We start from the raw sequence: 144,179 nt of genomic DNA on the forward strand, positions 1-144,179 counted from the left end.
TATTTCTCATGTTGGTATGAAGCCACTGTAGCACAGCATGATCGGTTTGCAGGTGGAAATGCCGTCCCCAAACGTATGGGCGTAGCTTTTCCAGAGCGTAGACAATGGCATAACATTCCTTTTCACTGATTGATCAGTGGCTTTCCCTCTCAGACAGCTTCTTGCTGAGAAATACGACAGGATGGAACTCTTGATTCGGTCCTTCCTGCATTAAGACTGCTCCCACACCACGCTCGGACACATCTGTGGTTACTAGGAACAGTTTGTCAAAGTCTGGGGCCCTTAGCACAGGATCAGACAGGTCTAAGCTGGTTAAAGGCCTTCTGACACTCTTCGGTCCACTGAACAGCATTTGGCTGTTTCTTTTTGGTTAGGTCTGTCAGTGGGGCAGCGATTTGGCTCTATTGTGGTACAAATCGCTTGTAATATCCAGCCAAGCCTAAGAAGGATTGGACCTGTTTCTTTGACTTTGGGACAGGCCACTTTTGGATAGCATCCACTTTGGCCTGTAGGGGGTTGATAGTTCCTTGACCCACCTGGTGTAAAAGGTAAGTCATTCTGTTTAGGCCTATTTGACACTTCTTAGTCTTAACAGTTAGTCCTGCCTCCCTTATGCGCTCTAAGACTTTTTGTAGATGTTCCAGGTGTTCTGCCCAGGAATCCGAAAATATGGCCACATCATAAAGGTAGGCGACTGCATATTCTCCCAATCCCCCAATACAAGTTTTTGGAAGGTGGCAGGTGCCTTCTGCAGCCCGAAAGGGAGCACATTAAATTCATACAGCCCGACGTGTGTGATGAAGGCTGACCTTTCCTTGGCGGATTCATCTAGCGGTACCTGCCAGTACCCCTTGGTTAAGTCTAAGGTAGAGATGAACTGGGACCATCCCAGTTTCTCCAATAGTTCATCTGTGCGTGGCATTGGATGGTTATCTGGGCGAGTTACAGCATTTAGCTTACGATAGTCCACAAAAAAATGTATCTCCCCATCTAGTTTGGGAACTAGAACCACTGGAGATGCCCATGCACTGCCAGAGGGGCGGATTACACCCATCTGTAGCATATCCTGGATCTCCCATTCTGTAGCAGTTTTAGCTTGAGGAGACACCCGGTAAGGTTGGGCTCTAATTGGGTGAGCATTACCTGTGACAATGGAGGGGTATGCCCGTTCAGTCAGTCCTGGGGTGGCTGAGAACATTGGCGCGTAGCTAGTGCACAGCTCCTTGATCTGCTGTCGCTGCATATGCCCAAGAGTCATGGAGAGGTTCACCTCTTCCACGCCACCATCACTTTTCCCTTCATAATAGACACCTTCAGGCCACTCAGCATCATCTCCTCCCTGGACTGTAAACTGACAAACCTTTAATTCTCTGGAATAAAAGGGATTTAGAGAATTATTATGGTACACCTTAGGCTTTTGGTTGGAGGTGTGGAATGCTATGAGATAATTAACAGCTCCCAGGCGCTCTTGGACCGTGAATGGCCCTTCCCACGATGCTTCCATTTTATGGGCTTGGAGCGCCTTTAAGACCATGACCTGGTCCCCTACTTTGAAGGAACGCTCTCTGGCATGTTTATCATACCAGGCTTTTTGCTCTTTTTGAGCATTCTGTAGGTTTTCTTTAGCAAGGGCTAAAGAGGTTTGGAGGGTGTTTTGTAGTTGGTTACAAAGTCCAGAATGTTAGTTCCTGGAGAAGGTGTAAATCACTCCCATTGCTGTTTCACCAACTGTAATGGCCCCTTAACCTCGCAGCCATATACAAGTTCAAATGGTGAAAACCCTAAACTGGGATGTGGTACAGCTCTGTAGGCAAAGAGCAACTGCTGCAACACTAGGTCCCAATCATTGGAGTGCTCATTTACGAATTTACGTATCATGGCCCCCAAAGTTGCATTAAACTTCTCCACCAGACCATTTGTTTGATGGTGGCAACCAAGTGGTTCACCCCATGAGCTTCCCAAAGGCTTTCTATAGTTCCTGCCAGGAAATTAGTTCCTGCATCTGTAAGGATGTTGGAGGGCCAACCTACCCTGGCAAAAATGTCTGTTAGTGCCTGGCACACACTTTTAGCCCTGGTGTTGCTTAGAGCTACTGCTTCAGGCCATCGGGTGGCAAAATCCATGAAAGTTGGTATGTACTGCTTTCCTCTGGGTGTCTTTTTTGGAAAAGGACCCAGAATATCCACAGTTACTCACTGAAATGGAACCTCAATGATGGGGAGTGGCTGGAGACGGGCTTTGACCTGGTCTTGGGGTTTTCCCACTTTTTGACACACCTCACAAGACCAGATATAGGTAGAAACATCCTTGCCCATTCCCTCCCAGTGGAACGACTTTCCCAAATGGTCTTTGGTTCTGTTCACCCCAGCATGGCCACTAGGATGATCGTGGGCTATGCTTAAGAGCTTTACCCGGTACTTAGTTGGAACTACCAGCTGTCTCTGAGGATGCCAGTCTTCCTGGTTTCCAGCAGAAAGAGTTTCCTTTGTATAAAAGTCCTCTTTCTACAACAAACCTGGATTGATTAGAAGAGCTGAGAGGTGGTGGGTTGCTCCTGCTGCTGTTCAAGCTCTCTGGAGGCTTTCATCTGCTTTCTGTTTGGTCTGGAACTGTTCCCTTGATGCTGGAGATATCGGTTCCTCATTGGATTGTGGACCTGGGCTTGGTCCCTCTGGAAGTGATGCAGGTGATGGGGCTGTTTCCATTGACTGTGAACCGCTCTCCGCTGGTGCACTATATTGGGGTTCAGGCTCTGGCTGAGCCTCTTGTGTAGGGTTATCTGCTGCTGCCGGTGCAGGTTCAGTGGGGCCCTCTGGTGTTAGGGTTGCAAGTACTGGATTCAGTGCTGGCAATGGTTCTGGTGCTGGTGGTTCCGCTGGTTCTGGTTCTGAGACTTGCTCTGTCTGGGTCTCTGGGACTGGATCCACTACTGCTGTTGCAGACGTTGGCATGGGGTCCAGTTCCATCACCCCAGACCAGGTCCTGGTAGATGTTTCCAGAACAGAGCTCGGTACGACAGCTTGCCTAGCCAGGCTGCGGATGACCATTCCCACCCTCTTGGCTAGCTTCACATGACTGGCTAAGTCTTCCCGCAACAGCATGGGGATGGGATAATCATCATAGACTGCAAAAGTCCACATTCCTGACCAGCCCTTGTACTGGACAGGCAACTTGGCTGTAGGCAAGTCAAAAGAGTTTGACTTGAAGGGTTGATTCATCACTTGGATCTCTGGGTTGATTAAATTGGGGTCCACTAAGGAAGCATAGATAGCTGACACTTGTGCTATGGTGTCCCTCCATGCGGTGACCTTCTTCCCGCCCACACTCAATTTCCCTTCTCTCTGAGGGTATCTGGGAAGCATCTGGGCCTGAGGATCTCTGGTGTGATTCCGGTGCAATGAACTGTAATCTGTTGGGGTTCTTGGGGCAGTTGGCCTTTACATGCCCCGGCTCGTTATATTTAAAACATCGTCCAGCTGATGGGTCACTGGGGCGAGGTGGGTTTCTGGAGAACGGTGTGGCGGGACGATAAGGTGTCTGAAGTGTTCCTTGGTGTGTAGTTGGGGCCTTGGGCTGCCCCTGGTAGTAGGGTGTGGTCTGAGGGTGACCCTTCTGGTATCCACTCCAACTGCGACCAGGGTTGTTCCTCTCTCCTCCCTCCATCCATTTTGTTCCGGCATGCCCCGCCTCTCTGATGGTCTGGGACTGCTTGTATTGTTCAGCATAAGAAGCAAGACATTTGTCTGAGTCCATTTTCTTATCCCATAAACACTGTTTTATATCCTCCTTAGACATATTCAGGAATTGTTCCCGAGTCATCAAATCACACACTCCTTCAAAGCTAGTTACATCCCTTCCTTTGACCCATTTATCTAACAGATCCTTCATCTGGTTCACTTAAGACACATTACTTAGTCCTAGGCCCTCTCTTAAGGGCTCTAAATTTTACTCTGTAAGTTTCAGGTGTAACTTGAAATTGCTTTAAAACCAAATTCTTAAATTTACCATAGTCAGAAGCCTCCTCAATAGGCATCTTATTGAATATGTCCAGAGCTCTTCCAGTCAATTTTACGACCAAGGTGGTCATCTTGTGAGCTTCAGGAATTTGATGGAGTGTGCACAGTCTCTCAAAGGTGAGAAAATATTCAGCAATATCACTGGATTCATCATACTGTGGACATACTCGCTCCCATTTGTGGATTGTTGGGGAAGGATTGTTAGGGTTATCTGGTATATTCTGCTGAGCCTTTGCCTTCTCTATCTCCAGTGCATGCTTCCTCTCTTTTTCCTTTTCCTCCTCAGTATCCTCCCTTTCTTTTTCTTTTGACTCCATTTCTCTCCTGTGGGCAGCCTCCCTTTCTTTTTCGTTGGCTGCCATTTCTTTTTCTTTTGCCTCCATTTCCATCTGTCTGAGTTCTACCCATCTTTCATGTTCCTTTTGTTTTTCCTCAGCCTCAAATCTGGCTAATTCCAGCTTCTGTTGAACAGTGCAGTCTGTCATCCTAACCTCTCTGTTTTTAACTAATTTTACACCCGAGAATTAGAAAGAAAACAAAACAAAAACTGGCTTGTAAAATTTTGCTGTGCTGTAACCTGGTACCTTTTTCTCTCACAGCTGTTCTCAGACTACAGAAAAATCCTTTTGTTATGTCTGCTGCTCTGTCCCCCAGGCAGAGAGACAGAATCTACAGCTGCAATCACCTTTTACAAAACCTTTTAAAATCCTGCTGTGCTTCTGGTTCAAAATGATCTCTGGTTCAAAATGATCCCACCACTCTGCCACCATGTCAAGGTTCCTTCCCCACTCTGAACTCTAGGGTACAGATGTGGGGACCTGCGTGAAGGACCTCCTAAGGTTATTCTTACCAGCTTAGGTTAAAAACTTCCCCAAGGTACAAACTTTGCCTTGTCCTTGACCATATGCTGCCACCAGCAAGCGTTTTAAACAAAGAACAGGGAAAGAGCCCACTTGGAGATGTGTTCCCCCAAAATATCTCCCCAAGCCCTACACTCCCTTTCCTGGGGAAGGCTTGATAAGAATCCTCACCAATTTGTATAGGTGAACACAGACCCAAATCCTTGGATCTTAAGAACAATGAAAAAATCAATCAGGTTCTTAAAAGAGGAATTTTAATTAAAGAAAAGGTAAAAGAATCACCTCTGTAAAATCAGGATGGTAAATACCTTACAGGGTAATAGGATTCAAAACATAGAGAATCCCTCTAGGCAAAACCTTAAGTTACAAAAAGACACACAAACAGGAATATACGTTCCATCCAGCACAGCTTATTTTACCAGCCATTAAACAAAAGGAAATCTAACACATTTCTAGCTACATTACCTAACAGGAGTTGTAAGGCTGCATTCCTGGTCGAGTTTAGGATCCTGACATAGGGAAGAAAGGAGAGCAGCAGAATATGGACCCTGGACTTCAGAAAAGCAGACTTTGACTACCTCAGGGAACTGATGGGCAGGATCCCTTGGGAGAATAACATGAGGGGAAAAGGAGTCCAGGAGAGCTGGCTGTATCTTAAAGAATCGTTATTGAAGTTACAGGGACAAACCATCCCAATGTGTAGAAAGAATAGTAAATATGGCAGGCGACCAGCTTGGCTTAACAGTGAAATCCTTGCTGATCTTAAACACAAAAGAGAAGCTTACAAGAAGTGGAAGATTGGACAAATGACCAGCGAAGAGTATAAAAATATTGCTCGGGCATGCAGGAGTGAAATCAGGAAGGCCAAATCACACCTGGAGTTGCAGCTAGCAAGAGATGTTAAGAGTAACAACAAGAGTTTCTTCAGGTATGTTAGCAACAAGAAGAAAGTCAAGGAAAGTGGTGGGCTCCTTACTGAATGAGGGAGGTAACGTAGTGACAGAGGATGTGGAAAAAACTAATGTACTCAATGCTTCTTTTGCCTCTGTCTTCATGAACAAGGTCAGCTCCCAGACTGCTGCACTGGGCAGCACAGCATGGGGAGGAGGTGACCAGCCCTCTGTGAAGAAAGAAGTGGTTCGGGACTATTTAGAAAATCTGTGCGAGCACAAGTCCATGGGGCTGGATGCGCTGCATCCGAGAGTGCTAAAGGAATTGGCGGATGTGATTGCAGAGCCATTGGCCATCATCTTTGAAAACTCATGGCGATCGGGGGAGGTCCCGGATGACTGGAAAAAGGCTAATGTAGTGCCCATCTTTAAAAAAGGGAAGGAGGAGGATCCTGGGAATGACAGGCCAGTCAGCCTCACCTCAGTCCCTGGAAAAATCATGGAGCAGGAATCAATTTTGAAGCACTTAGAGGAGAGGAAAGTGATCAGGAACAGTCAGCATGGATTCACCAAGGGCAAGTCATGCCTACCTAATCTAATTGCCTTCTATGACGAGATAACTGGCTCTGTGCATGAGGGGAAAGCAGTGAACGTGTTGTTCCTTGACTTTAGCAAAGCTTTTGACATGGTCTCCCACAGTATTCTTGCCAGTAAGTTAATGAAGTATGGACTGGATGATTGGACGATAAGGTGGATAGAAAGCTGGCTAGATTGTCGGGCTCAACAGGTAGTGGTCAATGGCTCCATGTCTAGTTGGCAGCCGGTATCAAGTGGAGTGCCCCAAGGGTCGGTCCTCGGGCCAGTTTTGTTCAATATCTTCATAAATGATCTCGAGGATGGTGTGGATTGCAACCTCAGCAAGTTTGCAGATGACACTAAACTGGGAGAAGAGGTAGATACGCTGGAGGGTAGGGATAGGATACAGAGGGACCTAGACAAATTAGGGGATTGGGCCAAAAGAAATCTGATGAGGTTCAACAAGGACAAATGCAGAGTCCTGCACTTAGGTCGGAAGAATCCCATGCACTGCTACAGACTAGGGACCGAATGGCTAGGCAGCAGTTCTGCAGAAAAGGCCATAGGGGTTACAGTGGACGAGAAGCTGGATATGAGTGAACAGTGTGCCCTTGTTGCCAAGAAGGCCAATGGCATTTTGGGATGTATAAGTAGGGGCATTGCCAGCAGATCGAGGGATGTGATCATTCCCCTCTATTCAACATTGGTGAGGCCTCATCTGGAGTACTGCGTCCAGTTTTGGGCCCCACACTACAAGAAGGATGTGGAAAAATTGGAAAATGTCCAGTAGAGGGCAACAAAAATGATTTATGAGGAGAGGCTGAGGCAACTGGGATTGTTTAGTCTGAGAAAGAGAAGAATGAGGGTGGGTTTGATAACTACTTTCATCTATCTGAAAGAGGATCGGTCTAGACTGTTCTCAGTGGTGGCAGATGACAGAACAAGGAGTAATGGTCTCAAGTTGCAGTGGGGGAGGTTTAGGTTGGATATTAGGAAAAACTTTTTCACTAGGAGGGTGGTGAAACACTGGAATGCGTTACCTAGGGAGGTGGTGGAATCTCCTTCCTTAGAAGTTTTTAAGGTCAAGCTTGACAAAGCCCTGGCTGGGATGATTTAGTTGGGGATTGGTCCTGCTTTGAGCAGGGGGTTGGACTAGATGACCTCCTGAGGTCCCTTCCAACCCTGATATTCGATGATTCCTGATCTGTTCCCGGCAAAAGCATCATCTCTCTCTCTCTCTCACACACACACACACACACACACACACCCCTTTGTTCTCTCCCCCCCTCCAGATTTGAAAGTATCTTGTCCGCTCATTGGTCATTTTGGGTCAGGTGCCAGCGAGGTTACCTTAGCTTCTTAACCCTTTACAGGTGAAAGAGTTTTGCCTCTGGCCAGGAGGGATTTTATAGCACTATATACAGAAAGGTTGTTACCCTTCGCTTTGTTTTTATGACAGAGTGGTTAATATATAGTCCTTGATGGCTCACACCATATACACATACCAAACTCAGTCCCTCCTAATTTCTGTATGTGAGATGGAACTTGTTCTTAAGAACTTGTAGAAATTCTTGGCTTTTTTGTTTTCTGTTTCTCCTTTATCTGTCCAAATGTTCTTATATCCATGTATCTGGGATATCTGTCTTGAAATTCACATAGGGTCAGTCTACATATCATGCTTAATTTCATAACCTACCGCTGCTTTGAGTATAACCTGGTCCAGGTGAAAATGTTTATATGCACGCACGTGTGCGCACACACACACACAGATACACTCTTTATGAAAACCATTTAAATTATAAGTTTTTCTCTGTGATAAGGCTGGTCTCCTCATAAGTGTCTGTATAGTGCCTAGCCTAATCCTGATGGAGGCCTCTCTGCACTACTGTAATATAAATGTTAAGTAATATTGAATCAGTGCAGGAAACAAAATAAGGTAGAGCTCCTCTGACACAGGAAGGTAATCAGGTATTATAAAGAAAGATCCCTTATACAAAACAATATATTCAAAATCAGCTTCCTTCTATGTGGAGCTGAAGTTCATATCTTCACACCAATTCTAGTATGCAATTTTGCTAACCAAAGAGCATGAATGATTCCCATTACTTCTCTGTGTTAGGATGATTCCATACCAGGTGGTTATTCTTCCTGTGTTGCCAAATTCCAGGTTCTTCTATTCAGATGAATACCATGTCTATTCATAAACTCATAGCACACCATAGCTATCTATCTTATATTTAAGAGGCTCCCTGAGGACAACAGGATATAGCATATTATAAATCGTGTTTAAATAAATCTGAATTCACACTAATGCCAGGAGATATTAGCTGCACCTTGATCTGAAAGTTACTACTTTCAGTTATAAGATGTAGCTTTTGTGATCTCCAGAGAAAATGCTCCCTTTTTTTAATATACTTTTGGGGTACTTAGAGTAAGAACTTCTATAGTCATCTGGGGCACCATGCCAGAAAAGAAGAGGGAACACAGAGAGAGGATGTGGGTGGGTACCACTTAAAATACCTTGGGCTGGGAGGAAAAGAACCTTAGGAAAAGTGATGGGACAAAGGACCCAATGAATGCAGTCTAGAACCTTGCAGTGTCTCCAACAACAGTTCACCTGGAGCTATCCCCTCTTTATTGCAGTAACTAGAACAAAGCAAAATGTATCTTCATACTAAGGGTACCACACAGCACCAAAGTTAACTAAAAATCCATACGTTTCTAGGAGGACACGGCCTTAGAATTTCAGGTATTTGTTTAGCGAACTGGTGCTCTATGCATTCTATGTGCATTGATCTCCCATTGGATGCATGTCAGATTTCTGTTGTAAAGAATAATTAAAAAAAAAAGTTAGATTCAATCACCCCATCATGATCAAGTTACAGAAGAAAATGCCATTTCATTAGCATGGTACTGTATAATACACTACTTGTATATGAGCAGGATGAGGGCCAGATACCCTAATATTTACCTGTTTGAGCTAAGAAGGAAATCTTAGGTGAAATGTGTTTGAAGCTTCTATTTATATGCATAATAAAAAGCAGACATTGTCAGTGGGAATGCATGTCACAAGGGAGAGACAAAAGAAATGATTTGTCATTCTTCTCCTTTTGGGAGTAATGGCTATGCAAAAACTCACCAACATACTAGAAACTGTATGAGCTGTAGCTCACGAAAGCTTATGCTCTAATAAATTGGTTAGTCTCTAAGGTGCCACAAGTCCTCCTTTTCTTTTTGCGAATACAGACTAACACGGCTGTTACTCTGATACTAGAAACTGAAGCTCATGGATGAAATTGGCTTAGAGAATTGCATGATATTTCAGTACCCATTCAGCTGGTGTTAGAAATTTAGGTTGGTGCCTGAGATTTGTAGGTGAAGCATCGGTGGGGATGAGGAAGTGGTGGTGTGTGTCAATTTTCCCTTTTTATTTTTTTTCCACTTACACCCAGCAGCAGGGAATGCAGCATGACCACTCACCACTCTATCCCACAATTGAAACAATGAGCAAAACTTCGTTACCAGCCACACAAGTAATTTCTTTCCAGCTTATCTCAAAACAGTACAAAGAGGCAAGTCCAATAAGGTTTGTATTTTAATGTTTATTAGGTGTTTAAATAAACTTCACATAACAATGAATTGTATTACACCAAAATAAGGAATATTATCGCCGTTCTTTAACTAAGGCTCCCATTTGCAAGAAATTTTGGGGTGGGTTTGTCTTGTTTTGCCAAGGACACACACAGCTGTCATCTCTTTGCATGTGCAATGTTGCAGTGCATAAATTTGATGATGATGATTATTATTTATTATTTTAGAAGTGTTTTCAACCATCTTTCCTGTGCTCAGTGTCTTCAGGCATGCACACAGGGAAGCTTTTTCTATACCAGAGTTTTTGTTCATATCTGTAGTAAGTAAGAGATATTAATGGCCGAATGATCTCCCTTTATGTTGTAATCAACTCCAGGGAGGAGTGATTGTTGTCTCAACCATCTGAGTCAAACCAGCTTAAAACAAAAAATCCTGAAGATATTCGTCTTTTGATCAGAAAAGTTTCATATCTGAAAGACTTTCAATGCTGCTTTCAGAGCTGATATTCCTCTTGACTGTGATCGCAAAAAGTGGGGCCACAGTTGCATTCATTGTTCAGTGAGCTTGTCCACATAGTTAAACCCACCGACAGCAATGAATGTTGATTGTGACCTTTTTAGTAAAGCTTTGCAAGGAGGATGGGGTGGGGGTAAGAGATACCTTGTTTGCTGGTTTGGCAGCTGTCTTCAGTGAAAGTCCTGAAAGCATGAAGCAAGGAGGATGATGGTTAGCTGGAGGGTACAATCAACGGTCGATGGTTTTCACTTTAATTCCAAACTCACCGACAGCGTTGAATGTTCACTGAAGCAACCACTAAAAACAGAACTCCACGGACTTGACAGCATCCTTAAAAACTGAAAGGGGAGGGGGAATCATAACTGACACAGTGGTTTTAATCATACAGATTATGCAGTTTGTCATTGTTCCCTTAGCACCATCACCCACCCTCCTTGGCCCATTCTATTACAGTCCTACAGCAAGGAACTGGCAACACTCCAGGCTTTGATCCTATGAAAAGAAAAGGTCTGTTTCATTTATTTAAAAGCTTTATTTATCTAGTTTGGAAATCTAGACTGAAATATCTAGTGTTGTTTAGCTCCATGGTTTGACTCACGTTAATCAGAGTGTGCAGTCCCATACCTCTACACAACTGGGTAAAAGCAAAATGAACCAGCAATGTCACTAATAGATTGCCCAGTCCCAGTAAAGTCTCTTCTGCTGGGTAAATTCAATCAAACCTGAATCTGTTTAAGGTTGTTGGGTATTGACTGTTTTAAGCAGCTTTTGTTTCTCAATAAGCTTCTAGGGGAAGATGGGGAGGTAGAACTACTTCATTCTCTTTGTAAATTACCATATATGCCAGTAGCACTATATTAAATAATTGTCTGTTCTAAAAGGAGCATCCTGTTTCTTCAAATGCTTCTATACAACCCATACAATTAATCTAATTTAGAAAGCCCTTCTACACACACATCTGCCTAACCTAAGAAGTCAACTGAAATCCCATTATAGTAGTTTAGAGGTAATCAGATTGCAATCTGATGCAGTGTTAGACTTTCTTTAAATGTAAATTTCAGTTCGCTCCCCCTGTTATGAAAGCAAGAGGTGAACTTATCTGGGTCATTCTAACCTAGAGATTCCTTCTTGGAGTGCAATGGGATGTGTGTGTGATAGGCTTTTTTTGTTTTTGTTTGTTTGAAGTGTCTTGTCCATATCAAGGATTTGATTATCACACTTCGTGAAGTGCTCATTCTGATAAGGCTCCAGCAATAATGGAAGTTGTTTGCCTTTCTTCTAAACTTTGCCAGTTCATTTAGACTTTCTCTTCCATCAAAACTGGCTTTTAGAGAAAAGGAAGTGTACGTAGTATTGCAATTCATGTGTAACGCAACAAAGATTTGTCGTCTTTGGCCATTAATGGGAAGGGTTGGGAAATGGAAAGACAAGTCTCGCTTTGTCCTCTGATTCATAGTCATCTACCTTGCTTACTATCTGCACTGGCAAGCAGAATTGTTCTGCAGAAGAGAAATCCCTTGAAAGGTTCAAGCTCAACTAGAGAGTTTTTATCTTACTGTGCAGCAGAACTAGTTATCATGAAACTGATGATTTGTTGGTTTTCATTAAGTGCTGCATCTGAAAGCTTGTTTCCAAGTGGGGTTGGTGTGGTATATTTGGCATATCAATGCATAACCTATTTTCACTTCAAGCATCTCTTGTTCAACTTGCTAATATTCACATGAATGGAACCCCAAAGCTAAAAGACACCACATATCATGACTCTGTGCTATTTCCTTTATGGTATGGTATGGTATAGTATGGTAAATAAGGCTCCGTGACAAGGACTTTAAGTCATAGCTATTTCTTTTAACTGATTTGTCCTGCTGCCATAAATATAAAGGGAAGGGTTAAGAAGCTCTGATACAGTACTATAAAATCCTCTTACCTGTAAAGGGTTAAGAAGCTCGGGTAACCTGGCTGGAACCTGACCATGAAATGACCAATGGGGGGACAAGATACTTTCAAATCTGGGGGCCGGGGGAAGGCTTTGTCTGTCTGTGTGATACTTTTGTTATGCGGCTGCTCTGTCTCCAGGCAAAGGGACAGAACCTTCAGCTCTAATCAGCTTTAAAAAACTCTCCCTGTTTTTCAAGCAGAGAGAAAAAAATGTCCTTTTAAAAATCCTGCTGTGCTTTTGGTTCAAAAATGATCCCACTGCTAGCACCATGTCAGGTTCCCTCCCCACTCTGAACTCTAGGGTACAGATGTGGGGACCCACATGAAAGAACCCCTAAGTTTATTTTTACCAGCTTAGTTTAAAAACTTTTTCCCAAGGCACAAATTCTGCCTTGTCCTTGAACAGTATGCTGCCACCACCAAGTGATTTAGACACAGAACAGGGAAAGGACCAGTTGGAGTCCTATTCTCCCAAAATATTCCCCCAAGCCGTACATCCCCTTTCCTGGGGAAGGCTTGATAATATCCTCACCAATTTGTATAGGTGAACACAGACCCAAACCCTTGGATCTTAAGAACAATGAAAAAGCAATCAGGTTCTTAAAAGAAGAATTTTATTTAAAGAAAAGGTAAAAGAATCACCTCTGTAAAATCAGGATGGTAAATACTTTACAGGGTAATCCAATTCAAAACATAGAGAATCCCTCTAAGCAAAACCTTAAGTTACAAAAAAACCACAAAAACAGAACTACACATGCCCTCCAGCACAGTGAATTTCACAAGCCAAAAACAAAAGAAAAATCTAATGCATTTTCTAGCTAGATTAGTTACGAACTTTACAGGAGTTGGAGGGCTTGCATCCTTGATCTGTTCCCGGCAAAGGTATCCCACAGACACACAGACTTTCTCCCCCCCCCCCCCCCGATTTAAAAGTATCTTGTCCCCACATTGGTCATTTCTTGGTCAGGTGCCAGCCAGTTTACCCGAGCTTCTTAACCCTTTACAGGTAAGAGGATTTTATAGTACTGTATCAGAGCTTCTTAACCCCCTTCCCTTTATATTTATGACACCTGCATATACTGGAATTGATTGCCCCACTTTTTAAACATGTAACAGTAAACTAAGATAAATGATTTGCTGTCCTTTATCGAACAGAAAATCGTACTGGTGCGCATCAGCATGACTGTAGTAGCATAAACTGGAGTCCTCTTTCTTCTGTGGGCTACAGTGTGTGTTGTAGACAGGAGGCTCCTTTTTCTTTTTCTTTTCTTTTTTTTTTTTTTGGCCTGGGAAATGAATCACTTGCAATTGTGAAAGCTTCAGAATTCAAAGTAAATGCAGAGTAAACTTGTTTTGCCAATACAGCCAAGAACTTGTGATGTATCCACATATAGCAGACCACAGTCTTGGGGCTTGATTATCTGCTCACTCACACTGGTTTTATTCCACTGCAACTCCATTGGCTTCAGTGAGGTTACTCCTGATTTACATCATCATGAGTGAGTGGAGAATCAGGCTCTTGGATTCGACAGGCCTTTGTTCCAATCTGCGTGTGGTCAATGTTGTCCCAGCTAAATGAGCAGTTTAGGGTCACTCACATTTTAGCATAGAAGAGGGAGGATGTTTGCTTTTTATTCTCCATTTCTTTTAGTTCTACTTCTCCTTTTCTGTCACTCCCCCCCCCACTCTCTCTCTCTCTCTCTCTCACACACACACACACTCTCTATCTTGCCTGGCTGATAACCAACCTCTCTATTTCCAAGGTTAGGTTCTGTGGCTGGGTTAAATTCTATGTCAAAAACTACAGCTGGCTTTTCATTCTAGTCTTCTAGACTGGAGATAGATGTAAAACCACAGTGTTGCTTTATTTAACTCTATGCTGATGGAAGCAGAGGCTCATGAGAAATCCAGGCACTCATGAGCTGCAGTCCCGATGCCCCAAACCTGCAGTTTATGTAGGGTAATAATACTTTCCTCTTGTCATCTGGTTTTCATTTAAAAAAAAAAATCCCAACTGGACAAATATAGCTTAGCTGGCTGTGCTACAAATGCCAGATTTATTTTAAGTTTTATTTCAAATCTCCAGGCTTATGAGAACATTCAGATTACTTGTATGCTTTTTTTTAATTTAAGGTTAGTAGGTCATAAATAAACCAAAGCACTTTCCTTGCCATGAGCAATAGGGTCATAATGTACATGAAATATCACTTTTAAAAAAGTAGGAACCTAACGTGAATTGACAGAGGTACATGAGGAAGTAGTTCATTGTGTCGCTGTAAAGGCCATAGGGATTTGGGCTGTTGAGGTTGTCTGTTTCATGAATAGATTATATATCTTGTCTGATGACCTGCACTTAATTTAAGTGACTGCCTTTGCCAGTCCTTCCAGAGGGCAACTGTGTGAAATAGAGCATCTCATCTTCAGTCTCCAGTCCTTTTTTCCTCTTCTTGATGGCTGACCTAAATTGAAGATATGGGGTGTGTGTTGCACAAACAATTACTTTGCTGCTGAGGAAGCTGCATCTCAACTCCTAATTAACAGGAGTCCACATCTTGACTTTTTTATCTGGTATCAAAGAAGAATGTTTAACTGCATAATATTGGCTAATATCAGCAACTAGATTTTACTGTTCACTACCACTCATGTTTATCAGTTTCCCTATATGGTATAGTTATTTAGGCTTCCTTTCCCTATTTGGAAATAGTGACTGCAGCTTTAATTTGAAACTCTTCCCTGCCCTCTTCTTTGTCCCTCACCTTCCTTTTTCCTCCTCCACATACCCACCCACCGATTGCGGAATACATGATAGACGCCAAATAAGTCTGGATCCATGTTGACTGCATTGAACATCCTTTTGAATCTATCTTGCTACCTTTACATGCAGTGAGATTGTTAAGACAAGCACCTGGTTATACAAATAGTCTGGAATTGGGGATTTCTTGAAAGTACATACAAGTTCTAAGTATTGCACTCCTAGCATCGCTTTTTAGGGATACATTTTAAAAAAAATTCTATGCAGCTTCTGCACTGATTGAAAGATTCTGTTAATGTAGCTCAGTGGTAAAGGCTTTGAGTGGCTTACAGCATCTTTAACTTGCACTGACAACGTTTAACAGTTAATAGCATCCCCTTGATGTTGTTAAATTGTTACTAGAGGGAAAATTATGCCTTGCATATAAATATTCATTTGTCTAGAAGCAAGGGGCAAAAACACATTGTTCTGCACGTGTCACAAACAATCACTTGTGCACAGTTTTTGGCTACTTTCATTAATCTCCCACAGTCAGCAAGCCTTCAGTTATACACTTGGAGACAGGAAGAAAGAAAGTGCATTTTCAAACTCTTTTTCAATTTTGACACGAAAGTGTGAATGCCAGTGGCAGTATCTAAAAATGGTATTAAGACAGATCCTCAGCTAGTATAAATTGGCATAGCTCTATTGGTATCAATAGAGCTAGGCCAGTTCGCACCATATGAGGTCCTGAGCATGATTTGCAAGTAGAGTGAGGCATAATTATTGGCTCCTTTTTGTTCCCTTTTAAAACCAGTTTACCTGTTCTTCTGTTCCATTTTTCATGTTGTTTCTCCATTTAAAATATATATATATATATAACCCTCTCAAATGCCACATCTTCATATTGTATTGACACTGGACCTGAAATAAAGTAACACACACAAAGAATGAGTTAAATCCACTTGACCATTGTCAACAGAAGCTTTATTTTATTTCTTGGCTGGCTGTCCAACGCAAGTAACTTATTGAAATGAAACTTAGTGTTAAAAGTAAAAATTTATGGACACTGCAAGAAAGGAAGTCCTTCTGTAGCAGAAAGGGGGGTGGGGAAGAAGCATTCACTTCTGCAACACATGGGTAAAAGACAACAACAGAACCTAAACTGTGAAGCAGTATTATCTGATCTCACAATATTTTTAAAAACCCTAACTGAAGTGCATAGAAGTTTGGGGTGTGTTGGGAGTGCAGAATCAATTCCTAAATATGGACTCAATGTGGGAGTTACTGGGTGGCATTAGATGGCTGGTGTACGCAGGAGATCAGATTAGATTGTCATAATGGTCTCATCTGGCCTTAAAGTTTATGAAAATATTTTAATATCCTTGTGTAGTACTGGAGCAAAAGGATGTTCTAGGGAATCCTTTCACCCACCATGAAATGCAGCCACCTCTGGGGAAAAGAGTAGCAGCTGTGTAACATGTCAGAGCAATACCACTTACCAGTCTAACACAGAAAGGGAAAATGTTATATTCAATACGAATCATAATAGATTGCTTTGTGTAAATTCTGCCACTTATGGAGCCATTTTTTCTAGTGATATGGTGTGTATATATGTATGTATATATAATGTGTGTATAAACGGAAACTATACTGTGTACCAAATGTATTCCTGGTGTAATGCAACTGCCCATGAAATTTAAAGAATAAATGTTGGCATGTTAGAAAACCTGCTTTGAAATAAAATAGCAGCTATAGAAATCTTTTAAAAACTTTGTGACCTACATGGCAAATTGCTGAATAAATACATAGCTTCCTTCAGTCCAGAAGATTTCACTGATGGCTACTGAAGATGGTTTTTGAGTAAACTTGCTGTCCAAAAATTAACTGTGCTGTTAAAATTAAACACATCAGCTAATATTACATGTCTGCAACACAATCTTTCTGAGAAATGGGATGCTGTTTAACCACAATAGTTTAGGACCAGTGCAAGTGTGAGCAGTGGTGATGACCTATTTGCTTAATCAAATATTTGATTACTCTTACAGAAATTATTCAGAGAACTAGAAGCTTTCAGTGAATACTTAGCCATAAAATTTTTAGCTTTGGAAATTTGCTAAAATTCTGATAATGACTAAAATACAAACTAGGTCATATTAATGTAATGTTTCCAAAGTGCATTTACTGTATATTGAATGTCATTATTTATTGGTTTAATTACATTTAATTATCTTAAACAGACATCTGTATTATCAGGTCTGATTATGCCATACTTACATGAATAGTCCTATTTTGAAATCAGAGGAACCACTCAAATGTGAAGGGATTACAGGATTGGATTTATAGTCTATTTTTCATGTAAAACCAAGAATTAATGGACAATTTCAAATACTGCCTGCAGTTGCCCAGCCCTCTTGGGCTAGAATTCTCTATTCAGTTTGTTACTGGAACATATTGCTATTTATGGAAGATGAACACATTTGTGTTCATAAATCACATACAAACATCTGTTCTTTAGATCACTCAAAGTAGTATGGCAACTGCTTTTTATACCAATATCCGTGAAGCAAAGCTCACCTACTGACTTCACACTTAACCTCTATTTATTCTAGCAAATATTTCAGCAATCTAACTTTCTAGGCAAGGCAAAACACTCGGAATTGCAAACAGTCTGGCATAGAGATCTGTGTGGCCCAGGCCCAAAACATGTCAAGTGGAAGCTAAATCAAAGAAGAGGTGAAAATTAGAAGCAACATGATAGGCTCAAGCTAAAGCATAAGCAGTTCAGCTAGCAACTCTCTGTACTCACTATCACCTTTTGAAGACCATTTCTTACCATCTCTCCTGTTTTGATTGCCTCAGACAGACATACTTTCCTTATCTGACATAGAACATAGTCTAGTGGTTAAAGACCAAAATGATGAATTTGGAGATCTGTGCTCTCTAGTCCCAACTCTGCCACATTATTTAATTTTTTGCATACAAGTCACTGAAGCCAATAATTTTAAAGCTGCACTCATAAAATATCTGGTGCACCTGCCAGCTGTAGTTGTTCACAAGCAAATGTTTAAGTACATGTGAGGCAATGTTGCCCAATAAATAGGGTACTGGGCTGGGAGTTAGGAGATCAGAGCTCTTTCTATTGCTGGTTCTGCTCTCTTCAGGGCTTTGTCTCCTTGTCCCCATCTGTAAAACAGAGATTAAAATACTTGTCTGCTTTTGTAAATCATGTTAAGATCCGTGGATGAAAGGCACTATAGAAGTAATTGTTGTTGAAGTCTGAAAGTGCATAAGTGCATTCAGTGTCTTAGGTGCTAAGAGCTGTTTTGTTTTTGAGTGCACTCATCTGTAAAATGGGAATATAATATTTCCCCTCCTGACAGGAATGGTATTGTGAGGTTCCCTTCATAAATGTTTGCAAAGCAACCTTTATGGTAGTTAGTGCAAAGTATGGATAATTTTATATGAACAATAAGGTATTAACTTTGAAGTCTCTGTAGTAATTGAATTTTAGACTGCAAACCCAATCCTGCATCTATACAGTACCTAGTGCAGGATTGGGGCTTTATATAAAGCTCAATTAGACATTTGTTTCCTTGGATCAAGAGGGAGCAGGATAATTGCCTGCATTCAACAGCATGAACAGATTTTAGAAGAGAGGATGATTTTCTGGTCTAGGTACTGGATTGGGAGATGTGTATTCAATTCCTGCTTCTAACAGATTTTCCATGTCCTCTTGAGCTTAATCTCTGTACCTCGGTTCCCTAGCTGTAAAGTGGACATATTACTTTGTTTCTACGGCCCTTGATCTGCCTTGTTTTCAAAATCTCTTTACAAGAAACTGTCCCTGCTTAAATGGGTTTGTACAGCGCCTAACATAATAGAACCCTGAAATTGGTTTTGTCATCTAGGAGCTATTTTAATCCATTTTGCACATTACGTGTGTTTTTTGCTGATGGCAGCACTGCATGACTATAATGGCTATATTTCAGGTTATTCATCGTGTAAGATCAAAATGAATTGCTAATTAGAGAGAGAAGGATGTTTTTAGCATTTCCTCTAGAGATCCTATTTTAAAGCAAAGATGACATTTAACGGTTCAGATGTATATGCGTGCTCCCATCACCCTTCAGAGTCTGGTGGAGTAACAATACGATTTAAACTTGTTCCCCCTTTCTTTCTGATTCACTGTAGAATTGAACCCTTGGAACTACAAAATTTGCTCAAGAAACTTCCTGAAAAAGCACAAGATCAAATCCGCACAGACATACCCCTGGAACCCCGACCTGGGATATTCTATCTACTACCCAAGATCCATAAACCTGGAAATCCTGGGCGCCCCATCATCTCAGGCATTGGCACCCTGACAGCAGGATTGTCTGGCTATGTAGACTCCCTCCTCAGGCCCTACGCTACCAGCACTCCCAGCTACCTTCGAGACACCACTGACTTCCTGAGGAAACTTCAATCCATCGGTGATCTTCCTGATAACACCATCCTGGCCACTATGGATGTAGAAGCCCTCTACACCAACATTCCACACAAAGATGGACTACAAGCCGTCAAGAACACTATCCCCGATAATGTCACGGCTAACCTGGTGGCTGAACTTTGTGACTTTGTCCTTACCCATAACTATTTCACATTTGGGGACAATGTATACCTTCAGATCAGCGGCACTGCTATGGGTACCTGCATGGCCCCACAGTATGCCAACATTTTTATGGCTGATTTAGAACAACGCTTCCTCAGCTCTCGTCCCCTAAAGCCCCTACTCTACTTGTGCTATATTGATGACATCTTCATCATCTGGACCCATGGAAAAGAAGCCCTTGAGGAATTCCACCATGATTTCAACAATTTCCATCCCACCACCAACCTCAGCCTGGTCCAGTCCACACAAGAGATCCACTTCCTGGACACTACAGTGCTAATAAACAATGGTCACATAAACACCACCCTATACTGGAAACCTACTGACCGCTATTCCTACCTGCATGCCTCCAGCTTTCACCCTGACCACACCACATGATCCACACGGGGTGGGGGGATGTGAGAAAACCTGGATTTGTGCAGGAAATAGCCCAACTTGATTGTCATGCACATTGTGTAAAGAGTTGTCACTTTGGATGGGCTATCACCAGCAGGAGAGTGAATTTGTGTGGGGGGGTGGAGGGTGAGAAAGCTGGATTTGTGCTGGAAATGGCCCACCTGATGATCACTTTAGATAAGCTATTACCAGCAGGACAGTGGGGTGGGAGGAGGTATTGTTTCATATTCTCTGTGTATATATAAAGTCTGCTGCAGTTTCCACGGTATGCATCCGATGAAGTGAGCTGTAGCTCACGAAAGCTTATGCTCAAATAAATTGGTTAGTCTCTAAGGTGCCACAAGTACTCCTTTTCTTTTTGCGAATACAGACTAACACGGCTGTTACTCTGAAACCTACAAAATTCTAATAATCCTAACTCTGCCACTCAGTTACTTTCAACCAAGGTGAGTGTTTTTACCCTCACAGTGTCTATTTCCCTTGTCTAAAAGATGGATAAGAGTTACCTGCCTCACAAAGATGAATTTGTTCAAAGCACTATACAGACATTAAAATACTATATAAACCCTAAATAGCGTTATTGTGTACAGACCTACTTTATATGCTGATAACTTGCAAGTTGTATCTAGAGTAGGCACAAGGAATTTTATTCTTCTAGGAAACATGACATTGAACATTGTCTAGGGTCTTAAATAAGGCATTCAATACTAAGCATATGTTTAAGATGGAAATGAGCTCAAGGCACAAATGGCACTCCACTCAGAATTGCAACTTTAAAGTCTGCAGGGCACTAAATCAGTGATAACCTTATCATTTTGGTAGTGAATATACCATAGTGCTTTAACACCCTTTTTTCTTTTTTTGAAAGCTCTGTGTACTGAACAAGTTTCAGGCATAAATATTACATTATTTCTCACATAATATCCTAGGTAGCGTCAACTGGTTGTAGCATTGTACTTCACTTCCTGTCCTAAAAATATCACTGTTACTATTAACTAGCTGCATAACCAATCTTCAACATCAGAGGCTGAGCATTTCAATGGTGGATGAACTAATCCTATGAGTATATGGGGTGAAATTCTACTCTTGAGATGTGGCCATGTGAGGGAGATGAAGTGGCACTGGATCAGCATTTACTGTTGGACTGCCCACCAGCACCAACAGGACTAGTTAGGTGGAACTGAGGTTGAAAGGGATTGGTGGGAATGCTCAGTTCACCTTACTGCTGCTCTGAAAATGAGAGCTAGTGACTGTGCCAACCTCTGCGTACACACTAGACAACAGAACACTATCACATCCACAGCTGACACATCATGCCCCCTTCCCCCCACTTGGGATCTTGAAGTGCTGTGGGTTGCAGTACAAAGGCTCCTGTCTTGAATGTTAGTAGGACTCCTCTAGTGCAATTGTATGGCATACTGGTTTGGGGATACAGAGAAGCTCCCTAGGGTCTCTTCACCTCAATCATCACTCTAATGCTCATCACAAGGGAGGATTTGGCCTAGAGTTAAGACTTCTAGCATTCTTTGAAGATGGAAATTTGTTGTTCTCAAGTACAAACAGCATCCTGGGCATTAACAATATTGTCATCTTGACTTGCTAGTATGTCCATTGTTCTCAGACATAATGACTATAGATGGCTTACTGATGGCTAAGAAGACATCAGCTGAACAGTTCAGCTGACCAACAGCAACTATTGAGAAGCTTAATAAGTTTAGCCCACTTTCAACTCTTGTATTTTAATCTGCTGCTGATGTTCAGGCAACTGGAGGGTAACCCATTCCCTACACACCAAGTATTAAGATGCTCAGCCTTCCTACAAAGATGCATTGGGTTCCCCTAAGAGCTTTCTCAACAACCCCATTTCTAGAACAATGTCAATAATGATCTTCTTGGGAAAGGAGTGGTGCTCCTACAATCCCAGGAAAGGAGAGCTTTCTTCTGTTAGAGCCTAGTAGAACAAACTCCTGTGTCTCTAGAGTTTGGGAGGTTGGTAGAATTTCCATGAATCATTGGCTGTGCACTGAGACAAGTAGTAACTGGATCAGGCCATTAAGTAGCATTTTGACAATCAAGAACAATCCTTTCATGTATTATAGGCAGGTGTTTATTTCTGCGGACCCATAGCCTTAAAATCTCATCTATCCTGCAGGGAGGGAGGGACTCTGTAGAACTCGTCCTGCAGGACAGGCAATTTCTCTTGGAACAGAAACGACTTTAATGCTACAGGAGCATATATTTATCATTTAAGTATCTGCATGTTCCAAAGAAAATTTTTTAATTTTCATGAAACTTACCAAGAAATCAAGGGTCATACTCTGGCTCCATAAGTATACAGGTGAAATCCAGCCCTGTTCCTATTGCATTTCTGCACAGGGTGTAGCCCATATTTCCTGATTTGAAGCACGGGGGGAGAGAGTTAGCACCACCAATGCCACCATACACTCCACAGTGGCCTGCAGTGGAGAGAACTCATGTTGTGCCCTTTTCAAAATTATAACGATTGCTGCTCCAGTGCCTCCAGAAGTTTTCTACTGGCAGGTCAACCCCAGCCACTGCTGCTGAAGTCCCTGCCTGCTACACTCAAATATGGCAATAGTTTCTCGATCCACAGTTTAATTCTAAGCAAGGAGTACATCACACAATCTAGTATTGAGGCTAGTACAGAATGCACAAAATAGAGCTGATGATTAATGATAAAGTTGCTACTAATGTGAGATTGCCCACTTGGGAGGAAAATGTTGCTGTGTTGTCCTAGACTTGCTCAGAGGAGACAAAACAAGATGAGAATTTTTGCAGTAGAGGTTCTCTCAGTAGATCTTAGTTTTTCAGTGTCACATCTCAGACTTTTACCACCGCTTCTGGAATGCAGATACTATGTGACAAGGACTCCAACCTATTCCATAAGGTGTCTCATGGACAGAGACTCAAGCACCTTTCCCCACTTGCAGTCATGAGGACCACCTCAAGCATTGCATAACATCTGAGAATTTACAGAAATTATTTACACATGGACAAGAATTTGGGGTGGAGGGGTTAATTACCCAAAGCTAATCTCCTAAATAAACTGCCAAATTTTCAAAAATTCTGAGCACCCAGCTACACCCATTCAAAACAAATATGCTGATTATGGGCTCAGTTCTGCTGAGCTTGACATAAATTGCATGCTCAACAGCTGAGAGGAACAGACCCAAAATGTACATGTTTAATATAGCCAGGGCCACTCTACTTTGGCACTTGCTCCAGTAGCTTCAACCATCTGAAGTGGACCAGAAACCTGTTAGTACAGTGGCTTATTGTTAGTCTTCTTTTACCCCTTTAAAATACATTTTTATGTGCATGAGCAGGTATATATTGTGCAATGTATCTGTGACTAAAGAAAATTAGTTACCCATAGAGGGATAAAATAGTAGATCAAAGGCTACAAACCCCTTCTCAACTTTTATGCAAGATAGTAATCTTTATAATCTAAGGCTTTGTCCTCTCTGTCTACCTAGTGTCCTGCTTCCTGTACAGTGAGCGTGGCACTTTGCAGGGCACTTTATGGTTCAGTAAGCACTGTCGACTCTTGCTTTCTATTGACAAGACTAAACAGGACCCCTACTTTATTTTTTTTTCCAATAGGAAAATGCCAGGTGGAAGGGATTGTTGAAGTACAACGTGTGCTGAGTGGGGTAATTGGAGAGTTGGGAAGAGGGGTGAGGTGTTTTTTTGGTTGGTTGCTGTGTGGTGGGTTCTTTTTTGTTTGTTTGTTTGGTTTGTTTTATATAAAGTCTCCTTTTCTTTATCCTTCAGTTCCTGGTTCAGGACTATTTAGAAAAACTGGATGAGCACAAGTCCATGGAGCTGGATGCGCTGCATCCGAGAGTGCTAAAGGAGTTGGCGGATGTGATTGCAGAGCCATTGGCCGTTATCTTTGAAAACTCATGGTGATCGGGGGAGGTCCCAGACAACTGGAAAAAAGGCTAATGTAGTGCCCATCTTTAAAAAAGGGAAGGAGGAGGATCCTGGAAACTACAGGCCAGTCAGCCTCACCTCAGTCCCTGGAAAAATCATGAAGCAGGTCCTCAAGGAATCAATTCTGAAGCACTTAGGGGAGAGGAAAGTGATCAGGAACAGTCAGCATGGATTCACCAAGGGCAAGTCATGCCTAACTAATCTAATTGCCTTCTATGACGAGATAACTGGCTCTGTGCATGAGGGGAAAGCAGTGAACGTGTTGTTCCTTGACTTTAGCAAAGCTTTTGACATGGTCTCCCACAGTATTCTTGCCAGTAAGTTAATGAAGTATGGGCTGGATGATTGGACGATAAGGTGGATAGAAAGCTGGCTAGATTGTCGGGCTCAACAGGTAGTGATCAATGGCTCTATGTCTAGTTGGCAGCTGGTATCAAGTGGAGTGCCCCAAGGGTCGGTCCTCGGGCCAGTTTTGTTCAATACCTTCATAAATGATCTCGAGGATGGTGTGGATTGCAACCTCAGCAAGTTTGCAGATGACACTAAACTGGGAGGAGAGGTAGATACACTGGAGGGTAGGGATAGGATACAGAGGGACCTAGACAAATTAGAGGATTGGGCCAAAAGAAATCTGATGAGGTTCAACAAGGACAAGTGCAGAGTCCTGCACTTAGGACAGAAGAATCCCATGCACTGCTACAGACTAGGGACCGAATGGCTAGGCAGCACTTCTGCAGAAAAGGACCTAGGGGTTACAGTGGACGAGAAGCTCGGTATGAGTCAACAGTGTGCCCTTGTTGCCAAGAAGGCCAATGGCATTTTGGGATGTATAAGTAGGGGCATTGCCAGCAGATTGAGGGGCGTGATCGTTCCCCTCTATTTGACATTGGTGAGGCCTCATCTGGAGTACTGCGTCCAGTTTTGGGCCCCACACTACAAGAAGGATGTGGAAAAATTGGAAAACGTCCAGCGGAGGGCAACAAAAATGATTAGGGGACTGGAACACATGACTTATGAGGAGAGGCTGAGGCAACTGGGATTGTTTAGTCTGAGGAAGAGAAGAATGAGGGGGGATTTGATAGCTGCTTTCAACTACCTGAAAGAGGATGGATCTAGACTGTTCTCAGTGGTAGCAGATGACTGAACGAGGAGTAATGGTCTCAAGTTGCAGTGGGGGAGGTTAGGTTGGATATTAGGAAAAACTTTCACTAGGAGGGTGGTGAAACACTGGAATGGGTTACCTAGGGAGGTGATGGAATCTCCTTCCTTAGAAGTTTTTAAGGTCAGGCTTGACAAAGCCCTGGCTGGGATGATTTAATTGGGGATTGGTCCTGCTTTGAGCAGAGGGTTGGACTAGATGACCTCCGGAGGTCCCTTCCAACCCTGATATTCTATGATTCCTCGCTCCTCCCAGCACCTCTAGTTCTTTCCTTTTTGCTTTCTTCTCTCCCACTTGCCTAAAGTCCTGAGAAACTGAATTTGGGTCCATAGAGCAGCTCACAAGCCTTGTCCTTGTCCTTTAAATCTTAGCTTAAATGCCCCCCAGCTGCTTCTCCAGCCCAGCAGCAGTGATGCTTTACCTTGCAGGCCAGCCACTGCAGTGATAGCTTAAATCCTGACTAACATCCCATTTAGGAAACTTGACTGGGAGCTGGTTTAATGACCCAAATTCCATTTCTCAGAGGATTGGCAAAGGAGGTGTGAGAGACCATGGTTGAGAGACAAGCTTAATTTTCATTATTTGTATCATGATAGTGCAGAGCAGCCCAAACAGAGATCAGGGCCCTGTTGTGCTAGGCACTGTACAAACACATAGTAAGGGACTGCCTCTGCCCCTAAATAGACAAGACAGGGTAGAAAGATAAACCAAAGGCACGAAGAGGTGAAGTTACAGATTTTGTCTGCAAAGTGTAATTTAAAAAGAACCCCCTGCGGCTGTTAGGTTAAATGGGGGATAGACTTTAGTGATGAGAGAGAGTTAAATTGTGTGTGTGTGTAAGTAAAACATGCATATAAGCTTTTAACCCCTTAATGGGTTCTCTTCCGCTTGGTAACTTAAGGACCAGATGGTACGCAGCTGTGACCTACTGAAGGCTAATAAAATATGCCTGGACACCTGGGCCTATAGTTTACATATTCAGCAATGAGTTTGGGTGCCTAACTTGTGACTCATTGAAGGGGCTGGTTTTCAGAGAATGGGTGTTCAGCCCTCTCAAAAAATCAGACCCTTTAAAGGTGTCTCAGGTTGGGCACCCAAACTTGATAGTCACTGTTAGATGAGACTTTGTCTTCAGTGTCCACAACCATTGTCTAATATGTTTGTAGATTTCTGTTGTCTTGCTTTTGCATAAAACCCTCTTCGGAATAAGAACTTTCCTTGATTGTCTGCATCTCTTGTATACCTACCTATCTTCATGGATAGTAATAAGTGGGGATTCTGTACTCCATGGATTTAGCATTTTGTATAGGTAAACAAGTGAAACTGATACTTTTTGTATCTTTCTTGTTCAAAGCTTTAGGTAAAATTCACCTCTATGCAGAGGTCCAGTGCAAGGCCTGTGTATACCACTTAATTCCTATGCAAACCCTATATTGAAGGCCTTGTGTCGAGGCTTTATGCTGACTCTGCATACTGGGTGACTTTCATTCTTGGTTAATGTGATCCAGGTGCTAAAAAGCCCTGGCTGAAAAGTGTTAAGTTAAAAGCACAAGTCAGCTAGGTACATAAATATTACATGGTTAAATCTGTAATGGGTTCCCACAGCAGATTTGCTTTGTTTAAAGAGTTCCATAGCCCTGCTGATTTATGGCATCTTTTCCAATAGTACACTACTTGCAGAGAACTCCATCTAAACAGTTTCTGTCACACTGGAAGATTATTACACTTGAGTAACTAATTAGCCACAAGCAGCTAACCGCTGCTGTTTAGGACAAAAGACACGACCAAGAAAGCTTTTATTTCTGTTGTGGAAAATGACCTAAGGGGTTTGGGGAGGGACCAGAAAGGAGACATAACTTTTCTGCTTTCATTTAATATAATTCAAAAACTTTTTTACTTTAATTAAAGCTGATAACTAATAGGTAGTATACCTAAAGGTTAGAGCATTAGACTATGTCTCTGAAGACTCAAATTCTATTGCCAGCTCTGCCTCAGAGCTTCTGGACAGATCATGCTCCCTGATTGTACCTCAGTTTCCTTTTTGATAAAGTGGGGTTAACAGTTATTTGTTTAACAAAACACTTGGAGATCTATGGCTGAAAAGTGCTGTGTTTAATGGTACTACTGTATGTTGTGTTCTGTTGAAACTGTGGGGTGAGGAGGGATGGGGAAAACATTTCCAAACCTGGGCCAGATGATTTTTTAGACTTAAATTTACAGGTATATTAAGAAAACTATCAAGAAAGTGATTTAAGGTGAGATACTGGCCTCACTGAAATCCATGGATGACTTGCCACTTACTGCAATGAGACCAGGATTTCACCCTATTTTTTTTTAAATGAAATCTGGGGGGTTGGGGGGGGGAATATCAAGTGTAAAACAAGCTCTGAAATACAGACATGACATGCAGCAGTGTTGTCACTTCCTATTTCTATCCACTGGGCATGCAGCGGAGTTATCACTTCTCCATTATCCCATGTTCCCAGTGGCAGTGTTCCCCCTCCACCCCTCCCACAAATATTTGGGGAGAAAAGGAGTATATTTCATTGCTGTGTATTTACAGGAGAGAACAGATGTCCTTGTAGCCTTTGCTTTTTACTTTTTCCTTTCTTGGCAAGGTTAGGAAATGTAGTCACTAATGCATGTAAAATGTTTGAGAACCTTTGGTACCATGGAAGTGCCAAATATTATTTATTGTTCAGTAAATGTATTGGTGGGAGTCATAAACTCTCATTGCTGCTTAGCAAAACAAGAGATGAGGGGCAAGGGAAGTTCAAGCAGATACCACCTCATTCAACACCTGTCACTTTTCTTCCTCTTTCTTCTTATCTCCTCCTTTTTGCCCTTCCTGCACTGCTCTCTCAGCCCCCTACTCTTGCTGGCTTCCACATATGTTGAAGCCTCACAAGTCTGTGCTGCCCACTTGTAGCAGAGCTGTTTAGAACAATTAGTGGCAGGGCGACGAGGCTGGGGCCTGATCATCCAGTTGATGGACAAGATTGGGGCCATTGAGTCTTGATAGCATCAGATTAGTCCTTCCTGGTTTTATCAGATTATCTGCACAGTGCATGTGGATATGGTCTCGACACCATATAGTCTGAAGTGTCTGACATATTGAGATCTTGCTGTTTTTCCTCAGTTCTGGCTGTGATACTACCTGTTTCGCTGGTAGGTGGAATTACAGTAAAGGGTAAGATCCTGGAGAACTTTTTATGAAGGCAGGTTTGAATACATGTCAGCAAATATAATTTCACGAAAAAGAAACATGGAACCAATATGGCAGAGCTGTCTCCGAGAGGACCTTCCTGTAGCAAATTGGCACTGCAGTGTTATCTGTACATTCAAACCAGCCTTAGCTTAGTATCTGTCTCAGAGAAATGGAGCAAACTACTTCAAACTGGGCGCACTGCCATTATAACAGATGGGCATAAATGTAGACATCCAAGAGACTGTTAGGCAGCGCTGAAATTGGGAATATCTAAAATATGGGAGCTGGTCACAAAAAGGGGGGTGGGGAGAGGATTCAGTGAAAGCTCTCGTTACCCATGGAAATTTTGTAGCGTTGAAATTTTAAGATAGGTACCATTTACAAAATTCAAATGCAGATCCTGATAAAAGTTTTGAACTCCTCCTGTTTGGATTGTTCAAATTCGTGCCTATCTCTAGCCAAAGATGTGGCATGTTCAGCTATCATAAAATGCTGACTGACAGCCAACTGAGCATGAATGGTCTCTGTTCTGAAGACGTGCTCTAAGGCCCTTTGTTGATTTGCATGCTCAGAAGAGATGGATCCGTCATCTGAAAAAAACTCTCGTTACTGTCTAGGGAACAGTGAATATGAGACTCTCATTTTTCTTTTAAAGCAACACCCCCCCCCCCCCCCCCACCCAACTCCAGACTATCTCCCTATGTGATTTAAGAATAATTGTTGTTCTTCCCCTCCCTACAAACGGCTACTGAAAGATGAAATCATGAAATGCAAGGGTTGATTTGGGGTTAGGAATGTTGCACAACACCCCGAGTGAGACACCATCAACAATGCAGATCGAACCCAGGAGACCTCCTGATGTAGCAGCATGAGTCTCTCTGGCCTGAGCCAAAAGACCCAGTCCCCTAAGGCAAATCTGTGGAGGGGGACAGAGGGCCACCTTGGGTGGATTACAGGAGAAGGCATATAAGAACAATCCAACTTCACTGTTAAGATACTTAACTTTCTTGAATGTGATTCAATATTACATTAGTTGTGCCCAATGGCATCTGAACATGTGACCTCTCTTAAAGGAAAAAGGGAAGACATTAATGTTCATTGACCAAATGAATGAGGTGAACGTTAAAATGGGTATTTTGTTTTGAGAAGCTGTAGTAAGAGTTGAGCTGTGCTCTGTACATCAAATGAGGGCAAAGGGTGTAGGGATAGCACTTCTGATATTTAGCTGATTATTGTACAGTAAAACATGAATTAAAAAGGGGTGTGCATCAAAGATAAAGTATTGTAGTTTGCTGTAACTGTCACCTGGCACACACCTCCAGTTTTTTTTCCAGTAAGAACATCTGAGCAGTGGCTTCCATTTTTTGCATCTGCAAATTGTATGTCTAATCATTATTTTATTAAAAGCATTACATTTTTCAAACGGCTATAAAGCCCAAATGAGCTCCTATTATGCCAACCTTTTAAACTATGGTTTTTTATTCCATCTTCATTTTCAGCAGCAGCAACAATAACAAAACCATTGTTGTGGTCTCTTTTGACAAGACTAAGAGACCCCGAACCTCCCTTTGGAATTCTCCAAATCTAAGACTTACTTTGTTTTAAGTGAAATGTGGTAAATGAACCTGTTCTTAGCGTCTACTTTTTGTCTCTGGACTCTCGCTGGAATCTTAAGGGTTCTGAACAAATACAAATAATGAAAAGCAGTGATTAGTTTTGTGGGTTGATTTAAAAAAAAAAAAGCAGGTAAAGAAAATCCCACCATAGCAAAGTCAGATGAGATCTATACTTTTTAACATAACACTTTATCTCATAAAGATTAACGAAAGCAACTCTATGTTCAATATATTTAGATTTTTCAGATACTTAGTTATAAACTTTAAAGAAAACGACATGTGAAGTTGCCGTTATGTAATAACTTCCCTGGTAATCTGCATTAATTAGGTGTGAGTTAGTTGCCTTAAAACAGAATCAGGAGGGGATATTGCTTTCTTTTTCCCTAAAATAAATGACATGTAGTGTTCTATGGATTCTGCCATGTGGAATTTGCCACAAAATTATCCCTTGTTATAGGGTTGTGGGTTTTTTGTTTGTTTTTAAAATAGCTTTCTTTAAACAGCAGCAACAAACGTTGGTTCAAAGATAACTTTGATACTAGGAACCAAGTATAAACCAATGCAATGTTTTGTCTTTCTGAGTTTGCAAACAATCTGAAACAAGGGGTCTGAAAGGAGTGAAAGTGAACAGCCTTATTCGTCTCAATTGACTGTTTACTCTGGAACCTAAAGATGTAAATTTTAAAATGTCAGCATTAACTGTTTTACTGCTGATCTTTCAGCCTAAACATCCAGTTGATGTATTAATCCAACCATTACAAACTGTCTGCCCAGGTAACAAAAGCCCCACCAAACTACTCAGCTACCAAAGCCTACAACTTCCCTGCCTCCTTTTCCCCCCAACTTTACTGATGCAATTATCCTTCTGGAATACTGAAAACTTAAAATATGGAACAGCAGAACCTAACTGAATATAATGGCAAAATAAGTAATGCCAGGGGCTAATGTGCAGATTTATCATTTCCATATTTAATTACAAGCCTTCATTTTTAAAATTTAAATCAAATTGCCATGCTAGAATGTCACAGAAACCGGTGACCTTGCCAAAGATTTGATGCCCAGCATGCTGGGGGAGGACATGGCCTTGATTGGAATGCATTTTCTTTTATTGTCATGCAATTTTACAGATTATTTATTTAAATTTGGAATTGGGGGGAAAAAAACAATTTCGAAATTTAGTCTTATGGAAACCTGAGCAGGCTACATTAGCTTGGTTTAAAATTATGTGCCACAGATTTACTGATGCCAAGAACTTTTGTGTCAAACTTGGAGATCTGCTGACTTAACACTAGCGGAGGATATGGCCCAATGATTCCATAGAAGAGGTAGAGTTTTGAATATGGAATATACGTCAGTATCCCTTCTTACCATTTTTAAGCCTTAGCCTCTGATTGAAAATATAAGTTTCAATCCCATCTCCAAAATAGTGACCTAAAATGGATGATTACGATCAGGGCCTGATTCTCAGGTAGTGTAAATTGACGTCAATGGAACTATGGTGACTTCACACCAGCTGAGGACTGGGCCTGAATTTTTCTAGCTATTTCAGACACATTATATGACATCTCACAATAAACAGGACAGTATTTCAGTGGACTACCTCTGTGGACAAGAGACCTTGTTCACCCCCCTCCCCTTAATCTCCTTATTAAATTAGTTATGATGTAAATAATCAATATTCTGGCAAGCAGGACAAAAGCAGTCATCTTAACAATCTGGTTATGATCCTTCCCCCCCCCCAACCACCACCCAACTTCTGTTTTTTCCATATGGTTTCTTTATCTGTGTGTTGAAGTGACAGCTCTCAGGTGATGTGGACAAGAACCAAGCCAAGTAATTGGCCCTCGGGGGTTTGTATTGTCTCCAGCTGGGCAGTCCTCCAGGGAGAGGTTCAGCAAGGAAACCAGAGCCACAAAGTCTGCCTCTATAAGAAAGAGTGTTAGCTGCAATTGATAACTTGACGGGTCCATTGTATGCAGCTGCCTGTTTCTAGGTGTGTGATTATAGTGGCTGAAAATTTAAGCCTCTGTTGAGCGTTCAAGTATTATTTTTGCTCAGTATAACCTACTTAAGTATTCTAAATCCATCTCATCTCAGACTAAGGAATAAAGATAAGTAAATAGAACTGGTATATAAGGAATGGTAGACTTTTTTTATTACTACTAGCAAATAAAAGTTAAAGTTAAAAAGAAAAAAGTATTACCTCGCAAACTTATCTAGTAAAACAATGTAAAACCAACTCTGACCAATTTTTTTACTACAAGATTCACAGCGTAGGTTCAGTGTCAGTGGTGAGCAACCCTCAATCCTAGAGGGAGAGTTTGTACTTGTTCCATGTGCAAAATGAGTGTCTAATCAGAAAACAAGTTGTAAAAATATGTAATAGATACCCTGTTGTTGATCTTACTTAGCTGGCTTTGAAAACTTTTTGGTTTGAGTTTTTCACAAGAATGAACATTATTGGACACAAGGGGAGAAGGAGGGATGACACTGGATATCCTACTTGTGCAGTACACTTTTTTCACTACATTATCAGTTGAGGTAAAGCTGATAAGCTATTATATGACATGATTTTCACCTGACTAAAACTGTCCAGATGCTACCAAATGTTGCTGCTAGAACTCCTACATCTGATTGGGTCTGTCTTACCCCCATCACACTCCCAATACTAAACCATGCACTTTCTCTCGGGGGGGACCTTGGAGAAACACCGAGGGATGACAACAGTGTTCCCAAATGGACAGAAGTCTGGTGATAAACTACAGGAATATCTTGGAGAAGGCGTGACTGTAACAAGGAGCCAAGAAGGCCAAATGTTAACTCTAGGTGCCACCCCTACTTGAAAATGTTGCAAAATATATTGCATGTCAAGGCTCTTTATAAATATATATACTGGAAACTGCAAACTGGGGAGGTGAGAGCAGGGCCGGTCCCAGTGTTTTTGTCGCCCCAACCAGCAAAAAAACAAAAACAAAAAACCTCGCCTCTGAACACGGACGCGGAGTAATGGTGTGGCCGCTGAATTGCCGCCAAGCACGAAACATGCTGTGACGGAGCGACCGCTGAATTCCCGCCACCACCAAGGGCGGACTGCCGCCCCAGAGCCCGACGTCCTGCCGCCCCTTTACATCTGCTGCCCCAGGTACCTGTTTGGTTCGCTGGTGCCTGGAGCAGTCCCTGGGTGAGATATCTATATCTATATTTCACCTCCCCGGTTTGCAGTTATTTATTTCTGGGGAGGTTAGATATATAATATATCATTTCATTGGTTTTTGGTTTGGTTTTGTGTTTTTGTGATGAATACCCATTTGCATCCTGATTCCATTTAGCTTTGGCTGTTGTTCCTTATAGAATTCTAATCCCCATTATTTTGGTTTTGTTATATCTGGTTTAAAGAACCAACCAACCAAAAAAAAATATATCCAGCCTATTCTGTATTGGGCAGTCAATTGACAGCATCTGTAAGACACCAAAACACAAATAGAGAACCACCTCTATGGATTTGGCTAGATCACTGAAGGTGATTGCAAATGCATACTTCTGATTCTCATCCACAATCAGATCCAGGTTCCCAGAGTCACAAAAACATGAGCCATTTGGTACCATTTTCTCTGCATGTGACAAGGACAGTAAAATCTGTTAAAATTTGCAGCTTTCAAAAGCAGGTCTTCAAAAGAGTTTTATCTGAGATAAGCATGACGATATACAGATTGTTAATTCATGGCTGCTCTGTAGGGAACCTCTGCAGTGAATTGTCTGATTTAAAGTAATTATTGGAATTAATACAGAAATTATCTCTGTCTGTTTAAAATATTTTCATCTTCATTGCCATAGGTTTCATGTGCTAAAATTGTACAATGTTCCGGAAGCACAGCTGCAGTAGGTCTGCTCTAACTTTGTCCTCCCTCTCCAGTTCCCTGCACGTTCTGGTTGATAGTGAACAAATAAGCAGCCCACAGAGCTGACATATTGCTTTTTGCCTTTCACTGTCGTCTTGACTCCCATCAGAGAGCTCTGAAACCTACAGTTTGCTATTTGACTAAGCAAGGAAGTTATTAGCATTTGTTCTTCAGGATGTTTATAAAATTAAGGGATTGCAAGTTTAGGACACTTCCTTCTATATTTAAGTGCAGGGAGATGGAGTACACAAGAGATGTTTTAACTACAGCAGGCAGCAGAATGGTTTCAAATTACCTAAAACAAATTGACATATTGAGGCTTTTTATCAGACTGTTCAAAATACAACCATTGTGAACACAACTAAATACAATCCTGTCTGAACACAGGAAGACCAATGACTGCTGCAAAAATAGATTTTGGCTGAGGTGGTAACAAATAATCATTTGCCTTTGTGTTAAAGAAATCTGTATATTTAATTGGTCTCCTGGAACAAAAACTTTTTTTGTACAGCTAAGAAAAAAAATCTATTATTGCACCAGGTTTTTGTTAAGTCTTATGCCCACTCACATGCAATAATATCTTGTTTTGCAAGCTATTTTTGAAAATGTGTAGATTGAGTCTTGGAGTGTGCACAGAAAAGCTATACATCTGTCTGAACGTACTTGACATCCTAATGTGTCTTGTTTTGGCACTTTTACATTTGGTATTAAACTGTTTTTTTCCTGAACTTAATAAATATAAATAGAATTAAATAGCAGGCTGTAGATATAACATTTCATCATTAACTCTCTGGTAATCATGGAATATACAGATTGAAATGAGATCCCATTGGGTGTTCAGAAAAAAGGGAAAGGAAGAAGTCATCTGTTGTTGTATAGAAAAGTAAATATATTTGAAAGTAGCCAGGAAAACAGTCCAAGTAGGCCTCAAAAGTCATGAGTTCGTAGCACCAGCATGGTTTATCATAAAGAACAATTTTCCTTTGTACCTGACTATTGGGCGTATATGGAAGTGATAAAATCACTTGATAGAGAGCTGTATACAACAGAAGGATTACAAATAGATAGCTCTGTGATTCTAGTTATTGTTTTAAATGCTATCATCCCGCTGCAACTGTAACCAGTGGGGGTTCTGCTGTCCACTTCTGACCCTAAGTCTGTAGATGCTTTTTGTCTGGTCCATTTTTTTTAATGTTGTATTTGAATATGCATCTTTGTGCTCCCCCAATCCTAGGGCTGGTTCATTCACTAGCATAAGTTACAACAACCTTCAGGTTTCTCTAACATAAACCCAGCTGTCCATGGTTCCTGGAGCTGTTGTGACATCAAAGGATCAGCTGGGATCCTAGCCATATCCCATACACTGGTGGCCATGATGGGGGGAGGGGAACTGGGAGAAGAGCTGCTACAGCAGTTTTATGATATTAGAGGATTCTCCTGTGCAGGGAGAAGCCATCCACGAGCCTTTAATGTGCATTTATGGTTTCTTTGACCCAGTGAAGTGATGCAAAGCAAATGATTGCACGCATAAATTGGAGCATATTGACTGATCTGAACTAAAATGAAATACACAAAGGGGATGTTCTAGAGAATCATACCACCCCGCCCAGAAAAGTTTACAGTAACCATCTGGGACTTGTATCCTTCCTTGAGAGGCAGCAAACATGACCTTTACCAGACCAATGGAGGGAAGCCAATTGTAGTTATATGGCCTCCAAGTCCTAAGCAGTCAAATCTAGGGATTTTTTTAATCAGAAGCTTCTTGGCTAGCACAATAGTTGCGATGATTTATAAGGAAAGAGCTGTTCCAGAAGGCAGCTAAGGTCCACGCCAGCTTTGGGGTAGGATTTTCAAAAGTGCCCAGTGTTGGCCTAAGTAGCTTTTTCCCAAAGTCAGTGTGAGTTTTACTGCTGACTTCAGTGAGAGCACAGTAAGGTCAATGCTGGGCGCTCTTGAAAATCCCACCCTTATAGACCAAAATCAGCATTTACACCAAGTGCACCTGGCAATAACTCAATGCAGATTCAGATTTCACTAAGGTATGAATAACCTTTAAGGGCATTCCCAACAATGACATTGCACTAATAGAATCTGGAAGTTAAGTGTGGACAAATGTGGTGAGGTCAATATCAGGCAAGAGATCTCAGAAAGATGAGAGACAGTGTTGCCTCAGTGAAAAATAGGCTCATCTCAGTATAAGGAAATAATTATGGTATGCCAGATGGTAAATGCTGTTGACTTAATGATGCATTCTCAGTCATAACAAATAACTATATGAAGTCACCTCTTCTGACGATAGTTTAAACCCTGTGACTTGAATACTACAGCCAACATGTGGATGCATTTCTCCTTAGTTTAGCAATAAGCAGATATTATATGCTAGTGCATATATACAGCATTTATTAACTCAACAGTTAAACGGTGCAACACCTCCTGTGAGAAGATTATGAAAATATTTTAAGTTTACTGAGTACACCTCTGTGTGTCTAGAGAACTGCTTGTTTCAGTGATGACAATTCATATGGTAAACACACTGAAATCTTTTAATAATGATTATATTCACTTAAATATTTTAAATTGTGAGGATCAGTTCCTGCAGCTAGTAAAGTCAATATCAGTGTTCCCATTGACTATGATGGAAGTACAATCAAGCTTCAGATATGAGAAAAGTAGAGGTATCTTGATCCAAGTCCAAGTCAAAGATCAGGTCTGTGATTAAAAATTGTGATGTAGTATAAAGTAAAGCTGATGATGAAGCAAATGGGGTATTTAAGTGACCAGCTGTTTTACAGCCTGCTAAACCAAAACCTCTTTAGTTTTAACATATTTTAGACTATCTGGTAAACTTTGAAAATGTGAAATGCTCCAGAAAGCTTTATACTAAGCCAGACTTTAAAAAAAATCTTCTTGTTTGCATTTAAAATATTTGTTGTCAACTGTTTGAATTTGTCAGAAGTACACAGTGCACTTTTCTTTAAAGTCTGAGGATAATAACAATAAAAAGCCCCCCTGGAATATAAATACTTTGTACTATCAAGACAAGGCCTAATGCTATCTAGTTTCCTTCGTTTTGCATGTTGTAACTCCCCTCTACTACGCTGTCCCTGTATCTTGGGTTGTGCACTCTTTAGGGGAGGTACTATTCATTTTATATTTGAAAATGCTTAGCCTGTCATGTGCTGTTGGAAACTGGCCTATTCCAGTGATAAATTTGGCCCATTATAATCGGTTTCAGTGTGTGCTTTTCATTTTACATGAGGAGTCTAGTGACCTACAACCTTCAGTTCCTTATGTGTGTCCAAACTGATGGGCAACACTCCGTTTTGGATTATGGAGAACTATGATCTGTGGGGAGGAGGGGAAGAAATGAGGCTAAATCCTGCTGGTCCTTACTCACCTGAGTAATCTCTCTTGTATTCAGTGGAGTAGCCCATGTGAGGTCTTGCCGGATCAGGCCCCGAAAGAACAATTCTCTGGCCTTAAAACAGCTGAATTTTAAAGAAAGCAGTTCCTTTGTTTATATCTGATGTTAGAGCCTTCCTCTGCAAAGAAAGCATCAGAGGAAGTGATTTAAAATGCAGGCTTGGAAGGGTAGGGATGTAAGTTCTGGTCCCAGCTCTGCCACTGACTTGATGTGACCCTGGGTTCCTGTTACTTAACTTCTCTACTTCAGTTTTGCCATGTATAGTGGAGGAAGGAGTTGAGGGAGGGGGGAGCCTTAGGGTATTTCCCAACCACAAAGCAGTGTTGAAGCTAAATTAATTAGTCCAGTTAGAATGTGCTATAGAAGTATGAAGGATTTAATGGGTATTTGCTATTGCAAATAACTTGATAGACGCAAAGGCCCATATGTGCCTCCCAGAAAATATTGTGCTTCCATCTATTTGTATATGTAGGTATTACTGTACCTAAGATGCAAAGATCCTAAATACTAAAAGGAAAAAACATATTTGATCTAGCTTAATTTAATTAAAAGAAACTTTGTGCTTTCTTTTATCGAGCTGCCTCTCACAGTCCTAGTTTAAATAATCATAAAAGCTTTTTAGTCTGAGCCTGCATTTTGTTTATATCAATGGAATTTTTGGATATCAAGGAGTCTTGCCTGTGCAGTGAATGAAGTATTAGGGCCCTTTGTTAGAAACTTTAGTGAGTTCTAAAGATAGCTGTCTCTTATAGCTATTCTCTGGCAGAGAGTGAGTGTGTGATTGATTGAGGACAAGTACAGTATAAGAAAGAATAGTTAAAACACAGACACGCTGACATTATAATGCAGTGTTTCGTCAGATGATGTGGTGTTTTGACTACTTGGCTGCTGCACGTCTATCATTTTAAATGACATTAAATGGGACAAAATAGCTATAGTGTGGAGACGAGAAATCTTTGGGTCTGTACTTACAATGCAGATAAAATAGCCCCCTTTGAACTTGTGGAGCCAAATGTTGTCCAAAGACCCTACTCTTCCGTATGGAAAAGAGGTGTGTGGTGTTTTCTTTTCCCCTACCATAGGCTTTTTCTGGTTAGGGTGCTTGGCTTGTGTCATTACAAGGATGCCAGGCAAAGGGAAGCAGTTTATATTTTGATATCCCATGCCCAGTTTTGCCATTCAGTACAGAATTCACTGTTGTGAACTATATCATGACTGTGTGTTCTTTGTACTGTTGACTTTTAATATGCTCCTTTATACTTTCATTAAAGTAGCACACAAAGCTAACTTTTACAAGCAGCCATTGATGTTCAGCTGTAACAGAGTTTCCCATAACCCTGTGACTGCATCCCTGATATATCTTATTTGGCTGATATATCTTATTTGGTTCCACCAAGTTGTTGTAATACTCTCTCTGGCTTTTAGAGTTTTCTATTTTTTTTAATTCTCTGCTATTAAAATTATAACTAGGGTATGTTTTGCTCATTGGATTTAAGCTATGTAGCCGCTCACATTCCTCACCCTCATGGAAGCCAGACTTTTAATACACCTTAGTGTAATGTATGCTGTAACTGTTTGTTTGTCAAATTAGTGATTCTTTCCAGGAACCGGCCTGATCATTGAATACCTCATGAAGTGTGTGTGTATAATAGGTTGTGAGCTGTTTTTTCAAATACATATTTCAAAAGGGAAAATAAATATTGTGTAAATTAAGCTTGTTTAAAGTATTCCAGATTTCTAGTGGGGGGACTTCTGATGATAGATACACAATACAAAGAAATAGAGCAAACCCAAACAAAAGAATATAGCCTTTGTAAGTTGCAGTTACTCATACCACTTTTCATGTACATTGGCTCATTGTATATAACTCGATTGCCATACCAGTTAAATATTTTCTGCCACTACTTGCCTCCCTCCCCATGGTTAAGTTTATGTACTCTTACCAAAATATTCATGCCATGCATGACTTAAGTCCTATTTTTGTTCTATGGACAAACCAAAAGTAAATTGTTGGTCAATAAGGCAGCTTCTCCAAAACCAGTCATCTAGTAAACTGGAGAAAGCCCCAAACCTTTAGTCAATGTGTGCATGTGCCTCTTCCCCTCATTGCATAAACCAGGTCTAAAACTCAATTGCCATTTCTATGTTGAATGATGCAAATATTGATAAACAAACAGAAGTCAAGAGAATTAAGGCTACCATGTTAATTTAAAGAAGTGTTATTCAAAACAGAGGTTACTCCTTTGAGGTGTATTTAATCCTGTGTGGTTGGTGCGGTTTTTTTTACTGGCCATAGTGATCCTTTCAAGGATCATTCTTCAAACCTGTGGAAAATTTTGCTACTTTCACAGCAGCCTACTTATCCTGTACACTTTTATATAATAAATCAAGCTATTTCATAACCTTCTGCATGTTAGGATGTGGTAAAACTCTCAAGTACTGTAAAGGCTTTGGTTTTCAGAGTTTTCTTAATACCGAATAGTTAATAAAAAGATAGCAAGATTATTAATAAACCTTGTTTTTTGTTGCCTTCATTAGGTCAGTTTCTCCAAGATCGTCCCCTCCAGGTATGACTGAGCTAGTGAGACTTGCTAGAGGCTTCCATTACTGAAGCTATTAGGCATAATGCTATGATTAGTAGGCCAAAAACCAAGGTGTTGGGTGCTTCAAGACAAGGATAGCTTACCAGAATTGCAGTAATTGTGACCTGAAGTTCTGACAACAATAAATATTCTGTGACATAATTTTGGTGTAAACTTCTTCTGTCAACCAATATAAACAAACTGAGACATCCATCAGGTATGGAAAGAAGGGCCTCTCCTCATCGTATTCCTCATATCTCCTTCCACTTTCTTTGTTTTATTAATCGGAGATGATATGAGTAGAACAACAAAGTTTGATTATTTTGGTAAAACTAATGGCAAAAAGGGAATAAAACTCTTCCTCCCATATTCTTTCCACCTCTTTCGTGTCATTGCTCTGCCAGTGTACTTATCCCATTTTTTGTTATGAATCTTAATCTTTACTGAGTACCTAATGTTTACTCTTTATGCAAGTAGAAACTGGTTTCTTAAAGAACAGGTCTCCTTCTTCTCTAGTAGGGAAAGATCTATGGTCAGAGCTGCTTTCCGGATAGGAACAACTGAATATGAAATGCACTGGTTTAGTGTCATTGTATCTCCCCAATGACTATAACAGCCTGGTATTTACTCGCTACTGAAGAAATTCTCCTCTTAGCTCAAAGGATAAATGCCTGCAGTTTTTGATGCTGAATGTCCCAAATTTATCTTTTTTTCTAATTTGGGGCGGTGTGTGTGTCTGTTTGCATGTGTACATACATATAGACACAGTTCATTACACATAATGTCAGAGCTGCTGAAATTTAAACACCTCAGATGTTTTGTTGTTTGAATTCTATCTCATTTACATAAAATAATTGTGAGTGGAACCTGTGCACTGCTACTTATAAAATGAAATGTGTATCATTTGCTGAAAATGGAAACCAAGGATGCTATCAATCCTGAGAAATCTCTCACTGTTGGCTTGTGAGTGCTGGGAAGGGGGAAAACAGCTACTTCCACAATAGCCTTTCTGCAGACTGCACACAGGGTAGCTAGCTGTTGGAAATGGGAGCTCTGGACAGGAATGAGTTCAGCAGTGGACGGACATGAATCGTTTTTCACCTCCTCACTCACAAATCAACAGCAGTTGAACTGGCCTATATCTCAATCACCTTCCCTGCTGGAACCTCCTCCTATTTAATGGGGGCATTTCTAGGATCCCCTGGATAGTCTGGCAGCATGATTCTGTTGGGTAAGGAGTGTTAAGCAGCGAAGGCTGCAAATCCAGTAGAGGCACAGTCTCTATGAAGAAGGTCCTGTGCCTTCAGCTAGTCTCCAGAAATTGTGGCCTAACCTGCTGCTGCTTCTGTTTGTTTGGGATCAAATCCTACCCTCCTTGAAAATATTTGGAGGAAACTCTGAGGGGAAAAAAGTGTAGTTTTTTTGTTTTGTGTCGCCCCCTCATCGCCCTTCCCCATCCTCCTGGATGTAAGGTTACTCCTGCACGTTTTACAATGGGCATGGAGATTAAATCCTATGGTAGGAATAGATCAACTCTGGAATCTAAATATTGAAAAGGATACCCCAAAGAGGCAGGAGAGAAGTTGTTTGCATCAGCACTGTTAAGACTATTATTAACAGATTCCAACTGAAAGATCATATTAAATAGTAAGGCAGAATATTGTGATGGATTCCCTCTTCCTTCATCTGAGCTGCAGGTGGGTTTAACTTCTGAGAGGCTGTGGGGAATGGAAAGTGAACAAGGTGTTTGGTGCTACCTATTGCTAGCTCTAGGGGAATAGGCATTGCTGAGTAAGCACTCTGGCAGGACTAAAGGATTCATGGCTTTCAAACTGATGTCATATCTCCTTTTTGATACCCTCAGTACAATATTGTAACTATCGGATCAATTGGGGAAAGTAACCAGTATCTGAAAGAGGTGAAAGAAACACTGGGAATCTTTCAAGTACACAGTTTGACAAGTTAACCACAGGAGCTGGTCTAGTGATGTTAGAAAATTGTGCGTTTCTATAAGATCTGATTTTATACTTTTTTTTTATGTTGAGTAGTACGTTTCAATAGAACCATTCCAAGAGTCATTAGTGGAACTAAATGAAGAGCAAGGCCAGAAGTGGAGGTTGAACCTTCCAACCTCTCCAAGGTCCTCATCAGAAGCAAGCTCCCTACAGACCAGGACACAACAACTCAAAGTGGCACCAGACATTTCCAGAATAACAGATCCAAAACCTGACACATCTCCACGGCTACAATGATCAACACCCCCTATAACTCACCATTCAAGATCCATGGGTCCTACACATGCCTATCACAAATGTGGTGTACCTCATCCAGAGCATTAAATACCCTCAACAACTAATGTGTGGGTGAAACTAGAAAATCATTATGTTCTCGAATAAATTCACACAGGGTGAAGGTTTTTTTCACAAAGCTATCACTCTATATCTGACCTCCATTGTCGTCCTCAAAGGAAACCTGCGTAAACGCTTTCAAAAGACAAGCCTGGGAGCCTAAATTCATTACTCTGCTAAATGCTAAAAATCATGAATTGAACAAACACACTGGATTTTCAGCTTATTACAACAATCTATAACCCAGTAACTCCCTCCTTGACCTATGAGTGCAGAGTTGTTAACAGACTACTCTACCTTGAATGGACCCTTACATTAGGTGCTAACAACTTGTACTAAATCTGTTCCACCTTGAGTTTTGCAGTGATGCTGGAAATACCTTTCCCTGACCTGAAGAAGAGCTCTGTATGGCTCGAAAGCTTGTCTCACACCAAGAGACGTGGGTCACCCACCTTGTCTCTCTAATATCCTGGGACCCACACGGCTACAACTACACTACATACTCTCTCTCTCTCTCCTGGGCCTCAATAACCTGATAAGGATCAAGATTACAAATGGTTAGTCCCTCTCACATAGCAGAGGTCAGTATCTGCTGATTCAAGTAGCTACTGTTGCACTTTTTTGCCTTAAAGCTACTATGAGGATTAATGAGATAAACTTAAAGCCAGGGGACAGCATGACACAAGTAATGACTAGCATTTTCCCAAACCACTCTGCCTGCCTTTTAAAATGAGTAGAAAGTCACTAAGTTTAAAATCATCATTAACCCTGATAAATGTTGATAACTGATGGCTTGGTATAACACTGCCTTTGATTAAAAAATTAAATGCTCATGGCTTGTGCCACTGTACTTCACTTTAAATTTGAACGAATGAAATAAATATAAAAAATTCCAATTCCATGGTATTATAGCAGTGATGAATTAACCTATTACAATATAGTTGTTTCTAACAGGGGAGGGAGATCTGTGTGTGTGTGCACGTGTGTGTGCACACAATGTATTTATGGTACTTTTATCACCTTTTCCATTAAAATTGTATATCAAACTGGCTGCTGCTCTTGTGTTTTAAAGCTACAAGCATGTTCCATAACAATTAAAACCCTGAGGAGAGTACAGCTCACTTCCTGATTTTAGAACAGGAGTCGCAGCTGCTCTCATGGTAGTAGGTTTCCAGATGTCTGTGTTTGTTGTATGGAATAGTGTTGTAATTGCAGGAAGGAAGGGATATGATTTTGCTATCAGAGAATGTTGTATCCATTGACACCCCCTTGGATGCAGTGATGCAGGCTGCAATGATGCAGATACAGAATGTACAGTAAAGTATAATATAGTGGGATAAAATTTCCCTCCAAGTCACAGTATTGCCATTTAAGTCCTGGGGAAGCCACATATGGAGTTCAGAACTGAATATGGCATCTTATATAGCATGTAAAGAAAAACAGCAACTTTTTAAAAATGTTTAAAGTCAAATTTGAACTGAATGAGAAGTGCCATTTTGTATTTCCAATACTGGCCTAGGTATTGCAGCCCACTGTAAAACTTATTCAGTAAGCTGGGAGCTGAGCAATGCCTAAACTCAGAGTGAAGAACGTAGGGGCAGTTTGAGCTCTTGATGTCTTGCTTTTGTACAGTTGTAACAGAAGTTGGGCCATGGGTGGATGATTAGAAACTCAAATCCCTCGCATGCCTTTAGCACCCCGCTGGGGCTTAATCTTGCATTTCCCCCAAACACCACAGTACATTCTGTGGGAATGCTGGAGATGTGGTTGTGGGGTTTTCTTTTTTTATTTTGTTTTTCTTTTTAAATCAAAACCACAAAAACCCTTCAGTCTCTAGTGAGCAATTTGGTAGGGGTAAAAATATTTTCCTGGGAATTTGTAGTACAGTCTCTTTACATCACTTCCCAGTGCCCCAAAATTTGGTGACTAACAGCTGAACCTGAATTTCTGCCCATCCCTAGTAGAGATGCACACAGATTACTCTGACTGTAACTTCATATCAGTAGACACTCAAACCCTTATCCATTTTTTTTAAATGGGTCTCATTGCTCCTCTGATGGGAAAACTCACAGGAGGGAGGTTAAAGGGATGAATCTTGGTGAATTTCTCCTTGTGGTATATTTTCTGGGACTGTACCATTGGGGAATGTGATTCGTTCCCAGACAGGACACATGGTCTTCTCTCCACTCTTTGTACACATCTGAGGACTCTCTGAGCGTCCTAGTTGAGGTCTGGAATAAAACCACCATGGCAAAGTGGAGTCCCCTTTTTACACAGGAGAATGGAGATCTGCATATAGAGGATCCCTTTGTGTGCCATTCTAGGGTGTGTGACTTGATATCATGTCTTAAATATGAATAAGAAACCCTATCTGAATTAAAGCAAGTCATCAGACCAAAGCTACTGAGACACCAAATGACTGTTTCAACAGCTCTGTGAAAGAATGCTCAAAATCAGGTTAATAGCTCCAAAGGAGAATTGATTTCTTTTTCTGTTTAATATGTTTGGTTACTCCTCCGAAGTAGTAGCTCTTAGTTGGGAAGTGGTGCTCCCACTGCCCCATGAGGTTGATCCTGAAAGGTGCTGAACATCTCCTTGTCATACTTGGTTTCCATGGAAATCAATGGGAATTGAGGGAGCTCACCAAGCTTCAGGATTTGGCCATTTTAGACTCCTCTTTAGAGGGAGAAGGATCTGTTTCTCTTCTCTTCCCTTGTACATCTCCCACAGGCTAGATGAACTTCAGGCAATAAAACAAGCATCCTGCTGAGGTGACCAAACTGGGAACTAAAACCCCAGGACACTTCTTCCCTTTTGCTGTCTGCCACAGGCTGCAATAAACTTGATCCTGTATGAATAATAGGCCCTCATCCTAGTTTTGACCTTTCCAATAAACTGGCCTCTCCATCTGTATCTTTATTATTTTGAAAGGGAGGCAGGGTTAGAAAAGTTTTGGAAATGCTGTATTACTGGACTTCCATTTGCCTTTAAAACCCCATTTGCTCTAGCTTCCTCTGCCTAAGGAGAAATGTCTATTTATTTGATAAATAATCTCCTATCTAAATTCTAACAAAGAAACGAGGGGAGAGAGCTGCCATGTTACCATACTCTTCAAACTCAGTCCTTTTAAATTCACACTATTTTCAGACTGTTCCCCTTTCCTGTTAACTGTGCGTCTTTTCAGACGTAAACCAATCATCACTTTGCAGAGGCAGTGTGGTTTACTGGATAGGCCACTGATCAAGGACTCAGGGCACCTGGGTTCTGTTCTCAGCTCTGCCACAGGCTTACTAGGTGACCTTAGCCAAGTCACTTCACCTTTCTGTGCCTCTGTTTTTCCCCTCCAACCCTTTCTGTCTTGTCTAGTTAACCTAAAAACTCTTCTCACTGTTTGTACAGTGTTTAGCAAAGTGTGGCCCACACATAGCAACCCCAACTCGTGTGTATTATTTGTGTTGTGGTAGCACAATTTGTCTCTTGTTAATAATATACTGCTGTCATCTTTTGCAGAAAAGTGCACAGCATGAAATCCCCAAATCCATGCCCTCTTCAAATCCCTAGTAAATGTAAAAGTAGTCAGGATGGAGGATTGTAGCTGCCTTCAGTCTGAGGCTACAGCTCCAGTCACCCATGCAGCTAGTCTGTGGCCATTACTATGGCCAACAGGCTATATTAGTGGCCAGAGCCCACTGTGTCTTGTGGCTGAAAATCTGGGCAGTTTTCAAACTTACTAACCTCACCCTTCTCACAACATGATCTGCCCACAACCCTCCTTTCTCTGCATTCCTTTGGAGTTAATTGCAATGTAGCTTGGCTCAGTGTGTGACAAACAAAGGTTGTGGACTTCTTCTATCTGGTCTCTTTTCCCCCTTCATGCAGTGGCACTATAATGGTTCTTCTGCATTTTGTGCCTTCTGTGGCCCTTCTTCAGCAGGGATTTGTCCCATACTCTTTAAAAAGCAAAATGGCATGATTCATTAAAACAGAGGACATGGGGTGGGGAGTCAGATGTATCATCACTATTCAAAATTAATTGAATTATTTGGTTATATCAGGTTTTCAAAGTAGTATGAAACTCCAAATCACCATTCTCTGTGCTACAAAATTAATGTTATAGGCATATAGCTAGTGAATATTTCAGATGTGCAACAGTCTTTTAAGATCTGTGGTCTTCCATCATTATACATTTGTTTATGGATGGTGTTTTTTCCCCTTGCACAATGTGGTCCGTTCTTCACTTGAGACACAAGGGATTTCTACACACAGCTTCTATTAATGCTACTGAGGTGCCTGCACAAATCTATGTGCAGAGGCTTTATGAACACATTTAATGAAGCAATAGAACAGCATAGTGTAACTATGTGTTTCCACAATAGTAAACCTAACACAGCTTAAGGCAAATAATGATATTAATAGTTCTCTTATGGAAGAAAGCTTGGGTAGGATTCAGGCAAGAGAAAATATTAGCCTTGTTTTGAATATTTTTTCCCCATCCTATTCAATGTGCTCTAGTTATGTCAAAAACTTTAATCTCACTATGCTGGTTGTTCCAAAGGTACAACCTCTGTTAACCGTATTGCAAGCTACTTCATTTTAAGAAATTCTAAAATTAAATTTCTAGAAAACACACTTTTCTCATTTAAATAAGGATAAGAGATATTGGGGGGGGGGAGGGAAATCACATTTACATCAGTACATGAAATTTTAACATACAATTCTAATGCTTGTCTTTTAGTAACAAACAAATGTTTGAGCTAGAGCTTGCTGTTTCCTCAATGTTTACTGGTGTGATACATATATATAAAAATAAATACATAATTGAACAAGCATGGTATGTTTTTTTTCAGATCAGTGGGGGAAAAAATCCACGTTTGTTCCATGGAATTTTGCACAGAAATTCTCATGGTTCCATTTTTGCACATATGTACATGCACCCCATACTTTGCTTTATTTAGAATGGCTCTTTCCACTTAACATGCTATTCTAATTTTTGCTATCTGTATGTGGGCTGCTTTTTCTCAAATAGATCAGACGTGTGCGGTGAGGGGAGAGGGATGCCTATTTACAATGCAGAATTAGCCCACTTTTGCTAAAGATTCATGTTCCTTTGTAATGTTACCTTCATCTGTGACTCCTTGTTTGAATTCATAAGGCAATGTGAAAAACCTTGAACTTCAAATACACTTAATTGTGTTGGTCAGTTTATTGTAGCATTTGTTGGAAGTGGAACTGGAGGTCCATTGTAAATGGTACAATATGGCCCCCATGAATATTTTTAGTATCTCTAGTTTGTCACATATACTTGAATACAGCTTTTAAAAAAAATGTTAATGGCCTTCCCTCCCCCAGGATTTTATGTGGACCATGCCTTATTTGCATACCACTAATTCTTTGTAATCACATGTTTTTCTCTCTCTCCTTAGTCACTAAAATATCATCTTTGGAGGCATTTGTGGACCCTTATGGGTCAACTGTAGCCAGAAGAAATTGCCTCAGGAACTGACTTGTCGGTTATCTACCTTAAGGTGAGTTTCCAGCTTGATTGAAGAGCATCACCATTCTCCTTTGTTCCTTTTAATGGATCAGTTCTTCTGACAAGTATCTAGTTACTTTCCAAGCTCTCTCTGATCTTTCTGATTCAAGTGTAGTTGAGAAGATGGCAGTGGTGCAGTTTCTCCTTTGTGTATGTTTAATCTTCTCAATAAGTTTCACTCTCTTGACAAACTCACAGCACTGAAACTTTCTCTTGAAAGGATGTCATGACCTTCAGATGTTTGGCTTTGGTTGGACCTTAAAGTCTGCTTTAGACACTGTTTAAAACATCTAGTATAGCATAAGTGCATGCAATATATAATATAAGGTAGTAATGTTCAAGGTCTGCTGTAGATCTGCTAGCAGCTTTCAGTACATTCTGCTGTGTGAAAAGGGCTTTCTGTTTCTGCTACATTCAACCATGAGTTAGCCTTCATATTTTGTGGGAGGGGAGGGGGGCTCCTATTTGGTTTTGTTTTCACCTGTTTCTATGGGTTAAAGTTACATAGCACTGGCTGCTTTGTCATATGTTCACAGGTGATGAACAGCTACATCCAATCCCTGCGGATGTTGTGAAGCAGTTTGATTTTTTTTTTATCACGGTTTCTTATGTTCAATTATAGATGCCTTGATTTTTTTTTTAAAAAATCAATACAAATGATTCAGTCTTGGGTATCTTCTAATGCAATTCAATGTAACAGAGAAAAATAGGCTGGCATTTACTGGTTCCTTATGACTCAGGTCTCTGTCATCTGTGGTGGTTTTCTTCAGTGGCAGCTATTCACATCAGATAATGCTCATTACTTTACAATAATTGTGCATTCTGTTTCTTTCTATCATCCACAATAATCCTGTTAGTGTTGTTACTTCTTAAGGCTCATTGTTGGTAAGCATCCTCTGATAAAAGTCTATATACTCTGACTCTTTGATCTGTTGAAGTCCATTATAACTGCACATGTTGCTATAACACACAGTGATTGGCTTTTAAGGCTTGCCTCTCAATGAGCGGGGTATGGCTTTAAGCATCTCACCGGCATTTTAGGAGCTTTTGCTAGATTTTCTCTAGTCTATTGCTGAAACATTAAGCCATAATTTTATTCATTAACAGCTAAATTACTGCAGAGTTTTTGTTAATAGGCCTTGTAGGCCTTTCTGGTTTTCAGAGTTTGCATTCAGTGTAGAAGTCAACAGTAGCCTCTAGTTTTAATATATCATTGAAAGTGCTCCTACTAAATTACTTGAGCAATATAAGAGGCTAATTTTAAGATTTTGTGATCAACTGATTGCCTATTCATCAGATCACCTTTTTTATTTTCCTGTGTTCCTCATGTATGGACTTCATTATGTAGACTTGCTCCAGGGCTAAAATTTGATATTTTTATTCGGCATTCAAAATTATTTCTTCTTTTTTAAAAGCTGAATGAAAGTCTTTATTTTCATTTAAAAATTTGTACCAATAAATAATAGATTTGTACCATCTCTTTGCAGTAGCATAAGAAGCATTTTTATAAATTTTAGGAATATAAAAAATATTTAAAAATGCAATTGTTTTTTGAAAGGCAAACTAAAGAGATCATGTGCAAATGTTATTGTTTGAGGACTGAGTTTGACCTTAAGACTGGAACGTATTCTTCTGACTTTAGCCCTGATCCGGCAATTGTTCTCCATGTACTGACTCTCCATGGGGCTCGATGTGAGTGCAAGGGTACTCCTACATGCGGTCAGTTGCAGAACAGAGGCCTTGATTCTGAAAGGCTTTGATTTCAGTTAATCCACTTCCTGCTTATGCTACAAGAACCAAAGGGTTTTCTGTGCCCTGTCTTCCCTGCTCCTCTGTGTGTCTCTCCCTCCCTCTCTCTACCATTGCATCACTAGTGTATATGCAAGATATATTTTTAAATAGCATTTATGGAGTTTGTTAAAAGAATGCCGCTAAGTTTGACAGGCCGTAAATGTAATCCTCATTCTAAAATCTACATTCTTTAGAGGCTGAGATTGAAATACCAACAAAATACCAACAAAAATCAGCATTGCTAGTCAAAAGCTGCAGTTAAGTGTTGTTTAGTGAACAAAACACTGGTGTGGAAGCCTTGACTCCTGGGTCGGATTCCTTGCTCTGGCTCTTGGGAGCCATCCTTTCCCTCCTCCCACTCACTACCCACTACAAAATCCTGGACCCCTGTAATGTGATGGAAGTAGAAATGTAAAAATACAATCTCCCTTCTTAAATTCCTGGCCCTCTTCCTTATGAAGATAGGTTGGAAATTATTAAACCAATGCTAAATGTCAGCTAATCACTAGACTTGAAAGGAACAAGCAGCAGGGTCCAGTTTATGAAGCAGGATCTGTGGGAAGAACCTAAAGATCTTCACCAAATCTGTATTTTCTCTATAAAATGTGACTTGATTAAATTTTGGATGTAGCCCAGAGGATCATTTTGCTAATCTCCCATGCTCTTAGTTTGGCCCTATGCAGAAGTGTGGACCACAAGTTGATTGATGATCACAGTGAAGGGGGGGCCCGCAAATGAATTTTCACAGTCCCACCCAAAGTGCTGGCTTTGCTATCACTAATTCACTGTCTGAATTCATCAAATGTCACTGTATGACCTAGGACAGATCACTTAACCTCTGTGACTCTGTTTATCATCCATAAAATGGATACACTACTTGCCTCACAGCTCCTCTGTAAAACTGGTTTCCTTAATGCTCATAACGAGCTTTTGAGACCCTCTGATGAAAGACACCATGTAAGTGGCAGCACTATCATTGACAATGACAACAACAAAATCAAAAGCTACAGCAATGTTTGAAATCCCAGCTCCTAGGCAACACACCAGTAGCAAATCTGAGGTGATAAATTTGTTTTGACTGCAGACCCCCACACATAAATTGACTAGACAGATGGGATGATGTCACAATATAAACATGCAGGCACAAAAGGGGACAAATCCTGGCTCTGCTGGTGCAAGGGGCCTGAAAGCTGTCCTAAACGGGTAGCCAAGGTTTCCAGTGTTCTGGGGGAATCTGCAGCTGGTGTAGAACTAAGAATTTGGGCCGAAGTCTGAGCTTTTCACGTATGTATGTTTGTTTTTACAGTCTGTGGTGCAGTATCCCACTTTCTTTGGGTGCAGTATCCCACAGAGCTTCAAGCAATTGCAGTACTAGAGAATAACACACACTCCATCATGTGACAAATCATTTTAAAGATAACACAACAACTTTTTCTGTGAGATTCAGAGTAAATAGGCTGGAAACTGGACTGGGGAGACAGGAAGCCCCCATTCTGTCGGAAAATATTCAGCTGCAAGTAGATAATTACTTCACCATATTTCTTACATGCACATTTGTCTTTTCCTAAAGAACTTTAGGAATTTTCAGTATCTCAGTTGACTGGACAGAGCTTTCTACCCCCCACCCCATCACCAAATGTGGTTAACATTGCGTATAAATAATCTCTCACGTTGCGCAATCTTAACCGTGTATACAAAAGTGGATAGAATGGGATTGTTTCTCCCCTCTTCATTTCAATTTCTCTCCTTTTTAAAAGTATTCTCTTTGTTTGCTAGGAGCTCCCAGCATGGAACACTAGTCAAAAGCCGAGGAATGACTGTTCACACAGCAGAACAAAAAAGTGAGGGAATGGAAGGAATGGAATCAGTGAGCAAGGACCGGAAGGAAACCAGCCAGAGGGTGTAGTGCTTGCATGGGAAGAGGGAGAAAGAGACAACCCAGAAGTTACTGCATCTTACAAGTGGGGTTTGGATGACTTTCTGTTGGGGAACAAGATATTACAAAGCCTGCTAGCCTAGGCAGCCGCTTTTTTAATTTGCCTGTCTAGAACAGCTACTTCTGCGGCTACCACAGAAAGAGAAATTGTAGCTTTCAACCCTTCATTTCATCCCTCTTACCTATAATCCTCTAGTTCCAGTCTGTCTGACCACTTGACAGGGCTTTTTTAATTAGTGAAGCTTTGGGCTGGGGGGGTGGGGAGGGAGTGAAGCTCAAATATGTTTTGCATATACAGAAACACTAGACAGCCTTGGAAACTCTGGATGAGATGAAAAACATTCTGCTGGGAATATAAAACAGCACACAGTGCACAGAATAATTAGTCTCATAATTGAGATTGTCATGTGCCTTATTAGGAAGCATCATTTACTTGAGATCCTTTCCTACAAAATAAATAAATTAAAATTTGCCATGATATTTTATAGCCTATTTCAAACTCTTGTCCGTTTATTTCAGTCTCTATATGATTTTGATTCCTGAAGAAAGGCTTACAGGATTGCTTTGAAATCACTTTCATCTTAGTCCTTTTTGTCTATCCTTCAAACACTATGTTGCACTCTGCGACACAGAAATAGTTTACGATACCAGACTGCATGAGACACGTGGAGCTTCTTAAAAGCCAGTCTCTGCCCTTGTGTTAGGGTGATGCACTTCCTGATTATTTGGCAGGGTTGGCATATGTTTAATAAAATGTTAGTAAATGCCAATTAGTAAAGATGTACTTTAATGCAGAGTGCAAGACTTCTCTGTATTCCTGGCATATTCATGAAGGTCAAGGAAATGGCTTACTCTAATAATTTCTTAATTTTATGGCACAACTGACTGACTGTGCTGTACCTTGGAGACCTGATAACATGCTTCATCAGCCTCTGTGGAATTCACACAGAAGACATTGGTCAAATTGCCTTCAGCTCACTTCGTTTGTTGGTCTGCAATTCTGCTCCAATTCCTCTGGAAGACAAAGAAACATGAAATTTTATGTGATAGCTCAGGACATTGTTAAATATATCAGCTGAAAATTGATCCTGACATTAGTATAGCAGGGACCCCTAGTGTTAAATCTCTATCAGAGTTGTTTTTATTTACATATTATAATACATTATTATTCTGATGTCAAGCGGTTTATGTTTGGCTGACAGTTTGCTTTGGGTAAAACTAAGCAGGCAAGGTTTTGAACTGGGAGAAACTTTAACAAAATGTAATAGTTTAGTTTTCAGTAATGTTACGAATAGCTGGTTACTTTTTTGTATTTCTACATTTTTTGCTGTTTTTGTTGAATAGTTAGATTATTGAGGGGGACGGGACACAAAATAATAAATGTCATCAAAGTGAGGCATGGGTTTATTTTTTTTTTTTTTAACTAAATGGTGCCAGTCAGCAGGGTGTCAAGATCCCATTTTTTGTTGGTCATTTTAAAAACGCTAAAATCTGTGTAGTGCTATTTTTCATAGTAAAGTTTTGCTATGCACATTATGTCCAAACTTTTCAAATTTGAGAGCCTAACCTGCAAGTACACATGTAAGGCTTGTCTACAATACTGCTTAAGTCAATGTAACTTACAACACTTGGGGTGTGAAAAAGCCACCCCCCTTAGCAATGTAAGTTAGGTAAACTAAGGGCGCTGTGGAAAAAGTCTCCCACTGATGTAGCTTCTACCTCTCACTGAGATGGAGTAATTATGCAACAGGAGAGTGCTCGCCTATCAGCATTGCACGTCTTAACCACATGCACTATGTCCGTGCAGCTGCACTGATTTAGCACAGTAATGAAGACAAGCCCTTAAACAGCTAAATAGAAATAGCCTGATTATCCAAAAAAACCCTGAGCCCTCTTAAATCCTGTTGAAGTCAATAGAAGCTGCAAATTCTTTATGCTTTTGAAAATCAGGCCATCCTTCCATCTCGATGCCTGAAGACAGACTTGGAAGTTTAGCCTGGAATCTTCAAAAAGAGCCTAAGGGAGTTAGATGCCTGACTCCTATTGAAATTCTGTGAGAGTTGGATGCCTCGCTCTTAGTGCTGGGATTTCTAAAGGAGCTTCACTTTTGGCATGCAGGTTTGAAAATTTTGCCAGAATGGCATACCTCTAGAACAGATCCCAATAACAAGCACTTGAGTTTCTCTGTCAAAAATCCACTTTATTAAACTGTTGGGTTTCTTAAATTATTTCTCTTAAATGGGACGGTCTCACATTGAACTGTTATGGTAAAACAAAATTTCAATATTTATTTTGTGATGGACTGTGTTGTTTTATAAAGAGTTGTCAGTCAGAGAAATACTACAATAGCATAAACTTCACAGGTTATTAAAGTCTGTGGAGTTAATTCTCATACTGGTTCTATGGGAGACTTTTTGGTAGAGATTTTCAAAGCCATCTAGGGGATTTAGACATGCATCTTATGTTAAAATTAATGGAAGAAGATGTTTAAGTCCTCCAGATGGCTTTGAAAATTCTTGCCTGCCTTTCTTATTACTATAACAAAAACCAGGAAATTAAATCACCCTAAACCCAGTGTTGAAGTAACATTAACAACTAAATGTTCAGTGCAATGCACAGTGATTTAATCATGCAATCCCCATTTATGTTAATAAATTTTATCCCAAGGGTCTGACAAATTTACAATTGTCTATAAGCAAGTCACTTCAGAGTAGAGGTTGAATATCTCTGCTTTGCTCACCCTGTAGCAGCTATTGCCAGGACTTGTGATTGTTGCAACAGATTCAGACACATTAGGAGGAATTAAAGACAAGAAGATGAGACTTAATTCTCAATTGTTGTTGCATTTATAGATAGAAATAATCTTAAGGAGCTGATGTGAGAAGTAGCCTTTTTTCTATAAAATATTTGAACATAAATACATTGTGTTGTCTGAATGGGAGAAGAGACCAGCATATGCCTGTTTAAAGGGAAGTATTTGTCAATCTGTTTAATGTGTAATGTTTGTCATCTACTTCCTTGAGCTAACTATCCTCTCAAACCTTTTTCTTTTGTATTGTTTATCGGAGAGGTGAGCTTACTAATTGTAATAGATAAAACATAACTCTACCTCTCCTGCTTACAAATCTTGTCTTGTTTCTTATTTCGTGCTCCACTCCCTGTCCCTTTCACCCAGTCAACAATGCCAGCGTCCATGCCCTGTTTATCTGCTTTCTTCCATGCTACCTGCCCCCTGCTCTTGCGATAGCTTCCAGAGCTGGTCCACAAAGCAACTGCCACTTCTGATGGCCCACTACTTTTGCACTGGGATGGGAAACTAGCCAAGTTAATCACCTTTATTTTATCTTTTGAATGTGAATTAAGCATGTGTCACTTCCTGGTTCGAAGGGATTGAACATTAAAAGAGGAGGGGATGAAGGGATACTGGAATGAGTTTGGGGACTGCTGTGGGAGAAGTCCAAAGTGTTCTGTGGTGGAGGGAAGACAGAGGAGGGTAAATTGTGTATTGTACTGTGATAGTGCCTAGGCACTGTGCTAGGTGCTATACAAACAGAACAAAAACATGCTCCTTGCCCCAAGAGTTTATGATCTAAGTCAAAAATGAGATATCCGGACACAGCCAGACGAGGGCAAAGGAAAACAAATGATAGCCAGTGGTTTCAGCACACTAGCTCCCTAACTGTTAATTTGTTAACACCACAGCAACAGAAAGTTTCAAAGAGGGAATTGAAAGAGGATAATGAAAGGGCTTTGTGGATGTTTACATGCACTCTTACCATGGGTGCAAGGCAGCATAGGAGAAAGCACAAAGGTGCTTGTTTGAAAATGTAAGAAGTGGACAATAAAGGCTGCCATCACTGGCTGAGCAGATGTTGGTGTCAACCTCTTGATAGTCTAGGAGAGAAAAGTAGCCAGGGGATCGGAAGGGAAAAGCAGCAGCTTGTATTTGATGTGATGTACAGGGAACTGGTGGAGGTGGCACGGTTGAAGTAATGAGCTAGAACAGGGATGGGCAAACTACGGCCCGGGGGCCGCATCTGGCCCTCAAGCTACTACCGGAGAGTGGGGTCCGAGGCAGCCGGGGCCAGTGGGAGCTGCAGGGGTGGTGCTTGTGGATGGGGCAACGCCCAGAGCTGCCTGGTCGCACCTCTGTGTAGGAGCTGGGAGGGGGGGGGGGGACATGCTGGTGCTTTCAGGAGCTGCTTGAGGTAAGTGCCGCCCAGAGCCTGCACCCCAACCACCTGCCCCAGCCCTGATCCCCATCCCGCTCTCTGAACCCCTCAGTCCCAGCCTGGAGCACCCTCCTGCACCCCAGAGCCTGCACCCCCAGCTGGAGCCCGCACCCCAACCCCTTCCCCAGCCTGGAGCCCCTTCCCACACCTGAACCCCTCATTTCAGGCCCCATCCTAAGAGCCCACACCCCCAGCTTGAGCCCTCACCCCCTCCCACACCCCAACGCCCAATTTTGTGAGCATTCATGGTCCGCCATACAATATCCATACCCAGATGTGGTCCTCGGGCCAAAAAGTTTGCCCACCACTGAGCTGTGGCATTTTGAATGGCTATGCATGGAGCAAGACTGCATTGGGCAAGGCTGGTGGAAAGGATGTGGCAATAATTAAGATGGAGGGCTTGGGTGATATCTGTAGCTGTGTGGGGAGACAGAAAAGGCTATCTTAAAGATGTGATGCAGAACACATTTAGGGTTTCTCTACGCAGAGACTTGCAGAATGTCCACACTGCACAATAAGCTGAGGCTCTGGCTCAGGTTGGAGCCCAACCCCTACCCTTCTGTCCACACATGGATCAGCAAAAACTCAGGACCTGGGTTCTAGAACCCTGCTTGGGGTGTGGGTCAGAACCAGAGTCCCACTATGACTCAGGCCCAAGCCCTGTCATCTTGCAGTGATGGACACAGGTCAAGCCACAGAGTTGTCATAAGGTGTGAGTAGTGCAGTATGGAGGTGTTAGCAAGGTTGTGAGACCCAGGCCCAACAATTACTAATTGGTGTTACAATGCACTGTGGACACTCAAGTGTGGGCTTGGAAACACCAAGTCCACAAGCCCAGGTCCCGCAAACCCAGATTTACAATAGAGTGTAGCCCTACCCATCACACACAGTGAGGCAGGATGTAAATCTACCCACACTAGCCTGCTGTCAACTAAGTCATCATGTTGATCCTGCTGCCATGCACTAAAAATTTTGCAGTCAAAAAACTAGTACATTCACACCTCAGCTTGCTGCACACTAAGTCTCCATGTGGACAAGCCCTGAGACACTGCTTGGATGAAAGGCGCTCTAAGGAGAGGTGCAAGTTGAAGAGGACACCCAGGTTAAGGATCTAAGTGACTGGGGGCTGGGGAGTGTCTATAGTGATTGGGATGTTAGTGGAAGGACTTGGGGAGGAAACTTTTTAGTTTTATAGCTTTTTAAAAAACAAATTAATAAATCTGTAGCTAATCCACCATGTGCTTATCCTCACTACTCACTTTGCTTCCATATTGCAACCCTCTTCCCTATCTTTAACCTTTCTTTGATTCTTATGGGGTGGGGCCTATGCCTGCCTGTGTTTGACAAGCATTCAGTATCTCTCAGCACCATTTTCTATTGTTCGCTTATTGTTCTTAAGTAACTTTCTCAAACTTAGTGTAACACAAATGATGTTTGCTCAGTGTTTTATTGTTGGCTATTGTTGGTTAACCTCATTGTAGCCCTATGTTTCTAAAATTTACCCTGCTACAGAAATATATAGAAAAGGCAAATGGTGAAGACTCGAGTACAACATGGTCTACACCGAGCAATAAGGGGACTTTCCTTACCCCCCAGCATGGCCTGCCTAGCCCCTGGATCTGGGTATGCTGGAGACTGACACTATTGCACACTTGTATGCACAGGGAAAGGGTAGAGAATGAGTGGAAAGTTGATTTTGGCCTTCACAATGTGCTGGTCCTCACGGCAGAGTCCCCCTGGGCATATCTTAATGGCTTGTGGTGCAAGCCATGGAGAAGAAGGGAAGGGATTGCTTGAAAGGCAAACAGTTCCCTTCTTGTGCTGCCCCTGGGGTGCCACAGCTATGTGCCATGCCTCATGCAGGGCTTGTGGCAATCATGATCTAGCCTGAAGTGTGAAACCTGCCCTACATTGACTCCTTTGGTATGTGTGTAGGGGGTGGGGGGAAGGAAGGAGAGGGTTGAATTTTTATTTAAAATATTATAAAAATTAAAATATCCCCAGTGCTATTTCTTAGTCTGTTACCTCAACAGGTATAGTTAATTACATTTTTAACCTGTTAATCATATAGTATTTCGTAAGTCCTAATGTTTCTGCTGAAAGTCTGCTGGTTTACTGGACTGTGGAGGGTATATCGAATAGCAGCAGACCTGTAGGCATCCTGTGTAAAAGAAAAAAAGGGGGCTATTATAAGTAGATGCTTAGCAAGAGTGCTGCATTCTGATGAACAGTAATCAGAGCTGAAAGCATTTGGAAAAACCATACTAATGAACAAGCCCTTGCATACATCCTCACTTCCCCCAACAAAGATCTCCAAAATTGTCAGCCCGAGGGGAGCTTATAGACTTCCTTTAATCATAGCTACTTTTGCTATTAAGTGATAAAGGAGTGGGATCAGAGCTATCCAAATATTTTTTTAAAAATCACTTAACTTAGTGTATTTTAGTGTAAATATTCTTCTTACATTTAAATCAGAAATTTGAACACTCAAATCTTCCCCTTTCCCAGTTGCACAGCCTCACCCCAATTTCCTGATGAACAGACTCTTTTCAAAGAGAAATCGTGCTCTTCCCCTCCCTTCCACCTCACTACTTTGCATCCAACTCTCTGCTGATTTGCACAGCTCCAAGGCAGACCAGATCCAGCTCATTGATGAATGCCACCACAGATCCTAATAAGGCAAAATGAACTTACCATGCAAAGCCTGCAAGATTGCAGAGGCTTGGGTGTCAGGGTTTTAAAATCTCTCTGCAGTTCTAGTAATGAGACATGCTGGAGCGTGGAGGAGTCTTTTAATAGTATCAAACCTTCCTGAGGGTTTTTAATACCTCACCAAACATTTGAGAAAGATAGTTTTTTAAATTTGCTTTGTTTTAATTGCATATGTACTATAGCAAAGATTATTCTTAGTAAGCAGTGTAGGATCAAGTTGGATTTTATTGAACCCCAGGCTTTCTATTATTGAAACAAATTCTTTAGACTATCACACCATTTTGCAGTCTGAAAAGATTATTGGGTTAAACAACATTTGTTGGGCTTGCTGTATAATCAAGTATAATTTCAGTCATCCTTGGAATATTCATTCTTATTTTTGCTTCTGAAAATGCAAGCATGTGTCAGTGTTCTATTATTCTCATTGGTGTTCTACACATGAAATCTATTTTCACTGAGAAAATGGAATCTTTGTGTCTTTGTCTCCTCACTAGCTTTCAGGCATGTTTTGGCAGGAGCTTTGACTGTCTGAGGCACTTGGGGAGGGGCCTTAGTCATTTGTCAGCTTTTCTTGCATCTATAATTTCTGTCCACTCAGCACTATTGGAGGGGCTTAGAAAAGGGGGGAGAAAGTCAAACTCTTAAAATAACTGCCAGACGGTAACAGTTTAGGGGAAGGGGAGAGAGAACCCACAAATGTGTAAATGCTTTTTTGTGAGCTGTAGGTTGAGACTCTGCAAAATCTATCTTTCCCCCAGATCTTGGTGTATAAACTTTTGTTGTGTTACAGGCTTGTTTTTCCAGTAGGTTAATACTAGCTCTTACAACACTGGTGAGAATTGTTCCATTAGTGTAGTGCTGGTATTCTATGGCCCCCATTTCCTCTCAGCAAACATAGCCTGATTTAAATATTTTTTTAAAGTCTATGGCAATTTTTCTCCTAACTAGTCCTCCCCAATACATCTGCTTTTAGCTCCTTGCATGATATTAGCATGTGTGATGTAACGAAACAGAAATTAGGCTAGCTTTTTTGTATGAGAGATCCCTTCCTATTAAGAGAGCATTTTTCCTTTTCAGCATTTTATGGAATATTTAATGTTGATCTTTCTCTCTCGCTTTCAGTAGGCTATTGAAGCTCAGAGCTCATACTGTGAGCTGTTAATTAATCAGTGTGACAGATGAAGAAAGTCTCCAACTATGAAAGAAAATGTTACTTCAGTGCCGAATAATAAGGGTAGGAGCTGCAGTGATTTAAGGGTTTTTTTGTGTGTGAGAGTGAGATAAGCAGTCTTAAGCTGTGTGAGGTAACAATGTTTTTTTGGGTTTTTTTTTTTTTTTGCAGTCTCTGGCTCTGCACAAACATTAAAGGACTCATCTATAGTTTGCCTTGAAAAGTCTAGACAGGAGTTAAAAGAGCCCTCTCTTATAGTTTGCAGGGATCCTGTTTCCCATAATTAATAACAGGAAGCAAGTAAACAAGGTTTTACTGACAAATGAAACTGCGACAGTAACATGTACCCAAAATGTTAGATTCTAGCTGAGAAATGTAGCTTAGGTCTGTTGGCATTAGTGTACAGGAAAAGATTACTGTGCAGCACATTTAAGCCTTGTTCAAGTCTAATGCAGTTATGTGATAGAAAACTGAAGTCTGAAAGAAAAGATAATGTATTTTAATTATGGAGAGTGATTCCTGACCTTAGTTTACTTTTATTTGTTTGTAGTCCAAGCACACTTCTCTTTTTTGTCATTATTTGAAACATTTTGAATTCAAACAGAGATTTTCATGTTTATTTAAAAGTTACCAGAAGGCATTTTAGACATTTCCTGGAACAAACTCTGTGTGTGTGTGTGTGTGTGTGTGTACAACAACAAAACCCCTACCTTTCCTCTAGCTTTTCCTCAAGTTCTCTTTTGTTTATCTTCCTAAATGTATGTGTGTGTCTGTGTGTAGTTGTTTTTGCTAATTACATTTTATATTTTTGAGCAGCGGCTTTCATGTCAAAGGTAACTTTTCAGAATATGGTAGAAATCCAACCAGCCACGTTTTCTGTATATTTCTAGAGACCTAAACAACAAAATGGTCTACATTCTGATCTCATTTATGCTGATCTAAAATCAGAACAACTCCACTTATTCCATTTCGGGTTGCCAAGCCTCCAGGATTGGCCTGGAGTCTCCAGGAATTAAAAATTGTCATGTGATGAAATCTCCAGGAATACATCCAACCAAAATTGGCAAACCTAATTTCATTACACTATTAAGGTCTATGGAGTAACTCCAGATCTGAACTGGTAAGATTGAGATTTGAATGAACATGGCTCAGGAATTTCTCCTCCCTGTTCTGGGTTTTGCTTGCTGGGGGCTAGCAGCAAATGAATACGTTAACTACACAATGAGAAGCAATGGAGGGTGTAGGTACAGTTCACTCAGTATTTATGCTAGGAGTTCAGGGCCAAGCTCTCTGAATTATGGCTCAGTCTATCATGTCTCCTATACTATACAATTGTATAATATGTACTATGTGTTATCTTAGCACTGACCTTGAAAACAGAAGAGAGCAGTGATGTGGTGTCACTGATTCTTAGGTACGCTAGGCTATAAATTCCTTTGTTTTTATAGTGTTAGCTATTTAACTTAGTTAACTATTAGAATTGTATATTTTTTGTTCAGAAAATACTAAGGCAGAGAGACAAAAATAAGCCTGCTTGTAGAACTATTATGTTTTTGCCCATTTTTGTACCTTTTAGAAGATTAACAGCCATTGCTGTACAGGAGTATGGAGATGAATACTAAACAGCCTCTCCATAAGGCATTTTGGAAGGAATTCAGTTGATTCAAAGAAAGCATCCTAATAATGTATCCCCTTTTTTTAAACTGACCGAATACTTTCATCCTTAACTAAAACAAATATTTACTTTGTGTGTGTCTTCCACGCCCCTCCCCCCTTTACAATCAGGTTTATATTGTTTACATTGTTGCTATTATTACCTAGCCATATCAGGGAACAGGGTGGAAATAGTCCATTATTAATGACCAAGGACCAAATTCAACAAGGTACTTGAACACGTGGATAACTTTATGCATGTGAATAGTCCCATTAAGCTCAAATACTGAAGTATTTAGAAAGCAATCCAAGCTCCAGTTCACTAAATGCAAGTTTGAATTTTTCCAATTAAGAGGTAGATTCTGCGAACTTCACTCATGTTCATTAATAATCTACTCTGCAAGTAGTCGTGCTGGTTTCAAGTGGGGCTACTTGTAGAGAAAGGTACTATTTAATGCAAATGTGGGATTCTTAGTACAGATAAATATCTACTGTCATTAGAATGAATATTGCAATAGAAAATGGAAGCCATGTAGAAAATGGTTAAATGGAAAAAGTAAATACAGTAAATGGTCTTCTCCCTGCCTATTTATAAATTCAGTTGCCACCTTGTCACCCCCATTAGATATTTAAGTAATCACTTTTCACATAACTCCAGGCACACTATTTTATTGTTGTGGCACGGCTATGTTGTGGCACTATTTTTGCTATGGCATTGCATCAGAATTATTTGTTTCCTAGAAATCGTAGTAATTGGCTATCCTTGAAAACAATTCTGGATGAAGTGCACCATGAAAGAGTTACATTTTTCTTTCTCCCTTCAGGTAACTGACTATAGTAGTTAATCCTTCACTGAATATAATGGCACAAATTCAGTTTCTTTAATCAGAGATCTCCGATAATGAGACTTTTACATACTGAATATAATTTGTCTAGGGTTTGCAAGTTCTCAGACCACAGGGAAAACAACTCACTCAAGCTGTTTATTCAAAGGCTTGTATTTTGTTTGTTGTTTGTTAAATTTGTTTGTTGTTTATGGAATCAGCAGGCAACATCACATTGAGCTTAAGCTTTATGTTTGCTATTCAGTCTGTAGCACCTGTGTGTTTCACAGAGCTCGCATGATGTTTTTAAAATGTTTTGATTTGCCACCCCCTCCCCCAGCACTATCCTGAAATGCAGGCATTGCAGTCCAATTTCAAAATGTCAATGGTGCCATAAGCTAAGTCAGGTGTAAATTGATGTGGCATATGTGCCAAAGGGAGGATGTAGCAAGAAGAGCAAATAATGAGGGTGTAAAATAAAGAATATTCCTGATTAATCATATATGTAAAAGATTCACTACCCGGATGCTAAAAAGACAGCTGTGCCAACTTCTGCTACTGACATGCTAATATCTTGACTCTGCAACCACAAGGATTCCAAAGTTGAAGTGAAGCTCCATTGGTATCTAGGACATGCCATGAGTTTTAAAAAATGATGTTTGGAAGCGACAGTACAATCCTCTACTGTAATTTTCTCTGCCAAAAAATATGAAGGCAGCTCATTTTAGGGTCTGATTAAAAGCTTACTGGGATAAATAAGACTCCTATGACTTCCATGGCCTTTGATCAAACCCTTAACTCACCCTTTCAGATTACTCTTTAGGATTTTTTATTAGTTTGTGTACATTTTTTTCAGGGGATAACACAACTCATGAAGTTCCTAGCAGGACACATTTACTACTTCACCATTTCTGAACATTATTCTCTAGAGTATAATTTACCCACAAGCAGAAAGATGTTTTATTTTTAATAATTCAGTGATATGCTGTTTTGCTATAAAAAGGGACCAAGTACTGTAAAGGGGAAGTAAAAGTGCATCCAGCTTCAAAATATGAATTCCCAAGTTTCTAATCACATTACAATGATTTTTATTCAGGTTTTTATGTTCAGGGTCCATTTTTATAGACACTTATGTTAGGGAAGGGGTTTTTCCATATCCAACATCCCTGTAACATCTCTAACAGGAGTTGTACAATATTGTGTACTTTCTGTTAATCATGCTTAACTTAATCCTGGCATACCACTGAGCAACTGTGTTCCTGCCCATCTTCCTCTTAAACAAAATGGTGCTTATACAGAAGACAAATACCACCACCACTTGCCATGGACATAGTAGAAAGGAAACACATTGATTTAATGGTGAAATTGTCTACAGCTTTATCAACATGTAACTATCTGCAAATGTCTAATGTTGGGTAGTCCTTGCAAGAAGAAGGCAGGGCCCTGTTCCCCCTTCTCCATAATCATAAGTGAGGAACCCAAACCAGCGCGTCTGTGAGGCAGCAAGTCCAATTTTGCATGCCTTCCAATGCAAATGCCTGACTCCTTGAGAACTTTCATCCACCTGTGACTGTATGTGATGGTGTGTTTTTTGTTTTGTTTTTATTTTAATTCAATTCATGGAAGGCAGAGCCAGCCTTTGGGACCTGTGAAGACTGCAGTTTTGGGGAGCCTCAAAATGTCCATTCTAATTTCAATTTCTATTATTAGCCTGTTTCTACCCTTCTCCCTTGTGAAGATAGCCCTGAAAGTGTAAAATCACTGCTAGAGTTGAAAGCTTCACATTGTGTGAGTTTTTACTACCACTTGCAGGTTATCAGTGATTCTCCCCCACAGCTGAACACTGCTGGTCTTTGAGGCCCATGAAAATCCATTTCTCCACATCCCTTGATTATTTGGCAAGTGGGATCCCCAACCAAGGATGCTGTCCAGGATGCCACTACTCACTACTACTCATTTCCTGGCTACCACCTGGCTGCTCACAATTGATATGGCCCTTTGCTGAGTTACCAGTATAGCTCAAGGGGAAGGAACAGTTCATCAGCATGAAATAAAATAGGACTGGGAGTAAAAAAACTTCTGCTTTCAATCCCTGATGTTACCTGGTGAGTCCCTTTAGCCTGCATCAAGTCACTTGGGTCAAAATTTTGAATCCTACGAGTCTGTTAGGCACCAAAGGCCATATGTAGGCACCCAGAGTAAATATGGAACATCAGTAGAACCCAGGGGGTGCTTGGCGCCTCTGAAAATCAGGCCATTAATTTAGGTGCCTAAATATGGAATTAAGTGCCTAATTTTAGACACTGCCAAAATTTCCATTCTTCAACTTTTAGGCTTCTTATCTGGAAAATGACAGGTGGAGGATGCTTACCTACCATACAAATGTTGTGACAAGTGGTTAGCTTTTGTAAAGTGCCAGATACTACAGAGTTGGGCTCCTTGGGGGGGGGGGGGAAAGGTAGATGGGTAGAACTATGCACAAGTCTCAGTACAAGCAGCTGGGCACCACTTGTGAAGTAGAGAAGGCTGTTGGCTGCCCAGAATCTGTTTGCACCCATTCATTGTATATAGGGAGTGAGAGAACTTGTGGAGGAGGAGTGGCAGGGGGAACCTCATAAAACTGTCCCACTGAACTTTGTCCATTGGCTGAAGCCAGTAATAGTGGTGGGCTGTTCATAAGGAACAGAGGAAAATGAACATTGGTTTTTCAGGTCCATCCCAAATTCCAGTGCTGGAAAGAATAAATACCCCTGTAATATGTGGAAATTCAGGTAGGAAAAAAAAACTTTGTAAAGGATGAGGGAAAAGAGGCTGTACCCCTGCTTGTGTGTTCCCTGATGGCCAGCACAGAGACAAACCAGCCTATGGGGAGGATGGAATCAACATGATGGTTGCCACTTGAGGGGGAAAGAAGAAATGAGGTGCTGCAAGGTTGTGATATCCTAGCCACAGGCCCTGTCCCTTCTGGCCAGTGGGGAAGTAAGAAAATAGCTTCTCCTTTTATTCTTCCTACTGCTGCCCCCGGTAAATCAAGATGAACTAACATACCAAATTTAAACATGCATGTGTAGCCTGAATTCTCCGCAATCCCTCCTCCCTCAAATGTCGTCATTTCTCTCTTCGCTAACTAGAAAAGCAGCCAGTAGAGGGGAATAGCTACAAAAGAAAATCTTGTCTAGAAAAAAGTGTGACAATTCCAGGCATTGGACCCTGGCCAAAAATATTTTCCTTAAAGAACTAGAAAACATCCCCCTTATATTATTCATTGGTGGGTTTTTTTTCCTTTCAGAAACTGCTTTATTTCTCATGGGCAGTGTCTCAGTGATGTTTCAACAATTGTTGTTGTTCATAAGTATTTGGCTTTTGTTGTAAAGCTTCTGGGTGGACAGAACAAAATTCAAGGTGACCCCTTTGTTCCTATGTTGCTGTTTCTCTGAATAGACATTCTCCACTCACACGAGCAGTATGTTTTGCCCTCTTCCTCTCCCACCGCCTTTTTGCTGATCTCAGTCCTTCAGTAGCTTTCATGCTTTAAGGGAAGCATAGTCGTTTATTCACATGGGAAGGGAGCTTTGTTAAATAAGAGAACCACAGACTTTGCTCGTTTTTTCTTTTGGCAAGCTCCTTTTGGCACAGTACTTTCTCCTGAGTAAAGTCAATATAGTAACTGGACTGATGCAGCCAAACTTGTTGCATGAGTTCATAAATCTTACCATTCAGTGAGAAACTATTTTTGTAAATCAGATTTTTCAGAGGTCAAATTCCATTTTCTTTTGTGTGTGTGAATGTAATTTGTCACTTTTTCCAAGCAGTGTAGCATATAATGTCCTCATTTTTATAATTAACACAGATTATATCCATTGTAAGGTGTATTCCACTGAAAAATGTTGTTCTAATTAGAGACTACGATTCATCAGGAAATCAAGTGGATCTGATTGGCTTCTGCTGAGGTACAGCTGAGTGACTATGACGTTGCAATCACACTAACATGACATGCACCTAACTCTCTCAACAGTGGCTGAAATAATTTTAAATGCCTCTTGCCCATCTTGTTTCACTTCAGAACATAAATCCATTCTACACCTGGAATAAGGTAGTATTTTCCAAGAAAATACTACAGGGCATGCATTGTTGGTCTACATTCACCCTTCCTTAGTTGAAAGCAGTTGGCCTTTGGCCTTGTGCCTCACAAGACACCCAAGCCAATTGTGGTACAACAATGAACACCCTGTCAAGTCTTATTACCACAGTAGATGTTACAATCCACTATACTAACATGTTTGTTCATTAAAATGGATTGTTAAAGCCTCTTACATTTTATTATTTAAAGAGTCTGAAACAATGATTCTTAGATTTAAAAAAAGCAAGATTTTATTATATTCTTTCAATATAAAGTGTTCATTTAATTCTGAAATTGGGACCTTTAAGCTTATTTGTGAGCATCTACATGAGCAATGCCTGGGAATCAAAATTACACCCTTAAACTGAAACCTACTCCATATTTCTGTTTATTGTTTAAAATTGATTGAATCTAAGAATTTTTTTAAAATGTCGAATGTATCTTTTTAGTGATGGCTTCTCAAGACTATTATATTATCTTCTGCCATGAAACCGCATAGAGATCCTCTGCCATTTTTTTAAAAAAATCCTTGCCTACCATCCCCTCACACTACAAAAAAAGAAAAAAATCAAATGCACTTTTCACTCTTGATACACTTTAATTTGTCTTCTCTGAGTTTGGATGAACTTTTTGCATACTTCTGAGTTCAGTTGTGAAGTGTTTTTTAGCTTTTAATTAATTTCCCTTCTAGGTCTCATGCACTAGCATAATGCTGCCAAGTTTGGTTTACAATAAATGAAGGGGAATAGAATTTAAAAATGACACCCCTATTTCTACTAGAATTTAAAAAAATCGTGGAAACATTGCTATTGCTCGAATTTTGTAAGAGTTTGGGGTCTTTGTTTTGTTTTTGTTTTACGATTAACTATATCGTGTGCCTAACAGTGTTCTTTTTAAAGATGTTTTCTGTTTTTAAAAAATCTGACATCTTAGTTTTAAAGTCAATGGCATCTTTAACATCAAGTATCAAATGCCTATGGAAGTGAACTGGTGCATAATTCAAAATATATTTTTAATTCCCAAAAAGTTTCCTTTCAGAGCAGCCATTATAACCTTCTATGACAAGGGACTGGGTGAAGCGCAGAAGGTCCACAGAATTTTCTTGTTTATCAGAATCTTTTCTCTCTACCTCTGATCCAGCATAAACAGATGCATCTTCCCTGACACCACCCTTTCCTTTCCTTAACCCTCAATTTCTTATCCATGACCCCTAACAGGTCTTCTTTTTATGAGAGATTTAAAAACTGGTAATGTCTAGAACAGCTCTCTGGAAATCTTGTGTACTCCAGGATTTTCCCATGCGAGAAGTATCCCAGAATGTATTGGATCCACTCAAATGCACTAGAAGTCACATGATTCTGAAGATAACAGCTAGTCCAGACATTGCCATACTGTACTTGCTGATGTCCTGAGATAGTTTTCAGCAAGGATAGCATCCACTCCCTATGATGCTATGATTGGGACCGAGAAGAGATAAGTATTGGGAGTACTTAGCAAAATGTTTAGGCTTTAGTTCAGCCCACAAACTAGGCTCATTTTTTAGCAGGCTTTTATCTCTTCTGAAATGGCTTACCTGTCTCTAATTAAAACTCTATCAGTTCTTTAAATGTAAGGGAATCTTCTGGCGGCAACAGAACTGTTATAAACATAGCAATGTAAAAATCAGTGCATATTGCCCGGTAAAAACCATTGCATAGCTCTTTCACCATGGAATTCCAATTCTACTTGCAAAAATGTAATAATTAGACTATGTAAAACATATTTACACTATCTGTGCTTAAATGATGGGGCAGGTACTTCTGTTACAATTAACTAATGCACGTAAAGTGCCTTCATGTTTTGCTCTGCTTTATTAGCTCATTTCACTAGATCTTTTTACAACTTGAAAATGGTCATAAAATTTAAGCACACTTGTCCAGAATACCAACTAAAAGCATTTGTGTTACTGAATTGTGTAATCAAATACTGTCCTTCACAGGATGCCTTGTGACACAGCAATCCCACACAAGGCTTTCATTCCAGTGAAACACAGGAGTCATTAATTATGTGTCTATTGTTAATTTATGTTAAAAGCCACTCCAAGATACTTTGGGCAGATTGGCTACAACAGTAAAATTACATCATGGGAGACTGAATTGTAACTATAAGACACAGGTGTCTGTGTTATGCTGGAATAAAGTGACATGACCCTGGATGTTGTGAATGCCCATGACCCTTAAATGTCTGATTTCTGGTCAGTATGAAAGTTTTCATACTAAGACCAAACACTATGTACTGGACACTATTTTTCAACTGGAAAACCATAATAGAGCTTATGAATTGAAATGGGAATTTACTGTGAAACCTCCTTACATTTTCAATGAGAAGCAATACTTGATCCTTGAGGTGCAATGCATGATTTTGCTGCAACCTATGTGACATGTCACATTACTAACAAGTTCACTAGCAAGGCGAAAGGATGAAATGCCACTTTCTGTTAAATTAAAAGTAGTGCCCATTCTTTCACTTCTGAAAGCTCCTATCACTTCATATAGCTGCTTTCTCACATGAAAAATGGCAGCAGTCCTGTGCAAAAGTGGTGTGTGTATTACAGGAGAGCAGTTTATGGAGAGCTATGTGGCACAAGATGCCAAGTCCTTCATAACCTGAGGTGAGGATCAGGACAGTCGTGCTATGATTTATAAAACCCATACTACTTTGTTACAATCTGCTTATATTCTTGACTAGAGAGGAAAAGGAAAAAAAATAAATCTAAAGTTGGAGTTTTATTTGCACAGACTTGATAAAGAGTATACTGTTTTTGTAAGTGATGAACCTATGCAATCAATACAATTGATATCAATATTATTTAATTTTGCTTGGTTATTTGTTTTTTTAGGATCTGAGGTTTGTATGCTTTTAATTGTCTGTTATAAAGTAGCCTCTCCTGTTTTTGAATTGTTTAGTACGTTGTAGCTAATACATGGGTAGGATTATGGAGTGTGTGTGTGTGTGTGATTTTATTTATTTAATTTATTTATTTATAATACACACACACACACACACACTGACTAGAAAATGCCATTTCACAGCAACTTTTGGGGTTTTGAAATCTGTGTTTTATTCTGTACTGGAACAGAACCAAAAACTTTCCAATTTTTTGTGAAAAAAAATTGAGGTGTCAATGTCCTTTTTCAGGTCAAAAACCTGAGCTCTTTAGTTCAGGATGAGTGTCTGTAGTGCAGTGCTTAGGGCATTGCTTTGCCTGATTTCAACCTTTCAGTTTTGACAAAATAAAATTGCATCTAATGTTCAGACCGGCTATACCTAATATAATTTAAACATCTTAATAAAAAGTTAGTTTTATGTTGGAACTGTGTACTAGTTGGGGATAAAAGGATCAGCCTTATAACTAGAAGAATGAACAAAGATGATTTGCTGTGTGGGGGTGTGTTGTATTTGAATGTTGTTTGGTTATAAGTGTAACATGTTATTGCTGTCACAGTCTGAACACACAAAATTATTTTCAGGGTTTTAGGAGCCAGTGGGGGAGGGAACCAAACAAAGTAAGACTTATTTAAATAAAATAAAAAGTAATGAGAAATGGAACTCCTATCCCCCAAAAGACTTAGTTATAATAAAGATATATTGGATTCTGAGAGCTATGAATTTGTGGTTATGACTAATTTTTGAAATATTTGCACTATAGCCATACTGGACAAAACTCATATCTGCTTATTTTCCTTGCATTGCACCTCACTAGTTGGCAATTTGCCATTCCTATGTGGAAAATGAGATAGTATTAATTAGGGCAGGATTGAGAGATTTCAAATGTCTGAGGTGAACAAATGTTTTACTTGAATTGACAGGGAAGGAATTTTGGATAGATGGGGAAAAGAGATTTAATTCCTAATTTATCTGGAACATAATGCAATGGAAAGAACTTCTCCATGTATCTAGGACTTTGGAATAATAGGAGTACAGCTTCCTTCAAAATCCCAGAGTTCATATTACCAAAGACCTGGTGAAGTCTTTCACCTGTATTGGGTGAAACTTTTGGAGCTTTAGTTTAATTGTGGTTCTAGGTAGATATCCAACAAGGATAAGTGATGTATTAAATAAAACTACTTATTGTTTATCTTAATATTTAGTCTTTTGTTTCAAATCTGTATGAAAGAACAGCAGGTGTCCTGATGTGCAACATGACCTTTTCATGATATTCTAAATAAAGACTAAGGTCCTAATCCTGAAAAGACTTATGCACATGCTTAACTTCATACACTGTGAAGTTAAGCACGTGCATAAGTTTCTGCAGAATTTAGGCTTAAGCCTTCAGTGTTGCATAATGCATAGACACTGAAAACGGCAACCATACCCATTGATTCTGATATTTCTGATGCTTGACAAAAAGTTGACTCCATAGTCATCTTGGCCCAGGGTACTGAAAGGCTTTTTTGTAAATCCTAGTGGTATTTGTAAGCCCTAGGCCCCAATATGCTATTTGGTAGTAATTCATAGGCACATAAAAGGTATCAAGGCTGCCAAAAGTTGATCAAACACATAATTGATTTTCAAGCTGACGGAGTATATGAAAGAGGGTACTTTCATGTTAACAGGCACTTGTACACCTGGGATGTGCTTGGTCTAAAGATAGTTGGGGCTGCTAGTCTGTTCAAACAAACTCTCCTTTCCCCCTTCTTTTTTGATGTTTATAAGAATGCCAGGTGCACTCACTAAAACTATGGAAAAATAATAATTATAGGAGGGAACTGTGTGGTATTCCCACAATTTACAGTCCACACCCTCCAGTAAATGAGAGAATACTTGAGAGAACTATCATCTAATGCTACCCTCAGTGTCCTCTTGACAAGAAAGGAATAGAGATATTCTGCTCTCCTAAACAGAGGGATTGACAATCTATTTCAGTGATTAACTCATTGTGTCCTTGCTAGATTTTTAAGACCAACTTTTTGTTTAAAGCCTGACTATTCTAAGTGCTCTAACCTAATATAGCTATTTGGATTTCCTTGAAATTTGTTGTGCGTCCTTGGGGGGTAGTGTGGGAGGGAGAGCTTGTCAGGGTAGTGTCAGTAATCCAAATTTGGAGCCACTTTGCTAAGGGGTTCCTGAGATATAGAGCCCACATCCCCCCAAAAAAGTTTTTAAGTTAACTAGGCAGTCCTCTTGTACACAGAGGGATCAAACCAAGTCTCCGATTATGAGATCAGAGTCTCTAAAGTTCGAGGTTACCTTCACCCGCCATGTGATCTGGGATCAGGGGGTGGAGGCTGAAAGTAATGCAAATTTACACATTTGAAATCCAGAAAATAAATAATTAAGATAAACATCACCTTGGAGTGGGGTGGGGGCTGGCTGATGTGTCTGTCTCTGTGGGTTTAAGTTTGGGAAAGGGGCAAAGTGGATAGACCTGCAGCATGGCTGCTGAAGCAGGGTCAGGAGTCCCATCTGGGGGTGGGTGATGGGAGCAAGGGGCCCAGTTCAGTGTGAAGCCAAGGCTCCATAACCAGGGTAGTGTGCAGCCCTAGGGTAAACTGCTACCTGTGATGTGTACACATCATCATAGGACAGGAGATGGGAAGGGCCAACTTCTTACATGTTAATGGCTTCTGCAGTGCCAGCTAATGTCTTAGTGAGATGGGAAGGGGAGGAGGAGCTAGAAATATTGGTGTGTGGGGTGGTGGTGTAGGGAATGCTGGGACAGGGGTGGAGAAGAAAAGAGACCCACCACTATCCTCTCTCATGCTTAAAGCAACTGTGACCACCATGTGCTATAACTGTCAAGGGTTTGGGACATAGGCCATATATGAGCTTTATCTCACTGGTTCTGTCAGCAATAAATTTGTTAGTCTCTAAGGTGCCACAAGTACTCCTTGTTTGTTTAATTTTTACACATAAAAAATTCAAAGCAAGACCATTATCTCCATTCTACTGTAAGAAAATGTACAGGACTGGGGAGGAGCACTTAAGAATTACATAGCAACCATGTGGCCTAATGGAAAGACCACTGGTGTGTGACTGTTCTTAGGTGGGTAAACTTTAGCCAAGTCACTTCACCTCTCTGTTTCTGTGAAATGGGCATAACAATGTAAAGCTCTTTGATATCTAAGATGAGAAGCCCTTTTGACTATACCTATCCACAGTACCATATTGACTGCAAACCTAATTGAGAACTACAGGTGCCTAAATGACCACTGAGTCTCACCAACAAGTGTTTATCTGTGTTACAGAGATTAGGAAATTAAATGGCAAAGAACTGTTTGTTAATTCAGAGGTAAGGTTGCCTTGTGATAGCTGTCTCCCTTCCAGAATGCTGAATGCAGCAAAACTCAAACTGCTAAAAAACAAAATACAGAGTTAAGATAAATGCCCACTACAACCTTAATTCTGCCCTCTCTGAACAATGACCAGGCTTTTCATGTAATGGACATACACTACCTGCACTTGCCCAATGCTCAAACACTGAGCCTATTCCCCAAACAAAATACCACACTGGTAAAATTTAACCACCAATTCAAGCCCTCTTACAGCCCTGCTTCACACTTACACACGGGAGACCACCTAAACCTATACTTACCCCTACCCATCATTAATCCATAGACTGTTCTGACTCTTGCCAATATCCATGGCAAAAAGATTCCAGTGCCCCGAGACTGAGACAAAACATACACAATTCAGTATTGAAAGGATGCAGACTGGCACAATAAGGTTCGAGTGCACTTCTGTCCTTTGATCCTACATGTTGGGGGACTCAGACCCAGATCTCCTCCTATCATTCAGTACAGCTAATTAACAGAGTGCATGCAGATAATTCCTAATGGCTATTGGCACCCCCTGGGAGACGGGGGTGGGTACAGTTAAGGTTGTGTGGGTATTTACCTTAACCCTGTATTCTGGTTTTCAGAAGTTTGAGTTTTGCTCAACTCGTTGTTCTTGGAAGGGCATAGGTTATCAATGGCCAACCTTAACTCTGTATTAATGACATTTTTTGACTTTTAATATAGCTAGGAGCAGTGTGGTTCCTAATTGAAGTCAATGTCCTAAAGCAATTCTAGAGCCTATTAAAAACTCAACACAGTGTGTGTGTGTGTATAATATATATTTTTTGCTGCAGTTCAAAGAAAAAACATCTTATTTGCCCACATTGGAACTGGCTTTGGCCTATGTATTTCAAAACTTCAAACCAAAACTGAGACATATCTGATACACAGCAAAACCTTTTTGCATGAAATACTCCCCTCTGCCATTTACTGCAAACAGTAGGGAATTAACAGTCTGCTACCTGGAAGACCTCAATTTTTCAGGGCTTTGCATATGCTATTCTGTAAGCAAGAGAATCTTCTTCACTTCCTACATGTGGACTCAGTCTGCCTCTTTGCCCCAGCTGCTCTAGCTATCTGTCTTTCTGGTTCCCTGAGAAGAGTTAGGCAAGGTGGAAGGTTCTTGGGAACTCCTGTGTCAATAGTAATGGACCAAAAAAGGTATTATAATGTGCCAACAGGTCATCTCTGTTGGTCTTTTTTGGCTTGTCCCAGATGAAGCAGTCAGTGCCCTGAAGCTCTGTCAGTTTCTCCAGAAACTCAGCAACTGAAGCTTCACAGCAGTTTGAAAGCAATTCAGCCCATGAGTAGCCAAGGATGGGGGGGGGAATAGATCCTTCGCCTCAATAGGAGTGGCACATCTGCATTTTTTTTAAACTTTAGAAGTTGGTGGCCAATCCAGAACAAAGGTTTAATCACACCACTACTTCTGATGGGACTGAAGGAACACAAAATCTAGATTGTCACTGTGTATATGCCTTGAGTTGTAAAATCCAAAGCTAATTTTGAAGCCATATACGTATACATATAAAGCCATATACATATGAACATGGAAGTCCTCCAAAATAAATCAATTTTTAGAGACTGGCAGGCTACTCCTCTGAGGAGCTTCATGAGAAAGGTTATAGACCATTGATTTCAGGAGTGAAGCTATTCATCAATACAACAGCATTCTAAATCTATTATGAGTCACTCGCCCTAAGTGGACAAAGCTGTATCAGAACTGTTTGGCTCTGGAGACTTCCTGAATTGGATGGCTGATACAGTTGCCATAAACAATCAGTCTCTGTAACAGAGTTAATAGAAGTAGGACAGGACGAACTAGACAACTCATATGCATGCACAATCAGAGGTGTTAATGATCACATCATAGATATTAACTAATGTTCAGTGACAATCGTGCAATTATAACAGCATGAGCAAGCGAGCCAGGGCTATGTCCTCCGATCACCTGTTCCTCAGATGATGGGAGCCATGGAATGTATACTATAAACCTGATCTCACACAATAGATGCTGGCCTTTTTCTTCCACTACCTCCATGTATTAAGGGTCCCAAGTCCATGCCCAGGTCTCCCTTCTGTATTCCCATATGCACAGCTTGCTGTGGCATTGTTGAACCCTTTGCATACACTGTTAGCCATTGAAGACCACCTTCTGAGTGTCCTTTCATTACCATGCTCACAGTCCCCCAGATATATCTCAACCAGTTAATTGGGTAGCAGCCAGCCTCCGAAGCCGTGCATTGAGATAAGGGTGGTGAGCCAGGATGCACAAACAATTTCACAACCAGCATAGTCTCCTCTCCTACTACTCAAAACAATCACTGCCCACTTAAAATTCCCCCCTTGGCTAGGCCTACACCTATAATTCCCATTTCAACCTTTGTGGGTTGGACAAAAAAGTTGTTTCCCTTCTTGTGACCCACCTCTTTTTACCATATCAAATTAATCTGGTGATCTTTCATCCAATGGCCTGAGCAGTAACTAACCTCAAGCTCCTTGACACTGAGGAGAGGGTCAGCCAGAGTTTAGGAAAAGGCTAAATGTGTAATCTAATCTTCCTCCTCTCCCCTTAATCAGTCTCCACTGAGCTTCCTTTCTAACCTTTCCCCTTCACCACCTCAGTATCTCCAATTACTACTCCAGTGCCTTGCTCTGAGTAGAAAGCAGTCATTCATTCTTCCTGACCCAACTACTGCACCACAGTCCAGTTTTCTTGGATTTATTAATCAGAAATCACTCCTCACACTTTTTCCATATGAAAGGTAGGAGTTGAGCCAGGATTTCAATAATACATTCCTCCCTCATCCCCCTTAAGAATATTCTCTCTCCTTCCTCCTGCCAGTCCCTACAGTGTACACTTCCCCTGTCCCTTTATCACAAATGTTAAAATCTACTCAAACTTTCCTCAGTGATCAAATGAAGCGATCTAATGGAGCCAAACTATTCAAAGGACAGGTAGGGAAACTTTTTGTGACGGTCTCGCTATGACTGAAACTTCTGACAATCTCTGAATTACCTCCATCTAACCTCTTGAACAGGCAGATTTACTGCATCTTCTCTTGGAAGAAGATTCCTTTCAGAACATACATATTCAATGACTGACAGTCCTCACAATTCAACCCTGAGAGTTGCTCTACTAAAGTTTTGGGGGAGATTGCTGTTAAAAGCAGTGATATGGGATCCAGTGTCCTATCGCGATAGTGGAATTAAAAATGGTATTTTTGAACCAGGTCAGCCATTAATAGAAACTGAAATATTCCTTCCAATGGTAACAAATATGATCATTCAAAAGAAGAGAGTAAGACATGTTTTTTCCTTCAGTATCACGGAAGTAAGTTTGTACTGGTCTGGGCAAGACAGCATTTAGCAACAGTCAGTCTGTTTTAAAAAATGACTTTTTCAGTGCTGCTAAACTCTGTGAAATCAAGAGTGATCTGTAGATGGGACAGATACCCAACTTCGAGCTGCCTCCTGGAGACTTTAACATTTGGGATTTTAAACCATTTTGAGTTTACTTGGTGTTTTCCTTTCCAAATTGTCCAACTGTCTAGTTGGCAGCCGGTATCAAGTGGAGTGCCCCAAGGGTCGGTCCTGGGGCCGGTTTTGTTCAATATCTTCATAAATGATCTGGAGGATGGTGTGGATTGCACTCTCAGCAAATTTGCGGATGATACTAAACTGGGAGGAGTGGTAGATACGCTGGAGGGGAGGGATGGGATACAGAAGGACCTAGACAAATTGGAGGATTGGGCCAAAAGAAATCTGATGAGGTTCAATAAGGATAAGTGCAGGGTCCTGCACTTAGGATGGAAGAATCCAATGCACCGCTACAGACTAGGGACCAAATGGCTAGGCAGCAGTTCTGCGGAAAAGGACCTAGGGGTGACAGTGGACGAGAAGCTGGATATGAGTCAGCAGTGTGCCCTTGTTGCCAAGAAGGCCAATGGCATTTTGGGATGTATAAGTAGGGGCATAGTGAGCAGATCGAGGGATGTGATCGTTCCCCTCTATTCAACATTGGTGAGGCCTCATCTGGAGTACTGTGTCCAGTTTTGGGCCCCACACTACAAGAAGGATGTGGATAAATTGGAGAGAGTCCAGCGAAGGGCAACAAAAATGATTAGGGGTCTAGAACACATGACTTATGAGGAGAGGCTGAGGGAGCTGGGATTGTTTAGCCTGCAGAAGAGAAGAATGAGGGGGGATTTGATAGCTGCTTTCAACTACCTGAAAGGGGGTTCCAAAGAGGATGGCTCTAGACTGTTCTCAATGGTAGCAGATGACAGAACGAGGAGTAATGGTCTCAAGTTGCAGTGGGGGAGGTTTAGATTGGATATTAGGAAAAACTTTTTCACTAAGAGGGTGGTGAAACACTGGAATGCGTTACCTAGGGAGGTCGTAGAATCTCCTTCCTTAGAGGTTTTTAAGGTCAGGCTTGACAAAGCCCTGGCTGGGATGATTTAACTGGGAATTGGTCCTGCTTCGAGCAGGGGGTTGGACTAGATGACCTTCTGGGGTCCCTTCCAACCCTGATATTCTATGATTCTATGATTAATTCTCTTTTGGACTAATTCCTTCTCTTTTTGCTGCTTTACATTATCACCTTTTAAGAAACATGTTCCTTGATTCTTTTGATCTTGTTGCACATTTGGAGAACTGAGAGGATAGCATGGTAGCATTTGAATGAGAGATGCTTTGTGCTGGTCTTTCATTCAAAGTAAGTGAAAATCTAAGACTTGTATGATGTATAATAAGTTATGGAAGAGATTTTCATTATATGAAACATTTTTGACTTCTAACCAGAAGGGTGAATTCTGTAGTAACACCATCTTTTAAAGATCAAATGCACGAGATGTTCTGTGATACCAGATAGAATACAATATCCATTGTTCATACTTTTTGAATGACTAGAAGGAATGTTCAAATGTAAATTTCATTCAGTATTATCCAGATGTCTGTGTTGGAGAATGCGGGTAAGGAGAGTGTAAACGTCTTTCATTTTCTTTTTTTGGAAGAGATACTAAACATCTCAACAGGGCTTTGAATATTTAATTTGAGTAATTAATATGCTACACTAGTCATTCTGTGGTCACTTGTCTTCATTTTGGTTAGCCCGATATGATTTTAGCTCCTGGTTTCAATATGGACATAGATCATATCATGTAGTCCAAAACTGATATTCATTCATATCCACATTCCTCTGAGCTCATTATTTCCTAATCGTGTGGGCATGTAAAACATGAGACTAAACGAATAATATTCTAGCAGATGGCGTACGTGTACACACATGTGCCCCTCGCCTCCTTTATGAGTGTGACTGTAGCAGAGAGCAAACCAGATAAGTATCAAGAGCAGGCTACTCAAGGACAAGTATCTTTATGAATTCCTTTAAAACCTATATAATGTTTACATTATATTTAGTGATATCTAAAAAACAACTGCTAGAGTGTTTATTTTTGAATGACTAAAAGAAACAGAAACCAGAGAGGTTATATTCGTTAGGTCAGAGCTGAAACAAAGTGTAGCAAATAATGTTAAAATAAGTACTTTGATAGAAAATAGTGTTTAAAAAGCACTGTTATGTTTCCCTGTCTCTAAAAACACTAAGTCACTGCAGTTCTGCTACCTTTGACCCTTAGGAGAAGTTCCACTACAGTGGGTTTGCAGCAGAAAGCACGGAGTCTGGAAATATGTTATGACAGCTGGTACAGTCAGAGGCCTTCTTAAGGAAATGGAAAACAATACAAAGGGTCTTCCTTCAGATACGTGCTCATATAATGAAAGTGCCCCAATGACTATCTATGTAAGATGACATTCCTTAGCAAATTTCATTACTTGGCATGAAATAGATTAGTTGAAAAGTAGGTCTCTCCTGTTTTTTCTTGTTCCCCACAATGAGTTTGAACTAGACTTAATTCACATTAATGCAACAAAAGAAATGTTAGCACAGTCACGGTTCTGTCTTTAAAATATTAGATTAACTTTTGGAGAAAGCAGTTGCACAGTCCCAGTTTTCTGCATGTTCCCATTTGATCTGCAATGCTAAGTAGAAAAAAAGAGCAGAAAGTCCACCAAGGATATACTAAAGTAGCAATACAATGATTCCTATCCACTGGAACGTCCACATGTTTGGGGCAAAAGGAGAAAGCCAGGCAATGCCCACTTTATGTTGGAGGCCCTGTAGATTACCTCTTGGATATCCTCTTTCTCCATGCTTTTCACACCCTTGGAGGGGAGGGGGAATCTTTTTATTGATTTCAATGGGCTTTGAATGAGACCTTAAGGCCTCAGTGTGTTCACAAGGTTTAAAGGTGATGCTCCATGCTCCTTCCATTAGGCACAAATGGATGAATTTCCTGGAAACCCTCGGAGAAATCCTGGGCCCATTAAGTCAGTGGGAGTTTTGCCATTGACTTCAATGAGGCTAGGATTTCTCCTTTGAGTTCAGTTTGGTTTTTCCACAAGAGGGGATTATGTGGTTCTAGGTTTGCTTGATTAGAAACTCTAGCAAATGAGAGGCACCTCGAGAGTGTCAAACAGATTGATTGGTAAATTCTGTAGAGATCCAGACTTGACATTTAAGTCTCAGAAGGTTTTAGTCCCATGGGGAATACAGAAGATACTAAAATATATTGTTTGTAAGAGAGCAGGTGTGAGAAGACATGAAATGACCTTCTGATTATCTGATTCTTCTGTTAACATGTAATTGGCTTAAGACTACTAGCTTGCAAATGGCCTGGGTAAACAGCTTTTGTCATGGTAAAAAGGGATTTTGGCCACAGTATATACACCAATATATTTCATAAATTTATAGTCATAATTGGATTTTATTTTTAAAAAAACTCTGAATACATCAATATATTATGGTATCTCCTGTTATCAAGGAGATTCACAGAACAGTTATTTCTTATACAGTAAGAAACATGACATTTTCCTGCACTGCAACCTAAACTGTGTGTAGAAAATGGACTTGCTTCATGTTTCTTTTTCCCTCTTTATAACTGAGGGTTAATGATTTGGTTTTACTTATTCAGAGTTACAGCAAATAGTCTTTTGGATGTGCGCAAGCTCTGATAATTTACCAAGTGGCTCACTCCTCATTTACTAACTGAACGTGTCCAATAGGCTTTTCAGGGATGGAGTCTTAATTAGAGCCCAAAGTTATCCTACAGAACTGGTTGGGACTTCAGACTGAATTTAAATGTCAGTGCCAATCGAGCTCCCATAATGAATGATGATCTTCTGAATGGGATTATATAAATCAGTGGTTCCCAAACTTGTTCCACCGCACGTGCAGGGAAAGCCTCTGGCGGGCCAGGCCGGTTTGTTTACCTGCCGCATCCGCAGGTTCGGCCGATTGCGGCTCCCAGGGGCCGCGGTTCACTGCTCCAGGCCCATGGGAGCCGCTGGAAGCAGCGTGGATGGGGGATGTACTGGCCGCCACTTCCAGCAGCTCCCATGGGCCTGGAGCAGCAAACCGCAGCCACTGGGAGCCGTGATCAGCCGAACCTGCAGACGCGGCAGGTAAACAAACCGGCCCGGCCTGCCAGGGGCTTTCCCTGCACAAGTGGCAGAACAAGTCTGGGAACCACTGATATAAATCCTGTATTCTGAGCATGGATTTTTGGTGTACGAAGGAAGACGGTCTTATGATATGTAGCAGGGAAAGGAACTACCAAAAAAAGGCATGAGGCAAGGATAAAACTGCAATGTGAACTTAACCATAAAATAAAACTTAAAAAAAACTCTTACACATGACACCAATAAGGGAGAAAAGAGGAAGTTTGGATTTAGTAATAAAATGCTGACAGATTAATCCCACAGACTAAAATAACTGAATGCTTCATGTTTTGACTCTCTGAAATTTGGTGAGACTAAATGTTAGCTTCCCTGTAAGTACTTCTGTTTATCTTGGTTAAGTTTCCTCCTAGTTTTGTAAGCCTGGTAGCCTCTGACAGAATACATTTTGAGTCCATAGGCTAATGGATATATTTGTATGATTCCCACTGTTATCATGGGAAACTGTACTTGTGTACACTGTATATAAACATACCTGGAAGTGCGTAGTACAAACATATATGCAGTTCCTGATGTTAATGATGTTTCTTACCCAGAAATACTTTGAACTTCTAGCTACTTTAAGTAAAAAAACACCTTGCAGACTTACTTTTCCCAGTCTCTCAAGGCATATGGGCAAAATCCTGTTCTTGCAACTAGGGGACACATTTCAGAGGCTGGGGCTGGTGTAGAACTCTGCTGGCTGTGAAGTGGGACTAGAATCATCCTGACAACAGGAGGCAAGATGGCTCAAGGAGGCTGGTGGGAGTATAGGTGGAATGTATGGATGAGGTGAACCTGACTGCTGCTGCTTAAAAGATGCAAAATATTCTCCTCCTAGTCCATTCTGCTCACTACTACATTTCTATGTTGTAACTGTCTTGAGCATAGGGCTGCAACCTTGCCCTGTTGTGGCACTCACTGCATGTGCATCTCCTTCCTGTCTTCCTACGTGCAGACGTAAAGAGGGGGGGAGGGGACTCGGCTTCTGCACAGTACGGGGCCATTTATTTTCAGTGGGAGGGACGAATAGTCTAGTATTAAAAACAAATGATGAACCAGTGAAGGGAAATATTGTGCATATGTTGTGACAAAATATTATGTAGAAATAAATGTATGAGTTCACCATTATACTACTGGATTAGTTTCTATAAATGTGGAACTGAGTTGAAATGCTAATTACTGCTCAGAGAGGGCCTGGTCTTGAAGCCCCTTTTTACAGGCAAAACTCCCCTCAAGGTCTCTAGTAGTAATTTCAGTGGGGCCAAAGTTTGGCCCTAAGAGAGTATATATCTAACATACATGCTGCTTTTACACATGGAATAAGTCCTTCATAGCTATATTTATAATGACAAACACGAACAATTTCCCAAACTACACCAATCAGTCAAAACAGTTTTTGTTACATGGCTGGTGCAGAAGGTAATGATAAAGGCTGAATTAAACTTCTAAGAAAATACACATAATAAGCCTAATACAAGTCGTCTTTCTTTTTTTTAAACAAAGCTTTGTGTGACATGACCTTGATATTCCAACTGTGTGTCAGACCATGTCTTAGTGTTTTTAAGCATATTTGCTTGTCTTGAATAAAGGTGTTTCAAGTGTTCTGAAGCGTGTTTGTCCCAGGATACTGGAGAGATAAGGTGGGTGAGGTGATATATTTTATAGGACTAACTCCTGTTGGTGAACGAAACAAGCTTTTGAGCTACACGGAGCATCTGGCATCTGACTCAGAGGATGAAAATGAACATGCCTCGGTCCGAAATGCTTTGGATTGTTATCGAGCAGAACATGTCATCAGCATGAACACATGTCCTTTATAATGGTGACTGAAGCATGAAGGGACATATGAATCTTTAGCACATCTGGCATGTAAATATCTTGCAACGCTGGCTACAACAGTGCCATGTGAACACCTGAATTTCTCTGTGTAGCTCAAAAGCTTGTCTCTTTCACCAACAGGAGTTAGTCCAATAAAAGACATTACCTTACCCACCTTGTCTGTCCTGAATAAAGATTGGCTAACTTCTGTATTCTGTTGTATATTTTCAAATTACGGTAAAATCATACCTTTTAAAAATCTTCAGGTAGTCAGTCATTCTTCAAAGAATATATAGTAGTTTATTTTAGGATTATTTGATTTATAACTAGGGCTGTCGATTAATCACAGTTAACTCATGTGATTAACTCAAAACAATTAATCACAATTAATTGCAGTTTTAATCGCATTGTTAAACAATAGAATACCAGTTGAAATGTATTAAATATTTTTGGATGTTTTTCTACATTTTCGAATATATTGATTTCAGTTACAACACAGAATAAAATCAATATTATTGATTACAAATATTTACACTGTAAAAATGATAAACAAAATAAACCGTATTTTTCAATTCATTTCATACAAGTACTATAGTGCAATCTCTTAATTGTGAAAGTGCAATTTACAAAAGTAAATTGTTTTTTTTGTTACATAACTGCACTCAAAAACAAAACAATGCAAAACTTTAGATCCTACAAGTCCACTCAGTCTTCCTACTTGTTCAGCCAATCACTCAGACAAACAAGTTTGTTTACATTTACGGGACACTTCTTATTTACAGTGTCACCAGAAAGTGAGAACAGGCATTTGTATGGCACTTTTGTAGCTGGCATTGCAAGGTATTTACATGCCAGATATGCTAAACATTCATATGCCCCTTCATGCTTCGGCCACCATTCCAGAGGACATGCTTCCATGCCGATAACGCTAGTTAAAAAGATAATGCATTAATTAAATTTGTGATTGAACTCCATGGAGAAGAATTGTATGTCTCAGGCTCTATTTTGCCTCATTCTGCCATATATTTCATGTTATAGCAGTCTCAGTTGATGACTCAGCACATATTCTTCGTTTTAAGAACACTTTCACTGCAGATTTGACAAAACACAAAGAAGGTACCAATGTGAGATTTCTAAAGATAGCTACAGCACTCGACCTAAGGTTTAAGAATCTGAAGTGCCTTCCAAAATCTGAGAGGGATGAGGTGTGGAGCATGTTTTCAGAAGTCTTAAAAGAGCAACACTCTGATGTGGAAACTACAGAACCCAAACCACCAAAAAAGAAAATCAACCTTCTGCTGGTGGCATCTGACTCAGATGATGAAAATGAACATGCATCGGACTGCACTGCTTTGGGTTGTTATCGAGCAGAACCTGTCATCAGCATGGACACATCCTCTGGAATGGTGATTGAAGCATGAAGGGACCTATGAATCTTTAGTGCATCTGGCACATAAATATCTTGCGACACCAGCTACAACCGTGCCATGTGAATGCCTGTTCTCGCTTTCAGGTGACATTGTGAACAAGAAGTGGGCAGCATTATCTCCTGCAAATTTAAACAAAGTTGTTTGTGTGATTGGCTGAACAAGAAATAGGACTGAGTGGACTTGTAGGCTCTAAAGTTTTACATTGTTCTATTTTTGAATGCAGGGTTTTTTTGTACATAATTCTACATTAGTAAGTTCAACTTTCATGTTAAAGAAATTGCACTACAATACTTGTAGAAGGTGAATTGAAAAATACTGTTTTTTTACAGTGCAAATATTTTTAATAAAAAATAAATAAAAAGTGAACACCGTACACTTTATATTCTGTGTTATATCTAAAATCAATATATTTGAAAATGTAGAAAACCTCCAAAAATATTTAAATAAATGATACTCTATTGTTGTTTAACAATGCCACTAATCATGATTTAAAAAAATAATCACTTGGCAGCCCTACTTATAATGTTATTAACTAACTAAATAAAGCTTAGTGTGCTTTGCTCCCCTGGTTGGTTCAGGCAGTGTAGAGATTTGTTTTCCATTATGAGTAGGGTTAGCTAGCCTTCTCAAAACCCTTGCCAATTCAGCATGGAAGGCTCTCTGATACCATGATGATAAGTGATACATGAGAGATATAAGCCATCCTGGGACATATCCTAGGCATATCCATGTCATATAGGAGAGAGGTGATAACATATTCCTGCAGTTAGCATCTGTAAGTATTTATTGCAAGTATAATTAAGAAATCTAGGATGTAAAACCAAAATAAAACTTATGTGCAAGCACTTATTGGTACAAAAAATTCCACAATAACAAAAATCGAGTGTCTGGGTGGGTATCTCCTCATATACAGCAAAACAAAAATTGGTGATGGTCTCACTATGATGTTACATGAACATAGTGTATAATACTACTTCATTCTCTTTTATTCCGATCCCAGCTCTATGCTGCTACGTATTTCCATCACAAAGACAAGATCTGTCCATTTTTGGTCCACAAAATTATTTGAATTCTCAGCTATGCAAAAAATATAATTTTGACAAGTGTATTTGACCTTCAGTAAAATTGAATACCTGCACTAAATTGCGGACTTGAAAACAACGCATGTCATTTCAGGAGGGAAAAGGAATAGTTTTGGTAGAAATCAATTCCAGTTCCATCGTATAGTAACACGTTTACATTTAAAATCACTTTAACAAACTCTTCCTTCATTTTAATGTATTCTCAAACAAAGAGTATTGATGACATGTTAACAGCTGCATTGTTAACAGGAACACACTGTGCTGGAAAAAAAAAACCCACTGCCTAGGTTTGGAAAGAGATTTTGAACATGCCATTCAAGACCCTAGTTTCCATATTTTTCTGACACTTTTTTCGAGTCTGTACAGTATACATGGAGTTGAGACCAAAACAGAAAGCTGGCTTTAATTCTTTCCTAGAGCTTTGGGAACCTTTCTGACTTGAGCCTACTTCAAGAATAGGCTGCACTTGAATACTAGTTCCAAAGAACCTTGAACTCAGCCATGTCACTCATCAGTGAATGCAGCCATCCCTTGGGTGGAATATGACCGCTGCAGCACACCCATCACCATGCAACAGTGTAGGGCACAGAAGCTGCATCCAATTGAAACCACAGTGATAATATAGGTGGAAAAAGTTTTTAATATAAATCTAAATATATAATTAAAAGTACAAAATATTTTAAAAGGCACCTATGTTACCCTAGGTGTGGCTTTGACATATTTAGAAAAAACAGTCCAGTTAAAATTTTTAACCCAATATGAAATTCAACACCCAGCCAAAAACTTCCCTTCAAAAATCTAAACTTGAAACCTTCTTCAGACTCATCCTACCCAAATATTAAAGTGAAGACATCAGTCTTGGAGCATACCCTGAGGCTCAGCAGTCCTGGTCTATTTTGAATCTCAGTGGTGGGAGTGTGTTCCTAAAAGTAAGGACCCTGGCAGAGAAGCCATTTAAAGCTTTCTAGGTCAACTTTTAAATTTGTTCTCCCCAGAAATAGCCTGCATAGCTGCCCCTTACCAAATGGACAGTCACCAACTTAAGTTTTCATCTTGATTTTTAAATTCCTATGCCAGTGTAGAGTGCATTTCAGCAATCACATCACAAGGTGAAATCATTGTAGCCAGGTTCACACCTGAACAAAACAGTTGCAATCTCTTAGCAGGACACAGATGTGGGGGTAAAAAGCATCCCTGGAGATGGAATTTACCAAAACAGCTGAAAAAAAATCCCTACTCTTACAGAAAGTGCCATAGAATCTTTAATGGATGCATAGGTTAGGATACCATTTTTACATCTTGCATGAAAGATGGTGACACTTGTAGCCTAATTTAGTAAACAGGCAATTTCAGTAAGGATGTATCAAACCTCTAGGGTACACACACACACACAAATGAAATGTTACATGGTGTATGTATAACACATGGCATATTTAGTTTATAATGTTATTTATTGAAGATACACCAGAAGAAGTTCATCCAGTTATTTTTTTAAAATCCAAACCTGAATTATAGTCTTGATGTAATATGGCTCCCTTTATTACTAAACTATATACGTTAGTTTTTCTCTATATTTATATCAGCCAAGGTCTAATTAATAGTACAAGAAATCAATTTGTTTCTGAGAACATCAGTTAGCCAAAGTGCTTCTCTTGTTTTTGTGTTTTACATTTCCATAGCAAAGAAAATTAATTTAAGAGGTCAATAATGTTGCTGCTGTATCTTGCATAGCCTTTCTATAATTTACCATACTGGCTAAAATTAACTGGTATGGCACATTAATCTTGCATTTGGCTATTTAGAGGTACGGTCCGAGACACACAAGAAGGAGAATTCTTTCAAATACAATTTTGTTCTTTATTTATTTAATGTGGTAATAGCTAATGGGGGGATGGGGAGGAGGAACACATAAAACAAGTCTGTGTGTTCTAAATAAATAAAAAAAGCTAAGCCTTGATGTCGTATGTTTCTGATGATGATGTGTAAAATACCCTGTGCACTTTGCAGCGTGTGTGAAACCTGCACAAACTTTCCAATAAAGTTTAAAGCACTTGCAAAAATGTTGCACCTGGAGCCGGGGGGGGGGGGGGGGAGGGGAATGAAGAGGGCAAAGGTCATTAAGGCATTGACTAAACAGACTTCACACTCAGTGAAAAGTCCAGACAACCCCTGCAGTGTCATCTTACAACTCTGGTTTTCTTCTTTTCAAGACATAGTAATCCATAAATACACTCAAATCACCAGCAGCTTCACTCTCCTTTTTTTTTTTTTTTTTTTTTTTTTTTTAAAAAAACTGCAATTTTTTTCCCACTTCTATGAAGATCTGAAATTTTAACCCTTATGTCTTTGGATAAACTTTGGGAACAGCTTATCTTCTCCCTTACTGTTGTCATTCACTATACTTCTCTTTAAAATGCTCTCCTTTGCAAATTATCCTTCTGGAAAAAATAGTTTAAAATGGTCTAAAAATAATACTTGAAATTTGAAGTTAAACCTCAGCATATGGACAACATATCCTGGAAAATCACCAGATTTCTTAAATATCATACAACCCTGCAAATAATTTAACTGCAATCTTCTTTTGAAGACCATTTTAAACAAAGTCTTCACATATTTCATGCAAAAAAAATTAGTTTCAAGCTTATTTTACTGGTTAAAATTAATTGATTTCAGCTAGAAGACTGCACAGTCATGACTTTTATTTTATTTATTTATTTTTAAATGTACAGAAGGAAATACTTCTCCATGTTGAATAAAAGTAAAGGTAAAACAAAAAGTGGTGCTTGTGCTTTCATCATACAATTAAATATTTCAGTTTTGCACATATTGCTTTTACAATATGAAATCATGAGACAAAATTATTTTAATCATTTTATCCAATCCCATTATCCACATCCTACAGCTTAAGGGACTGGATAAACTGCGAATACAATCTGGTGCCTTGACAGTAACAGTAGGCTGGTGAAATACATCCCATCAGTAGCCCATAGCCTACACATTTTGCTTACTTCCCCTTTTTATCCTCTGCATTGCATGAGTCTGAAGTTCCACACAGGATATTTCAGCTCAAGCTTCTTTCTCATCACCCCGCCCATTCTGAGAAACAGAGGAGAGATGGACACGGACCTGCTACAGTTTCATTTTCCTAATGGGTTTTTATAACCTCAACAGAGCTGTCAAGACATTTGAAAGTATGTTTGTAAGTACTTCTTTTGTACGCTGCATGAATATTGATTAATGCAAACACTTTATGGAGAGAACGAGTGTTTTCTTCTTTTTGCAGAGCACCATCATAGTTGTACATAGACAAAAATATTTTTTTTTCCAGTTCTATGCATGTGATTCAGACAGCAATTTCACTTTATCACAAAATGGTGGCCTGAAAGAAACCACTGTTAAGTCTCATGCTCTGCAGGACTTTTTACAGTGCCGTGATTTTAGAAATGCTCACCCATGAATTTGTGATTTAGATCAATTAAGTAACAAAATCTGTTACCAAATAGAAAACAGAATGGCTAAATACTTCTCTCAGCTTTACTTATCCAACCCTACTTCAGTATAACAGAGAGCGGAATCAGGTTAAGGACATGTAATTGTTCAAACCAGTGCAAGGATTTTGTAGAACCAGTTTCTACAAGGTATTTAAGCATGTGCTGAACTTTAAGCACCGGAGTTATCGTACTGAAGTCAATGGACTACTTGTACACTTTAAATTTAGCCATGTGCTTGCTGAATCAGTGCCTTGCTGAATCAGGGCCTAAATGCATCAATATCACAGGTAAAAATAAGGGGACCAGAGACTGCCACCCTTGCTCACCTTGAGTAGCACCTTACTTCTCAAGTCAAGCAAATTAAATCAGTGTGACAACTTACAGAGTAAGGTACTACACCACATTAGTAGGCTTCACAATCCAGCCCTATGTGACTATATTTTATACTGAAGATGAAATTATCTCACTTATCTTCTTAAATACTAATAACATTTTGCTAACAGCAAGCAAAATACTATATGCCCAAACAGATGAAATGTTTAAATAAATTAAATGAAAATGGAGTATTGTACCTAACTAAAAGCACACACTTTCTACCTTTCCAGCTAAAGAAAGTACATTTTTGTTTAATTATTAGGCCCAAGCATACAGACCTGGTGCAGATAAACATGGAAGTCAATGGGAATTTTGCCTTCATATTCAGTTCAATGCTGCTTCTTATGCCCTTCTTTGTGGTATTTGAGCATAGGGCCTGCAACAATAATTACAAGTCCAAAGCACTAATTAATCCTGTGTGATGTAGATTCGTGACTATTACCCTGTTAGAAATGAGGAAACTGAGGCAAAGGTTAAGTGAATTGTCCACAGCTAGATAACTCATTGGGAGAACTGGCATTAGAACCAAAATCTCCTGATTCTTAGTACCATGCTCCTATTACGAGACTACAAATGCAGGAATGGCCCTAAGGTGTCTGTGCCCTATTTGGTGTTTTCAGACATATCTACTATTTTGTTCATTCTTTCTGATACATTCCTAAATGGTGTGTGTGTATATATAGATATATTGGTTTAAAAAAAAAACTGCCTCGTAATTTTTGTTCTGCTGTCTTTCCCCTTTGCCTCATTCACCTTAGACCTGAAGAATGACTGAGGCATTAATGAAACTTTCTTCAATTGAAGAAAAGAAGGATATTTCATAGTGGCATGTAAACATACTTTCATCAGTAAACCAGAGACTTATGGGGAAAAATCTCTTGATTCAGGTTCATAGTTGTGGGTTCCAGTTGAAGCATAATACTCGTCCGGGACTTGAACGATACAGAAATTTTATATTTAGTTATCACAACAATAACCAATTTATTACCATCTTTGATATTTCTTTAACTGTTGTATAGGGTCCAGTATTGGATTCAGTCAGGCAATTTTTCTTCCCCTTCTAAATTGTCCATCCTATCCGCTTAGCTTGTCTGCAGATTCAGGCAATTTGTAGATTTCTGATCTGTTATGTATTTCTTAAATACAATCATTGTTAAATCTCAATAAATGTACACCCATAGTAAATTTCTTACTAAACCCAAACAAAATTGTAAATGGTGGTAGACCTTGTGGTGCAATCCATGTCAATTTGATCTATAGTGTGTGTGCACGCGCGTATACGTACGTACACGTTCTCACACACACCAGCTACAGAAGATATAATTTTGACACAGTTTCCATTGCAATCTATAATTCAGTTTAAGGGAGTATATATAACACACATGTACACAAGCTGCTAATGATTACATGTTTTAGATGTTATGTTGGTGTCTGCAGTTATAAAAACGTAAGTAGTTTGAAATTACATTTTGCTGGTAATATTTTAAAATATTTGAGATTTGTTTTTATTTGAAAAGTCCCACCTCACTTGCATCTTCCAACTTCAAGAGACAATGGAAAGAAATCCATCATTCTATAATTCACTTGTTCCTTCCCTTAACGGTAATGAGCATTTGTTTAGGTTTTTATATATTGGACAAAGAATAAATGGAGAGGATCTGTTTGCCTGGAGAGTGACACAGAACTTTTTTCTTGTCCTTCCAATAGAAAGAGGAACTTGCAGTGATTTTGCCTGAACACTTCTAGCCTTGCAGTTTTGTATAACTAATATAAATTAAATATTCTTAATTATTTCAGCTCTGGCTAGAAAGGATACAAGACAAAGGGGAGACTGATGCAGCGTGCCTCACAATGGCTCTACTGATTTCTGTACTGGCCCTTCCTCTGCACATGGTCAATTAGAATTGAAAATTCTGTGCTGATTTCATTTGCTGGAATTTTAAAGCAGGTCAGGAAGAAAGATGTTATTGAAAGGAAAATTCTCATCTAAATAAGAAAAGAACACGTGGCCATCTGGTCTCACTATACCATGCCGAAAGTCATTTAAACTCCGTTGTAGTCTTGATCTTTGCAACAGTTTGCCAAAAAATCAAACGGAAATCTGTTTATATTAAAATACCCTAAATGGTTTTATCTATAAATATGCAATGCACAGTTCATTTCCTATCTGTGATGCATGAGCTCATTTGACCCCACTGCCTTACTGAGCTGGACTGCATTTCTGGCAGGCAAGGTTTCAGTCACTCCCAGCCTACTTTTGCTACATAAAGGTACCAACAGAGCAACCCATTTTTTGAAAGGCTTGTGTGATCCCAAGTAGTTTCTACTCATGCTTGATGTTTGTATTTATACTTAAAGGAGGCACTCAAAGGCAATACTTTTTTTAAAGTCATTAGAACTGGAAGTTTCTATGCGTTGTGCTGTAGTGTTTATACAACCAATCGCAGTGCACCGGCTAGCAGACCACATGGAACAGATATCAAACTCCTCATTTTGCATGGACTAGAGTCATAAATATGTGTGAATTTTCATGAATGCTTTGTTTCAGCATCAGCAGCTATTTACAAGTTTAAAGAAAAAGTGAGTTAGCAAGAAACAGAAGCCAAAATTTTCAAATTTAGACTCTCTGGGAGACTAATTTTGTAACCAAATTCATATTTAGGTGCTTCAATATAATTGGCTTTATTTTCAAAGATGCTGTGAATCTGCAGTTTACACTGATTTTGGCAGAGTTTGCTGAGTGTTTATGAAAATGGAGTCACTTTTGTTCAGGCACTTAAATATGTACATCAGGCCTAACTGTAAATACCCAGAAATGAACATTTTGGCTTATAGTTCTTGTGATTCAAAAATGAACTACTCCAGTTAAGCACATTCTGTACATCAATATTCATTTGTTAGCTGGAAAAAATCCACTCCAGTTTAAAGCTCATGTGTAATCCCTATTTTACGTTTGGTAGGAGAATTGATTCTTTTGTAGCATTTTAGACCATAGGAAATGGAAAAAACCCACTAATTATAATTATTACCTTTAGAAAATACACATCAGCACTTTAGTCTATAGCTAACAAAATGATTCTGAATTATACAGGTGAAATATCAATGTACGGTTTTATTTTCAAGGATAATACCAGAAAAAGGAAAAAAAAGATTAGCAAATAATGAAATTGTGGGGAATGCATGTTATATGTATATATTTTTCACAGATATATCCATCAGTGTAGCTACTGATATGTTATACCTTTTCAAATAAAATATATTAAATTATTCTTTCAGGAAAGTGTTTAATTATTTGTATTAGAATTTGGATTTATATAGTTTGAATACAGCAATCAAGTTCTCTGTCTTCATTTCTTTGAATTACGCTCTAGAAACCTGTAGCCCTATTAAACCTGGATGCTGTTGTCATTAGGTACAACTTAATCTTATTTTCTCTCTTTTTTCCTCTTTAAGCAACTTACTAGAAAGTTTTATAAACTGTTCAGCTCACCCAAAATAATCAACATATGGGATACCCATATTTGGGTCCTGTTTTCAAGTCTAAATCTAGTATACTATTTGCTGGGGGAGGGGGGAAGAGAGTGTGAGTGTGATGACAATGATAACAACAATAAAAGAAAATCACCTAAAGTCATTTATCTTTTTCCTAAAAGCCAGCTGATATTTTGAATAAACCATACTTTCTTAAACCTTGTCAGGTGATGCGTTTAAAAAAAAAAAGTATGTACTGTATGTAAGTGTGTTAAAGTGTTACTCAGAGTAATTTGATTTAAAAAAAACCTTCCTTTTCCAGATCACTATACCGTGTATCCAGTGACAATGAAATGCATGAATTTCAAAGAATAAAATTTCTAGTGTATACATTTAAAAATTAAATGGAAAATGGTTCAAGAAATAAAATAATCTTCCTTTCCTGTCTGTGCTAACCCCACCCCTGACCACACCAAAATAATGTGTGTAGCTATTTTTGGGAGTACTGTGTTCAAAAGACAAACTTTCTGGAAGTAATGAGACACAGCCAATCGGTGTTTCTCCAGGGAGTGCAGTAACTGCCTGACAATTGGAAGGCCAGATTCCCATAGTCAGACTGACTACCTCAACTAACCCCCCTCAATTTGGACATGGTTTACCCATTGGTATTTGAATACCACTAGGTTTGAAGGGGCTCAGAATAATCTGAGAGAATTGTTAATCTCTAAAACCTAATCTCTTTCTAAAGATTCAAATTTTCAAAAATAGGTCCCTGAATTACTAGTATATCATATATACATACATAGTATCCTGTATATGCATACAGTGTTTCTACATAAGTGTATGTGATCTATCTGAACAACATACTGTATGCAATACAGATACGTCATATACAGGAGTATACTGTTTATAAAAATCAAGATACTGGATGTACAGTGCAGGCATAGAGATATAGTACATCATGCTATAGAATTGTTGGTGTGTGCGCATATATATATATATATATATATATGCATACACCTATTTATAAATGCATTTTTTCATATATTATTTAAAATAATACAAGACTTAAAACTGAATTTGCCCAGAGTAAGACAAAAAAGGGATATTTTTGTCTTCAGTGTTTCTGCAGTATGGGTAAGACTTCTGTGCCTAGTCTACACGTAACAGAGAAATAGGCTTGCCATGCATTGCGTGCAGGCTCCTTGATTGTAGAGGGGAAAAAATCTGGCTGGAATCCAGAGAGGCTAGCATAGCGCTCTGTTGATCATTATGTCTAGCCTTCAGGTGTCTCAGCTCACAGTGAGCGGCAGTTGGGGGAGGTGTAGATAACAGGAGAGCAGACAAAGAAAAAAAATGGTGTACTTAAAAAAGATTATATGAAAATTCATGTCAAGTTCTCCTTTTAAACAATAAATTCTTTGGGTTCCTTTCTCCACAATGGGAGCACGTGAACATCTGCCCAGGAAGATTTATTTAAGCCATACTTAGTAGTGGCTGAGCCTTTAAACAATTTTTCCTTATTGGAATTAATTTCTTTCTTTTTTTTTTCTTTTTTTTTTTTTTAAGAATAAGTATGAAAATCTTTCACTCAAACTGTTTTCATCTCCATGTTTTCTTACAGAGCCAGACTAACTGGGTCTGAATCAGGTTTCCATTGTCTTTTTTTCTCTTTTTTTCTTTTCTGTTAGTCCAGTGAAAATACTTTCAGAATGTAACTTTTTAAAAGAAGATTTGGACTATTCAAGGATTTCTTAATTTAAATACAAAAGGATAAATCAGTGTGCTATTATCTATTGGAGTTCAATTTTGTTTCTAGGGAATGCGGGGGAGAACTACCTCTGCTTTGTCTGTTGCTTCTGTTTGAGAACTCGTGTAAGTAAATCTTACACAGAAAGCAACTTAGATCTACCGAGATCTCCTGGCGAGCAAAGATCTTGGTAAGCTATCAAAATGCATCTCATTATGAATGGCTTATTATTTCTCCCCCCACCCCCGCCTTCTGACATTATGCTGTGAAGAGTCTCATACCCCTTCCCAACCCATCAGGAATCTGAGTGAATTCTTTCTAAATAGAAGGCAGGATTCAGAAATGTTTAAAGCAGCCTGTCCAAGCCCCTCCTCACACTGAACGATTCCAGATTGAATATTTATTACCTGCCTTTTTTTTAATGCAACTATAAACCTTTCTCTTCCCCCTCCCTGTCCGTTTCCCCCTCCCAAACATTGAAAGAGGTGGGATGGGAACTTTGCTTGATTTCATTGTTCAAAACATAAGAGCTATTTGCCCCATAGTGTCTTTGCTGCCTTTCAGGGCTAATTATAATAACTGTCAGATGTTTGGAAAGTCTGGACTGTCCTTGCCAGCAGAGACAGCAAAGTTTGCCTTTATTTTTTCCCCATTAGGGACAGATCAGGCCTGAGTAAACACAGAGTGCAAATAAAACTGAACAACATACATGCGTGGGGCTTTTTTGCCTTCCTTTTTCTTTATGAACAAAGCAGCACACTGGCTATGTTAGGAAGCAGTGTGGCATGCAGCTCTTATGCAGACACTGCCCTTAGGGATAACTGATTTTCCCCTCTTCTTTTTTTACTGAAGCATACAGGAAATATTCCTGAAAGATTCCCAATTGTTTTAGATAATTTTCAAACTCCATAGCCAGGGAAAAATAATAAAGAGCATATTTTAAAGATATGGTGCATGCAACATGTAAACAGCATTACACTGCACACTTTAAGGGGGAAAATAAAAACCGATACTCACAGTTTCATACTGCTAAGCTGTGCTAGTCACTGTTTCCTTCAGTAGAGATGTGTGTGGTGGGTGAATGTCAAGGATGCAGATCCCAATTTAATGCAGAAGGAAAGTACAAAAGTGTTTTATAAAGTCACTCGGAAGTCAGTCACTTGTGCTCAGACATCCCATTGCTGCTGTGCAAGCTGTACTATCTGCAATTCTGAATTCAACTAAATACTGCTCATGTGAAAGACAGGGGAAATGCTGTCATGTGGGACACACAAATCCACCCTATTGGCTCTGAAGGCATAACTTAGGCATCCTTGTTTTTCCACTATTGGTTAATAGTTAGAACTGAAAGACTAGGTCTTCCTAGTGAGTCCCTTTTCCCTCTGTGCGTGGAAGAATGAGTGTAGGATTTTACAGTGACAGGATTAGTTAAGAAAGGGACTGAAGTCATCCTTTGACTGAGACTGGTGGGTGGGGATTGGAGGCTGAGCTTTTTGCGCGTGTGTGTGTGTGTGTGTGTGTGTGTATATCCTTCTGCAGTCTTGCTTGAGCTTTTTATGTCAGAAATACTTGCAATTAACTTTGGAGATTAAACTAAAAGTTCTTATTTGGGGTTAAGCAAGGATTTTTGGTTTTAGATTAAGGTTTAATATTGCAGAGTTCAGTATGGTGATTTTATTCGATTCATTACAGTGTCCTAACTAAACAGATTATTTATTAACACTTTTCATAGATTCACAGATTTTAAGACCAGAAAGGGATGGCTATGATCATCTAGTCTGATAGCCTGCGTAATTCATCCAGTGATTCCTATATTTTGCACAATAAACTTGTGATTAAACTAGAGCATAACTTTTACAAAGCTATCCAATTGCACAGAACTATTATTATGTTAACGTTATTACATTCAGTAAGCACTGAAATTTCATAAACTTCATTCTTGCCAAGGTGTAGCAATTGCAAGAATAATGAAGAAAGTATTAGAATTAAACAGGAGGGGAAGAAGATCAACTTTTCTCTATTTAAATGTTCTGCCCATTTGCCTGATTTAGTTATGCAGGCATCAGCGGTAATTTGAAACAGTAGTCAGTCATGTGTGACATACTACTCCAATTAACCCTTATTAAAAAGACCTTTCTGAAATCCAGCATGCACACACACAGTCACAGAAATTAGATATAGGAGAAATCTGTCAGAGTTACCTAGCCCATCCTCCTGTCAGTTCAAGATTGTTCCCTCCTCTACATTTCAAGGGCTTTCATCCAGTCTAGTTCTAAATATCCTAAACAATGGCACTTCTGTCAATTCTATGGGAGAGTATTCTTGAGTGCAAAGGCCCAATTCAGCAACCAAATAGCTTGTCCACACTTGGAAGTTTATCAACATAGCTATTCCAGAACTTCAATTTTGGTAAATTTCCGAGTATAGACAAACCCACAGTTAGTTGGAGTTTCTCCTACATAGGTGGTATGCAGCATCCCGTACTCAGATTTTGGTGTCTGGAAATTTTACTGCTATCTAGCCTAACCAGCACACTTTTATTTCTTTTCTCATTCATGCTAGTTAAACTCTATTGTACCACCTTTGAACAATTCCTCTCGCTGCTTAGTGTTTACATTCTTCAACTATTTATAGACTTTTATCATGTCTACCCTTGTCATTACTTAGCTCAATACAGTATTCCAGGTGTAAAGCCATATAGAGTGTGGGGTTGTTCTCTCCTTAGTCTGTGATGCCTCCACAACAAATTGTTTTTGACATGTTATGAATATAGTAAATATAAAAATAAGTTTCCTATCCATTCAACAAGCCAGATTTAGTGGAAAAAATACATACATTGGAGGTTGTTATATCCTGATTTCTCTCTCAATCAGAGAATGAAGCAGAAACCAAATGAATGAATGTATCAAATGCAGCTTTTCGTCTCTCTGCTGTGTTAAAATTGCCATCTTGTCCCAGGAAATGTGTTGACGGCGTGCTTCATCAATAGTGAACTGTACAGAAACTACAGGATTAACTACAGTCTCTTTACCCACCAATAGATTGCTATTTAATATGAGAGGAGGGATCTAGATGCATGCACGCATACATTAGCTGGCACAATGGATGGTATCTTTGGAGCAGGGATAATGTCTGCCTGTATTTTTATACATCTTCAAGTACGCTGGGGCCCAGTCCTAATTGAGGCCTATGGATATTACCACTGTACAAGTAATTAATACTAATCAGTGCTTGCAACACTATGGAACACCATTCATTCTTCCTATCATCTTCACCCCAAATCTGATTGGGTTTTAGTCATTCAGGCCCAGATTTTTCAGTCATTTACATGAAGATAAGCCTGGGTTGTTTGTGGGGAGTTGTAGTGGTGTAAGTGTCACCAGAATGTGGCACTCGATCATAAGGGAAAATGATCTGCAAGGGAAACGAAAATGTCTTTTTGAATGTTTTAATGTTACAAAATCAGGTGGTCTCTGCTCTGTTTTCCGTAGAGGTCTCTATGGATGACTAAAGAACTATTAGGATTGGATATCATAAGTACCAAGAGAGTGAAATCTGAATCTTTGAGAAGGAATAGGGGTTTTTATTCAGACTTTAAAAAAATTAAAAAAAAAAATATTTAAGGCAAATTCTGGACAAACAGGTGGGATTAAATTTTTTCCCAGCCCTTTCAGTTAAGGGCTGAAAGCCTCCACCCTAGCTCTATGGTTCTACAGCAAAACCTGGGAAGATAAGACTTGATATTCCTGGTATATCTGAAATATAATACAAGAACAACAAATATTTTTCAGAGAAGGAATAGAGATGACAGTTTTTAGGCCTTTTGATTATGAACAAAGAAATCCCAGGTCATTTTATATTTTCTGTGTAGGTCCCCTTTTAAAAATATGAAGTAATAGTTGGCAATAAAGTAGCAGAAAAACAATTTCTGCCACTTTAACAAGCTGAAGTATAATAGTCCTAATAAGGACAGGTACCTGTATGGTTTCAATAAAATGAGGCTAGAGCAGTAGCATCAAATCTTTCTCTCCTCCTTCCAACAATGTGTTCATCTCCAATAGACCCTTCACATCTGGACTCCAGAACACTGAGGGGGCAGAGTTGCAAACCCTGGGAGACTTTTTTCTTTTTTTACAGTGCTGGTGGTCTTTGTAATTTTGGTTACTTTTAAAAATTCAATTAAAGTGGGAATAAATACTAATAAAAGAAACCTTACTCCAGAGAGCAGTAAACTCTTTGGGTTTTAAGCCTTTATACATGGTCTTGTCTTAAATATATTTTGAGTACTGATGTCAGGTTTTGGTTTTGAAATGTTTGTGGGTGGGTGGGTGCGGAGGGGGGTTATTTCAATAGAGCAAATAAACATCTGACTCCTGTTAGCATTGTTTTGCTTTTTCCTCAAACATCAAGGTTGAATGGCACCATTTTCAGGGAAATGTAGGGAATCTAAAGAAGTGGTAATCTACCCATACTTCTCAAGCCATATCCAGGTCTTGGGGGTGTCATGTGTGCATCGAGCACAGGCTACAGATCTGACTGGTGTGAGAGCACGAAAGGAGAGAAGAAAAACCATTACGTGACACACATGGAGATCTTCTTCTGATTTTTTTAATTTCTAAGGACTCTTCTGAAGAGTCTAGAAGCAGACATTCTGTTCTCAGAGTTGCTAACATAATAATACATTAATACTGAACTCTGATATAGCCTGCAGAGACAAAACATATATGCCTGTATACATACATACACTGTGTTCTCGTGGGGCTTTTACCTGTGTTCATTCCAGTAGTTCATAGAATCACAGAACTGCAAGGGACCTCGAGAGGTCTCCTCGTCAGTCTCCTATACCCAAGGCAGGACTCAGTATTATCTAGACCATCCCTGACAGGTGTTTGTCTAACCTGTTCTTAAAAATCTCCAATGATTACCTCCCATTACCTACCTAAATAGTTTACTCCAGTGCTTAACTACCCGGACAGTTGGGAAGTTTTTCCTAATGTCCAATCTAAACCACCCTTTCTGCAGTTTAAGCCCATTGCTTCTTGTCCTATCCTCCAAAGGTTAAGGAGAACAAGTTTTCTCCCTCCTCCTTGTAATAACCTTTATGTACTTGAAAAAATCGTTATCCTGTTCCCTCTCAGTCTTCTCTTCTGCAGACTAAACAAACCCAATGTTTTCAATCTTCCCTCACAGGTTATTTTTCTAGACCTTTAATCATTTTTGTGGCTCTTCTTTGGACTTTCTTCAATGTGTCCACATCTTTCCTGAAATGCATTGCCCAGAACTGGACACAATACTCCAGTTGAGGCATAATGACCTTGGAGTAGAGTAGAAGAATTACTACTTGTCTTGCTTACAACACTTCTGCTAATGTATCCCAGAATGATGTTTGCTTTTTTTGCAACAGTGTTACACTATTGACTCATATTTAGCTTGTGATCTACTATGACCCCTAGATCTCTTTCCTCAGTACTCCTTCCCAGGCAATCATTTCCCATTTTGTACGTGTGTAACTGATTGTTCCTTCCTAAGTGGAGTACTTTGCATTTGTCCTTATTTAATTTCATCCTATTTATGTCAGACCATTTCTCCAGTTTTTTCAGATCATTTTGAATTTTAATCCAATCTGCCAAAGCACTTGCAACCCCTCCCAGCTTGGTATTGTATCATACCAACTTTTATCATAAATTTTATAAGTGTACTCTCAATGCCATTATCTAAATCATTGATGAAGATATTGGGCATAACCGGACCCAGAACTGATCCCTGTGGGACCCCCCACTTGATATGCCCTTCCAGTTTGACTGTGAACACTGATAACTACTCTCTGGGAACAGTTTTCCAGTGAGTTATGCACCCACCTTATTGTAGTTCTATGTAGGTTGTATTTCCCTAGTTTGTTTATGAGAAGGTCAGGTGAGACAGTATCAAAAGCCTTCCTAAAGTCAAGATATGCTACATCTACCCTTTGTCCCTATCCACAAGGCTTGTTACCCTGTCAAAGAAAGCTATTAGGTTGGTTTGATATTATTTGTTCTTGACAAATCCATGCTGACTGTTACTTATCACCTTATTATCTTCCAGGTGTTTGCAAATTGATTGCTTAATTATTTACTCCATTAGCTTTCTGGGTACTGAAGTTAAACTGACTGGTCTGTAATTCCCGGGGTTGTCCTTATTCCCCTTTTTATAGATTGGCACTATATTAGCCCTTTTCCCTTCCTCCAGAATCTCTCCCATCTTCCATGACTTTTCAAAGATAATCACTAATGTTTCAGATATCTCCTCTCAGCTCATTGAATATTCTAGGATGTATTTCATCAGACCCTGGTGACTTGAAGACATCTAACTTGTCTAAGTAATTTTTCACTTGCTCTTTCTTATTTTAGCCTCAGATCGTTCCTCGTTTTCACTGGCATCCACTGCGTTAGATGTCCAATCACTACTAAACTTTTGGTGAAAACTGAAACAAAAACGTCATTTACTCATTAAAGTCATTTATTTTGCAACTACAATATTTTCTTTTAGACTGCAAGTACAGTTTTATGTTGTGTGCATAAAACTCTCTTCTTCCTCTTTTCTACCTCCCCTTCCTGGTTGCTGAAAAACAATACATGTGTGAGAATGCCAGATTGAATCAGAGAGCCACAGAATTATCATAGTATGTTAACATGGGATTGCTTTGCAAAAATGCTTTTATCATGATGATGCTTAGACATGATGGTACAGAGTCACGATGACAACATGTTGTCATAGTATGAATATGGTTATATACTATACATATGGTACCTAATTTTTCCCTCCATCACTGTACATAATTATGTGCATCATATATTAAAGATAAAGGACTTAAATCACATTCCTTCAGATATATGTAGAATAAATGCAAGTTTGGAACTGGCATGTTGGGGTGCTGTACTGTATAAAGCAATGGGTCTGAAAATATTTTACATTCTTAATAAGAAAATCAAATGTATTTCAATAGTGTGCATGCTGTTAGGTTTCATTTTGTCCAATACATCCAGCTATTTTAATAATTTAATCTTGCTTCAAGAAAATAATTGCAATCTATACAGTAATGGTCAAACTTGTAAATTAGCTTGTGACTTAATGAGTGGTGTCTGCTAAAGTTTAAATCAATGTACCTCTTAGCCACTGCTACTAAAGTTCTGCTCTGTGTTAGTAATGCATTGCAGAAGAAGGAAGCCATTACAGAGAACAGGAGCCAAGCAGGTGTCTGGAAAGAGACCGCAGAGGGAAAAGCAAAGTCACTAGAAGTCCTTGTATGGGAGGGAAGGCGGCAGAGGGAGGAAAGAAGACATCATGGAGTCAGTGCAGCAGAAAAGGACTAGTAGGGACTGGAAGCATAGGTCACATCAGCTATGGCTTATTTGTGTTTCTGTCAGAAGCTGTTTTATCCCTTGGCTAAGAACAGTCCTGAGTTAACATGAAAAGAGCTTGAGTTACAATAAGATATGGAAGGATTTTAAAAAAATGCAGAGCAGGCATTCTTGCATACTTTATTGAAATGACTGTTAATTGTTAAAATGCCTTCTGATCTGATAAACCATCCTATGAAGTATCAAGGATATGCAGAATGAATGGTCAGGTTGCAGAGTTTTCATTTAGTTAAATAAAATTGCCAATGTTCTTATTAAGGTTACAGTTGTTACTTTGTGTGGGTTTTGTGAGTGACCATGGCTTTTTTTTATACCTAGTTTAAACAGTGGATGAAGTTGCATGTGTAATTTTGGGGCACTTGTGAGGTTTTTCAAAGGCCAAAAGAGTAATCAGTGCCCAACTACCATTAAAAATAATGGATGTTGGGTCCTCACTTCTTTTTGTGCCAGCTGGAAAATCTTTTCCTTCACTGTCCACATTGATCAATTCCTGCGGTAGAATTTATCCAGCCCTTACATGGAGAATGATGTCTTAGTCCAGAAGTGCCTTGGAATTCAATGGGCCATGACTACATATGTTGAAATTCGTATTTGTGCCATTTCTAATACCAAACATCCATGTCTAATAGATGTTGTTACTTCACATTTTCCAAGCATGATTCTGGTTACAGGATATTTGAATTAATTCAAATATCTGATGCCACTAAACATAAGGAAAAATGTGGGGAGACCCAATCAATCTATTATAAAATATTGTCAGCTTCTGTTCAAAACATTTTACAAATTGTGTGTAGGTGCGAGAACTAGAATAGGCTAAAAACAACTGCATCTGCAGAGAAACTTTCCCAATACCAGAGTGGAGGTTGTCTCATATGGATTTTAGTCAGGTGGATTTGAATGAAATAATACTCGGAATTGGGTATTTTTCTAGAGCTTCACTGAGCTGTTTATCTCCAATTCAAGCTTTGGTCAGCAATTCAGTGATTAGTGATGCTTTAAAGCATCACTAAACTCAGGTTTACATGTTATATTTGCCACTATTTTTGAAAGTATATCAAAAGTAAAAGACATTGATATGCTTTCTTAATATTATAGACTTGCAAATTCCAAATAGTGGAGAATCTTTTGTTAAGCTTACCTGATTGTTGACAGTCTTCCTACTTTCTCCCTCTTCTCCAACTCATTCCTTTCCCTTACTCCTTTCATCCTAAACATATTCTTGTCCTTTCCCCAGCACACATTGCCTTCTCTCCATCCCTCAGTGGGCCCCTACTTCCCCAATCCCAGTTCCTGACCATCAGCAGACTCCTGTTTTCTCAATTATTTGGTGTAACCCCTAAACTGTCCCTGATTCTAAACAGGTTCTTTGATCTCAATAGACCTGACTTTCTGCCCATCCCCAGCCTATACTGTCCCTTTCTTAGTGATATCCTGGAGATTACAGGGTTTTCATGATAAACAAAAACGATCTGTTGTAAATTGCTCTAGTGTTTCCTAGGCATGAGGCACAGCAGAATGAATGTCCTCTTTTCTGACCAAGGGGAAACCGACAGTTACTGTTGTGGATTTGAAGATGGCAGATATCTAGTTTGGGTTACTAAGCCAAATAGAATCTTGAGAGCTAGGGAGTACGTTAAGGGCTAAGGAAAAGGAGTGGGATACTTTTTTTTTCAAAAATAAAAGCGAAAAAAGAGGGAAGAGGGACTGGTTTAATTTTTAGACTGAAACTTGGTCCAGTTCTTAATCTCTCTGAGCTGGTTTCCAGTCTTCACTCAGGATGAATCCTTTGTCTTTTCACAAAAGAAACAGACAATGAATTAGAGGTATTTTTCAAACAAAAGTAAATAAGACCCCTATCTACAGTTTTCCACCCTCACCTGCAGTCTCTGCTAGAAAGGTGCTACGTAAATGGTGTGATCCACAGCAAGGCCACAGGTCAGTAAACATACTGTGGTTTCTTATTCAGTAAAGTAAAACTGTTAAAATGTTCAATAGTTTGTTATATATTGATGCCCAATATGGTAAAGTTTGGACCTGAAGTTTATTTCTGTTTGGTTTTTGATGAACCAGGCATTCTAATAAGATCTCCTATATCAGGTTTGTTAGTCTCTTCTGGCGTCTCAGTGTGTTGGAGATGAGTCTAGGTAGTTCATCACAGTTATTGTTCCAGTTTTTGGGTGGTCTCAAATTGTAATAGTTCTTTAAAACTCCTTTTGTAACCATCTGCCTTGCACATTTTCCCCCTTTAATGAATGAAATTATTTCATGCTTTACTTAAGGGAAGCTAATACCCCAAAGAGGCAATACCGATACCATAGTTTTCATTGAAAGAAAACAAGCCCAATACTTGTCTACAGAAATGCATTTTCCTTGGTATCTTGTGAAAAGTTAAATTAAATTTATTTAATAATTTAAAAAGAGTAGTCTACTGGTTGAATCTTAAAAGCCAGAGGACTTCGAAATTGCTAGTGAAATACTAGGGCACTTAAACATTATAGTTGGATTTTCTGCTGCTTTTTAAGGAATCTATCCTTGCTAGTTGCACAAATACCATTGGGATAGGATGTTATAAGAAATAGCATAGCATAGAATATAATAAAATAGGATTGCTAACTATCAAGGAATTTCTAGATTCTTATATAGAAACAAAGAATTCCTTCTCCAAGCTAATGCCAGGGTTGAGTAAAGAATGGAGGGAAAGGGTGCAGGAGGGGAGGGGAGGGGGGAAGAAGCTGAACACATAGCTCTTGGGGGGGAAAAAACCCACAAACTGAAACATGTTCACATAACTACTATTATGTGAAATATATTCACACAATTTCCCACAAGAAGTTTAGAAAACAAAAGCAAAACTGCCCTCCAAACCTTAAAAATGTACTTATGCCTTTACTGAGTGCTCTGTGATCTCTCTAGCTATCAATTTTCTACAGAGCCAACCACAGTAGTATCTACACATCCTTATTTTTGTAACTTTTTTGTCCAACTTCTCCTTTTCGTCCCTGTTGTTTGATGATTGGCCTCATTTGTGTCAAATCTAGATTGTAGGTTTCACACTGCAGAGAGCTTGGTTGAAATCCTGGCCCTGATGGAGCCAACAGGAGTTTTCCCATTGACTTCGTGGGGCCAGAACGTCTTTTTCCATTTTGCTTCTAACCACCTAAAAAAAACCCCCCAAAATGAAACAAAAAAAACCAAACTACTACTACTAAGACTAAAGCATTTGAAAAATGTCAACCAATGAACCAATTTTTACAAAGTGAAATTTTGGAGAAAATTCAGACAGCGAAAAAAGGGCTAAATCTGTAAATTTATTCACAATGCATAGTTCATCCAGCACTACTTTAGACAGAAGGAAAGCTGCGGTGGCATCAAACTCTCTACTCTTGTGAGGGGCTGCTCTGACACAGATTTCAAATGACAAGTCAACATGAGGTGAACAGATGAATCTTCTTCCCTGCCTTACTCAGCTGAAGAGATCTCAAAGGGTGGCCAGGCAGACCCCAAATGATACTCTTCAGGCATCCTTTAATTGTGAAGGATAAAACTGCCCAGGAGGTAATTTATGTAATTCCTTAAATCTGCTTTGACAATATTACAAAGTATTGGGAAACATTTCAATCCTACCACAGCATGGAAAAAAGAAATTAAATTGAATGAAGGCTGTGTGATGCTGTCTTCTCTTGGGATGGAAGGAGACCTATAGGTTAACAGCCAAATTCTCTGCTGTTAAAAATGGAAGGAGCATTGTATTCAATAGAGTTTTGTCCATTTTACACTAGCAGAGAATTTGGTCCTAAAGCTCTTATTGGACTTCAGTGGGCTCTATTGGAGCTATATGAGGATTGGACTACAATGATGAGACCTGCTGCATGATCAAATAAATTGTCCAATTTTAGTTATGGTGGGGATATTCCAACTGCAAGATTTTGTAAACGGACATTAAAATATCTTGAGTTCCTTTAGAAATGAGGTCATTCTCCCCAGAGTGCTGCCATTTATGGATTATACTCCAAAGCACAAGGGGTATGTCTAAGTCATTATACCTCCTGGGGCTGCTCCTGGTTTGGTGAAGATTACATACTACCTGTGTCTCAGTGCTATGCTAAAAGAAAGAATCTGGCCCTTAGCCCATTCTGTATGTCATGGTGTGTTCAGGCAGGGAAAACCCAATGACCTGGGCCATGAACCCTGTAAAATTCTTCCCTGGCTGGCTGTTCAGCCTTTTGGGGAAGAACCCATCCTCATTCGTAAGATTCATTGCCCAAATTGGGAGTTTGAGTAACCATTGGAGTATACTCAGTGAGTGAATCAGTGTGAGTTCCATAGAGCCATACATAGTAATCGCATAAGGTGGAGTCACAGACTCTGCTCCTAGAAAAAGAAAGCGGTGGTATATTTAGTTCTGTTTTCTGTAGCTGCTGGAGAACAGAGTGTTTTCACCAGTCAAATAAGAGATGCCTTTTGTAGCTATGGAGCCTAAGTCATTCGAAGATAAGAACAAACATAAGAACGGCCATACTGGGTCAGACCAAAGGTCCATCTAGCCCAGTATCTTGGCTTTCCGACTGGGGCCAATGCCAGGTGCCCCAAAGGGGATGAACGGAACAGGTAAATCATCAAGTGATCCATCCCCTGTTGCCCACTCTCAGCTTCTGGCAAACAGAGGCTAGGGACACCATCCCTATCCATGGGCCAGCAATAGTGTGTTGGGGGGGAGGACAATTTTGCCTAAATTTTGAACAGAAAACCTGTGTTTTGATGACAACATGGACCTTTATATAAAGTGTATAATTTGGTAGCTTGTTCTTTAAAACAACAACAACAAAAAAAGAACCTGACAAGTTATTTCTGCTTTTTGCCTTTTATTTTTCTACAATTCTCCTTATTTACACTTATCTTTGAACTGTTTACAACATTGAAGGCACAATTTGGAATCAATGTAACTTTTAAACAGAATTTTTAAATTCTTTTGATGCTTCAGAAGCCTATTGAAATTCTGTACAATGAGGTCAAATTGCAATTTACAGTCTTTTGTGCATATTGAAAAAGCTTACTTTTTCTGTGATATGTTTTCAATAGGATAATAATGCCAGTTATCTTAGGTTGGTCTAAATTTAATTTTAGCAGCTTTTTATATATAGCATTCCAGCTTGCTAGAATTTCTGGAAATGCATCTCTCTCAAAGAAGCAGAGTTCTACTGAGGATGCATTTTTATCCTTCTGTTAAAACCTCTGCATCATAGACAACAATTCATGGAGAAATATGTGTTTGTTCCTCTGAGAGAAGTGATCTGATAAACTGTCCAAGGTACAAGGAAATAGAGCATGTATAATGCTGATTTGAGATATTCTGTTGCTTAAGTGATGCATTAAATCAATATTCTGCAAAGCCTTTTTCTTGTTAAGTTATTTACTTGGCTGCTGTCACAATTCACCATTTAGAGCATCATCTTTTTAAAACATTTTTTTCTGTCTCCTGGCCCAATTTAACTTTACTTAAGGAAAGCAAGAATTTATATAATGAAATTGCTTCAGATATTATAATTTTAGCACCATTTTAAAATTTAATTTTTGTATCAAATTCAATCACTTGGCTACTAGAAGAAAGAAATATTTCAAGTAAATTATTGGTTTACTGTAACCATACCTAAATTATCACCCATAATAATACTAGCAATCTGCAATGATAATGATAATCTGGTAGTACATGTTTAGAAATGCTTCATTAAAGTTATGAAAACTGGGTACTTCAAAAGAGAAATTATATATTCTTTCATCTATGTACTATTTTGATTTGAAGGTACATTTGCATAAATTAGAGATCAAGTATCCCTTTTACTGAACAGTCAAAATAGTCCATTCAAAAATAATTATGGGGATAATCAATACCTTATTTTAACTGGAGCTGAAGGTGTGCTCTCAGTAACAAAGCAGTGATCCCTCAGGGAAACCTTCATCTTGCTATCACTAAATGGCTGAGATGTGAAGTAAGTGCCATGGAACTTCAGCACCCTGGAGGTACTTTAGTTTGTCAAAATATGTAGACGTCTCCTTGATCAAGAATCACCTCTGCTGTGCTAGGATTTTACTGAGCTCAAGATAACAAAATCAGTTTAAAACATGCAATTTATACAATTAATTTTTCCTTTAATCAAGACTTAAAAGGATTAGATCACTCACTTCCTATTGTAAACTGTGTTATGGTCTCTCATCTATGCAGTACTGTCTGTGAGATACCATTCACATACTGTGTAATTAATCACAGTGCCTACAAATGTATGTTGCCAAGTCTGCATTTAAACTTCAGAAGTTTCCTTTAAAAGAATTGTTGAGACATTTTTAATTACAAATGGCAGCCAAAGGGGGATTTTGGTGGAAAATAGTCCATTTTAACTTTCAATTGGACTTGGAAATCTTATTTTCAGAGTGAGATTTTATTTTAGATTTATTACATGCAACAGAATCACTAAAACTACACTTATTCTTCAGGGATTGTAAAAGTCCCAAACCAAACATAAATATCTTATTTTAAAATTAATTCTAACTAAATGCTTAAAGAAAAGTGATTGTCTTAAATTGGATAATTTTATTTTAAACTTAGGACATGGTCCAGGAAAAGGCATGGACCTGACTACATGAACACTAGCTAAATATCCTTACAGAAGTTTTGTGCACTGTGGAGGCTGCAGGAAACTCGTTAGATCCTGAGAGAACACTGCATGTGGCAGTGTTAAATGAGAGAGAGACCTTGTCTAATCCTTTTCTGTTAACTAGGTGGAGTAATCTCCCATCAGGAAGTGAGGAGATGGATTTAAATTTAAAAGCTCTCCCACACCCTAAGAAATTTCTTGGACTGTCAAAATTTTTCAAATGAAAGACTTTTTTTCATTAAAAATGTCCTTTTTTCAAAAATGAAAATTTTCATACAATGCTTTTCTTTGTCGTTGAAAGAAAATGATTTTAGAAAAATCAGGATTTTTATATTTATTTTCCTCCAGCCCATCCCCTTACTCTTTTCCCCCCCGATAGGCAAAATGGAAAAGGGGATGGAAAAGGGGAGTAGATGAAAAATATCAATACTTTCAATTTAACAAAAAAAAAATTGTTTTGTTAACCTGCAGAAAAAATATTCTGTTATTTTAAAAGTGTTTACAAGTCTTTTACCAACTCTACTCAAATTTAACTTAAGTTTTAGGCTCCACTGTGTGTGTGTGTGTGTTGAAATTTAGTTCTTATGAAAAATACCAAATTTGATAGCCTGGGAGAATAGCATACCAGAAAACAGTGCATACTTCCCATCCACATATATCCTCACCAACAGGCTTAAACATGAATTTTAGTGGTGCAAGCATAGCTCCACTGAAGCTTTCACTTTGCTGCTGAAACTGCCAACAGGATTGTCCATTGTGACAGTGATTTTGTGATTGTAAGACCTGTCCACTGGGAAATGAGCTGAGACCACAAGCTCATTTCCGATAGGCCGTCAAACAACCATCAGAAAGTAGTGATGATGACTTCGTCACTCCCAGTCTGGACTGGATTAGAATCAGTGACCTTCAGCTCAATATTCCATTTACAGTCCCTTCTCTCTTCCAGTGCTAATGTAGTCTCCATTCTGAAGCCTTGCTCTTATCCTTTTTTTAAAATCAATCAGACTGCTACCCCCTGCAGGTGAAAAGTGAGCTAAAATTATTTTGGAAAAATCAATCATTTTATGTAAAGCTCATCTACTGTAGTTTAATCCCTGCTAGTATTGCTTTTAAACATAGTGCACTTGTGGTGTTATATAAATAATACATTGTAACTACAAGTTACTTAAGGAGCTGTGACTTGTTTCCAGTTTTTATATTATAACAACACTGAAAGTAATATTTTACTCCTTTCCTTGAAATACTTAGTGGATTCAATATCAAGAGCAATCACGTACATGAAGATTTTACTCATTCCATGTGCTCCCCAAAGAAGAGATAAAACATCAGTTCTAATGCTATTTTAAGTGCATGTGTGTAAGTATGTATGGGGGTGTGTGTGTACATATGTGTATATATATTATAATAATTTTATAATTATTAAAATATATTTTATATTATTAATGATATATTATAATAATTTTAAATTATGTTTGGTTACAAGTGGCTCCAATAAAAATGCCTTGCCAAATGAACATCAGCAGATTATGACTCTGTTCAGTCTATATTCCATATATTGTTTGTGTGTACTCTGTCTTACACGTGTTTGAACTAGATTGTTAGTGCCTTTCGGGTGAAATCCTGGCCCCTTTGAAGCCAATAGGAGTTTGTCATTGACTTTATGGGGACAGGATTTAACCTTATGTCTTAATCTTTTCATAAGGTTCCTAATACAGTGAATTATTGGTTCTGGGAAAATAATAATGCTTATGTTTCAACTATAGAAAACAGAAGAGACTAATTTTAAATGAATATTTTAACAAGGATTTACATAAACTCATTCATTTATTTCCTCTCCTCTGTTTGAATCTGATAGCGTATCCATGTAAAATTTTCCATGTGATTTTAGTTATGCCAGTGGATAGAAGCTAACTTGGTAAAATGTGCAGGGATTTTAAATACCTCAACAGTAAGAAAAGGAATTTTGCCAGCATTATTGAGAATTTGATATTACTTATGGTATGGCATATTCTTATTGGTGATTTGAAGTAGGAATACAAGATCAATGTTGTCAGATAGCAGTATCTTTTAAAGGTGTGTGTGCTGAGAATATGTCAGAGAGAAAAATTGGGGTTAGTAATAGATAAATTGAGCTGAATGAATAATAAGCAAATCATTTAATCAACTTACTATTCCTGTTTTTCTGTTTGCAGAGTATGAGAACGATTATTTCCTGAGATGTATTTCATTGTCTGATTATTGTGCGGTTTTTAATCTAACTCTATAACATAATTATGAACAGTTGCTGCAAGTGCTCAGTAGCAGATATTGAAATTTGATCTAGTTTGGTTGGTTGTGGTTGGTCACATGGTATTGCCTCTGTTCCCTAATTTGATGAGCAATAACTCTTTATAATTAGGAGATCTTAAAGAAGTTACTGGGGCTGTCAGAAAGAGGCAGCAGATAGTAAACCTTAGGAATTTTTGACTTCTTGCTTTCTGGACCACATAACTGTTGCCCAGGACATACGTCACAGAAAAAAAATAGGCTAGTGTAAGATTTATTGGAGATGTGGGGGAGACACTGTGTAGGAGCACAATCAGGCTCTTTGTTAGGGGTATTCCAGTAAAGAAAAGTCAATTGTTTCACCTCGGAGGTAGATTCTATTTCAGCATGTAGAACAGAGAGGATTGTGAAGAACTTCAGAGAAACCAAGACAATCTAAGTCAATGGGCAACAGGATGGCAAATGAAATTCAGTGTTGATAAATGTAAAATAATGCACACTGGAGGGGGGGAAATTACATTATTCATACACCTCAGAAGATTCTAAATTAAAATATCTCAACTCCAGAAAGAAACATAGGCATCACTGTGAACAGCTTAATGAAGACATTTGCTTATTGTGCAACTGCAATTAAAAAAAAAAATCTCATGGCGGTAAGATGCATAAGGAACAGAATGGTGAAAATGAAGAGAATATTTATCTTCATACAAATCAGTGTTGTGGCCTTATCTGGAATATTATATGACATTCTGGTCAACCCATCTCAAAAAAGATATTGTTCAAGGAGCAATGAAAATTATCAAAGACGTGGGAAAACTCTCTCATGAAGGGAGATTGAAAAGACTGGTTTTGCTCACCTTAGAAAGGAGATGAATAAGAGGGGACATGATAAGAGTATTTAAAATAATGAATGGTCTAGAGAAGTCCACTCAGGAACTGTTGTTCTCCTTGTACAACACAAGAACACAGGGACATTTCAATGAAATTAAAGGTGGCTAATTCAAAACTGACAAAAGGAAATACTTTTTTCACACAATGTGTGATAAAACTGTGGAACTCTTTGCCACGGGAAGTCAGTGAGGCCAAGAACTTAACAGGATTTAGAAAAAGATTCAACATTTATATAGATAATGAGAATATCCAGAATGATCAGAATTAATGATAGTACACATTTTGGAAGGGATATTAAACCTTAAGGCTTTAATCAGTCTGGAACTATTAGAGATCACAAAACCAATTTGGGGGGCAGATTATCCATTTCTGCCTACTATGGAGTTCTTACATCTTTCTCTGAAGTCTGTGGTACTGTACAGTGCCAGAGATAGGACACTGGGCTGGATAGATCTCAGGTCTGATCCAGTATGGCAATTCTTATGTGCCTCTCTCTGTTCATTGGGGAGAGAGGGGCCAGGAGTGCCTTTGGAGGTTTCTTTAATTCTTGCCTCCCTAAAGTTCTCTTTGCCCCTCTGAATGTATTTTCTTTCCTTCTGTCTCTCCTCTGAAGCACATCCCAACCACATCTGCCCTCTTCGGCTAGGCTTCTTTTCAATATGTTCTCCCCTCCCCCCTTATCCAGCCATGAATCCTCTAGCCTGATTTTGCTACCTACAAATATTTCTGAAGTCTCCATCCCTAATTTGTTTCCTCTACTGTATTTCCCTTCTCTCCACTTTACCCACCTCTAGTTTACCTTCCAACTTGGCTTCCTCTTTGGGCTGATTTGATGCCCCACTACCTATCTCTGATTCGATCTTCTATCCAAGCTACACTAGACACAGAGATTGCACAGATGAAGGCAAAGGTGGATTTAAATCTTCTTTGTGTTTCTCCTGTTTACAGGCCACCCAGAACAGCCATCAGAAACATCTTAAATCCATGTTCCTATAGCACCAAGAAATCATCCCAGCTGCTGGATATATAGAGAGCACAGTGGTGCTTTGCCCCACATGAATGCTCTCTACACGGCCCTTGTGCGTGAAGCTGCAATGGTGAAGGCTTGATTATGCTGGCCCTATACCATCTGAGATTACCCTATGCCAAAGATATTGCCTTGTGCGATTATCTGTCATCTTTACGACCATTTGTTTCCATGAGAACAGTACACAGGGACCATAATATTTGATCCACTTCCTGTTTCTTTCCCTATTGTTTCTTCTCTTTCCTTCACAACCTTCATTTGTGACTTAAGTCTCAAAGGCAGAAAAGAGAAAGCTACAGGCTAAGTAGTTTTTGAGCTGGCAGAGGCTTCTTCTCTGGCCAGTTATTTATCTCCCTTGAGCTTCTTTGTCTGCTTCCTCACCTCCAATGAATAAAATACAAAAGGAAGTAGGGGAGGAGCTAAAGGGAGGGAGTGTGTGTGTAGAGTGACTAACCAGGCAATTGGAGGAAGGGAGGATCAGCCTTCAACTCCATCCCAAGATGAAGACACTGCTGATCCTCCAGGGAGCAACAGGCCATGTTTCATACCAGCTTGTAGAGTCACTGTTGCATCTGAATTATTAAAGGTGATCACTCAAGTGGCAGCTCTCTTATTATTCTTCGTGCTAGTGTTCAGGAAGGAAAGGTATGCCTTTTATTAAAAACCAGAATTGTTAGAACCTCAGTCTGCCATCCCCCAGGCAAATGGCCTTGTAGAGCAGGACATCTAGACCCTTAAAGTATAGTTCTACTCTTTTTTTTCTTTTTAAAAAAGTGCCTCTAAAATGGTATAAGAACATAAGAATGTCCATACTGGGTAAGACCAATGGTCCATCTAGCCCAGTATCTTCCTTCTTAACAGCGCTTCTCCCTGTGTGTATTCAGAATCCTATCTGCCTGCAAAACTAACCAATACACGTCAAATTCCATCTATCAGATATAAACAATCTATAGACACAATTATTTTAATAAGAATTATTTGGTAAGAAATTTCAAACAAACTATGTGAGATGATTGTGTGCCTTTTGCAGACAATTCACAAACCAAAGAAGGAGACTAAATTAACTCAAAAGATTTATTCAGTATGAATAATTTATTACACAGTTTAAATTATTCTATCATTATTCTTTACATTAAGCACAGATTGGAGCAAAAAGTTATATTGGAGATTGAAATTTAAATCTGGAATTGCAAAAAAAATGTTATTCATAAAGCAAAACCTGGATCAAAGGGGACCTGTGATTCTAAATTATTTCTTCCCAACTGAATAAATAGTACCTATCCATTTACTGCAGATTTACAATGAGAGAGACTCCTAAACATTACTTACCAGGGCTTTATTGAAAAAGTTATGAGTAGATGTTTTCAGCCCTGAATACAAAGTGCAAATTTATTGAGCTCACCCATCATCACAGTGGATACCCGGTTATTCAGAATTTTCAGGAGTTCATTTCAAAACACTCCCAGTTTTTTTTAAATATAGTGCATATTTATTAAGATACTATATCATTATAACAGCGTCTAAGGAACAATATTTTAGAAGAATCAAGCTATCTTGTTTTCAGTATTCCCAGATAACTGAACATATGTTATGATAGCGTTAAAGCAGAGAGTGTATATGAGTAACTGACCTGTAATTTTTTCCCTTATGTTGTACTTATTTCCTCCCAGCATCCCTCGCCCTCAAAATTTACAAACTCAGAAAATTAAGGTTCAATTTAAGACATTCACACATGATAAACAACCTTAAACCTGATCTATAATGATGCCATACAGTAGCCATGCAATTGCAATTAATGCATTTTAGCATGTAGTCCTAAATTAACTAAAAATAAGTCAATTAGTTGTTGTTGTTGTTGTTTTTCAGATGTTTCCCTTCATGGTGACCAGCACCTCAGTAGTCCTTTTATTTAATGGTTTGAAATACCCTTGTATTCTAATGTGAATCATGATACTGTAAAAGTAATGCCTCTGTAACTGACTTGTATTCTTGCCAGATCAATGCACTAGCAATGTGATCCAGCTGCTCATGTCACTTATCAGGGTATTATCAAACCAGAAACATCAAAACTGCAAAATGTTCAGTTTAGGCTCAGCACAGGAGTAAAGGAACAAAGGCATTTTCATAAAGAGTGAAAAAAATATTTGAGGTGCCTAGATACTATGGTGATGGTGCTGTGTAAGTGCATAGATAGGGCAGCATGACAGCATGTTCTGAGTAGGGCAGAATCAATAGTTTAGAGACCTGGAAAAAGAAGTCAGTGTGGGGGGAAATAGTTATTCCTTGCACAGCCAAAATTCCAGCTGACTCAGCCCAATTCAGCAAAGCAGTTAAGTAGTCCCATTGAGGTAGGGTAAACTGAAGTAAATAGGTGGCAGTCATGTGTTTAAAGTTAAGTATGTGCTTAAATACGCTGGTGTATTGGGGCCTTATGTGACTTTTGAGTGAATTTTGGGAGGGCAGGATTAAGCCCTTTAGTGAGGCCAGTACTAAACATGTGCAAAACTTGTTTAAAAACAAAAAAGTCAAATTTTTGCCATTTGAAGCTCCACTTAATAAATGTGTGTTTGAAAATAAGGCAAATGGAGCTGTGCTACAATAACTGTCGTGGAAAGTGCTGTATAGGGGTTTTTTTTAATGGTTTCAAATACAGTATAGCTATAGCATGTATTTCCTCCTGTAGCTGGGAGAATAAAAGCTGTCCTATTATCTAAAGTGTTTTTCATTCTTATATTGCATCAAACACAATTGTTTCCTCTCTGCATGTTTTCTCTGTATGAAAACTGAACACAGTAAAACACTTGTCTTCTTTATATGTTTGTATGTAAGTTGCAAAGGATATACGGTGCAGTGGTTGGTAAATTTATAAGGAAATACACAGAGATAGGGTGGCAAGGGTGAAGCTAAGCACAGTTCTGAAAGTTTACTGCACAGTCATTTAACACAGAAGTGTAGCTCGCTGAAATTCAGTGAACTGTCTCATTAATTTTGCTTAAGTAGGAACACTTGCAGATTGTATCCATTTCCCAAAGAAAGTGACTATTATGTTTATCCTTAATATCAGGTACAGAGAGAAGAAAGACATCATAAAAGATACAAACAGACTAATGCTTGGAATCTGATTAATGGGATTTCAACTGTGTCAAAAATACCTCTTTCATATGAGACTGTGAAGACAGATAGTACAAATGCACTCAGTACAGGCACTGTTGCAACAAAAAAATGAAAACTGTCTCAGACTAATGAGGCTAAGTGGGTTTTCAAATTACGAGGCAGTGAGGAATTATTTATATACAGTACATTCTTGATGGAATAAAAATCCCCAAGAAAGGGAAACAAAATATAAATTGGGTCCTTTAAAAAGATGCAGGGTTTCCATCAATAGCTAAAATTATGATCTTTGTACTGTCCTGGGACTGTTGTCTATAAATTATTTTGCACAGTGATTGCATTCTATGTATATTGTGAAATACTGTACAGAGCGAACCCTGTGGTATAATTATCTAACATCACAGGCATTAAGAATGCAAAATCAGCTTCCAGACTGACAAACTATCTTAATAGCCAGAAGGCAACAGTCAATGCCATAAAGGCAGCTGTACAGCACGGACACTCTACAGTACAAAAGCAAAATGGATCCTTCACCAAATGAAAAGCAGGCAGATTAAGAGAGGGAATACCAGTGTTCAGGGAGAACAAAGCACGCCAAGGAAAAATGATAGAATAGCTGAACTGATGAAAACAAGGCGTTCCAATGAACCAAATTCACCAGAACCAGAAATGTAAAGTATTGACCTCTGCTGACCTCAGCAAGATGTTAATTACTAGAGGATTAACACCCTTTTCATGTGACAGTGAGCACAACCAATCAATAGAAAATAATGTGCATGCAATCAAAGAACTTCAGGGCCTAACAAAAGATTATACACAAAGATTCAAAGGATTATAAAAAAGGAACTTTCTGAATCTAGCAGATGGACACATTATACCTTCCAATTTTCAGTTTCGGACAAGGGCCATTCAAATTTAGGACAAATGTCCAACATCTGGAAGACAAAAAAATTAGTACAGCGGGAAGATCAGTTGAAATGGAAATATATTCCTGTTTAAAAGTCTGGGTTTCTACCTCCTTAATTTCAATACTCAGCATATCTAATGTTAGCATTTTGCAGCAATAATTAATAGGGAAAATTCTGGTCCAGACAGGTGTTTGTATATTTTGAGAAATTACCAATCTGCTATAATACAGGGGATCGGGAAATATTCAGAACAGTTCTAAAAACATAAATCCCTGTAGTGGGGTGGTCACCCACTCCGGCCCTGAAGGGGTTCAAAGAGCCCCGGGGGAGGGCTGCGGGCTGCCCTGGGGGAGCCAAGAGGCTAAGCTGATGGGGAAGGCAGCCACAGCTGGGGCCACACCCCAATCAGGCCACAGCTGGCCCTGTAAAAGGCTGTGAGCGATGCAGAGAGATGGGCCTGGCTGCTTGGGAGCCGAGCAGGGTACCTAGAGTGGAGCAGGGCTGGGGGAAGGCTAGAGGAGCTGGGGGACCTCCAGCCTGGAAAATTCCCAGGCTGCAGGTCTGGCTATAGGCCGGGAAGGGTACTGGGGTTTCAGAGGTGTAGCCCAAGGTAGGCAAAGACAGCAGGTCCAAACCCCCCTTGCCAATGATGTGTGGTTTACAGACTTCCGTCCACTCCAGTGTGCGGGGGCTAGATGGTGACTGGCAGTAGCCACTGATGCAAGGTGGGGATAGAGGGTTGGGGGGTTCCCCAGGGATGGGAGACCCAGAGTCTGGGGGCACTGCCAGGGGGCAGCACACCAAGGTACTGGGGCACTGGGGTCCAGGAGGGACTCAGGAGCCAGAGGCAAGCGGGACACCAGCCTGCGGAGGGCGCCCCGGAGGCTGGAAGAGCTAATTCCCAGGATGGCTAGCAGGAGGCGCCGCACCAGTGAGTCTCACTCTCTACAGTCCCCCAAAACTCTTAAAGTATATTTAGTTTATATTTTCCATAGCTGTGGGCATAAGGCAACTAATTCCTCTGTATATGAGGCATGATTTGGTACTAAAACTGAAAATGGTACAAAAAATCAATAAAAACCCCTCACTCTCCTCTTCTTCTTATGGAACTAGTATTGACATTCAAAAGGCTGACCAAGAGCTCAGTAGTGGTTTCACCCATACCCAGAATAAGGACCAGCATGCTGTTGTGCTTCTCCAGAAGCATCTTGGGAGACAGGTTTTTTTTTTTTTAAACCAACTAAATTTTTGGACACTCTGATATCTTGTGGCAGTGAGTTCCACAAGTCAGTTATACACTTAAGATGTATTTCCTCTATCACTTTTAAGTTTTTCCTTTCATGTGATGCCCCCTTTTCTTGTATTATAAGATAAGTACCTTATTTACTCATTTCATTTTTTGTTTCCCTCAATCATGTCCTGTTTTATTCATTTCCTTTCTAAATTAAATTTCTTCTATCCCTTTCCTATGCATCATAGCAATTTGATTGTTTTTAAGCCACTACAGTAGATTAAACAGAGATTCTAGTAATTTAGACCCAGAAATATGTATGAATAATTCCATTGTTCTTTCCAATGTGCATTATGCTGCATTTAACGTTGCACAAGCTGGAAAGAATCCAGTTTGACTTTCAGATTTGAAGCTGAAATGTTTCTTGTAAACTAAGCAGATATGATTCATGAGTCACTGAAAGACAGTAAACATGCACAATATCATGTTTAGAGTCACTTCTCAGAAAAGATCCACACTTAAAGTAAATAAAAGCACCTACAGTAGGACACCCTATTATAATTATAATGAAAAACACCACATAGTTCTATATCATATTTAATATTTTCCTAAGTGCTGTAACAATGTGAAATATTTATAGATGTGCCTGAGTTGGAAAACTCTATGTGAATCCACATTTTATCTAAGTTCTAGAATGTTTAAATCCAGCCATTTTTGGTTTGGTCCATTTTATAGACAGGAGAGGTAAGTCTGGATCTAAAGATTGTTTAGGAACCATCTCTATAGGTAATGAATCACCACCTAATTTTGGCTTATGTATATAAAAATGCAAGACTAGAATATTTAATGTTTATGTCTGATTCCCCAAACTTCTAAAAATAACCTTACTCCGCCTCAGATTTGGTATATAAAATGCCAACATTTAGTATTTAAAAAGCAATACAACAAATAAACCACCATCCCTCCCCCGCTCCCACAATACATAGGAAAATATTCTGACCAATCACAATGGACCCTAGTCATCCACATCCATATATGCAAAAGATTATTGGTAATCCTAGTAACCAATAGGATGGATTCTGATTTAGCTCCCTTTTTCAGATGAGGGAAAAAGCTCAACACATATCAACCAAAAGTATCATTCTCATTTAATTCAAGAGTTCTGTACAAGACTTATTTCAGCATTCTGGTGAAATTCTTCTTGCCAACTGTTTCTCTTCCTTACCTGGATGGGCATACAGCATTTCTGTTGAAATTCTTGCAAGTGCAGATTTGGATTTTTTCTGTTTCCATTAATGTCCACATATGCACCTTTGAAATTTACTTCCTGCAAATACTTTGCCATCAAATCTCAATCATTCACATGTAGTTGGAAAGCAAACACAAAAAATGCAAAGCAAATAAAATGAATATTGATGGAAAGTGTTTGCATTGCCCATCTAGTTCTTGTATATAAACCCAGCAAAATATTCTGGGCCAGGTCCTTGACTGGCTGGCATGAATTGACATAGTTCCATTGAAGCCAATACTGAGTCAGACCAAATGTAAATTTGGCTCATATTTTCTAACTTATACTGAAATAAGAAAATATAAACACCACCTCATTTATGTAGTATTTCTTATCCTGCCACTTCAAGCCTTAACAGCAAGATTATCATGTAACCAGAGCTTAAATACTGCTCTCAAGCCTCTGTATAATTAGATCATTATTTTCATAATCAGGGTATATAAATAGCATCTTACAGTGAAACCTTGTGTTATTGATGATTGAATGCCAGAAGTAACATCCAAACATATCTGAAGCCAAAGCATGAATTTTGGAAAGCTTTAAATTTCTGACAAGCACTCACTCAAAATACCCACATGGGTATTTACTGTTCATTTTAATTATTCTCTATCAACAGACTGACAGGATGTGTGCAACAGTAACTGAGGTAGTGTTTGTAGATACTGAGATATGTACTTCTGAAATTACTTAAAATAAAACTTAGGTTTTGGACATAGACTTTAACGTAATTTACTCTACTGGAATGGGTTTTATTCTTGGATGTTTGATTAGTGAACTTGAGGGGCAGTTGTCTGAAACAGCACATCCAGGAAGAAAAAAAATGGTTTCAATCTATAATGAGAACAAGAAAAGTAAAATGTAAATGACTTCATGACACTCTCTACTTTTATCTTGTGAAAATGTATGGAAGGGTTCAGTAGTGAGGTGACTATGAAATATGGCATTCAGTTCAATTAGGAATCTAAGTGCATCAGTCCGAGCTTTTCCTAGGAACTGGCTTTAGTAATTAAGCATTCCTCTTCCACATGCAGGAGCCTGGAAGAAGCCAAAGAGCAGGTTTCTGCATCTTTTGAACACTTATTTATTTACAAAACTCAGTTAATCAACAGAGGACTTCCCCAGAGAGAAAAAAAAGTGGGTGAGGAGTTAATTATGTTGACTATCCTCCCACTGCTCCAAATTTGCCCCGTGCTTATCTTATTACTAGTTATCTTACTGAGAACTATTTCTTTATTTTTCATTCCCATTAATCATGTTCAAAGATAGTTTTTCAGTGCATATCCCTTAATCATAGGCATTAAAAACTGAGGACGGAAAGCCATATGGTGATGAAGCCTGGGAATTATGCCCTAAACTTTCACACTTAATGCACATCTATGATCTTATGGCTACTTGATGCCCATCTGTTAGGATGTCAGGAGACCCATTTCTAAATTGGCCAGATTGTTGCCCTAAAGCATAGGTGCTAAACAATGACTAAGCTTCAATGCACAGCATCATGGAAAGCCATAGTCCCTCCCTTACACCAACATTATGGAATTATCACATACCTCCTTACACTTGGTCATAACTCTTAGCACTTTCATGCTTAGAAAAATGTAAAAATGAAAATATAGTGCTCAATGACCTCTTCTGTCCCTGATAAGACAGATTGTGTTGAAATCAGCATACCGAAACCCATCAAGAACTCCCAAGAGGCAAAAAGTATGTAACCAGATATAATGCTGGGCATTCTCTGTACAGAGAATTTCATCTGAGACAAGATACCAGAGAATAAACTAAGACACGAAATAGGTATGCACCAAAACTCCAGGTACAAACTATACATATTCTTCAAGAAATTGGCAACCAGCTTAAGTAGAAGCAATTGTTCAAAGCCCTTCTCAGTGTCCTCCATGTTTTATGATAACACAAGAGACTTATCTTTGTTTTATTTCATTCAGCCTCAGAAACAATCTTTACCTCATTATAGAGCTAGGGAATTAACATTATCACAGAAAAAATACTGTCCCTTCCCCAAAGTGTTTTCAATCTAAGATGGATAAAAATGGGCAATGAAAGCAATAGACAAAGGGATGGATGGAGAAGCAAGGGTCAAACAAAATTAAAAAAATAATAGAATGAGTCATATTACATGGCTCTACTCAGCGCTGCTTAGGCCTCAGCTGGAGCACTATGTCCAGTTCTGGTCACCACTATACAGAAAGGATGAAAAGAAACTGGAAAGGATCCAGAACATAGCAACAAAGATGATCCAAGGAATGGAATGCAAGCCATATGAGCAAAGACTGAAGGAACTGGCTATGTTTAGTTTGGAAACCAGGAGATTAAGGGTGGACATGATAGGCTGCCATAAAAAAAAATGGAGGAAAATTGTTCTCTGTTGCCACAGAGGGAAGGACAAGAGGCAATGGGCTCAAACTACAGCATACCAGATTTAGATTAAATGTCAGGAAAAACTTTCTTATTGTAAGAACAGTAGGACAATGGAATAAATTGCTTGGGAAGGCATGGAAACGCCTTCACTGGAGGTTTTCAAAAAGGCTGGATAGCGATCTGTCTTGGATGGTTTAGACACAACAAATCCTGAGTCTTGGCAGAGGGTTGGATTAGGTGGCTCCTGTAGTCCCATCTAACCCTGTGGGTCTAAGCTATAGCAGGTGAATCTCACAAGTTCTTATATTTAAAAAGAGAGATTGAGGTCAGGCAGGAGGTGGGGAGGATTAGACAGCACAGGAATGTATGTAAACAATGGGAAGCAAGGAGGGGAAATAGCAGGGCTTGGGGAGGAAATCAGACAGTAAGGATGCTGCATGTTGAGGAAGAGAAATGTCATTTCATTCACAGCGTGGGGAAAAAACAGGAGAGCATGGGAAGAGGAGAAAAAGAAGCACCAAGGTGGAAAAGGTAGAATGAGTACAAAGAAAAAGCTGGGGGGAGATGAGACGTAAGCAGTGGCAATCACCACCCACCCACCAGTACTCTTTGCTGATGTGAGTTGTGCGACTATTATGAACCAGAGCCTGCTGATTATTTGTCAGCAAGTCTAAGGAGGAAATATTTCTGTCTGTCATTTTCTGAGCATCTTCTCTATGGTTGACTATCTCTGTTCTGTCTAACATGCCCATTGAGTCAATTTAATAGATGTATTCCTTTGACAACAATGCTTTCCGTATCTGTGCGTATTGTGGTTTGGCTGGCAGAGCTCCACATCTGATTTTCTTGATAGCAGAAATGAATACATAATGGTTCTAGAATGCAGGTTTTAGAGTAGCAGCCGTTTTAGTCTGTATCCGCAAAAAGAAAAGGAGTACTTGTGGCACCTTAGAGACTAACAAATTTATTTGAGCATAAGCTTTCGTGAGCTACAGAATGCAGGGTGGCCCCTGTGGAACCCAAGTGGGAAAACATGTTGAGGCTCTGTGGTCAAAATAGCTAGTAATAACTTCAAAGAGAGAGCCACATTTTGCAGTGAAGTTTTAATTGTCATCTTGACTGTGTCCAGTTTCATATCAGAGACCATTCTCCTGCCATACTAGTCTTCTAAGGAAATGGCACAATATAAAGATTTAAAATTGAGTCTGATCATTTCTTAGCTCTGATTATAAACAGACTTGTGCTTTCATTTCTTAAATAAATATTTCATAAAATGACGATGCAAGGCTCTCTTTGTGTTACGTGCTCTTGAAAGTTTGGTCAAACATGCTGAATATTCAGCAATAATGGAATCACTGATGTAGAATGGTAATCTTGCCTGGAGTCATATTTTCACAGCAAAGGGTCATTATGTAACTAAGTTTCCTTCTTTTTATACTAGACTTACTTCATTTTGTAGCAATCATTTTGCGAGGGTAATATGTTAAAACATGAGGGCTCCTGTCATATAGCATATCTTTTTTTTTTTTTTTGGCTGCATGAGATTTTGTTAAACAGAAATTATTTAGATCCACATTGAACTCACTGGAGCTTTCTTTGAGAGACACAGAAAATGTGAACCTAATTTTGAGTTTGGCTCAGCATCTGAGATAAAGCATGGGAAAACTGAGAAGTATGCAATTCATACTGGAACCTGAACTTTAGCTCCAAATCTTTTATCATCTAAGATCTCTGAAATAATGGAAATATAGTATCTGTTAATAACCAGATGGAATTTAAGCAAAATAGTTTGTTTTAACAGATGGACCTTTCAAAACCACTGATAAAACTGAACAGTTTATTTTGACTGTTTTTTTTTCCTGGAGGGACGGTAATACTCTTAGCCCTTATTTGCATATTTGTCTGACTATATTAATTAGAAGAAAATACTATATTGCTGTACATGGCATTTCTGAATGAACTAGGACATGAGCTTCAGACAAGTACGTTAATTTGGTCTGTGGATAAATCAGTAATATCATAGGTGCTCCACACTCTCCCATTAGAAATAAAATTTTGAATACTTATGCATTTGGGAAATGGGGAAAAAGTAATTGTTTGCCAGGGGACTCATTGCTGGGGAAATATTTTGTTGTCTTCCCCATTACTTACCCACCAATAGACACTATATATTTTTAAGAGTTGGTACATCAATAGTCTTTCAAGGCATGATCCAAAACCAAGTGAAATCGGTATTGACTTTCTGTGGGTTTGGATTGGTGTCCCAGGGGACAGCAATGATCTTCTGGAGTTAGAGATTTTCAATTTCAATCCCTGAAGAATGTTTAGAATTGAGAAATGTACAGCCTGCAATGATGATTCAAAATGGCAGATCAATAAATCAGCATCTAACTGAGGAGAGGACGTTATTGCATAACTTTGTGAATCATAGGTTTTGAGGCCAGCCAGGAACCTCCTGTGTGGTACAAGCCATATAATTTCAACCAGTAATTCCTGCCTCAAATCCAGTACTTGCATTTGAACTGTAGACTACATTTTAGAAAGTCATCCATCTTTGATATAAAGCTTTTAAAGGAGGAAGAATCTGCCACATCCCTTGACCAGTTGTTTCAAAGTTGAATTGCACTTACTATTAAAAACATGTGCCTTATTTCCCATTTGAATTTCCCTAGTTCCAACCTCCAACCATTAGATTTGTTTTGTTCCATTTTCTGGTAGATTGGAGCTCTCTAGTATCAGATGTTTTCCTGAGCACTCCCTCAAAGGAACTTTGATGAAACACATCATGTAGTGGTAATCAGCATTATGCTGCTATTCAGCTTAATATGTCATGCAAATATGCGCAATGTCAGTTCCCTATGATAATTAGATCCCAAAAATGTTTACTAAAGTACAGGAAAATGTTCCAGGAGCTCAACTCCATCCCTGTAATGACAGTTTTATACCAGTGCTTCAGTTGCATACTACATTCCAATTTACTAAAATTGTGACACATAATTTGCAAAAAACCCATGGATCTCATGTTTAGTTTCCTTAGGCATTCTGGGAGGTGCACTGTTAAATCTAAGCATGTCTTTACCAGACCATCTTAATTAACTGTACTTGAGATCTACAATCCCCTGGGATGCTGCAACTTAAACTGGAAGTCTGGTGTAGCTTCTAAAACAATCTTTTCTGTGAGAAGATTGAGTCAATCGTTTCTGTAACTCAGTACAGCTGAGAGAAAGGGAAACAGTGGTTCTAAGCCATCTTTCCATGCTCCTGATTCTGAGTTAGCCAGGGGAGATGACTCCACATCATAATTTAGACCAGCCTAAGGGATGCTGTAATGCATGCCAGTCCCATAGAGCATGCATATCTGCCAAGGATCAGGCAGAGCATCATGGAACGTTATCCTGCCTCCACCTACTCCTGGCATGCCCCCCTTCTGTATGCTCTATACCTCCCCAGGATTTTTCCATTTTGGGGGGAGTGGGAATTCTGGCTGTCCCCTTTTGAGCAGATTTCTGGCTGTATAGTTGGAAGTGGAGCCAAGGATCCTGCCCTACACTTGTAGGGAAGGGATTTTCTTACAGAACTGAAAGTGACATTGAGGTAGAAGGTTTGTTATCATTAGTGCATATGAGGAACTGCACTAGGGTTACTAGGAACTGCACACTTCCTCAGGGGTTAAATTCTCAGTATTTAGAATTCTCAGTTCTGGATGTGGCACAGGATGATGGGCACCAGGAAATTTTGGAAACGCCATTCTCAGTGGGTTCGTGCTTAAGAGATGCTCTACTCTTATCCTTTTCCTGCCACTTGCTCTCACTGGAGTACATCAGCTCCGCTTTACATAAGCATCAAAAACCCTCCTAAAATGAAGGCATATCTTCCAGAGCCACCTTACAAAGCAGTGATGTCATGTTCACAATTACTTTTCATTTCCATTCTGTTGGTTCACCCATGCTTTGGAGCAGTTTGACTTTCCTTCCAGTTCAGTGATTCTGGGCTTGGTTCCAACAAAACATGAATATGTTGACCTTCAGGGCATGCAGTAAGGCACAGCTATTCTCCTAGGCTTTCCATGGGAGGGTGAAGTAAGTAGGAGGTGAAGGGAGAATGTAATTTTTGCAGAGGGTGTTCTAATGTGGGCACTGGCCATATTTTTGGAAATGTTTTGTGTGTACAGCTTTAGATTTTTTTCTGTTTATCCTTAATCACAGGCAAACTTGTCCAAAAGTGTTCATCCTGGTAACAAAAGGAAAAGAAAAAGCAGTTACCCATATTGATTTTTTTCATTAAAACTATAATTTACAAACATGATGATGAGAAACCAAGAGCAGTGGAGACTTGTTTATCTGGCATTTGTGTTCCACAGCTACCCTCACTTATACATGTGTAATCTGAGGACTGGTCTGCACTAGAAAATTATATTGACCCAGCTACATCACGCAGGGATGTGAAAAATCCACATCTCTGAGCAATGTAGTTAAGTTGACCTAAGTCCCTGTGTAAACAGCGCTAGGGTCAACTAAAGAATTCTTCTTCGAATAGTGTCCCTATGGGGGCTCCTCTTCAGCTGTAAATGTTCCTCTCAAGCCTTGAATCGGAGATTTTCTGTTAGCAGTGTCTGTTTGGCCCATGCACATTCTCTGCCATCCTCATGCCACACACGAAGGATATATAGGGTTGTGTGGGCAAACTGCCTTCAGTTCCTTTTCTACTGCCTTGGCCAGAGACAGAGCTTTAGTGTGTCTGCCTTGTGTATGTTTTGCTGATGTTCTGTAGTTAGTGGTGGTGACAGTATAGAATTAGCTGGATAGTAGTGAGAAGTTTGGATTTCCCACCCAGCCCCCCCTTTTTTTTCTGGGAGTTTATCTGACCTGATTGGGCACTCCTGGCTTGCCAGGTTTCAAATGGTTACCTCTCTTGTCAGGAGCCTATTCCAGTCAGGAATGGCTATTGTAAATGTATCCATAGCTTGGGAGAGTTCCATATCTCCCCAAAAAGGTAATTTTTGCCTGGCTCTCAAATCTAGAGCACAGAAGAATTAGGAGACCAAATTGAATTTTCTGATGACAGAACACTCCTTTCGATCCACTTCTGAGTCAGGTCAGAAGACCCGCACACCCCCAGTACATCCGTCTCTGGACAAATCCAGTTCCCCTTCGACCTTGTCTCCCCTAACTGGGGGACGAATTTTGAGGACTATGGGGGAAGGCTCTGAAGAAAAGGATCTCAATCTCCCACCATAAGGAGCTAGCTCCCAAAAGGCTCCAATCTCCTACTAAGTCTATGGTTTCAGAGGCCTCTCAACTTAGTACTGTGGAGATGAGACTCTTCCTCTGGTATGGGTGGGGAGGGGAGATCCAGCACACTTCAGAGAAGTATGGCTCCCGCACACCCCCAGTACCATCTCTGAAGGACAAGGAGACCCAGGATGTACCTACTCTAGAACACCACCATCTAAGTTAGACTTATGAACAGTACCTTCACACTGTGCTCTAACGGTACCTGCAAAATTGAAGCACCAGACACTTTTGGCCCTGGTGCCTGCACGCTCCAGATCAATGGTACTGTCTACCTCAACTGTTGCATTGGTACCAACCAATGGGGCAAGAATTCTGCCCCAGGAACTTGTCAGTGTTAGATGAGCCAGAGACTCCACTGCTTATGGGTACCGAACAACTCTTGGTACAGAGACCCCTCTGGATTACCATTGCTTCCTGGTAGTGCATGATTATTTGCCCTTTTCTATGGCCACTCCCTCCATTGGAGGACATTGAGGAGGATGAAGAAGACATTCAATCATTCTCCTTAGTACACAGTTCCCCATCACATTGTTACAGAAGCCCATGCTTTGAAAAGCTCCTTGTCCACATCAGTGATGCTGCTAGACCCATCTGTCACTAAATCCATCTCCACAGCAGTTGTCATGCATATGTCATGGTTCCAGGTGTTGGGGCTCCTGAGAGAGGTTCTGAATACTGTGGAGGATCTTCCATTTGATGATCAGAAGCTCTTTTTGGGCACTACAGATGAGTCCCTGCACACACTGAAGGATTTCAAGGCCACATTGAGGTCTCTGGGTACATACACTCCTACAAACAAGAGGAGATTGAGCAGGTCTCACAGTGCCAAAGATAACACTGGCCCAGTTCTCTGGATTTCACTGAACCCCCAAACTCACTAGAGAAGGACCAAAATTCCAGAGGAAAAGTTTCTGCCCTCCTTCAACGAGTATCCAGTCATCATCTAAACAACAATTCTGATGGGTTGGTCAAAGGCTTGACTCTTTCCTAACCTCTAGTTCGTAAGCTGCAAACTTTTGCACACTTTTGGAGACCATATTTCCCATTTCCAACAGGCTTGGTGGCATACTACAACAGACAAGTGGGTCATGACAGTTAGAAACATCAGCCTACACTATCCATTTTCTGTCCCTCCCTCCTTCCCACTCCCCTTTCCCATCCCCTTCAGGGACCCCTCTCAGAAGACTGTGAGTCAAATGGTACACTATCCCTTTCATGTAGGAGTGACAGAACTGGTTCCATCCCCTTACAGAGGAAATATTTTATTCCACGTATCTTTTCATGCCAAAGAAAGATGAAGAGTGGGGACTGGTCTGAGATCTAAGACAACTGAACAAATTTGTAAAGTCTCTGAAATTCAGGATGGCGACTCTAGCAGCTAGAATCCCCTTTCTAGAGGCAGAAGATTGGTTTTCAGCTCTTGACCTGCACAACGTCTATCTCCATATAGTGATACATCCTGCACATGGGATAGAGAATCATAGAAATGTAGGACTGGAAGGGACCTTGATAGGTCATCAGGTAGAGTCCCCTACAGTGAGGCAAGATTAAGTATTATCTGGACCATCCCTGACAGGTGTCTGTCTAACCTGTTCTTAAAAACCTCTAGTAATGGAAATTCCACAACCTCCCTAGGTAATTTGTTCTTAACTACCCTGATACTTAGGAAGTTTTTTCCTAATGTCTAACCTAAATCTCCCTTGCTGCAATTTAAGCCCATTACTTCTTGTCCTGTTCTCAGTGGATAACTAAAACAATGTATCACCCTCCTCTTTATAACCACCTTTTATGTTCTTGAAGACTATCAGTCATCTGTTCTCCAGACTAAACAAACCAAATTTTTTCAAACTTCCCTCATACTTCATGTTTTCTGGACCTTTAATAATTTTTATTGCTCTCCTCTGGACTTTCTCCAATTTGTCCACATCGTTCCCAAAGTGAGATACCCAGAACTGGATACCAGTATTCCAGCTGAGGCCATATCAGTGCTGAGTAGAGTGAAATAATTACTTCTTGTGTCTTGCTTACAGCATTCCTGCTAATAAATCCCAGATGATGTTTGCTTGTTTTGCAACAGTATTGCATTGTTGGTTCGTATTTACTTTGTGATCCACTATGACCCCCAGATCCTTTTTTTGCTGTAATCCTTCCTAGGCAGTCATTTCCCATTTTGTATTTGTGCAATTGACTTTTTTCTTATTCAGTTTCATCCTGTTTACTTCAGACCATTTATCCAGTTTGTCAAGATAATTTTGATGTGTAATTCTATCCTCCAAAGCGATTGCAGCCCCTCCCAGCTTGGTGAGAACCCCTGCCATCAGTGTAGGTAGAGTCTACCCTTGAAGTGCTACAGCTATGCAATAGTAGCTTTTCAAGTGTAGACAAGCCCTGAGTGAAGGTAATGAGGTTATATCAGTTTAACTGAGGACAAAGTGTGGCCTGGTAGTTTCAAAATATCGCATGGGAGCCCATAGAGAACATTCAGCCACACTCTAAGAAGCTAATTCAGCTCTGCTTATGCTACGGCTCAATATGGCCCATTCACTTTAGCTATGTGCATTAATTTTTTTTCTGACTCGTAACACTGTTAAATAGAGGTCTGATTACTGTATTACTGTGTCCCTTTAAACAAAAGCTCACTGTTGTAATGATTGTTTTGTTTCTGATATTTACATGGCAAGGATCTGTAAACCTGTTAATACTTCCTAAATAAATATTAAACAAAAAGAAACCGATCCCAACTGCTTGATATTTTTTTAATGCTGAATAAATAATGGCCAAATCCATTCTATTAATTATCATGACAAATTTAGCAATTTCTGGTTTCATACGTAGACTCTCCAGATTTTTTTTTTAAACCTTAGAAGTTGAAACATTTTGAAGGAGGCTTTATCACTGTAATTCTGAGCAAACAGTATTTAAAGGGAGGGGGAAACAGACCTCTGCATTTATTTTGCAGCTCTTTTTTCTTGCCTGGGTTTTGCTAATTCTGAAGTGTTGTTCGTGAAGCCAGGAAAGCAGTAAAGTCTTTGAAAGGCATGAAATAAATTCTGTTCACTGAGTGGGTAATTGTTCAAGGTCATCTGTTCGTTGTCTTTGTCTTGATTGTTTGAATTAGTAGCTAATAATGGGGCTGAACGGTGAATGAATTATTATCCATGGGGCATATTTTGGGGAGTGTCAGGAAATATTACAGGGTAATTAAGGTTATCCAATAGCAAAGCTGTGTTACCAGCAGATGTCTAGTAATTACTGTGTTTAAAAAGTGTGGGTCTTAAGCTAAGATTATAGCTTTTATATTGTCTGCCTTTGCAAGTCATATCTGGAATTTATTCAGTTTTTTTTCTTCAGCCCTTTTCCTTTTGTTCTGATTCTGTCACTTAAATTCTGACTTAAACACAGGCCTTTCCTGCGGAATTAAAATAAACATCAGCAGATGGTATGCAGTGTATGTGTGTATATAAAATAGAAATGCAGTTAGTGAGGACTTTAAAGATGACTGCATTGGTAAATACCCTCTGCTACTATTTATTTGTTAACCAATCCTGATTCCATTCTAGGGCTTGTACATCAGCTGCTTAAGTCCCAAAATAGTTCCAAGATGAGTTCTTGGAAAGATTCTTCATCAGCTTAATCATATTTAATAGAGACACAAGGACTCATTTTGATCAATTGTGAGTTAATTTTAGTTTGTTGGGTTGACCAACTCCTGACAGGACCAAACGTTCTGAGTTCAAAGTTCTGTTGTTGTCACTGACCCTACGCTGGCTGGATTCTTTCAGGGGCAGGGTAGGGAGGGGTTGAGTACCAATTCACTTAGTCCCTGATCCAGAAAATTTGATTTTAGCAGCTGGGCCGAAGGGACACAATGCAGTGGACAAGTATCTGTGGCATCTGGAATGTATGGAATTAGCACAGTTGACTGGCATTGGGGGCTAGTTGTTGGAAGGCAATATATGCATGTAGTGAGGTGTAAAAGTAATGGGAATGCCATTGAGTGGAAAAAGGAGAAGCTAGTCTGGAGATCTGAGGATCTACAACAATTACAGGAAGAAAAGTGGGAGGCTGGAAAAATAGAGGGAAAGTAAGAGATACACATGACCAAAAGGGTAGAGAGGGAGATCAGGAGAAAAGAAAGGGAACCAAGGGAAAAGATTGTGAGCAAGCAATCTAACTAGAGTGATCTGTCTAGGCTTTAGAGCTGAATACATATTGCCTAAGATGTGGGAGTTTGGTTGGCTCTGACTTATTTTTAAGGAAAAGGTTAATTTTTGAAATGCAAACAAATAACATTTTAAAAGGTTGATCACATTTTAAGTAACTGCCCATGAACAAAGTTTTCTTTTGGAAAGTTCTATAACATTCTGGGATTGGCTCTCCATCTCCCTGCACATATGCAATCATTTACACCAGTACAAAAATCCTAAAATGCTACCACCACAGAATTGTAGCATTTTGCCTTACTGTACGTTGGTGTAGATTACAGTGTACAGGTCAGTGGAGAATCAGGACCTTTTTGGAACGAACACATACACACACTCTCTCTCTCTCTCTCTTAGTTTCTGCCTGTTGGTTTCCCCACCCCTACCACTTATAAATAGTGAGAAAAAATATGTGATGGTCATTGTACTAACATTAAGCACTGTAAGGTGCTAGGTTTTTTGTTTTCCCAGACTGCTGGCACCATAAATGTGGATTACATAATCACTAATGCAAAAGCATTTATGGTTGGGGAAACTCTTGCTACTAGTGTTAGTGATTTTTATTGGTATGTGGCTAGCAGCATTTAAGGCTGAGGGCCTGACTTATCACATAGGAAGTGCCAGTATGGACTTCTGCTTACTCTAGCTATCTACTGTATCCATTTCATGTCAATCACCCAATACCGTTAATACACTTTACATAATTCTAGAAATTATTTTAGCAAAATCAGCAGACATTTCATTAGGGCTGACTGAGTACAAAGCTGCTTTTGAATTATAAGCAAAGTGTGTTGAATGTACAGTGTTTATAATTAGAGATGTGCTGGCTATAAAATACTTGTATCCATGGGCAGAGAGAAATTACCTGAGGTGACTTTGACATGTCAGTTATCCATTCTGACTCGACTTGGGCATATGGTTCCTGGATCAACCACTATGACCCCACTCCAGCAAAGTATATTTGTATTTGCTTAACTTTAAACACGAGTAATTCAATTGAAGTCAATGGGATGTTCATGTGCTAAAGTTAAAAGCACTGTCTTAAGTGTTTTGTTGGATCAAAGTATATTTCTGAGGCAGGTTTCCTTTACAGAACTGTCACTGGAGGAGCCTTGAAATGCCATTAGTATTCCAACCACTAACTTTGCTCTAAACATTAGTTTATTTATCGATTATCAGATGTGCTTGCCGTGCAACGAATTAGGTTTCAGTGCAAAGTTAATGGTAAGACTACAGCCACAGCCTCTAAGTTTTCCAAGTGAGTACTAATATGTGGGGAGAGGGAAAAATCTCTCTGCACCTGCAACTGTATTGATTTTAATATTCTGTGTTTATAAACGCAAGTTGCAATTGGGCTTTAAATGTTTGGGTTCTCTAAGTTTAAAAATGTAGCATCTCTCCAAATCAAATCAATTGAGAGCTTCAATTGACCTGCAATTAATCTATCAATGAAACCGTTTAGTGCTCATTTCTTGCATGCACCATTGTGTCCCAGATACTTGGGAGTCTTCGTTAATATTGAGCCATTCCAGTATTCATTCCAAAGTGCTACCGGCTTTATTGAACACATCTATTCTGGCTAGACATCTACCTGTCACCAACTAAGGGCCTAGTTCAAAGTCTGTTGAAGTCAATGGGAGTATTTCCACTGACTTTAGTGAGCTCAGGATCAGGCTCTAACACTCCCAAAGTCCTGTTCTAGCCTGTCATGAGTTTTTGTATAGTAAAACCTGGGCTGAAGACTAGTACTTGTAGGAGCACTGGAGGGGATGATGTAGGAGGGTCAGGGAAGTTGGTTCCAAGAGACTGCAATTATTTTCCTCTTCTTTCAAGTAATGCAGTTTTCTCACCTTTTGATATGACTGTAAATCAGCAGCCACTGCATTAATGAAGATGGCTGCAATTTTTATAGCACCATTTTTTTCCTGGTTGGAAAAAACTTAATGGGCAAGCTATATTTTACTGTAATGCTTCCCTTTCACTTCACTTCATAATAAAATCAGGGGCAATTAAAATTTTTTCCATGGATGGCTGACTTCAGTGTTTAATAATAATAATTAATTAAAAACTCTACACTACCAAAAACAAGATATGCAAATCAATTGTTTAATTATGTCGGACATCCCCTTATTCCCTGTAGGGACTACCCATGTTGTGGGTCAGCACAAGGACAGAAGCTTCCACAGGACACTACTCTCCCTGCCATGCTGATGGGTGGGGAGTGGATGGAACCTTGCATCACAGGACTCCTTATCCAGAAAAAGGAATGTCCTGCATCCAATTTCTAGTGTTATATTTAATGTATCTGAGATTATTCAAAGAAATCAAAAACAAAAAGTAAACTCCTTTTCTGTGACTAGGTATCTTTGTCAGACACTGATCAGACACTGATCCTTGAAATTAATCGCAGTTTTACCATTGACTTCAGTGGACATTTGGCTCAGGTCTAGCGTGACCATACTTCCCATTTTGGCTAGGACAGTCCCTTTTTTTTTTTAAGCCCTGTCCCAGCCATCCCAACTTTTTTGACAGAAGTGGGCATTTGTCTCATTGGCTCTTGCCGACTGATCAAGTTGACAAGAGCAAACAGGACAAATGCCCACTTTTGTCAAAAAAAGTGGGGTATGGAGGAATGTGGCAGGGAGCGAATGGCACTGCCAGCCCCACGGGGGGGGGGGGGCAGGGCGGGGCGGAGGACTCGAGCAAGCAGCTCGGGCCAGCCCCGCATGGGGGATGGGGGAGGGCTTTGGCCAGCCCTGCATGGTGTCCCATATTCCCTTTTGGAAATATGGTCACCCTACTCAGACCCTAAATAAACATGACTGAACAGAACATTTTTAGTAAAGAATTGTGCTTTTTGTTGTGCATATTTAAAGGAGGCCTGATGTTAAGTGGCAGATTGACAGGTGCATTTAGATTATGAACTGTTTCAATGAAGCAAAACCCAGATTTTAAACATCCCCTGAACAATATGAGAAATGTTCTCCATTTCCCAGGGTAGTCACTTAAATAGTCCTGTCCATCATTCCATGATGGACATATTTTTTTCCATCTGAGTAGTTAGTGCCACAAAAACAGTTAGTGTGATTTGTGTTCCCATGAAAGGGAGTAGAGATGCTGAGTTTCCTTCTATTTTGGGTTGGAAAGCAGCAGAGTATTTGGCCCTCAAAACCCAGGCATACTCTGAGAGCCAGGAGCCCAGCAAGGGAGTCAAGTAGCTCAGGAGCTGATTGGCTCCCTGGGAAGCCAGGGAACTGGCCAGTCCAATGAGTCTGGTAGCCTGCCAAAGTCACTTTTGAAAATGAGACTTCCACTCTTAAGTCACTTCAGCACTTTAGAACATTTTACCTTAAGTCTGGAATCATCCAGTTCTTGAAACCTGCATTTCCTTTCCCCACAAACCCTAAATGCATTCTGACTGGTACTGAATATTCCTCTTTCAAATACTCCCTTGCAATTTATGATGTGTTTCCTTCAGCCTCAAATTGCATGGAAAATGCCATTCAATTCACTTAAAGCTCAAATTATACTTTTTTTTAAAGTATATTTAAATAGAGAACTAAAACCCACATAATTTTAGGTTAACTAATGTATATGAAACTGTTTGAACTGCATAAACTTAGTTACATTTTCAGTAACCCAATGCAAAAGTACTCTGCCATACCATCTAGTGATGTTGAGTGCTGTACGTTACGGCCAAGCTTCCAAGTTCTTTTGCAGTAACTCTGAGACAGTTCATAGCCCCCTCGATCTATATGTGGAAGGCATGCACAGAGAAAAGAGATCAGACCCCTTATGTCTCTAGATCTGCAGACAGCTCCCTTTATGTCTAAGGGCCTGCATGCACTTGGCAATGGGAAATGGTAGGGCTGGAGGGAGATGGGTACCAGTGATAAAGCTATCAAATACTTAATTGCCGCAATCCATTTTAGAGAACACTGGTTTAAAGGAAGCCAAACTGGTCAGATGCCTTGAGGCAGAGGTTGGATACAAGTGGAAAGGTTTCTTTTGAGATGGTGCAGAGGCCCAGGGCATCCATATGGATTGCCTCCATAGGATTTTCAGGCAGATACTGGGGCGGGGGATCCACAAGGTTTAAGGGTATTTTTTTGCTCTATAGAGAGGACAGGTAAACCTCCTCTCCCAACTCACTTTGTTTTTTATTAATAAAGAATGTGTGTACTAACAGAACATCTTAAAAATAGGAGAAATGGGTGACTGTATCTCCTATATAGCCATACAAAAGTCTTTCTGTTATCAGATATTGTTTTAAAAGAAAAAATCTATAGCTAGATAAAAATTAGACTGAAGTTGTTGCACATGGAAGACAAATAATTTTGCTCTGTCAGTCTTTGATCATACATTATATCCTCCATCTGATTCTGGGCTTTAGCAAAGAGTGGCTGGTGATTATTTTTAACATCTTAAATCAGAAAGGAAACAAGAATACTCATTTCTTGAAACATGATTTGTTGAATTTTCAAGGAAAGGTAGTTTACCCGGGTATCCTGTGACAGGAAAATACATGCTGCATTCACCAGAGCAAAGGCGGTGCTGTGGTGGTTGGATCAGTTTGCAAATGTTGACCTAAGACAGAGATACTTACACAGAAAAAGCAACAACTTTGTACAAGTCACCAGAAAGTCTGAGGATTTGGGAGGAGGCAGGGAGGGGTTCAGGGCTACATTAAAAAGGCCCGAGTCATCAGACTTTAAAAATAGCATGTGTGGCCTCCTTTAGTGAAAATATAGAGTAATGTGACTATAAAAAGCAAGGCAAACTACCAGTTGACTGACTCTCTTTTATGCCATACACATCTTTAAAATTTTAAATTTGTTATTTTAGAAAAATATATGGTAGACTAAGAAGAAAGCCCACAGTGTTTGGCCTTTACTGTTTATTATGTGAAATCAAGGGCCTCCTAGCACTGAAGATGCTTAAACCCTTGTATTTAATGTACAGTAGTTGTGTTAATAAACACAAGTTTGACACCCTCCAAAATCAGATATAATCTTACTTAGCACTTTACATTCTCAAAGCACTCCATAAACATAAATGTACCTGTCAGTTTAAACTTTTTTTTTTTTGTAAGGGGAACTTCAAATGCAACAGAAGCTAAAGGATCCATCTTCTCATACTACTGTTTAGCTGTTGAGATCAGACTCAGTATAGTGCACCAAAGTGCACTTTATTCATCTGCTTTTCAATTAAATGCCAAGTTTCTTTTCTGCTTGTTAACACTTATCAGTTATAAACAGAGTGCAAACCAATAGTGGCCCTATGCAGATTAGTACTTAGTTCCAGTATATACCTTTTATAACACTGAGTCACATTGAAAATGACAATATCTTTGAAAATCTCCTGTTAAAAACAGACTTAGGGAAGTGAAAGTTGCCACTTTATACACCTAATATGTGCAGTAGTACGTCTAAGGACTGGCAAGTCTCAAAGGGTTCTGAATTCTGGTTCAGCTGGGCTATATTTGTTTTTGTAATGCTCACCCAAACTACCTGAACCTCCTAAAACAACGTTTAAATAGTAATATCACAAGTATGGACTCTTCAACACTTCCTGCTTCTATCCTTGATCCAAAGACATTATCACAAGAGCAGTTTCCTTCACAGTATATTTGCATTTTAGCACCCACTGGAGTTGAGAAGTGCATGAATTAGAAAGAAATTAGAAAAAAAAAAAAGATAACCAAGTACATAGGAATCCTAGGAATGGATTGGCTTAAGTTTAGAAATGCACAAGATTCAGAAGGGTTCAGAAGGAGTGTTTTTTTGTTTTTTGGGTTTTTTTAAAGAACTAGTTCGCCCATCCCTAATGTAAAGTTACACAGGTACATTTGTTCTAACTTTGGCTTTTGACTATGAATGACAGAGAATGTGAAGTTTCAGAGTAGCAGCCGTGTTAGTCTGTATTCACAAAAAGAAAAGGAGTACTTGTGGCATCTTAGAGACTAACAAATTTATTTGAGCATAAGCTTAGTCTCTAAGGTGCCACAAGTACTCCTTTTTCTTTTAGAGAGTATGAAGTACATCTATTAATTTATTTGCAATTATCAGTATAAGCAGTTCCTACAATTTCTTTTTTCATACCGACAACATTGGAAACTGTCAGCTTTCAGGTTTCAGAGTAGCGGCCGTGTTAGTCTGTATTCAGAAAAAGAAAAGGAGTATTTGTGGCACCTTAGAGACTAACAAATAATTTGAGGATAAGTTTTGTGAGCTACAGCTCACTTCATCAGATGCATTCAGTGGAAAATACAGAGGGGAGATTTATATACAAAGAGAACATGAAACAATGGGTGTTACCATACACACTGTAACAAGAGTGATCACTTAAGGTGAGCTGTTACCAGCAGGAGAGCGGGGTCGTGGGGGGTGGGGGGTGGGAAACCTTTTGTAGTGATAATCAAGGTGGGCCATTTCCAGCAGTTGACAAGAACCTGTGAGGAACAGTGTGTGTGTGTGAGGGGGAGAAGCGGGAAATAAACATGGGGAAATAGTTTTACTTTGTGTAATGACCCATCCACTCCCAATCTTTATTCAAGCCTAAGTTAATTGTATCTAGTTTGCAAATTAATTCCAATTCAGCAGTCTCTCGTTGGAGTCTGTTTTTTTTGTTGAAGAATTGCCACTTTTAGGTCTGTAATTGAGTGACCAAAGAGATTGAAGTGTTCTCCGACTGGTTTTTGAATGTTATAATTCTTGACATCTGATTTGTGTCCATTTATTCTTTTACGTAGAGACTGCCCAGTTTGGCCAATGTACGTGGCAGAGGGGCATTGCTGGCACATGATGGCATATATCACGTTGATAGATGTGCAGGTGAACGAGCCTCTGATAGTGTGGCTGATGTGATTAGGCCCTATGATGGTGTCCCCTGAATAGATATGCGGACACAGTTGGCAATGGGCTTTGTGGCAAGGATAGGTTCCTGGGTTAGTGGTTCTGTTGTGTGGTGTGTGGTTGCTGGTGAGTATTTGCTTCAGGTTGGGGGGCTGTCTGTAAGCAAGGACTGGCCTGTCTCCCAAGATCTGTGAGAGTGGTGTGTCGTCCTTCAGGATAGGTTGTAGATCCTTGATGACACATTGGAGAGGTTTTAGTTGCGGGATGAAGGTGATGGTTAGTCTCTAAGATGCCACAAGTACTCCTTTTCTGTCAGCTTTCAGAAATCTACTGGTTGTGCTTTTTTTTAATCTTTCATACCTACTGTTTGCTAGCAGGTGTAATAGTTTTTCCTAGGAAGGCCAGTAATATGAAGTTATCCTTTAATCTATGTGATTTATTTACATTTGGCTTCTTTTATGTAAGGGGACTGTTGCCCCCTTACTAACATTCAATGGGGGTGTTTTAGTTGCTAGCTCCCAGTACTAAAAAGGGGGAAGTGTCGATGCGGAATCAGGACCCTGAGACTGACAGCCCCCAGGAACAATGGGGAGAGGCCAATGCTCCAGGTCAGCCTGAATGACAGGGTGGGCAGGCTAATCAGGGAGTCAGGAGGCCAGGGAGGTCCCGTCCTCCATGTGAGCTGGATTTGCCTGGGTCAGACAGAGTGGGGCAGAGCTAAGGAGAAAGCAGGGGCCCCAGCTATGCTGGGGAGCAGAGCTGTGCCAGATCCAGAGGGACCAGAAAAGCTGCCCAGAGAGAGCAGAGCCTGTCCTGGGAGCAGAGCTGCAGCCCCAAAGCCAGAGGCACAGCCCAGAGAGAGCAGGCTTGCCCTGGGAGCAGAGCTGCAGCAACCAGAGCCAGAGGGGCCAGAAAAGCAGGTCAGTGCTGGGAGCAGAGTCACAGAAGCAGCCTGAAGAGCAGACCTGTCCTGGGAGCAGAGCTGTAGCAACCAGAGGCAGAGGGGCCAAAGAAGCAGCCCAGGGAGCTGGAGGCAGAGCAGCAGAGACAGAGTGGTGGAGCTGGGGCTGGAGCAGTCCGGAGCTGGGTGCGGTGAGCAGCTGGGGAGAGTAAGGGGGACCCTGGGCAGCGGGCCCAGCACAGGGAGACGCCTCAGTCAAGAGGCTCTGCAGGCCAGGCTTGGATCGTAACCCCAACAGGGCGGGGGCGACACTGGGAAGAAGGGTCCTACCACTTAGAGCCTGAGAGTGTGTGGCCACCACCAGAGCAAGTGTCCAACCCACAGCATCCCTACAGCACAGCCAGGGCCTGAGAAGAAGGCCTGGGACCTACGAGGAACAGATTGTGAACTCCCCGGACATTCCAGAGACACTGTTTGTGATGTTCCCTGCCACTGAGCGGGTTGATGTGTTTCTTTTAACCTTTTCCATTTTTCCTTATTCTTTTTAAAATTAATTGTTGATTAAATAACTTGCATTTGCTTTAACTTGTATGTAATGGTCAGTGGGTCAGAGAAGTGCCCAGTGCAGAGACAGTACCCCGGAGTGGGGATACCCTAGCCCCTGTCCTAGGTGACCACAGCAGGGTTGGGGGTCGAGCCCCCCAGGAATCCTGGGCTCAGCCTTGGGGTTACAAGGACTCTGCCAGACAGAGTGGAAGGGGAGTCCTCAAGGGCAGGGAGGCCACTGGGTAAAGGAAGTGGGAGCGAGGACTCAGGTCCTTTCACTAGTCCACTTCACCGGGGTAGTGCAGAAGCCAGGAAAGTTCCCCACGATAGCAGTACTATTCCCCCGCTTACATTTAGAAAGGGGAGTGCATTGTTATAGCTACCATTATTGTGTACATGTTAAAGTTTTATGTATAAAGCCATAGCTGAATCCTGCTTTGATAGGGAATTTGATGCTGTCATAGGGATCCCCTTTTATGTGCCCCTTCTCCACTTCTCAGGATAGTGCATGATGCTGTAACAGAAAACTAACAGAAAGCACTATCAGCTTTACTCCTCTGTATCAACCATGGCACAGCTACAAGAAAACCTTCACCTAATATTGTAGCATCATTATCCTTCCTACCCAAGCAGTGGTAACATGAGGATTTTCAAATGCATGCTGTAGAATTACACATAGAAGCCCATCTTCATATTAAGTAGAGCTGTGTAAATAATTGTTATCAGATAATTTATCTGAAGTCAGCCCCCACGCTTTTCTATTTATTTTCCCGGCCCTTGAGCTGCTCATTATTTACCAGGATATATTCATTATTTTGATGTATTAAACAGTTGTTTTTCTTGGAATTTCTTATTTCAGTGAATTGATCAAAACAATTCTCTGCAAATATTTGATATTCACTGTTGGAGTTAGGATGATCAGTTTGATTAAGGGTGACCATATGTCCCGATTTTATAGGGACAGTTCTGATATTTGGGGCTTTGTCTTATATGGGCGCCTATTAACCCCCACCCTGATTTTTCACATGTGCTGTCTGGTCACCCTAGCTTGATTAGTCAGATAAGCCAGATGGTGGAGCTTCTCTTCCCCAATTGGATGAAATTGAAAGGATTTCTCTTGTAAATGCTTGTGCATGCAAATCTCAAATTTGATTTACTTGAATACTAAAACATGTGCCTTTGAAAATTGCTTTCATTTATGCCAGTAAAACTTGCACACAGATTTATGGGAAGGTGATTAGTAAAGGGGGATGTGAAAATGACCTATGTTCGTTAATTCAAATATTCAAGCAGAAATTCATGGAAAATATCTTGTAATCACTTATATCAAGTGTTCACCCTCAAACTGGCAAAGGAAGGATGATGTTATTTCTATAAATAAGGGCAAGGAGTTGGTGTTTTGTTTTTTGCAGTAGTATTACTGAAAATATATTCATGTGCATGGGATGTTATAATGTTTGCAGCTTAATTTTTCTTCCTTCTCTCCCCCCCCTCCACCATCAGCCTCTAGAATCATGATTTTTGTATGCCTGGCAGTATTTCATTCCGTTGTCAGAAGAAGTAAATAATTGACACAACTCCAAATAGAAAGCTAATCTTAATGGGAAGTAAGAGTTTTGAATGATTTATTAAATGTATATTTTTGCAGTGCATTTGAGTCAGTGCCGTGGCATTACTATGATCTTACATTATAAATTCTATTATAAAGTTACAAAAGTTAATCAATTGTTTTCAAAATTTACAAACATTACTTAATTGAGAAAAGAAAATGGATCTGTTCTAATGAAGAATTTGATTTTTATTGTGTTATTTTCTGGTTATGTTACTATAGTATACTCTACTCTCTATTCTATAGAAAGAGTGAAGTTTAACAATGTCTTATTACTGATGGTTTTTATCAAAGAACTTGCAGTAACCAAAAAATAAAGAATGTAGCCCAGAACAGTGAGAAATAACATGAAAAGTGCTCTTGGGAACCAGAAGAGATGATTCCTTGGGTGTATGTAGCTCTGAGGAATTTGGCACTCCCAAGACCATTTGAACGTTGGTACAGATCAATGCAGCTTCATAATATACATGGCTCACAGCTGGGAAGAACTGTATTTGTCTACCTTATTACATTCTAGTATCTGCCTTATTACTCCAATTAAATTATGTTACATGCCTTAGCAAGCTGGGAGATGATGTACAAGTGTGCTCCCTTGCACATACACTCCTAAGCAAGCATATTTTTTTACATAAAGAACAAAAATACCAGAGTCATGTGTATTTGGCTTTGGTGCTTAGTTTCAGCGCTCCAGCAAGTGATAGAGCGAATCATCTTTTAAATTTTGTAGGCCTGGTTTGAATCTGCTTCTCTTTGCACACAAATGTGGAGAACATGCATCATGACACAATGAGATACATAGAATACTTAAATATGGCTGCTAAAAACACAACAAGTCAATATGAGGATTTAAACTTGTGTTTAAAAGAAGAAAATCCCATATTTTAATTTTTACTTGATAAAATCTGTGGTCCATTGAACATGTTATGAATACTGAATCAGAGAACATTTGTATGTTTCAGTGTCTTACCACCCATAAAGGCTCATCTGAAATCAGGAGATATAAAATACCCTTATTCTAACAATAGAATGTCCTTCCTGTCTCTTAATTCAGCCTTATTTATGCAATATGCCTTCCCTTAAAGACTCAGTAAGATGGTATCAGCCAGCAGCGATAACATCAGAGGCACTTCATTGTGCATGATCAAGGAACCATCCAATGTCAATATGAGGGGTGGGTTTTTTTGCAGCTGGTTGGCAGCCAGCCAGGCACCAGGCAGTTATGGAGATCCTTAATGTTGAAGTGGCTTTAAGAGGGTTATGAAAAAGATTGATGGAAGACCTGCTTCTCTAGATTACGCCGAGAAGGGACCACTTATACAATACAAAGGTAATATTTTTGGTTTGTGCTTTTTCTTTTTTTAAAGATTTCCACACATTTTGTCAGCTGTGCATGCTAACTTGGTAACCAGTGTGTATTACAGTTAATAGAAACATTACTGGTGGCCTCTTGTCTTGCCAAACATTAATAAATTGTATGATCTAAAATTTTAATGTAAAATATACAGTAATGTAGTAAAAAAATACTGTGATCCTCCTTAGTAGGGATTACTTGTCTCTGGATTTGAGGGTTGGTGATTTGATACAGAAAGTTAATTTATGGTTGTAGCAACGGGCAGTAATATATTCCAACTCTGTCCTGGCTTCCTTCATGGAGTGTGAGTTGAGAGTTGCAAGCTGCCAGCTTGCATGGCCAAAGGTTCTGTTGCTTGTCTGTTAGTTGTGCTTTCAAAAGGCTTTTACTGATTGGAGTTGTATTCTACCCTATAGTCTGTGTGTGTAATGGGGGCTGGACTCATGGCACACTTCATTTACTTTCACATGGGGCAGGGGGCACCTTGTTGTGGAACCTCCCCAGTACTATTATGCTGAGAGTCTGAAAGTCACATTCATATTGTCAAGCCCGTCATGGTGGTCTTGGAGATCTGGGGCCACCTACAGGTTGTGTAGTGCAAGCAATTGGATGATGATTAGGGTATTGCCCCATTTTCCTTAGTGACCTCTTTGCCATTGAAGTTTTTGTGCAGTGCTGGAACAAAGACAGGTTACCAGGCTGGGCACCATCCATTCCAGGAACAGATGAAGGCTTGGATCCCAGAAGAGTTGGTTCTGTATTCAGATCATGTGTATTCAGCTCAGTGTGAAAGGGAGCTTTTATAATGACAAGTTATTAGGTGAATTACTTGGGATATGGGAGAGACAAGGTGGGTGAGGTAATATCTTTTTCTTGGACCAAGTTACAAGCTCTGGGGCTGTGCAGAGTTCTTCTTCGGATCTGGGAAAGGTAGTCAGAGCATCACAGCTAAATACAAGATTGGTTTCACCATGTATAATCATCTGACCACTACATGCAACTCCAAATGAACTTGAATTTAGCTGTGATGCTCTGAGTACATTTCCTAGGCCTGCAGAAGAGCTCTGTGTGATTCAAAAGCTTATCTGTCTCACCAACTGAAGTTATTCCAGTGAAAGATATTATCTCAGTCACCTTGTCTCTCTAATATCCTGGGACCGACACAGCTACAACACTACATTCAGCGTTGGGATATGAGATCATTTATATATATCAAGTTTTTTCAATTTCCAAAACGCATCTTTCACCTCTAGGCACAGTCATGTGATCATTGGAAGCACATACCATAAAACATCAAGATTGTTTCAATCTCACTTGTACAGAGCAACAAAAAAAAGCAGCAGCTGAAAATCAAAATCCAACCATCCTTTCAGCTCACTTCCATAGCCAAAAAACAGAGTAAACAGATCAGGCTTGCAAACTGTCCCAATTGTCATCAAACTAAGATTGTGTTGGTCCAGTAGGTTATCAGACTGATATTTATACCAATATAATATAGGTATTACAATGCTCATAGAAGGTGTAGGGAAATCGTTTTTCTGGGCCCAATTCACAATCATCAAAAGCTTCTAACCTGACCACAGTTGTTGTGATGGAACAATAGGGAAGGTGGTGAGATGCATTCCTGCAATCTTTACATCTATATATAATGTTAAAGAAACAAATGGTGTGTGTTAAAGAAACAAATAAAATATTTAGATTGCACATAAAGTTCTAGAAATGCAGAACTGAGGCTAAATGATGAGCTTCAACTATGTTTTCTTAAACATGTGCATAAGAGTAAATTACATAGTCCCATACTGTTTCTCTGATAATATACATTTTAATGTACATTTTTTTTCTACAATGCTTGAATTACATGTGGGCCTGATTCTCCACACCATTGCAACTCTGTAGTACCAACAGTGGCTACAATCAAATTTGATTCTAACTATGCACTATTGCGTCTTTCAATATAACTTTCAATTGCGTCTAATTTATAAAAATTATAAAAATTGAACTGAAACACACAACGTGACTATTCCTCACTGAGGTCTAGCCACATGCTAAGCTTTTTGTTTATTAAAATTCAGCCATCTGGAGCTTTTTGTGAGCAAAAAGTCTTTAAAAAAATTTAAAAAGTGGCACAGCTTCTCACCTAGTTCAAAAATGTAGACGAGGACAGGACATTTTCACGCAAAAAGCAGAGGATTCCAGAAAGGTGAGTGAGTGAAAGCACAGTTCAAAACTGAAGTTGACTTCAAATCTCAGCTATAACTTTGGCTAATGTGAAGCTAAGGATAATAGTGAACTAGCCAACAATGGTAGGGTTGGCTAGTTCGCTATCTGTGAGCAGCAAATATTGGAGAACAGATTATTCATTTTTGAGGGTGAAAGGTTCACTAATATATTTAGTATACCATTCAGTCTGAGAATTTTGTGCATAAGAATAATGAGTTAGCCCCCTCAGTAGTAGACAAAAGATTATTTGATGTTAAAAGAAAAAGAAAACTTAACCCTTAAGATTTCTTAAGGAGGTCAGATGCCATAGCAGTGGGTGTTGTATAAGAATCTAGATAACAAGTAGGGCCGGTCAGAAAATTTTCATTGAAATATATTTTGTTGCAAAAAGCTGTTCCAATTAAACAGATTTTTTTCATGAAATTCTA

General features: G+C 39.7%; 1 long non-coding RNA gene across 4 annotated transcripts; it reads right to left on the bottom strand.

Moving 5' to 3' along the window:
* Positions 1-6,001: 6,001 nt before the first annotated feature.
* LOC140915997 (uncharacterized) lies at positions 6,002-95,058 on the bottom strand. 4 transcript variants are annotated; one of them, XR_012160343.1, is made up of 8 exons: positions 94,648-95,058; positions 88,688-88,785; positions 52,522-52,635; positions 37,405-37,549; positions 30,088-30,171; positions 15,941-16,042; positions 10,716-10,787; positions 6,002-10,631 (listed from the first exon to the last, which is right to left on the bottom strand). It is a non-coding gene; the product is annotated as an uncharacterized LOC140915997 (long non-coding RNA). The 4 variants fall into 4 exon arrangements; XR_012160342.1 differs by having other exon boundaries at positions 6,002-10,787; positions 94,648-95,055; XR_012160341.2 differs by lacking the exons at positions 6,002-10,631; positions 10,716-10,787 and adding an exon at positions 12,393-14,846 and having other exon boundaries at positions 94,648-95,054.
* Between the last annotated feature and the right edge of the window lie 49,121 nt (positions 95,059-144,179).

The sequence above is a fragment of the Lepidochelys kempii genome, chromosome 8 (genome assembly GCF_965140285.1).
Source record: "Lepidochelys kempii isolate rLepKem1 chromosome 8, rLepKem1.hap1, whole genome shotgun sequence".
Classification (NCBI taxonomy): Eukaryota; Metazoa; Chordata; order Testudines; family Cheloniidae; genus Lepidochelys; species Lepidochelys kempii.